Source organism: Nelumbo nucifera, chromosome 2 (genome assembly GCF_055504915.1).
Source record: "Nelumbo nucifera cultivar China Antique chromosome 2, China Antique-T2T, whole genome shotgun sequence".
In the NCBI taxonomy this organism is placed as follows: Eukaryota; Viridiplantae; Streptophyta; class Magnoliopsida; order Proteales; family Nelumbonaceae; genus Nelumbo; species Nelumbo nucifera.
In genome coordinates this window covers 15269582-15413760 of record NC_142650.1, presented here as the reverse complement: position 1 = coordinate 15413760, position 144179 = coordinate 15269582, and the positions used below count along the sequence as shown (strand labels likewise).

Sequence of the window (144179 nt, the reverse complement as noted above, 5' to 3'; positions counted from 1 at the left end):
GTGGGTTCGATTCAATATCCACTACGTACAACTCACGATAGGAGAATCCCCGCCTGTCCAATCAGTTAATAATAGAGCGCCCACTTTAATCTTTCTTATCTCAATCGCAGTCACAAAATTAAAGCACCCTGTTCTTCTTCTTTGACCAGCTAATCACTTGCTAATAACTTTCTAACTTGGTGGAAGCATGGTGCACCTCTTTAATCTTTCTTATCTCAATCGCAGTCACAAAATTAAAGCACCCTGTTCTTCTTCTTTGACCAGCTAATATCTTTACTAACTTGGTGGAAGCATGGTTTTCGAATTGTCGTTGATTCAGACGATTGGACCATTCGGCCCGAAAATTATTTAGGTAACCTGTTTCATTTTATTCTAAACTCAGTCTCTGTTAAAAAAATATTGAATTGGTCAATAAATCCATTAACTTAGATGGTTGAACCATTGACTCGTTGATCCGTTCAATGATTTTTGACCATTTTTTATTTTATTTTTAAATTTTATTGTCAAAATAGACCATCTGTTCAAACCGAATGATCGAACCATCAACTCAAAAACCAATGACCAGAACGATTCCATTTTTGAATTATTTTTTAAAACCATGGGTGGAAGCATGAACAAGTAAACCGGACATGCCAGAGGGGAACTACAGTGGCCCACTACCACCCACTCGATGCACCAAAGAAATAGTGAGTGTTCAAGACAAAACCTAATCCAAGCCTTCCAAATTCCTATTATTCAGCAAACAACTTATTTTTTAGGTGATGTTTGAGATTGATGATAATTTCTTGAAAATCACTATCAAGTTAAATTCACGTTAGTGTTCAAGAAATCGGCGTTCATATTTCTGTTGAATTGACAAATTTTGGTGATTTTTAGGAAATTGATGACGACTTAATATCACCTAAAAAAATCACCAAAATTGATTCTCATATTCTTCTCATGATGACATTACATCCAACATGACACTGAATAATAGCTCTAATATAAAAATAATTGGCCCTTGATTAGACCTATTCATAACCGGGTGGCCCGACCCAGTAGCGATAGGGCTTGGACATATTATTAGGCCCATGGGCCCGAGCACAGTCCCTATTATCTAAGCCTGACCTGACTTTGGGCCAGGCTTAGGATTTCAAATTCATCCTATTTTGTTTGAACTTCGAGTGAACTAATCCCCTTCATAGCAGCGGCAACAATAGTTCTTATATAATTTACCACTGTTTTCAAAACCGGACTGGATCGGATGGTCGGACCAGAAAACCGGGAACCGGTCACCGGTTCCGTTTTCCTCTAAAACCGTTGATTTTGGTCAGCAAACCGCTGAATCGGTCGGTTAACCGTTTGAACCATTCGAACGGTTTTGACTGTTTTCCATTTTTAAAATTTTTTTGTAAAACGGGCCAGCCGTTTAGGTCGAATGGTCGAACCATTCGAACCGATAACCGGTCCCCTGAGCGGTTCAGTCACCGGTTCGTTTTTAAAAACCATGTAAAATACACTCAAGTAACAATTCGATGATCACCGAGGCAATGACATCTCTACAAGTTCCATCCTCGTAGTGGCAAGCTAGCAACTAGGCCCCATTTCTTCGAGCTCTGCTTTGCTCCAAACACACCCAAGTCCCAACATTAGGTTGATGGAATCTACAATACAGCGGCATTAGGTCTCTCTCTCTCTCTCTCTCTCTCTCCGGTTCGCCAACCCTACGGTGAACTCAAATCTGCGACTGCAATGTCAGGCTTCAGGCTTGGACCTCGGGCTTTTATGAGGGTTGGGCATGTGCTTAAGATATAGCCCCAATGGTCGGGTTGGGCTCATGCTCGGACCTCAATATAGTGCATTGATAACCAGTGAAAGCCTGATTCAAGTCCATTCCGGCCCGACCCATGAACAGATCTACCCTTGAGAATCAGTACCAAATAGACTCAAAACAGGCTTATTTATATCATTAGAGGGCGGATTTGGCCCTCTAATGATATTGTGACACATGGCACCTCGGAACAAATAGGCGATACCCGGAACCACTTTGTCAACAACTTGCCTTATCCAAGTTAATGGTGTCCCACCTAGTGGCCCAGGCGCGACCTGTCAGCCTAGCTCATGCACGACTTAGCGGCCTGGCATAGGTGCAGCCTGGCGGCCTGGCACAGGCGCGACCTAGCAGCCTGACCCAAGCGTGACCTGGCATCCTGGCACAGGCACGACCTGGCGGCTTGGCACAGGCGCAGCTCGGTACAAGCGCGACCTGGCACAGGCACGAGCTGGCAACCTGTCCCAGGCACCGACCTGGCGACTTGCAAGACGTGCTCGCCGACGAATTCGGCATGCATATCCTAACATGCCCATGATCTTTGAAAGTTAGCCCCCGTGTCGAACGATCTGGAGGGTGGTCAACGTGCATGGCGGTTACCTCCAGGAATCTCGAACTACTTAAACAACCTCGTAGAAATCTCGGATATGGTGCATGAAGCCCACGCCAAACAATGCCTATATAAAGGCACCAACCCCAGAAGAAAGGGGCAGGCAAGCAAGTAAGAAAATTCTAGGTCTCATACTTTGTGATTTTTAGCACGTAGTCTACTATGAGAGTACTGACTTAAACATCTGAGCGATCTCGCCGGGTTAGCCACCCCGGGTCCTCTGACATTTGGTCCCTTGCAGGTCTCTAAAGAGCAACGAAGCTCATCAATTCAGCTCGACACCTAGTCATCCCAGCACCTCACAGGAAGCTTGGCACCTCATAGGTAGCCCTGCACCTGGTCAACCTAGCACCTCATAGGCAGCTCGGCACTTGGTCAGCCCAGCACCTCACAGGCAGCTCGGCACCTCATAGGCAGCCCTGCACCTGGTCAGTTCGGCACCTTACAGGCAGCTCGACACCTAGGAAGCTCGGCACCTCACAGGAAGCTCGACACCTCACAGGCAGTTCAGCACCTCACAGGCAGCTCGACACCTCACAGGCAGCTTGGCACCTCACAGGCAGTTAGGCAGCCAAAGTTCTCTACTTCGGCCTGAATCATCGGCCACTTGGAAGCAAACCAAATGACGAGGTACTTAGCCAAAAAATTGATACTTAACCAAAAGTTGATCCATCAATTGGCGTTGTCTGTGAGAAACACAATAAAAAGCTAAGTTCTCATCCTCCGAAAGGCTAAGTCCTCTTCTTCCAAAAAGCTAAGTTCTCAACTTTTAGAAACTAAAAGCTCTCACTTTCTAGTTTCCATTTTTTATGAATTCAAAGACTACGCAGGAAGTTGATGGCTAACAGACTAAGTAGCTCTACCAACTTTATTTCAACTCGGATAAAGCCGATCAGTCCTCTTCGCGAGGTACCCTCTACAAAGATGATCTCTTCGTGGCTTCCGTGGGAGTAGGCGGCCAACAAATTGCACGGACGCCCCTGTTGGTCGAGCCTTTCAAAGCTCCCATGCGAGCTGGTGACCTAAAGTCAGTAGTGCTGCCCCCGTAGGTCGAGCTCCTAGTAGCTTCTTGTAGGAGTGGGTAACCAACGTCACTAACGAGGCTGATGCAGCACAGCCGTAGCTCTAAGGAGCCGACTTGGCGCAGCCTGGCACAGGTGCGGCCCGGCGGCATGGCACAGGCGTGGCACGGGGGCCTGGCCTTGGCGCGACCTAGTGGCCTGGCGGCCTGGCCCAGGCATCAACCTGGCGGCCTAGCCCAGGCACGAACTGGCGAACTAATAAAAGACCTCGGCACTACAAGTCCCAGTCGCCTCCTCAATATGGGCATACAAGTCCTAGTCGCCTCTTCGAGATGGGCAAAATCAAAGATCAAGTAGAGTGGACTACGAGTCCCTACCAGAGCCTAAGGGCTAAAATACCACATAAGACCCAGTCACCTCTTCTGCATGGGCAAGATCAAGGAGAGTGGGCTACGACTCGCTCCGAGAGCCTAAGGAATTGAAATGACGCTTACGAGCTCATCGAATTATTCATTCCGGGTCAAAAGGAGAAATCTACTCCCTTCGCCGAGTTACTTTCGGCTCGGGAGTGGGGGGACAAATGATGACAGCGGATTTGGCCCTCCAATGATATTGTGACACATGGCACCTCGGAACAAATAGGTGATACCTGGAACCACTTTGGCAAAAACTTGCCTTAGCCAAGTTAATGGTGTCCCACTTGGCGGCCCAGGCGCGGCCTGTCCGCTTGGCTCTGGCACAGGCATGGCCTGGCGGCCTGGCCCTGGCGCGACCTGGCAGACTGACCCAAGCGCGACCTGGCAGCCTAGCTCAGGCGCGACCTGGCAGCCTAGCTCAGGCGCGACCTGGCGGCCTGGCCCTAGCGCGACCTGGCAGCCTAGCTTAGGCACAACCTGGCGGCCTGGCCCAGGCGTGACCTGGCATCATGGCACAGGCGTGACCTGGCGGCCTGGCACAGGCACCGACCTGGCGGCCTAGCACAGGCACGACCTGGCACAAGCATGAGCTGGCAACCTGGCCCAGGCACCGACCTGGCGACTTGCAAGACGTGCTCGCCGACGAATTCGACATGCATATCCTAACACGCCCACGATCTTTGGAAGTCGGCCCACATGCTGAACGATCTGGAGGGTGGTCAACGTGCATGGCGGTTACCTCCAGGAATCTCGAACCACTTAGACGATCTCGCAAAAATCTCGGATATGGTGCGTGAAGACCACCCCAAACAATGCCTATATTAAGGCACCAACCCCAGAAGCAAGGGGGGCAGGCAAGCAAGTAAGAAAATTCTAACTCGCATACTTTGTGATTTTTAGCTACTATGAGAGTACTGACTTAAGCATCGGAGCGACCTCGTCGGGTTAGCCACCCCGGGTCCTCTGACATTTGGTCCCTTGTAGGTCTCTAAAGAGCAATGAAGCTCATCAATTCAGCTCGCCACCAGGCAGCTTGGCACCTGGTCAGCCCAGCACCTCACAGGCAACTCGGCACCTCATAGGCAGCCCTGCACCTGGTCAACCCGGCGCCTCACAGGCAGCTCACCACCTGGTCAGCCCAACACCTCACAGGCAGCTCGACACCTAGGCTGCTTGGCACCTCACAAGCAGTTAGGCAGCCAAAGTTCTCCACTTCGGCCTGAGAACTTGACGATAAAAAGAACGTAAGATATAGACCCAACAGAGAATCCTTCCCCTGGTTAATTATTGCTGCATAACGATAATGTAAAGTCTAAGGTATATGGAATCAACTCTGACAAAAAAAAAAGAGTGTAAACTGCGTTACAGTAGTCTGTAGTCGGGGGGGCATCCACAAGGAAGATGAAGCCTTTGCAATTGCCCTGAGTACTGCCTGTGGGGTCTATAGTCGGCACCATGTTGCTCGGAGATTTTCTAGTTTGCCTCTGCAAGAGCGGCCGTAAGAAGGGAAGAATCAAACGGCGCAAGGTTTCCAGAAGTGAAGGTCGTAGGCCTTCGGTTTACAATGCTTCTCATGATGTAGAACAACAAGTAGCAGGTACTAAACACAGGAGAACCAAGGATGGTGTGGCAAGGTCATTTTGTTGGGTGCGGGCGGTACTGCGGCAGCTGCTACTGATGTTGTCTGCATCTCTAAAAATGGTGCCGAGGATAAAGGGGATGGCTTTCATGATATTGTCGGTCATCTTGGTGAAGCTGCTACCCAGCATCATGATAGTGGTGGTCACGGTGGAGACGAAAATGAAGGCGGTACTGTTCATCACGGTGCTGCTGTTATTGGGGGCCACGGTGGTGATGGCGGCAGCTGAAATTCTTTTCATTTTGCGCTTTCTTGATCATATTTGCGTTGTTGTTTGATACTTCGACTATTGGGGTACATTTGTGTTTTGGTTCTCTTATTTCCATCATCACCTCTTTTTTTTTCTCTTTCAACGAGGCTGATAGGTCGTTACAGGGCAAATAGTTGCAGTTAGAGGCCTCTAACTTGCCTGGTATTCAATAGAGGAAATCTCTCATCATGTAAGGATTGGCGGATTCTTCCTTGAACCGATCATACTTAATTTTCATATGCATATTATTAGTGAGGACATTTGTTCAACTATGTAATTAATTAGCACTATAACAGCAGAAGTCATCACATAGTTTTCTGCGCTGATAGGGTTATTAGGATGAAAATCTGCCCCGGGGCATTTGAACGCTGCCTCTCCACAACTTTACAATATTCTCTCCGGCAACCAAATAAGACTGGACAAGACTGTAATTCTCATATCCTTGAACTTTAATTTAGATGAATTGTTATTGGGTAATGTAATTAAATGATAGAATGTAACCTGTAAATGTTATCTGTTTATCCGAGTTTTGAATTCAAATCCAATCCGATTAAGATGATCCAAAACTCAATACATTTATAATTGGAATCCATGTTGATCAACTCAATCTCATCTGATAAAGTAATGCTAAAACGTTTATTGTTATCCTTATATAGGCATTTATTAGTAAAGTTCATTCAAATGTTGTATATTTACTAAAATAATGATTGATTCGGTTCTCATAGAAGTTATTTTTAAATCATTTTATTCATGATATACAATATAAAATTTATTTTTAGCCTATTTTCTTAACAACATATAATTATTGGATAGTTTTTAACTTAATTTATTAATGGTATGCAATATACAAGTATGATTCAAGCCTGATCAAAATCCACCGGATAAAATTTAATTAGAATTTAAACATTAACAAATGAATCTAGACATATCCAATTTCATATGATCCATTTTGTGGGGTGCACATCATTTTTTATAGTAAAACAAAAACTTATAAAAAAAGAAAAAGGAGGATAGAAAAAGGCTCAACTATAAACTTGGGCCCAGACGAAGCCCCCTAAGCTAAACTTTTGCCAACCAAAGACCGGACACAAAAAAGTGGGGTGGGTTGGCTACCACCCCACTAAACAGTAACAAAAGTGCAAAAGGACAAGCCCAACCCAAAACGAACCCAGAAAAGTGAGTATGAAATCACGTCTGACCCAAAACCACCAAAACTACGCAGGAGAGAAATACCCAGGATATGCTACTTACTACGGAGATGTTTGGAACCGTGGCGGTTTAAAAAAAAAACGGTGTCACGTTGATTCACATAGACATTTCAACAAACGCCCATGTATTTTATTGTTTGTTTCAGGCATTTATTAAAAAATCGGACATGCTTAGTAAATTTAACGTTTCATTCATTGGTGAACCGTTGCCCCTGACGATTAATTGAGCTGGCAAAAAGTAGCTCTTACTTGGCGCTTATGTGTAATCTGAGTTGGCACTAGTGGGAATGTTCCGGTGCTTCTCGGCCCACCGGAACATTAACCCAATAAATGGTAGGGTTAGAATGAAAATCGGTCTTCTTTCTTTCTTCTTGCCGCCGAACATCACAGAGCCTCTGTAACCTCTGCTCGCCGAAAGTATCTTCGCCACTGCCGTCGCTGGAAGAGGTTTGTTTGTATACTCTTTTTTTCTCTGTGTAAGCTCGTTTTTCTCTGTAAAATCGTTTTCCTTTCCTTCTCTGTGTAAGCTCGTTTTTCTCTGTAAAATCGTTTTCCTTTCCTTCTCTGTAAACCAGATGAGTAAATGAGCTTACACAGAAAAGTTTGCTTTCCTTCTCTGTAAACCAGATGGGTCATCAGTTTTAATTTGTACATAAAGTTTAACAGAGTCTATCCTTACATCACTCTGGTTCAAATCATTGAAAGAGCTACTTGGGGTGGAGCAAGAGCCATCATGGAAGGGGCTTGAGTAACAAAATCAAATTAACATTGTAACATCAGAAAGTCTAGAATTATAGAAGATAGATATAGGTCTTGTGATCATTCTATAATTTGTTTTCGTTCATGGTGAGCACAATGTCTTAATAAAGGATTAACTAATAATTTCATAAAGATGATATTTTTAGTGAACCTACCAGCTAAAACAATTGTCAAATTTTTTCTAAGATAATGACACATCAATTTCCCATTATTCATGCTGATGTTGTTGATCTATTCCAACAATATTTTTAACTGTTAGATTTAAATTTTTAGGCCAGATATTATAACACAATCATCCAATTAATTTTATCCATTTGATAAGCATCGTTATATAATTTGGTATGATATTAGTGTGCATCATTTTACAGGGTAATATGTGCACGTACATGAAAAACGGTGATGAAAATCACTTTACCAAACAACATAGTATTGCACACTGCCTACATGGCAGAAACGCTACCAAACAAAAATAAAGCGTTTTTTCACAAAAAACTGGTCTTGTAAGCATGGGCATTTTTTTTTTGTGAAAATCGCTCCAACAAATGCCCACGCTTCCAAATACATAGTAAATGTTCCCACTTCCCACATCTCTACCAATACAGAGAACAGCGCCACTGTGTATTGGAAACATCTCCCAATGAATAAAAAGGGAGATATTCCTGAGACCAGATCTGCTCCTTGCACATGGCACCTCACACTGATCTCACAGGCACATCCCACAGTGCATTGGGAACATCTCACATAGTACTTATGTGTTATTATTTGTGGAAGATGTTCCCAATGCACGGTGTGGTGTGCCTTATGAGGTTGTTGTGAGGCGCCCTGTTGAGGAGTATATCCCACCTCAATATTCTTAATGCACAGCTGTTATCTCCCGTGGGTAGAAATGTGTGACAACTTGTGGATAGCAGATCCGAGCCTGAAAAACATTACAACCTGTTAAGTTTGTTTTTCTACCTCTACCACACTTACCTCAACCTCTCGTGATTTTGGTGCATCTTTTGGTACTTCCAAGTCCCAGGTTGCCACCAACACTGAACGTAGAAATTAGAATCACCATCAGCATCACTTGAGATGACTTCTGTATGATCAGCAGAAGAGTGATTGTCAATGCTAGAACTAATTTTTCTGCCCATCACACACCCTTTATTCTTAGAGATCATAGTATCATACCAAGAGTCTTCATTTTGCTCCGGCATGGGGTACAGCCTTTCCATCTTCAAAAGAAAGCCTTCAAGCTTCCTCTTCCCCACCCAACAGGCCAATAAACCCAATGATTGCTTATCTCCACACCAGAAGCTACCCTTTGCTCCAACATAGAAGGGCTAAGAGGTGGGGTCAGATTGGGCCTGCTGAGGATCTTCAGTTTATAAGAATGGGTATTTTGGGCCCTTTCTCTCCTCGGCCCAATTGCTTCATTTAAACTTTCGCAACCGTGAAAAGAGGAACCACGAATTGGACTTGGGAAACAGCTCCACTAGACTTCTCCTGGGGAGCAGCCAACTGATCAAATGGGCTCAATCACCACTATAAAGGGAAAGGGCCAACTCCATGTGCCCCTCTCCACGTCTATCTCAGGGGTGTCAATTGGACTGGATTTGGTCCAATCAATCCTATCCAGTCTAATGTCAGTCCATTAATAAATGGACCAAGTCTAATCCAATCCAATGAGTATTTTGGACCATTTTGGATCGCTCCAATTCAATGTCTAGACCGTCTAATTTGTTCAAATATATTTTAATTTAAATTGATTCTAACCCAAACCCGATCCGTTGACACATCTTCTATCAATAGACCAGATATTGGCTCAATACAATTTAATAAACACTTTAGACCATTAAATTTGGACTGGTCCAATTCAATCTGTCTTATTGGTCTATCAATCTGTCCAAATTTTGGTTTGGATGAGGTCCAATCCAAAAGTGGTCCATTGACAGCCCATATTTTGTTGAGGTCCAATCCATTGGCCGTGCTAGGCTCAACCCATATTTTGTTGGGCTGTGACAGGTTGCCAGCCCATGGGAGGAAAGAGGATTGGTGTATTTGGAGGTAAGGTATAGGTGCACACTTCATACGGCATTGGGAGGCAAGAGCATAGGAGTATCAGCTAAAAAGTTAATACTCCTTTTAAAATGTTGACACAATCCTATTAAAATGTTGAGGTGCCTTTTTAACATCCACCATGAAAAGTGATTGTACCTATATATATACTAAAAGGCAATGTGCCAAGCTATTACTTTTCTCCTCCCATTTCTTTTTGGCATTTATCTATTTTCTTCATTTTTTGTAATTTTTTATTTTATTTTATTTTAAAAATAAAAAAGTAACCATTGTATATTTGATTAGGTCAATAAAGTTGTACACTATTATAGAGAGGCCTTTGGGTTTTTCAAGGCCTTTTATTTTAATGCATGTTATTATTACATTTAAAAATGGCATTTAAGAGAGAGAATGAGAGAGAGAGAGTAGAAATACAACATAATAAAGTAAAATATTAATAAGTCAAATAATATAAATAGGTTGGGGTTAAACAGTCAAACATAAAACAACAAAAATAAAAATATTAATTTAAAAATCCATTAAACTTTTATTTACAACAGGTCCATTAAGACCTATTTTTGAGACATGTTTCCCATAAACGGGTTGACATATAATTGTTTTAAAACAGATTTACTAAGACGCATATGCTATAATAATAATAATAATAACAATAATAATAATAATAAAAATAATAATAATAATAATAACAATAATAATAATAACAATAATAATAATAATAATAATAATAACAACAACAACAATAATAATAATAATAACAACAACAATAATAATAATAATAACAACAACAATAACAATAATAATATTAACAATAATTTTAATAATAATAATAACAATAACAATTATAAGAATAATAATAATAATAATAACAATAATAATAATAACAACAATAACAACAACAACAACAACAATAATAATAATAATAATAATAATAATAATAATAATAATAATAATAATAATAATAATAATAATAATAATAATAATAACAACAACAACAACAACAATAATAATAATAATAATAATAATAATAATAATAATAATAATAACAATAACAATAATAAGAATAATAATAATGATAATAATAATAATAATAATAACAATAATAATAATAATAATAGCAATAATAATAATGATAATAATAATAACAATAATAATAACAATAATAACAATAATAATAATAATAACAATAACAATAACAATAACAATAACAATAACAATAACAATAACAATAACAATAACAATAACAATAACAATAACAATAACAATAACAATAACAATAACAATAACAATAACAATAAATAAATTATTTAAGTATAATCATACTATTAAATTATTATTATTATTATAAATATATTGATAATAAAAAACTAATTTATTTAATAATAATAAATAAGAGTAATAATAGTAATAATAATACATAATAATAAACAATGATAATAATAGTTCTTAAATTAAATAATAATAATAATAATAAATTAATTTAAGTAATAATAATAATATTTTATTTTAAATAATAAATTGCATTTGTTTTGGTCATTCTTATTATATATAGTTTATTTTAGTTTTTGGTAATGTGATTTAACCATTGTTTTGATTCTTTCAATTTGTTTATAAGTCTTGATTGTTTCTTTCGTGATTAACAAAACTTGTGCATCACATGGGTCCCTGCTAGTAATTTAATAGGAGCCAAACTTTTCTTAAGATCAATGGCTAGCTCGAATATTCTAGAAGCAAATTTCATGGCAACAGCATGCCATAGTCTTAGCATTTTTGCACACTTTTTGCTAGATTCATCCATTACCCACAAGTTGTTCCCACATCCCTACCCACTAAACATTATGGCTGTGAATTAAGAATATCTCTTTATCAGTTATGGGGAGATGTTCCCAATACCTGTAGTGGTCTTATTTGGGTAGGGATGACCGGATGTGAGAACAGTTTATGGGTAACTAATCCAGAGTGATTAAATAGTCCGGAGTGATTTTTGCTTTCAATAGATCCCATCTCATCAATGAAATGGGATCTGCTCCTCACAGAACATGCCTCACACCGACCCCACTGCCACATCACACCCAAGGTTCAAAGATGCGATACGATACGCCCCGTATCGAGCATATCGTATTGTATCTTTGAAAAACATATACATGTTACGCATGAAAATCGGACGTATCGTCTTTTTTTTATGCGTATCGGGCTCGTATCAGACCGTATCAGGGGTGTATCGGAGCGTATCGGTAGCGTATCAACAAAAAAGATATGGCAAAAAAATAAAGGGGAAAAGCAAGCTTCTTTTCCCCGAAATAAGCCTTCTTTCACCCCCAAACGACTCTAAAACTCCAAACCTCATTCCTAGAGTGCTAGATTTGCAAAAAATTGCAAGAAACAAGTGTGAATTGTTAATTTTTTTCCAAATTTTGAAAAAAAAATATGGCAAAAATAGGTAGGCTTTTTCAATTTTTATAACATCTTGTGATTTCTTTTTTTCTTGAATGTTTAAATTTATGTTGATCTACATTTCTTACATTCTAAATCATATTTTTTTGTATTATTAATAAATTTATGGAAAATTCATGAAGATATTTGGGGAAAATATAAATTAATAAAAAAAATTGAAAATATAATTTTTCTCTACCTATAAAGACTAAATACATTTTAGATCTATGGATTTATCTATCATATCCATAAAGCAATTGAAATTTCTTCTTTAGTTTTTTTTTTATTTTTTATATTTTTAGAATTAAAAACTAAATAATAATTAATTATATTTTATTATGTGATCACAAAAATTGAATATATTTTAATTATGTGGATGATCTATCATATCCACAGACCAATTGAAATTTCTTATTTAATAATTATTTTTTATTTTTATATTTTAAGAATTAAAAAATAAATAATTAATTATATTTTATCATTTGATCACAATGATTGAATATATTATAATTCTATGGATGATCTATCATTTCCACAAAGCAATTGAATTTTTTTCTTTAATAACTATTTTTTGAATATATTATATAATGTTTATTTATTTTTTATAATTTTTGGAAATAAATAATAAATAATTATTATTATATTTTCACTTAGAAGTTGTGCCAATGCATGTTTTGTGGTTGAATAGGAGAGTTGGGTTTTTCCCATCGCATAAAACGTTAAAACCTAAGAATTATAATTATAAAATATAGTTAAGCATATGTTAATGAAATTATAATTAATTACAATATATTTCTTCATAAAACCATTAAAGTATATTAATTTAATTATATACACCTCATTGAGGCCTTATATTTAGTGTTATTGATGTATTTTTATGATTTATTAAAGTATTTATAGTATTTCCAAGCGTATCTATATGTATCTTAGTTTTTCTTCGATACGTATGCGTATCCAAGGCATATCTCGATACGTCTCTTAAAATTTCCTTTTCGATACATTTGGCGTTTCCGATACTTTGAGCCATGATCACACCTTGTATTGAGAACATCTCCCCATGAATAATAAATAGGGTAAGTTACAAAGGCCCCCCTATACTTTAATTTGCAACAAAGCCCCCCCTAAACTTTGGTCGTTAGACAAAGACCCCCCCTTCATTAGAATTCTGTCAGTTATCTTCGAAAAAGATTCTCATCTAATAGTTTAAAGTTTTTTAAATGCCCAAACTACCATTTTCTAACTAACTAACTAGCATCTTAGTGCTTACTAGATCTGTCTCCTTATCTTTCTTTTATCCTCACCGGAAACCCACACCATTCATTTTCAAAGATAAATATGACAACAAATTGACTCGCAACCTTTCTCCATCATCGGTACAACCCGGAACCACCGTAGAATACCAGCCACCACCTGCTTCGTGTTCTAAAATGGCATGTCCTTCCCTAAGCATATCACGGGTCCCGCTTGGAACACCAGGTAAGTGTACTGATCCCTCCCCACAAAGCTCCATTTTCCAATGACTGTCCTTTCTAACCATCGCTTTGGCTTGAAACACGGTCAGTCTGAACCCCCACAAAGCCTCCATCCTTTCAAACTTGTCCAACTAGACTCCCCTCTCCCACAAAAAAAAGGGAAAATTCCCGATCAGTACCCTGTACTTTGGCTTAAGTGATAATTTGGTCCCTGAACTTTAAAATGCGACAATCTCAAAGTTTCAATATGACACAATCCAATACCCAAACTTTCAAAATGTGACAATCCAGTACCTATCGTTAACCAATCCGTTAATCAGCCATTAAGTGACATTTGAAAAATCAAAAATGCCTTTTTAATGCCATCTAATTCTCTTTATCAACCATTCAAACGTTGACAAAAAACTGAACAGTCCCAAATCCTAGCCTTTTCTATTCAAAAAAGTCGGTGATTGTTTAGAAGAATCAAGATTTTGGGACTATTCATTTTATTGTCATTATTTGGATGGTTGATAAAGAGAATTAGATGACATTTTTTAACTTTTTAAATGTCATTTAACGACTGATTAACAGACTGGTTGACGGCAGGTACTGGATTGTCACATTTTGAAAGTTTGGATTCTGGATTGTCGTATTTTAAAGTTAGGAAACCAAATTGTCACTCGAACCAAAGTACAGGATACTGATGGGGAGTTTTCCCAAAGGGTCGCCTCTTCATTGATCATGTCAGAAGCCAGTTATGGCAGATCAGGGTGAAAGTATGACGGATCAGGAAGAAGTTGTCAGTAGCGCCAAAGTGAGACTTAAAGAAGAGAAATCGGGGAAGGACACCAAGGTAAGGTCAATGCAAAAGAAGAAGGGTGGTTTTCATCAATGTTCCAGTATTGCAGGGAAGGTAAATTTAGAGAAATCGGACTAATTAGAACCAGCTTAGTTTGAAAGCTCTCAAGGACAGGCTCATGACCAAGAACGTGGCTAAGGAAATAGCTAAGAAGCTTTGTGAATCCGTAGTTGAAGGTAAAAAGCGAGCTTCATTTACAAGGATATCTTCAACTGTTCAGACAGCAATGGAAAAGGCTTTGGTTCGAAGCTATCCTGGAGGCTACCCGCAATGGTTCAGGTGTAATTTGTTGATACTGCTGGTTGTATGCAGGATAATGAACCATTGATGAGAGCACTGTCAAAGCTCATCTACCTCAATAATTCAGATTTGGTCTTGTTGGAGAAGCATTGGTCGGAAATGGTGCTATTAATCAACTATCAAAATTAATTTAATTAGAAAATGGCAGACGTTTCTACATCGCCAAATGCAAGGTTAATTGATGGAATCCTGCTCACGAAGTTTGACACCATTGATGATAAGGTTGGAGCTGCACTTTCCAATTTCCATGGTTTACATCTCAGGGGCACCGGCGATGTTTGTCGGTTGTGGTTAGTCCTATACAGACCTCAACAAGCTTAATATCAAATCCATTGTGAAGACCCTCCTCAATGTAGTCAACAACTATTAATTTCAGCACTACTTTTTGTTGAAATTTGAAATTCCACGTCATAAACTTTGTTATTGTTGTGGCAATGAATTTCTCTCAATGTTTTATGTAGTCCCCGCTTGCCTGTACCAGCTCTCTCGTTCAAGATGAGCTTCCATCAGGGCAAACCTGTGCCCACACCATTCTAACAGCCTTTCACAACGTTGCATTGGAAATATTTTTCTATGAAATAAAACAAATAAATAAAGAGATATTCTCAATGCAAGGCAGTAAAAGCCGTTGGAATGGGCTTTGCTGACTGAAGCCGAATTCCTCTCGTTCTGGGTCACTGCCAACTCTATCGTAACAACAGGACCGCTTTTCTGGGTCCGTCCAAGCACTAGACTGCATCATGGCGACATCTTGGGGTAAAATGGATTTGTTCGCAAGTTCAGAATATGTAATAAAAACTTTGGCTGTTGGGGTTCAACAGCCTTTCCTATTGAGAGAGCTTCTGGGTTGGACACGTTAGCATGAAAGTGGGTAAATTAGTAATTGTCCCAGGACTTTTTCCCATTTTTATTCATCATCAAGATAATTTTGGGTGGGTTAGGTTTTAAAAAAAATGGCAAAAAAATTAGTGAAACATTTGGGTAATTTAACGCTTTTTCTTATCTGATTTAATGACCAAGAGGATATATATTTATCACAACGTAAAAGTTGAAGGGGTTGTATCGCAAGATAAAGTATAGGGGGTCTTTCGTCACTAAACTCATCAAAGGGGGCCGGGTATCAATGTACTTAAAAATTGAAGCGAGACATCAGAAAAACATTTTTTTTTTCAAAATTTTACATTGTTTTCAAAGATGACACCAAGGTCAATTTTTTATGAGGTCAAAGGTCTGTTCATAGAATTATCAAATACAATGTAAGGGTTTACTTTTCTGAATCCAAATTCGTTCTAACCCTTTGCACGGACATGTATACCAAACCATGCATAAGTTCAATTCAAACCCCTATCATTCCTTCCACGAAAGACGGAATTGTCTTCCGAGCGGGCGCTCAGACAAAATGACTATAATAGACACAGTATTAGTCGAATTCGATCAAAATCTTCAGTGTTCCTTCACGTTTCCGCGTCAATTATGAACCCGTAACATTTATCGGTGATGTTGCCGTTGGACGAAGATGGACGCTGTCATGGTTGAAGTTTGAATGCTCTGCATTTCTAAGCAAGTGTATATATTAAACTCATCATAACATAATATCTACACAAAAGCATAAAGGTTCGAGCCCAAGGGAGAGGATAGATGTTCTGAGTCTTGTATAGTTTAGACGATGGATCCATTTGTAGTGGCTCCTTTCATTACCGTATTCGTGCTCGTTGTGCTGCTCTTTGTGTTATTTGCAGTACTCTCCAAGAGACGAGGTGGCGGTGCCGGAGGTGGAAATACCGGTATTGGTCATAGCGTTGGGCGAAGTGGCGTGGTCTTTACAGGAGCTGGTGCGGACTTAGCTACTACGGACGCTACCACTAGTATCTATATTGGTGACGGCTATAGGGGTTACGGCAGTGGTTGGGGTGGTGGTGGTTGGGGGGTTGGAGGTGGAGGTGGCAGCGGAGGTGTTGGTGGTTGTGGGGGCGGTGGTGGCGGTGGCGGCTGCTGATCCCTTCCCATTGGATTCAATTCTGGTTTTAAGTGAGGAGACGATGCTCCCTTTCCTTTGTCCTGTCGCGTCTCTTGGAGTTGCTGGACATGTTCGTTATTGTATTATATTTCTGTATTATTAAATTTTTTTACAATATATTTTTCCTGTAACATTTTGTGAATTGTGAAAACAAAGAAAATGAATTTGGCCTAATTAACCACTCCCCAGCGTAATTTCTGCTGGGCCTTTATCCTTTTTTTAGGTTCACTAGGGTTCTTATTGGTTGGAACTTCCAATTATTTTGATAGGAATCTATTTCCGTCTCAGCAAATCAGTTTTTTCTATAGGGAATCGTGATGTCTTTCTATGCGGTCACAGGTCCGTTCATTAGCTCTTATTTGTGGTGCACGGTTTCGTTGAATGTAGGTAGTGGTTACGATCCATTCGATAGAAAAGAAGGAATAGTGTGTATTTTTCATTAAGGATATCCGGAAAAAATCGTCGTATCTTCCTTAGATTCCTTATGAGAGATATCCAGTAGATCAAAATAGAAGTTAAAGAGGTTATTTATCCTCGTCGTGTGCTTTATATTGGAAATCAAAGGCCAGGGAGCCATTCCCTTAACTCGCACTGATGAAAATTTGACTTCACGATAAATTGAACAAAAAACTGTTGAATTGGCTTATTTCTTGCGCCTACCAATTAAAGTATTTTGAAATGAACCGAAGAATGAATGCTTTCTTAGCATGAGGGTGTTAAAGTTATTAGCTGTTGATTTAGTCTTTAGAGTTTGTTTCAGTTTGTTGCTATTCTTTAGGAATAAGTTGTTTGTTTCCTAGTTAGCTGCCACGTTAATAGGCATGTAAAACGTGGTTGTTTTTTTGGTGTATGCTCATGGAGAACTTGAGAGTGGTTTTGTGCAACCAGCAATCCCGAAATTCGATGGGCATTATGATCACTGGTGTATGCTCATGGAGAACTTTATGCGATCGAAAGAATACTGGAGTAATATCGAAGATGGGATTCCAACATCAACAAAGGGAGCTCAACTTAGTGAAGCACAAAAGAAGGCAATTGATGATGTGAGGTTAAAGGATATGAAGGCAAAAAAATATCTCTTTTAGGCCATAGACAGATCAATTCTTGAAACTATCTTGAACAAGGAGACAGCCAAAAGCATTTGGGACTCCTTAAAGCAAAAGTACCAAGGGACAGCACGAGCGCAACGACAAGCTCTTCAAAATGAGTTTGAGATGCTGAATATGAAGGTGGGAGCCAACAAAGGAAAGATAGACGATGTAGCAGTCATCGAGAAGATATTAAGATCCATGACATCTAAGTTTGATTATGTGGTGTGTTCTATTGAAGAATCAAACGACTTGGATGCTCTTACCATCGATGAATTACAAAGTAGCCTTTTAGTAAATGAGCAACGTCTGAAAACTCATGGTGGAAGAGCAAGCCTTGAAGGTTACTTTGGCAGAGTCTTCAGGAGAAAGAGGATGCGGTCGTGGTGGAACGCAAGGACAAGGAAGATGTGGAGGCAGAAGAAATTTTGACAAATCCACTATTGAATGCTATATCTGTCATAAGCTTGGGCACTTTCAGTATGAATGTCCAAAGAAGGAATCTGACACAAAAGCAAACTATGTGGAAAGTAATGAAGAAATGTTGTTGATGGCGTATGTGAATGATAAAGAAGGCAGCAAAGAAGAGTTATGGTTCTTAGACTCCGGATGTAGCAATCACATGTGCGGCAAACGGGAACTTTTTTCATATTTTGAAGAAAACTTCAGGGAAAAGGTGAAATTGGGAAATGATTCAAGCATGAATGTGATGAAAAAAGGTAATATACGAATGCTGGTGAATGGTTTTATACAGATTATTACTGGCGTATTTTATGTTATAGAATTAAAAAACAGCCTGCTAAGCATTGGTCAGCTAGCTAAGAAGGGACTTGCAATCCTCATACAACGAGGGGCATGCAAAATCTACCATCCTGAGAGAGGGCTGATTATGGAGATTGTAATGTCTTCAAATTGGATGTTCAAGATGTTTGTTGTCACACAACTAAAGGAGGAAGCTTGTTTCAGTTACTTCATAGAAGATCCAGCTCGACTTTGGCACTGCAAATATGGCCACTTAAGCTTCAATGGTTTGAAAACTCTTCAAGGAAAGGGAATGGTTAGAGGGTTGTCGTGTCTTGAGATCTCTTCGAACGTATGTGAAGATTGTTTGGTGGGAAAACAACAAAGAGATCCATTTCCTCAAAAAAAGCACATGGAGAGCTTCTCAGATTCTTGAACTTGTGCATGCTGATATTTGTGGACCAATCAGCCCCATGTCCAACAGCAATAAAAGGTACATGATTAGTTTTATTGATGATTATAGTCGTAAAGTTTGGGTTTATTTTTTGGTTGAGAAATTAGAAGCATTTAATACTTTCAAAAATTATAAGACTCGAGTGGAAAAAGCGACTGATTTGGCTATAAATGGTATATGAACTGATCGCGGGGGTGAGTTCACATCACTCGAATTCACTAATTTTTGCAGTGAAGCTGTGAATTGGACAATCCACATTCTCAATAGGAGTCCAACACTTGCGGTGAAGAATAAAACTCCGGAAGAAGCTTTGAGCGGATTCAAACCATCAATAGATTACTTCAGGGTGTTTGGGTGTGTATCACATGTTCATATCCTTGATTGCAAAAGGACAAAGTTGGATGATAAAAGTGTAAGATGTGTTTTTCTTGGAGTTAGTGAGGAGTCAAAAGCATATAGGTTGTATGGTCCTATTTCTAAAAAAATTATAGGGAGTAGAGATGTGCTTTTTGAAGAAGACAATTGTTGGGATTGGGAAAAAAGTCATAAAGAAGTTATATTGACTGACTTGAATTGGTGTAATAATGATAGTACAGGTGTTGGAGTTGAAGAAGAAGCTGAAACTGTTGAATATAGCAATATTGAGGAAAGCGGAGTTTGTGGCTCGAATGGCTCAATTAAAGGAAACTCATCCGGCTCAAGTGAAGATTTCTCACTTGAATCTCTTGAGCAAAGGACAAGAAGGCAACCAATTTGGATGAGAGATTATGAAAGTGGAGAAGGCTTATCGGAGGAAAAAGACAAGACAAATTTAGTAATGTTTGCTGCCAATGATCCAATTTCATTCAAAGAGGCACTAAAAGATGCAAAATGGAGAAGAACAATGAATGTGGAGATTGAAGCTATAGAGAAAAATGATACAAGGGAATTGACAAACTTGCCTACTGGAGCAAAGAAGGTTGGGGTGAAATGGGTGTACAAGACAAAACTCAATGAAAGTGGTGAGGTGGAGAAATACAAAGCTCGTTTGGTCACGAAGGGATACACCAAAAAACATGGCGTGGACTACACTGAAGTCTTCGGACCTGTAGCACGTTTGGAAACAATTCGGCTGGTGATTTCTCTTGCAGCTCAAAAGGCGTGGACCATTTTTCAGCTAGATGTGAAGTCAACCTTTCTTCATGGAGAACTTAATGAAGAAGTTTTTGTCGAACAACCTCCTAGTTATGAGAAAAAAGGTGTTGAACAGAAAGTTTTCAAATTGAAAATGGCTCTATACAGACTAAAACAAGCACCACGAGCTTGGTATAGTCGAATAGAGTCATATTTTTCAAAGGAAGGTTTCCAGCGATGTCCTTATGAACATACTTTGTTCATCAAAGTGAGATAATGAGGTAAAATTCTGATTGTTTGTCTCTATGTTGATGACTTGATTTTTACTGAAAATGATGAGCATATGTTTGTTGAATTTAAAAATTCTATGATGAATGAGTTCGACATGACAGACCTTGGAAAAATGAGATATTTTCTTGGTATAGAGGTATTGCAAAGTCATAAAGGGATTTTTATTTGTCAAGTGACATATGCACAGGAGGTATTAGAGAGGTTTGTTATGGACAAATGCAATTCAGTTCATAATCCCATTGTTCCAGGTTGTAAGCTCATGAGAGATGAGAATGGAGAAAAGGTGGACAGCAATCGATACAAGCAAGTAATTGGCAACCTAATGTATTTGACCGCAACCCGACCTGATATCACGTTTGTAGTAAGTCTCTTGAGTAGGTATATGGAGTATCCCATAGAGCTTCATCTTCAAGCTACCAAATAGGTGTTGAGATATTTGAAAGGGACATTTGGTTTTGGAATATTTTATAGTAAGGGAGGAGATGATACGCTAATTGCTTATACAGATAGTGACTATGCTGGAGATTTAGATGACAGAAAGAGTGCTTCAGGTTATGTGTTCCTATTAAATTCAGGAGTTGTTTCGTGATCATCTAAGAAACAACCTATAGTTACTTTATCTACCACTGAAGTCGAGTTTGTTGCAGCAGCTTCATGTGCCTATCAAGCGGTATGGTTAAGGAGAATTTTGAAGAGTTTTAATCATGTTCAAAATGATGGCACAAGAGCTTTTTGTGATAATAGTTCAGTTACCAAGCTCTCGAAGAATCTTGTATTACATGGTCGAAGCAAGCATATAGATGTCAGGTTTCATTTTCTTCGTGAGCTTACTAAAGATGGAGTTGTGAAGTTGGTCCACTGTCATACCCAATAACAGATTGCAGATATTATGACCAAACCATTAAAGCATGATCAGTTTGTGAAACTTAGATATTTGCTTGGGGTTTGTACTGATCCAAATATAAACTGAATAGAATCAATATTCAGTTTAAGGGAGGATGTTAAAGTTATTAGCTGTTGATTTAGTCTTTAGAGTTTGTATCAGTTTGTTGCTATTCTTTAGGAATAAGTTGTTTGTTTCCTAGTCAGTTGCCATGTTAATAGGCATGTAAAACGTGGTTGTTTTTCTTTTTCTGTTTCTTTTGTAAGGCTATTTATAGCCATATCAATCGTTTCAATAAAAGAATAAGAAACATTCTCTCAACACTTGTTTATTTCAAACAGATTATACAGAGAGTTGTAACAAAGGAAAGGAACTCAAGAATCCTCTTTTTTATATAACTTAACTGAAATTTCTTCGGAAAGCTCATTTGAGCAAAACAAAAGAAAACGTATATGGAACAACCATAAAATGAAGCAGTTTTTGTCTATCAGAATGATTGATTTTTTATGTGTATGAAAATCAACTTAATTCTTTCATACTAGTAACAAGTCTAATCTAATAAGTATGGATTCATCATATATCAGAACATTTCAGAATACAAAATACTTCTTTTTTGGTCCATTGATTTGATACGTTAGATACAAATGGATCATATCTTGTAAATTCTCTCTCTTTTCTTTTGTCGATCGATGTTTCTTTTTATCATTTCTTTTGCCCCTTAATGATCAAACGATTAGATCTCTAATAACCATCCAATTTCTCTCATGTTTTGCCACCTATTTTTTTCATCATCACATCAATTTTCTTCAGAAATTTCCTCAATTATTCTTGGGCTATGGGTAACCAGTAAAACTTTTCGAAATATTTGATCTAAGGGGAGTTTTTTCATCTCGAAATTCGAATATTCATTACTTGAAGTGGTTCTTTCGCGCATTTGTCCGAAGGATGTAATTGCTTCGAATTTGACCAATTAATCACTTTCCTAAATTTTTATAACAAAATTGCAAATAGGCCCCTTTGTTATAATCCTTCAAAACGATGTATCAAAATGTCCAAAGCACTCATGTAATTACTTTCGATCAAAATATTTATTTTTCTTGAACCTTCGACTTTGTGGTTAACAGCCAGCTATTCCAACTATTATTTTTTATTATAGATATTAATAAATTGTTAGTTTTCTTTTACATGTGACCTATCGTATAGGCTGCCATCGATGAATAAGGCCCAGCTGTTGATGGGGATCACCGTGAGGTTAAGATAAATGACATCATCAAAAATGAATCTCGATATTCTTTTCAAGTGTGTGAATTATGTCCAAATTGGTGCCCCCGTTGGTTTGTGCTCCATGATCAATACTACGAACCCAAAACTCCTAAGCTCGACAAAATTTGTTAGAATACGGAAACATAGAAAATGAAGAGTCAGATAATAATTGCAAAATTGTGAAACATTGATAAACCCAAAAATCGGATATCATCCGTTGGTTGGAAGTTCAACCAGCGCGATTGACTAGATTGACAAACCAAAGGCGCTAATGCCCTTCTCAAAATCTCTCTATCAGCACGGCGGCGATACCTTCTCAACTTCTCCCCAACTACTGCCAACTTATGATGAATACACCAGAAGGAGTTAGCATGGTTGTACAGTGAATAGGGGTGGCAACGAGTTGAGCTTTTTATGAGCTGTTTGAACTTAGTTCGGCTCGGTTTTAATCGAGCTCGAGCCTAATTTAGTGACTCGATTATTAAACAAATTGAACTCGAGCCTATTAGAGCTCGGCTCGTGAGGCTCGTAAGCCAGCTAGAATATATATGTATATAATTCTTAATTATTATAATTATTAATTACTATAATTCTTAATTTTTTAAATATAAAATAAAAAGTTTTTATATATAATTTTTATTTTTATAAAATATTTATAAAATATAAAATGAGCCAAGCTCAAGCTTATGAGCTTTTGACTCGAGCCTGGTACTATTCGGCTCAGCTCAGCTCGAATCCACCCCTAACGGTGAACATATGTACATTGGTCGCAGTTTTGGATTCGTGGCAATTATCTCAATGATCTAAGCTTTTCTCGGTCATATATCAAGCAACAGGGACCTTTATCGAAGCTTAACACCCCCCTCGGGTGCCTACTACTGATACATCCTTCTCTCCATTTTCTAAAGCTATAGACGAGATATTTGATTTTTGTTTGAGAGGTGAAGGGCATTTTTATCTTTTTATATGATACTTAATGTCAGTTAATGGTTTTGGACCAACTTGACACTTTTGAAAGTTTGGATACTGCAATGACACGTTTGAAAGTTTGGGTACTAATTTTACACCAAAGAAAAGTTTTTATCATTTGATATCAGTTGGAATAGTTGATAACACATTTATTGTAGGAATGCTCTCCCAGTTAGTTCAAATCTGGTGCATAGAAAAATCATCAACTCTGATTTTTGCAGACTTTGTGGTAAAGAATCTAAGACTATCTTTCATGCCCTGTGTTCCTGTGAGGTGACAAGGAAGGTGTGGTTTGGGAGTTGCTTCAATGCAAGAATGGTGGTCTATTCTCAAAACATAAACTTTAACGACTTACTTGTAGGATGGATCCAATCCTGCAAAGATTTGAAAGAAAACTCAGTCTTCCTTATCCAAAACACAACCTACTTGCTCTGTTTTATTTGGAAATCCAGAAACAAAGTTATTTTTGAAAATGAAAGTTTCAATGTGAATTTTATTCTTTTGCATGCTCCTCCGAAGGTACGAGTGTATTTGAGACAACCCAAAGTTGCAACACTTTTTGGGTGCCTCCTTGTGCAGGTATGCTTAAGATAAATGTGGATGGAGGCTTCAGACATCTTAACTCAGGAAGTTGTTGTTATCAGAAATCACAATGGTTCTTGTGTGGCAGCCTGCTATGGACTTGTTTTTGTGGCTTCTGCTCTCCATGCTGAAGTTATTATAGCAAAGCAAGGCTTAGACTTGGCAAAGATGGCAGGCCTCTCCTTGTGTGTGCTTGAGTCTGACTATCAAGAACTTGTGAATGCCATACAGAAAGGTTTCCCTGAGGTTCCAACAACCTTGAAATCCCTTCTTAAAGATATTATGAGTGCGTCTGAGTCTATTTTTGTTTCCTTTTCTTTTGTGAATAGAAATTGTAATAGCTGGCTCATTCTGTGGCTTAGAGAGGTTTTAAGGATCGGGGTCTATTTATTTTCGACTGCCGAGCTTGGATTCAGTCCCTTGCAAGATCTGACTCCTCCTAACCTCTCTTGAGTTTTATTCTTGATCCTTTTGTTTAGTTTAATGGATTTCTTTGTGTACCAAAAAAAAGTACCAATTTGACATTTTAGGGTATTTTAGACATTTTCATACCTTTTTTTAAAGGATTCTAACGAAGGGAATTGCAATTATCAAATTTTAGAGAAATTTTCAACAATTTACCTTTTTTTTATACAAAAACTAGAAAATTCATTTGATATCACAAAGTTTAGTACCAAGAGGGCTGGAACCTCAAACTAAAAATGCAGTTTCGCTAGAAGGAGGGCTTGAACCTCCGACCTTGTGGTTAACAGCCACACGCTCTAACCAACTGAGCTATTCCAGCTATTATTTTAATTATAGATATTAATAAACTGTTAGTTTGCATTAGACAGCCTTTGCGCGGCTAGAAAAAGGAAGGAACAGAACGAATCCTTTTAAAATAATATAAAACAGAAAATGAAGGCTCTATCTGACTGTAGTAGAGACGGAGATTTGGGGATCAATTCAATCTTCCATGAGGGTTTGGTGTCTGGAGATGGGCTTATCCCTATTCTCCTCTGTGTATGTGGTTTTATCGTGCCAATAGAATTTAACAGTGTCTACATTCTACATATTAAATCTAGATTTCAATCAATGTACAATAGAGATTTGTCTAAAAGAATATCAAATATTTAGACTAGCATGCCAGAAAAAAGTGATAACCAATCAATTGATCAAAGTTCTTCCTTTCCAACATAATACATTTAGCAATTCCAAGTGTTGACAACTTCTATACCTAAGAGCCCACTTTTGGCCTCTTCGTTCCATTGACCATTTTTTTTATACATCTAGCCCACTTTTGGCCTAGACACCGTAATTACACACAAACACATCAGCAATCTATAAGATTATTAGATGTACCAGCATCTACAGCAATCTATAAGATTGTTATAACTAATTTGCATTTACCAGATCTAGAGTCTTTCCTATTAGACTAGGCTTACAAGTTGGGTTAAAGATTTTCAGTTACAATGGGCTTGGATTAGGGCTCAGGCCCATTAAAATTTTGATAAATTCCCAGCCCAATCAGACTCCAGTTGCAACCCTATATTTAGACTATTGCAATTTCTTTTTTTCCTCCATTGGGCTATACAACAGGGGTACCTATCCCCCAAACGAATAACCCCGAACCCAAGTTTCCTTTACAGCCAGCCAAAGACCTTACAAATCAACCAAACAAGCATCCAATCATCCATTAGCCAATCATAATCAAATAAAAAATGCAGTAAATAATTCTCAAACTTCATAATGTGCTTAGAAAGAATAACATTCAGGAATAGCTAGAAAAATGAATTCCATAAAGATAGTAAAAGGGAAAAAAATGAAAGCACAATTCAAACCATTTAATAATTCGTAGTTAATAGCTAGAAGGGAAATGAGACACAAGTGAACAATTCAAGCCCTAATGGAAAGACGAGCATAGGGGTATCATTGGGTTTGGCAAGAAGGTTGAGCCATTGAGGACACATCTATGAGTAGAAGTATTCCTGGGCCACACTCAGGTTGAGCTTTGGGTGGGCCCGACCCAAAACTTGGCCCTTAAACAGGTCTACCTACGAGCCATGAAATCTTTCATTTCCATGCAAAGCAAAGAAGGTATGAATGTCATAAATGTGAAGAAGAGTATTGTTGTTTGATTGCTTTGAGAGCACATTTGCAGCGACCAAGGTCACTACATCAGGCCCGGGATTTTGGGCTGGATCCATTGAAATTTCAACAATTTTGAGCCCACCCAAGTTGCATCTCTACCAAATTCACCACCATTAATAGAGAGAGCGAAGATTTGTTAAACGAGTCCAAGAATCATTAGAATTCTGAAAAATGAAGGTGGCATATTTATTTTTTTCTTTTTCTTTATCTCAGCTTGGAAGAAGTACAAATATAAATATGTAGAGTATAAAATCTTGTATTTTGTATTATTTCGAATGCATTTGCGCTATATTAATGGTGGCATTTTCAGATGTTGCCTGCATTTTGAATTTTTTTTTCTAGACGGAATATTGTTTCAGAAGGTGGCACCAAACAAGTTTCTTTTTTTTCGTTTAGAAAGAGAGAATGAGCTACATAACACGGAGTGAGATCACATCTCCACCCCACAAGGAGCCACCCCACAGCACATCCCCACCGTGTATTAGGAACATCTCCCGATAATAGTATCAGTCCAGATGATGTCATCATTGGGAGATGTTCCCAATATACAGCGGCTCCTTGTGGGGTGGAGATGTGAACTCACACGGAATAGTTCTCCCCGGCCCACAAATTACTGCAGCAAATAAATTAAACCAATTATTCTCAAACAACGGAGAAGAAAGAGTTATTGTGACCCTCGCTGGCAAGCCACTCAGGACGAGCAATAGCACTCTTTAAGCTGTAGACATGCGTCCAAACCAAAATCAATTTAAACTGATTAGATGGACCAACAAGACATATTAAATTAGACCACTCCAAACTTAATGATCTAAAATATTTATTGAATTGGATTGAATTTGGTCTATTTATAATGAATTTATATTGAATTGGGTTAATAGAAGATAAGAATATAAGTATCAGTGGACTAAACTTGGATTAAATCTGATCCATTTATAATAAAATCATATTAGACTGGACCGGTTTGAATCAAATCCAGTCCAATTGACAACGTCCTCCTGCGGAATTTATCAATGGATCCAACTGCCTCCACAGCCACCCATGCTTCGGCTGCATTAATCGAGCAGTTTTCTAACTGTCTGCATCTTAAAAGGTAAATTATTTGTTTTACCATGTCAAAGGTCTGCTCAATATTATCTTAAATGCTGTAATGGTTTACTTCTTCTTATCTTGTTCCAACCAAACCAAAAGTTCAACTTCGCTCCTTCCAGGAAGGACGCAAGTGTCTTCCGACTTTCCGAGCTGTCGCTTAGCAACAAATACTGAAACACACAATCGAAAAACCGCACGCAATAGTGTTGAAAATGAAGGCTTAAAAAGAATCATGGTTACGTGTCACCGAATGCTCTCGGTTCATTGAAAAACCAGAAAAATTCAAAAGCCAAAGGAGAAAAAAACAAATCATGTTTGAACGTCAGCCTAGAACAGAGTGTTTAAGCATTACACTCCTTTTTTTTTTCTTTTTGTAATTGAGGGAAGTCAATTCCTAAATAAATCCTAATTCAGGTTGGATTTGAGTTTTTCGATCTATAAATTGAATCTGGTTTAAAAAAATTGGGCCTGGTCTAAATTTAGATTGAGCTTGAATTGAGATTTTGATAACCCGATCCTTGATAATTTGGCCTAAACCCGAACCCAACCTAAATTATGTTGGGCTAAACTTTGGTTGAGCTAGGCCCAAACTTGAGTCTACCATTAGAGTTGGTCCTGGGTTTACCTTCAACCCGATTCGACTTATCTGAGTTTTATCCTGAAAGCCCTAACAATAGAATATGGAAATCAGATTTATTTTGGCTATATTTGGTTTGAAGAAAAAGATAGGAAAATGAAAGAAAAAGCAGGAAAATCTATATAATATTTGTAAACAATAGAATATGGAAACCAGACTTATCTGAGTTTTCCCATCTCACAGCACATTACAGCCATGCATTGAAAATATCTCTCCATAAATAACAATGTAGATGCTCTCTCAATGCATGGCTGAAAGTGTTGTTCAGAGATATTTTTGAAATAAAAAATCTTAGGTCTATGTCGTTTAACATTTTCCATTTTAGGTTAAAGTGCTATTCCTAAACTAAAAGATAGGTTTTAATAAACACTAAAACTATGTGAATGATCCTTACCGCTTAAGTAATTGATTTACGGCTTTACCCATCGAAACGACATGGGGCTGCCGGGCTGGACGCTGACCGACTCTATCATCGTTGAAAATAGGTGTTTTTATTATTCAGTTTACCCCTAGCAATCTTAATTCTAAATCAATATTAAATTGGATTAGGGCTGTAATTTAAGATTTCTGAGGTGAAGTGCAGTATATTTATCCCAAGTTGAAAATACGAGAGTTCGGATTTTCTGTACTTTGTTTTGTGTGTGCAAGGGAGCATTCCCAATCAAATTGGGACACGTTAGAATTTGGATAGCACTCCAACTCAAATATGCGGGTCATTTAAATGGCCAGTTTGCCTCTATTAGTTTTTTTAATAATACTTAGAAAATAAAAGAAAGGGTGAAAACTTTCCACAACCACAAAAGCTATTCTATGACAAACTTTAACATTGTCTGTAAAACCCTAATCCCCTTTTCTTCGTTTAGCAGAGAATGAAGGAAAAATCACAACTCCAAATAAAGAGGTATACACTCTACTCTACATATCTCATGAAACATAGGATGAAGAAAATAGAAAAGTTTATTGTCAATGGGCACAAACCTATCACTCCATGAATGCCGACCTCCACGGATGAAGACATTGCTATTGGAAAACCATCAAGGGATTAGTGAAGCATATGAAATCTTGACTGATGAGTATTGAAAAACGAAAACAAAGAAAACTGTTGCAAACCAAACCAGCTCTAACCTGGTGTCGATGCATTAATAAACGATTGCAGATCAAATAAGGGTGGAAGTCATTTGCAAGAAATCGTTTCAGGTGCCCATCGTTTCTTATTCACTTGAATACTCTGCTGTTTTCAAAACACTTGCAACCCATTATGAACTGGATTCGGTAATGACTCCCTTTTAAGTCAAATTTATTAAATGTCAACTTTATTTTTTAGCGATAGTATTGAGAAAAAAATCATGAAAAGAAAGACAATGGAGACTTCACAAATTAGGATGCATGTTACAGAGTAATTAACATCTACCAATTTTGCTTTTGAACTTATCTCAACTTGAAGATTTCTGAATCTTTACCTCAATCAATTGGATAGAGTATACACTATAAAGTCATCAAAACAACAAGATTTGCCGGTTTGTTGCTTCAGTTCTCATTTGCAGAATAAGAAACACTGAACATTGACTTAGAGAAAGCATATTTACCATGGAGGAGCTATGCTAGCAGTTCAGTATAAACAATTCAACACCAAAAATTTTTCCCCTGCAATCGTTCGTTAATGGCATCTGCTCCATGGAAGGGTTAGGTCTGAACAGTTTTTTCTATATTTTTTACCATCTGTCGAGTTGGGCGGTCAAAGTATCTATTTTTATTATTAAAAAAATACCAACGGTCCCGTAAAATGACTCGCACATGTGACCTGGAGCAGGAAATCCGGACTCAAAATATGAATGGTCTGCGTTCAAGTAATCATCCTAACATCACACGCAAAAAGCATACAGGTGAAGCTGGAGGAAACGACGACGACACATAAAAGGGAGGATAGACGTTCTGAGTCCTGTAGTTTCGGCTATGGATTCATTTGTAGCAGTGCCTGTTATTTTCATTTCTGTAGTCGCGTTCTTTGTAGTTCTGTCTCTGTTACTTGCACTCTGCAACAAACAACGTGGAGCTACCGGTGCCGGAAGTGGAAATACCGCTATTCATCATGGCGTTGGACGAAATAGCATGGTCTTTACAGGCGCTGGTGCGGCCTTAGCTACTACGGCCGCCATGAGTAGTATCTATAGTGGTGGTAGCGGGGGCTGTGACAGTGGTTGGGGGGGTGGAGGTGGCTTTGGGGGCGGAGTTGGAGGTGGTGGCGGTGGGGGTGGGGGTTGCTGATCGCCTGATTCCTTTCCATTCTGCCTAAACTAGGATTCAATTTGGGTTTGTAAGTGGGGAGATGATTCCCTTCCCTCTGTCCGGTAGCGTCTGTCGCAGTTTGGAATGTTCGCTATTGTACGATATCTCCTGGAGATCGACTATGATACCCGAAAAAACTTGTGACCAGCTAATCAATCAGTTGAGTATTTATCAAAATTGACGGATGGGTTCTGATTGTCTTTCGGTATCATTATGTCTTTGTCGCATCATAGGGTAAGGGCAACTTTTTGCACTTAGTATCTAAAAAAGAATATTTTTATATAATAATTAAAATAAGATAATTTTTATAGAAAATATATAAAAAAAGGGCACTGTTGCTCGTCTTCTCCTCTGCTTCAGTATCCATGTAAGATTCCCGGCCAAGTTATAATCAGAAATGTTCTTCGTCCCAGAAATGGCGACGACAAAACATAAAATAAGATTCCGGCGTAAAATAAACAGTCTTTTTGAAAGCATCCTTGTGCTGCGAAGACCGATCTGATTTATTGCCCGATCTCACTGAAATCCCTCCGCCTGAAAACCATCCGAGCAGAAATGGCGACATTGGGAGGTAGAGTCCGGAACGTTCTTGTCGTCGCCTTAGAGGGAGACAACAGCGACGAATCCATCGGCTTCTTACGGGACGCCTTGAAAACCTTGGTGGAACGATCCAACTCCAGAGATCGTTCTAAAAGGTGTCGAATGATCGATCGGGGAACAACATGACTTTCCTCCTCGTTCTTCCGACTTCTTTTTTTCTTTTTTCTTTTTTTATTTTGCTTTGTTTGTTGGTGCTTGCGGGTGGTCTTGTGTGTATCGTATCATCTGTGTTAACTTGTTCTCTGGTGATCTGGTTTGGTCCGGTATGCTCTTGGCGTTGAGGTCATGATGCAGGTATGGAGAGACAGAAAAAGGATTAACATTTAGGGAAAATAATTAAAAGCTTGTAAGCAAATTATCTGTAAGTTGCAGGAGAAGTCTTGCTCTGAACATTAATTAAACTTCCAGTAACGAGCTGTTTTGAACAACAAATTCATGGCGTTCGTTTGTGTGGCAATGGGGTTTGAGATTCTTTCAAGAATTTCAATCTTGGACGAGAGAATGACGATTCGATTGATAGCTTGAACTTCTGAGTCGTTGAAATTGAAATCCAGTGAAATAAAGCAGGAGAAGATGGTGGCTAGAAGGTCAAGATGACATATTGATTTAGATCAGATGACGTAGGATTGGAATCTTTTCTCATAGAGATTGGTAGGATGAACTCAAGTCTCAAGTCGCCGTTTAATTTATCAAAAGTCGGTTTCACTTATCGGGGCGGAGGTGGGTTGGAGGGAAAGAAGATGAACAGTATTTTCTGCCCTTATGTTTTTTTTGTAAAAACAAAGAAAAAAATTGGTGTAATTAATATTTAATCAAGATAGTTAATTAGTTTTTTTTTAACTTCATTGATCATTACTGGTAAATATCTGTACAGTAGGCGCCTGTTCACGGCCATAGGTTAAGATCAATTATCCTTTGCATGCAGTATATGCAAGTGTGGGGGCAATTTTGATGTTAAGGTTCAGTTTGGGAGGAGTATAAATATAAATATGTACAGTATAAATATATACAAAATAATAAAAAATATAAGGTTTTGTACTCTATAAATTTGCATTTATACTCTTTTCAAACTGAGCCTAACATATATAGTATAAATACATACAAAATATAAAATTTTGTACTCTACAAATTTATATTTATACTCTTAAATCGAGCCTAAGTCTATTTGCATGAACAAAAGATATATTAGAAAAAAAATTGATGAGAGGTGAGTTTTGTCCCGTGCAACTGCTCCGTCCATTCAGAAGGTTTCTCTTTGCTTCCTAAAAGCTTCATCAGTTTTTCTGAGTCACCATAAACAATAAGATTTTGACATGATGAGTTTGAAGCTGCTCCGAAACTAGCTAAGAAAGCCTTTTATCTCTGCTAACCCATCAAGGACGTCCTTCAACATGATTTCACATGTGGTTTATTGGAAGATGAAAGGCACAACCTGCTATTGAATCAAAAGAACCATCAACCTGCAGTTTATTGGTCAGAGACATGGTTTTAAAAACTGGACCGGATCAGATGATGGACCAGAAAAACCAAGAACTGGTCAAGTAATCAGTTCTATTTTTCCCCAAAACTGAATTTTTGCTAAAAATCTTTAATTTTGGTCAGTAAACCGTTGATTCGGGCAATTAACCATTCGACCCGGGAACCAATAGCAAGTTGCGGGCTTTCCATATTAAATACAATAAGAGGGTAGAGACCATGGGTGGGTTTTCTATGTTTCTTAGTGAGTTCAGCCAATCTATGATGATAACGTGGGGTGGGTTAACGTTGGGCTTAACTTTATCTGGGTTCAGCCCTGTTAATTTGCCTATGGCACCAAACTACACGGGCATACGAGCAAGTAAAGAATAGATGGTGAATAGACTCTCTGCTTTGCTTGCAAAACGAATCGATCTGTTCTTCCTGTGGGAGCCATGCCGCACATTTGTCTTTAGTAGGAATTCCATCACATAACAGCTTCCAGACAAAGGTTTGAATTTGGGGAGGGATGTTTTGCTTCCAGAAGAATTTCTAATTAAGCCCAATGGTGGGGATTTCGTTAAGTGCCTACAAATTGACGACACCGTTGAGTGTTTTTTTTTTTGTGGTTTCCTGTATATATGATAGATCAAAATCAAGTTTAAGGTTAGGTGTAGCTGGAGCCACATGAGGGAAATAGCGAGGTGCTAGGCTGTTCCTTATTAGTTGTTGGTAGCAAGTAGCAACCTTCATGCTATAGTTAGTTGATGCATCCGGATTTGGTGTGGGAACCCCCACCCCCCCTCCGGAATCCACGGGTCATAGGAATTTGTGCAATGCATGGGATTTATCAAAAACAATAGAAATTGATGTTATAATTTTTTGTAATAAATTACTGCTAAATACTTTATTAATGAATAAATGTTAATTTTTTTGTAAATATTATTTATATATTAGTAAATATATAAAATTAGATTCTAGTCATAAATAATTTAAAGATTAACTTTTTTAGTCATAAATAGATTAATTTAATAAATTAATTATTTTTTCATATTATCTTTTAATATTTTATTTTATTAATGATTAAATATATTAATTTTTAAGTATTATCTAAATATTAATTTTTAAGTAGTAATAAATATAATCATTATCAGTTTCTACTAAAGTAATAGTCACAGGCTCAAAACCAAGCCCAACCTAAACACAAAACCTAGGAAGCAACTCAGAATTTCTAGGCCAAGCATGTCATGGCTTAGCCTGTCGCCAATTCCTTATTTCCTTATCTCATTTAATTTTGACTTTATTATTATTATTATTATTATTATTATTATTATTATTATTATTATTATTATTATTATTATTATTATTATTATTATTATTATTATTATTATTATTATTATTATTATTATTATTACTACTATTACTATTACTATTATTACTATTATTATTATTATTATTATTATTATTATTATTACTATTTTTACTATTATTATTATTATTATTATTATTATTATTATTATTATTAAACCATAAGGATTGTTTAAGAAATTTTCCCTAAAAATACTCTTAATTAATGAATTACTGATATTTGATACAATATTGTATTTTTAATAATTAGAGTATTTTAATAAAAACAATTAACTAAAAATAACATAATTAACAAAATGTTGCTAATTATATATTAATTATAGATACCATATTTAATTTAATTAATAAATACTACTAAGTAAAATACTTGTAAATAAAATAAATTTTTAGTATTTATTCAAAATATAGTATTTATTAAAATATTATAATTAAATACCATTAACATTATTAATAAATACTGTTAAATTGTTAATTAAAAAAATAGTTTACTTAATAAATATAGTATTTTAAGAAATATGGTTAATTAATTGGTAATATGGCTAATAATTTACAGAAAAATACCATAATTAATTGATATATACCATAACTAATTTTATTAATAAATACTACTAAATTTAGTTAAAAATACTATTAAAAAAATATTATACTTAAAATTAATTAAGGGTTTATTAAAACAGTGTATTTATTAAAATATTGTAAATATTACAAATTTTATGATATTTATAAACAATATGGTTAAATTATTAATTAATAAATAGAGTATTTTAGTAAATACTCTTAATTAATTAAAAATAATATAAATTTTAAATACATTATTTTAATAAATACTATTAATTATTTAAATACTATATTTATTAACATAATGTATTTTTTAAATACAGTAATTATTCTAAATATGGTTAATTCTGTAATTACAAAAAACATATTTTTTAAAACATTGTTTTTAATAAATACTGTTGATTAATTTATAATACTATAATTATTCAAAATACTCTTCATTAATAAATACCGTAACTATTCAAAGTAGAAAACAATGAACAGTGTCTTCTTTTGAAGGATAGTTTTGACATTTTCATTAGATAACTAACGATCAGTTAACAGTAGAGACCAACTTGACACTTTTTGAAAGTTTAAGTATTACAATGACATATTTGAACGTTCAAGTACTAACTTGACACTACCCCCAAAGTTCAGGGTACTAAAGTAAAATTTTTTCCTAAATTAAAATTAACAGTAGCACATTTGAAAGTTCGGATACTAACTTTACACTACCCCCAAAGCTCAAGGTATTAAAGTGGACTTTTCCCTAAATTAAAATTAACTATAGTTGAGTTAACTGGGGCATGCCTTTATAGTGTGGTGTCCATATGAACCAGCCATCAAAGCAAAGTCTCAACTTTTGCCTTTCTAATTACCAAAATTCTTTTTTTTTTTTTTGTCCTTGAGCCAAGTCAAATATTAGACTATTCAGGTTCGGCTTGACAAAAAAATATAAGGCTTGAGTTAGATTCGAGCTAGAAATACTAGCTTGAATTCAATTTGATTCCAAAGGTTATATTTACTTATAAATATAAAAGTTAATTTTCATTATAAATAAAAATTAAAAATATTATGTATAAATTCAGTTGGTCTCACAATCTAAAGCTTCATATTATTTAGGGTAAATTACAAGGACTCTATGGGGTCTGTGATAAAAACCCCTGAACTTTGTTTTGCGACAAAAGACCCCTGTATTATGACTGTGAGACAAAGACCCCCTTCCGTTTAGGGTAAATTGCAATATATTTTAACCCTATTTTCTAGTTTTATACGTTTTCTCACCTTATTTCTCCCTTACAATCATCCATCGTGTCACAGAGGGTCCCACCTCTGGTCTCCGTCAAGCAAACCACGAACAGTCCACAACACTCAATTACCAACCCAAAGACCCCGTAAGATAAGAACCCATCTTTCCTCCCGGCGGCAACCAACACCGGACTGAATATCCCGCTGAACACCAGCGCCCGCCTAACCATCAACAATGCCGAGTTCCTCACACACGTCGGGAAGAACTCCAGTGTGTATATCAGCAACACGCTGAACGCCGTGCACGCGCTAAAGAAGCTCACCAGCTCCACCGCCACCTGCAATTCCTTCCGTGACTCACCCACCACCACGCACATTATACTGCAAATCCCGCTTATAGTCGTGAACATCAGCAGCGAACTTCTCCTTTTCAATTTTCCGATAAGAAAGAACGTCAGCAATGACGACGACAGGTCTGACAGACGTTGAAGGTGACGCTCAAGTAGAGATTGAAGGCCAGGTTGCCGACCCCCACAAGCATCCCGTAGTACACCATTCCGATGCCAAAACCGACGGTCATCACTGCCATTAACCGTCGAAAGGCCCACTTTTTCTCGACCAATGCCTTGATAGCAGAGTAGAGATTGCCGTCAAACATCTCCGGTACGATGGATATGCCCGAGAAGCTCACGCTTAACCTAAAGCTACGTACTTTGGTTCCTCGTGGTTATGGTTCTTAACGTCTTGATTGCTTTGTCTTTTGCGTCCTTTCACCAGGAGCCATCACAGTGATTTGCGCACTACGAAGTGGATGATTATACAGTAAAAGATGGATGGCACGGACCTCCACAGATAGAGGGTCCACCATGAAGATCTCGGTTGATGTAAGCCATGGCCGGTAACGACAAGAAACCGAATGTGAATAAGAATAATCCGATGATACCCACCTTGCCTTGTCATCGTTTTCTGACGATTTTCGTCGAGAGGATGAGCTCACAAGTTCCGATCGTAGCGCAACCGAACCAGCTAACGAATCTCAAGGTGGCCTAGACCCTGATGTTGGGAGAAAAGGCCGTTAAAGTAGAAGTTACGGACATCATCAAGCAAGAAAGGACGAGCATGTTCTTGCGACCGATAAATGAGTCAACCAGTGTGGCGAGAACGAGCCCACCAGTGAGGCAGCCCACGAAGAATGACGACGCCGATAACCCGGCGATGATGGGGCCGGCGCAGGCGAGGTTCCATTCCGACAGGACGGATGTCCGTGACGGATTATCCCAGGCCCATGCATCCTTGGGAAGTAAGCAGAGGTTGGCGGCAGAGTTGCAGGAGGGGTCGTCGTGGTGAGAGCAATGCCAGGTGGGCTCGGCGTTGGTGAAGATGCTAATGAAGGTCTGCTGGGCGTCGAAGACCCACGCAATGGAGACCAGGACGGCTTGTAGGAGCTGAGCCCACCTAAAACTTCCTATACACAGTTCGATGGTGTCGTCTAGAGAGGGAACGTGCTTCTCGAGTCGTGGGTGTTCGTTCGTCTAAGGTGGCCACATTATTGGGTCCCACGTCATATGTAGGTGTTCGTTCATGGTGGGACCAAGACAAAGGAGCAAGATGTGTCTAATCCATATCCGAGTTGGAGTTGTACATGCATTCATTCAAAGATTCCCACTTTTGAACTCAAAAGTTCATGGTCAGAGAATTGGAGATAGAGATGAAAAAGATGGTCGCACATAAAGCAAAGTGGGTGTCTATTTTCGCCAAATTGAAAATATTAATTCGACGAAGGGTATTTTCATCAAATAAACACCTTACTCGATTTAACGGAGAAGGAGTTCTTTGTCTCAAAACAAAGTACAGAGGTTTTTGGCACAGACCCATAGTACGGAGGGGTTCTCCACTTAATTAGCAATCGAACCTATCTATTGCACTAAGGCTTGGTTCAAAACTTGATTTGAATCAATCTTTTGATGAGTCGAATTTGAATGCCTTACAAATAGTTTGATTCATGTCCACAACATGCCATGTTAAAAAAAATGAAATAAAAAAAAAGAAAAAGAAAACAACCATGCCACATGCAACTTTAAATGAGGGTATTTTTCATTACAAATCAACCATTCTATCAACATAAAGCCATTTTACTATTACAACTTTAAATGAGGGTATATTTTTTAAATTGAAGCCCCAAATTATTATGTATAATGATAGATGTCAAGTATTATTATTATACATTTCTAGTTTAAAAAAGAATATTATATTATAGTTACTTTTATTATCATACTACCGTACCAGTCAACTACCACGTGAAATGCACCTACACAATTACCAGTATAGATATTGATGTCTTAAAACTCCCCTTTCACCGTATTTATATCATACTGCTTTAAGTCACCTTTAGGCTTTAGTGAACCATGAAGGAAATGGCCCACTGTCTCATTATTAACTTTTAGAAGGCAAAATTTTTTTTAAAAAAAGGGGGGAAGTAACAATTTTTATAGGACTAAAATGCACCTAGTGTATTAACTTCCTTTTATCTCTTGTATATTCATTCCACTCTATACCATGGTTTTTAAAACCGGAAAATTGGAAATTGGAAATTGATCAGGTTCCGTTTTACCCCAGAACCGTTATTTCCTTAAAAACTTTTGATTTAGTCAATAAACCGTTGATCTGGGCGGTTGAACTGTCCAATGGTTTTGGTCGTTTTTTTATTTTTAAATTTTTTTTTTGTTAGTACAAGCCGTCCATTCAATAAAAATGATCAGACCGTTCGACTCGAAAACTGGACCCCTGACCGATTCGTTGCCCGGTTCTGTTTTAAAAACCTTGCTCTATACGTTAAAAACATTTTAATTGATACAAGTGTGTTAAATATACACCAAGACCGTCCATTAGTGAGGCCCGTAGGGTATGCAGTTGTGCACATCCCCCTTATTAGACAGGCTGTGTTTGGCTTGAAGGAAAAATGTAGAAAAAGCAAGGGAATGGTATAAAAACCCATACAAGGTTTGTATAGGTTTTTCTACTTTTTCTTTCTTTCCTACCTTTTCCTTCAAACCAAATATAGTGCCTTGATGGAGCTTAAATCCATGCTTAAGTGTATATAAGTACCCGTTTGGGAGGGCCAAATCTAGGGCTGTTAATGGATCGTGTATGGGTTGGGATAGAACGTTTCTAGAATCAATTATTAATTGGGGTACAAAAGCATAGATCCAACACTGTCTCTTGGGATAATTGATCACGTGTGACAGATATAATTATATTGTATACTTAATTATAATTATTTATATAAATAATAAAATAACATTAATTTTTCATAAATAACCTTAATAAAAATAGTGATAGAATAATAAATTATTTATATGTTAAAAGACAAATGTTTTAACTAAAATTATCTGATATTACTATCAAGTTTAGCCTTTTAGATATAAAATTTAATAAAAATTATAAAAAAACTAAGGGACCTTTATATAATATTAACAAAGTAATTAGTTTGGATCTAAATTAGTTCGGAACAAGAAAGAACCAAAACCAACTTAGTCATTAATTAAGACCAAATCTCATAAGTCAATTGATCATGTAGAACATGTAGAATTGACCCATTGACAACCCTAGCTAAAGCACAACAACAACTGATTTATGTTTGGTGAAAAATCTAGAGAGCCCAAATTGGTTGCCAGTCAATCATTTGAAAGGTTGCCACTTCAACCCATGGTTTTCAAAATCAGACTGGACCGGATGGTCAGACTGGAAAAATCGGGAATCGATCACCTGACCGGTTTTGTTTCCCTCAAAACCGTTGATTTTGGTTAGCAAACCACTGAACCGGCTAGTTTACCGTTCGAATGGTTTTGACCGTTTTTCAATTACTTTATTTTATTTTTGTTAGAAAGGGCCGACCGTTCAAGTCGACCCGAAAACCGGACCCCTGACCGGTTCAGTCACCAGGTCGGTTTTAAAGACCATGCTTCAACCTCTTCGAATAGCTTACCCCATAGCACTTTAAAGCAATTGAATCAACTTAACTGAATCTTAGTTTAGTCATCCCAAATGGGCCATAAGGCCTAAGCCACTTTCACAAGCTCACATCATTACACCCAATTCAATTTTAGATGATGGTGATGATGATGATAGTAATAATGTCTCTATTTTTTAAGATTTTTTTACATTCCTATGCATATAAAAATAATTCTTATTTACTACCTGTACTTTGTTTGATATGATGATTATATAATATTATAATTTTTTTTTGCTATTTAATTTATGACATCAAGGATTGATATGTTTGACCTAAAAAGTTGAACTATTGGCCCACAACCAGATAGGTAAACAATTTGATTTCCGATAAATTTTAAATTTTGTATTTCATTTTTATCATGAATAAAATATAATTTTTGGTTATTATGCTTATTTTTCTTTAAGATTATTAACATAACATGTTAGAAATGTACCTAGAATTTTCTATATTTTTTTTGTATTTATTTTTATTTTAAAAATATTATTATTTAACTATGACATCATGGGTTGAACCATTTGACGTAGATGGTTGAATTGATTACCCACCACATTGATGGAAGAATAATTTTATTTTTGGGTCAGTTTTAATGAACATGGATTTTATATTGTCAAGAGTAATGGAGATAGATACAATTAGTAAAATTGTATCCAAATAGGAAAACAATTCCATTTGTGGGTTGGTTTAAATTTTGTATTTTATTTCTATCATCAATAAAATAATTATTCTTTATCACACTTAGGCCCCGTTTGGTTCGTGGGAATAGGGATTTGGAATCGGAATAGCAACTCTTTGGTTGGGCGGAATCGAAATCCCATTCCCATTCCTGCTGGAATGGCATTCTCCCATTTGAGGGAATGGCCATTCCCTACCCCTCCCTTGGGTATGAAATCCCATTCATGCTGATTTTAATTTTCATTCCCATTCCCGTCTAAACCAAACAGATTATGGGAATGGACCATTCCAATTTCAATTCCGGAGGAATTCGTTTTCGATTCCGATTCCGACTGCAAACCAAACATACCCTTATTTTTATTTAATATGGTCAATTAATACAGGATTCAATGTAAAAATGAAGTTAATACTTTAAAATAAGATTTAATGAGAGGAAATTGATTGGGTAGAAATGTGGTAGTTCAAATTACATTTTGTGCCCTCACAATTAGAGTGACTAAATTCAAAGATAAAGGCATTTTAGCCACGAATAGGATTTAGTTAATGCTAATGGAAGTTAATAATTAAATTAAATATAATACTTAATAAGAAGGATTTGAATGAAGAGAAAAATAGTTGTTCAAATTACATTTATATCCTTATAATTAAAGAGGGAATAAATTAAAAAATTGGGTATTTTAGTCAAACAAAAATTCAACACTCTTATTCACACTTTTAATAGTAGTATAATATATATATATATATATATATTAATTGTACTATTGTTGTTGTCGTTGTACTATAATAATAATAATAATAATAATAATAACTATTATTATTATTATTATAAATGTTATTATTATTGTCCAATATTCATTATTTTGTTCAAATTATTATTCAATGGTACCAACATCCAAATGTACCAAATATTTCATCCTAAAGGATAAAGCTGTAAAATACGGGATTTTTCATAAGTTACAAATCACCAAACAACTTCCTTGCATTCAGAGATATATAGGGGCAGAAAAGCAAATTCTCCAAGATTTGAGCTTAATTACAGCTTTTGTAGAGATTTTTTTCTTTAACTTTCCAGATATCAAAGCTCAAATTTATTGAATGCCAACAAGACTGGATATACCAAAAATTGTTACACATCTTGTTGCAAGTATATACATACTATTCCAGCTTGCCATTTCTACCATTTTTTTGGGGTTATTATCTAGAACTCTCCTTTCACTTCTTTTTTTTCCATTTCTTTTAAATTTACATTGAAATTTTAAAACCTTCAAAGACCCATGGAAGAATTTTTGTTATGTTACCATAATCTACTATTAGTCTATTAACAGAGGTTGTCAGTTAATTACTTTTAGGCTCAGTTTGAAAATAAGACAAATGCAAATACATACAAAATAATACAAAATATAAGGTTTTGCACTCCCTCTATTTGCATTTGTATTCCTTACAAATTGAGCCTTAATGACCAAACCAACATTGATACTCTATTAAATAATTGTTTAAAAAAACATAAAAGAAAAAAGAAAAAAAATATTTTTCCTTTTATCCTTCTCCAACCAAAGGTCCCAAGTCCATTTGGATGAAAAAATAACCCATAAATCTCAGATAGGGGATAGTATAATAAATTTCATTGTACATTTTGTGCAACCTCAAAGGGGAGGATAATATAGTAAAGTTACAAAAATAGTTCATCTCCTAAGCAATAAGCATAAACCTCTAAGAGAGGGGGGTCTCTGAAGATTTTGAAAGTTTAAGAGAAATGGGCAAAAGTGAAAGATGAATTTAGAAGACGACCCTTCTTCTTTTATTTGATTTTCCTTTTTATTTATTTAAAATTTTTGCCGCTAAAATATAATGTCATTATATGACGTGGCAAGGTTGAAAGCCGCCAAATAATTATTAATTAATTTAACGCTTAACCCAAAAATAACTTTCCGTTATAAAAGAAGGAATAGATCCTTCGACCGGTTTAGAACAAAACTCCAGTCTCCAGATCTGCTGCTCGCGAGTCACAGACCGGCGTGTTCACTCGTGATTGGATACTTAGCCCGTTATACACACTGCTGTGAGCAGCAGATCCTGACGCGAAGAACAGAGACACGAGGTCCCTATTGAACTCAATCTTTTTTCTCCCTTGTTGTTACTTTAACAGAACGAAAAGTGAATGTAGTAGGGCAGGTTTCGCGGTTTCGGAATCAGTGGCGATCTGAAGCCGAGATTACGTTTTTCTTGTTGCATGCTAAGAGCGACCTTCTCCTTTTGATTATCCGCCATGGACGAATCTTTCACCAGCCTTCCTTCCAGTCACTTGCTAGGTTCAGTTCCTGTAAGTATTTCCATCTCTCCTTCTCATCTGTATTTTCTCACAAAGTTGCCCTGGGTTTTAGGTTTGTATCGGTTAACCATCAACATATAATTTTCTTGATATTCAATGTCGAGAGCAATGGGATTTCCTCGGTTTCAACCGATGAATCCATCTTTCTCTTGGCGCTTATTGATGCTTGGCTATTTGATATTTCCATGTAACCACTAACCAGTTATATCCTTCTTAATTTATATTATGGATTTTCTTTTTTAATGCATTAAGGGGTTGCATATTTATCCACATTGTAAAATCGATATAGTAAGTTCAGTTTCCATTTCAGCTATTCCTATATTAAATTCTCGGTACATCGAATTGAATTACAAAAGGAAAATGTAATTTCGTTAATTGGTTACTTGGGCGTTTTGGAAGAGCGACTAAAGCTAAATTTCGAGACTAGTTTAGCATCTGATGAGTCCTTAAAGAAAGCTTTAAGTCAACTTAATTTTCCATCATGTAAAAAAAAATCTAATTTTGGAAATTTCTTGTATTTTCTTGGTGAAGAAATACCTGGAAATGGCCCAGTCAATAATTGCTATGTATGTTTACAGCACTTGTTGGATATTATAAATCAGATTAAATACTCAACTCAACAAAGGCTTGTCCTAATTATATGGGGTCGGCTTCAAAACAGATTAAATTTTGCTCTTAAAATGCAATGCAACTGGAAGCTGTAATCAGTATATCTACGAACTGACATGCATAGTGTAAGATTGTTGATGAAGTAAAAGGTCTTCTAGCATTTTTGCAGGGAAAGATATGTAGCTTAAACGACAATTAATTAGCATTAGCTTTTGCACTAAGCTATTTGATGTTCCTTTGCTGCAGTGCCTGATAAAATTATTTGTTGTTTCTTGAATCATAGTTGTTAATGAGCCTAGGCAATTCTATGCAGCAATGGGGTGCCTACTCACCTAGTTGCCTAGGCAATGCCTAAGCGATGAGAAACCAAAATATCTAGGACAATATTATTTCAATTATATTAATTTCAGTACTTTCAAAAATGATATTAACATAGCTGTCAAGGCGATACATAGGCAACAAGGCACCCTTGGAGGCTCAGCTCACCTAATCGCCAAGACTTTTTTTTTTTTTTTTGATAAATAACCGCCAAGCCGTTTCGTACATTGTGTTATAAAATACTTTTATATTCTTAATTTTTTCAGATTATAATTATAAAATAGACATTATTAAACTAAAATATTCATTTTGTGTGTTTATATACTAATTTATTTTTATTATTTTCTTACTTGTTAGGGTTTAATCAACACATACATTGCTAAGTGCTGTATTGAACCCTAAAAGACTTCAAAACCTGAACCAATAAGTAAGGAAGAACTTAAAATTTCGTCTAATCAGCACATTTTCTTCTTCTTCTTCTTCTTCTTCTTCTTCTTCTCCTCCTCCTCCCTTATTTTATTTTCTTCTTTTCCTATAACAAAAATAGGGGTTCAGCCCCTATATATTTTTTCAACTTTCTTTTCTTTATTCTTTTTTTTTTCTCATGAATATGATGATTTTCTCTACTTTAACCTGTAGTTTATACTTTTCTTATGAAAATTATGGATGATTATTAAGGAAATATGGTTATAAAATTCTTTGAGTTGTTGATAAAAAAAAGGGTTACGGAGCCTAGGGAACTACCCTAGGATATGTGCTTTTTACTTGAAAAAATCCATCGCCTAGCTCGCCTTGGCACCTTGAAAACTATGGACATTAATATAACCAATATTAGTAAAGGATATGTACATTGCCTTATTGGGAGAACGGTTTTGGAGATTTAGGGACAAGCAAAGGGGCCTATGGAGGAGGGTGGTTCAGGCAAAATATGGCGTTAGATATTTGTGTTGGGACCCAGGTCCACCAAACCAATCTTTTTTTTTCCTATCAGCATCCACCAAACCAATCTTACGGCTGCTCAGTGTGGAAACTGGAAAGGAATTGAAAAGGCTCATGCTCAGTTTTTAAAAGGAGTAAGGTTTAAGATAGGGGATGAATCTTGGGTAAGATTTTGGAAGGATGTTTGGTGTAGAGACAAATCTCTGGCCGAAGCCTTCTCTGCTTTGCTTGATTTTCCTGTCGACAAAGAAGCTAGAGTAATGGATTATTTACAGAGGAAAGAAGGAGAGGTGGTGTGGTTACCCCCGTTTAGAAGAAATCTAAATGAGTGGAGCTGGATGCCATGACGGAAATGCTTCACTTGCTGTATAGTACTCAAGAAAAGATGGGTGAAGAGTATGGCAGTGGGAAGGGTCAGGAAAGTTTCATATGAAATCTTTCTACAAAGCACTCTTGGGTTCTGAGGAGCAGGTAGTCCCAGTTAACATCATTTGGTATAAGAATGTTCCCACAAAGGTAGCTTTCTTTTCTTCTTCTTTTTTTTTTCCTGGTGAGAAGAGGGTTGATATTGGATTTAGTTGACTGTGTACTGTGTGTGAAGGGCATCTGGAATTGGTAGACCATCTACTGCTGCATTGCAAGTTTTCTTATGAATTTGGTCTATGTTTTGGAACCTGTTTAGTGGAATTCTTAAAAAGTTGGAGGGTAGAAGGGCTGTCCAGAAAGGGAAGGCTGGTTTGGAATCTGGTCCCAGCTGTGGTTTTTTGGTTTTTGTGGCAGGAAAGGAAAGCTAGGATTTTTAAGGGTAAAAGCAGCTCCACTGACTCTTTAGTTCAGAAGGATTTTGGAAAGTTGTTTTCATGGCATTGATAAAAAAAAGTTGTTTTCATGGCTAGCTATTCATAAGCTGTTTATGAAAACAAAATATGATTCCTTTTTTGTACATGGGAATCTTTTTTTTTTTTTTTTTTTTTAAATCAGGGTTTGGGATCGTAATGCTGTATGGTTAGCTTTTGTAAGTCCTGGGTACAGAAACTTGTTGTACATGTCTTGTTTTTTGTTTTCATCTAATACCATACTTCACTTTCTTTCAGAAAAAAAAAAGAACAAATATTTAATAAAGCAATTTCACATCAAATTAGCAGCTAAAGAAGGTTATAGTTTTATATGATAAGATATAGAGAGTAAGTAAAAGAGAAAAAGAACAAGAGTGGAGCTGTGGTTTACAGAGGGAGGAAAGGAACGCTCAAATATTTGAGGACAATAAGAGAAGCAAGGAGGCAATAATAGAAAATATTATAGTGAGGGTGGCACATTGGTTGAAGACTATGGATATATTTTCAGACTATACAATGGATGAAATTATTAGAAGTTGGGGGCCCAGTGGCAGGATCATCATATAAAAAGCTGGATGTGATAAGAAACTGGTTCTCACCAGAGAGGGGTTTCTTGAAGTTGAATTTTGGGGCAGAACTGATGATAGTAGTTTTGGGGGTCCATAAAGCAATGAAATTGGGAGTGGAAAGACTTGTAATTGGAGGAGACTCAAAAATTTGTGATAAGTAGGTTGAAGGATGGTAGCAAATTTTGGATCTATAGTAATGAGATCAAAAGATTCAGATAGCTTCAAGGAACAGATGGCTAACAATACAATTGGTTAATAGATCAGTTAATGATTTGGCTGATTTTCTTGCTAAACAAGGGGCAACTAGGAGCTAGCATTTCTGGGCTCAATTGTAAAGTAAAGGATGTTTAGAATGTTTGATTGGGGCATGGTTGTAAATTTCTGTGGGGGAGGGAATGCCTGATTGCTTTCAGACCTGTTGTAATGATTTATATTTCTGTTTAGATTAATAATATTAATGTTTCTTTGTTGCTGATAAAAATATAAAAAAAGTGTTGCTATCATTTCTGTAAACCATGTAATTTTATTTATGGATTATACTGATTCTATCTAGTTGGTGAGCTGTAATATGTACACATTCCTTTTTATATTTTTATTGTTTTCCCCTTTCTGTTCTTATTTTTCCTTGTGCGCAGGCTGTAGTCAGTGAAGAGAAAAAGCCAACCAACCACGAGGGTACTAGATTAAAACCTCTAATTGTTTTTACCTTTTGGAATAGTTTGTTCTTTCTTTTTTCCCCTCTCTTTTGTACTGTGCTTGAATCACACAGTTTATGCTACCTTTTTGTTTTTCTTTTTCAACTGTTATGTAGTTCCTGAAGCAAAGTTGCAAATATTTCCTCCTGCCAACAGAGCTGATAGAGGGCATGGGTATCAAGCTCTAGATGATAGCCCAAATGGTATGCCACTAGCAAATAGTATCCTATTGTTTACTTATTTCCATTATTTTGGAAGCTTAATAAAAAATCATAGGTTAAGCTAATCTTATCTCAGATACAGGTGTATTGGAATAAGACAATAATGGTTAAGTTAATTTTATCTCAGATACAGGTGCATTAGAACAATACAATAATAAAAATTTAGAGTTTAATGTGCCAATAGTAAAGTTCTTCTGCAACTTTTCCTGAAACAAAACCTTACCAAGTCCGCTACTGATTGATCATTATTTTGATTAAGTTAGCCTAAATTTTTTCTTTGCCATCTGCAATCCAACATTTACAAGCTGTGAAGAGAAACTTGCCATCTGTGGATATTGCATGAGCAACATTTTTGAATCACTGAATCCATATCTACTTCTGCTATCATGGACTTTGGGTATATTTTGAGCATTTACAACAATATTTAATTTAGGGGATAAATCAAACAGCTGATATATATCATCTGCAGGCCCTGCAGTAGACGTAGGGAAAGCTTAGCCTATGTATCCCAGTATACTAGGAGAGACAGTTCATTTACTTAGTTGTTTAATGTTTTAAATAATCAACGCCCATCCTTTTTGAGTATCTCTACCACTTGCACGCACCTTATACATTTAAGTAGACTGAGCTTTATTGATAATAAAAAAAAAAGTAGACTAAGCTTTAAACATGGTGCTTGTAACTTTGTGACTGTGCTGCAAGTGTAAATCTCTTATGTTTTTGTTTTTTACCGTTTGATGTAGGAAAATAAAGTTCATGGATTTCATACATTGTGAAGAAATATGTTACTTTATGACTGTGCACAAGTGTGACATCTTATGTATTTATTACTTGTTGATGTTGGAATATATTATCATAGAATTCATAGCTTATTGAAAGAAGAGGGATTTCTTGCTTATAAGACATTGTATCCATTTATTAGGACCACAACTATAAACTAAGAGAGATTACTTGATTGCCAATAGTGGGTTGACATTATCTACTTGGAGCCTGGCATGGTGCACAATGGTGTACAAAGTGTCCAATCAATATTTATTCTCCATGAGTTCCCATTCCATTGCACTACTTCTGCTTTCAGTTCTTCATTCTTGATTTTGGTGTTAGTTATGGAGTGTACCAATTATGTATCAAACAAACCCAAGATTGTGTATTGAGATGTGATTTGGACAAGTTACAGTTAATAGAATGTCAGGTCTGACCCCTTCTCAAAGGTCAAGGATCAGTTGGTAAGACTTGTAATGGGAAAATAACACTCTGCTCTTATTGTACTTGGCTGTTCCATTACCTTTACAAAATTGGACTGATTTCAGAGCTAGCTTCCTTATCTGCATCTAAAATCTCTTGGGATTTCCACTTTAGAAGAGGCATCTGTGATCATGAGAGTGAAGAGGTGATATATGAGTCTTATCAACTCCCTAAAAGATGTTTTTCATTAGTCTGCCGGCAGGGATGGTAGAGTTTGGTTGCTTCACTCATTCTTCTTTCTTTAAGACCTTGGATCCAAATTCTCGTCTCCATGCTTTTCTTGTTAAATCCCTGTGACTACCTCTTCTAAAATCAATGTTTTTTTTTTCAATGATAAAGTGAAACTTTTATTAATAATAATAAAAAAATAACTACAAATCAAGGTGAAGTGACTTCACCCTAAGAACCACTGTTTACATACAAAGGAGAAGAAAAACACCAAAACTAAACATCTTAAACAAATAATCTAAAGGGGATAAAAGTTGGTTCCAGAAGATGATCTAACCATATCTTTAAAATCAGGATTCCCCATTGGCCAATTCAATAACAACAAACAAATATTAGCCACAAGTATTCTATTGTTTCTTTGTTTCCCATTAAAAAATGTTTTCTATTTTTGTCCCTGCAAAAATCCCCAACAAATTGCAAACGGAATAATACTCAATACGATTTTAACTCTTATGACCATAAAAGTGAGGTCATGATGAAAACATCTTGTTTTGATAGGCATGCCTAGGTGCATAGGCAAGGCATAACGCATGCTTTACTACATAGGCAAAGTATATTTTAAGCATGCACCTTGCCTGAACCTAGGCACATAGCTTTTCAAAAGGTCTGCATGTGCCTTTTTTTTGAACATGTCTCTTTTATTATTTTTTTTTTGTAGATTACTTTATTGGTATTATTTTTTTTGGTAAATTCTTATGTGCTTTACACATTTGTAATGGCTTATCACTTTTTAAATCCTATTTTTGTTGTTTGTAAATCAATAATGGTCTATCAACTTCTAAAATAAGCATAAACAAAGACCCTTCAAATACTTTAAGCCTTAGTTCTAGCAAGTAGGATCTCAAATAGCAGAATTTCCATTAAAGAAGCAACAAAAATCCAACTAATATCTAATCCCTAATCCTATAATAGAATGAACCATGACTAAAATATAAAACCAACCCCTTCTTAGGACTAGGAATACAAGATGGTTAACATCACACTAGCTACATAAAGAGGCCTTTATGAGGTGAAGAACTGATCTCTTAGGACTAGGAATACAAGATGGTTAACATTACACTGGCTACATGAAGTAATGCAACTAGGACATAAATAAACAAATTGAAAGTTTTGCATGCTTGAATTGTTCAGTGCTTGATGCAGATTGGTGCAATCCACATGTTGCTTCACTTCTGCGTTATTACATTGAATATGTTTTTATGTAATGGTTATGTAGTTCAATTTGAACAAATAGGAGTAAATCATAGGTTCTGATCTTTCTCTCTCTTTTTCTCTTCTCTTTCAATGGGACCATAAAAAATCTTCAAGAAAACCCATCATTCATTATCAAATAAGAGACTGAATTCATCCTTAATAAATCTCCTTTCAATTTCCATCAATTTTCAATCTTCACACCCTTCTCTCAAGAGAGGAACTCCTCTCTTTACATTGTCCTATCAAACTTTGGTGAAAACCATGTTTGGTTCAACCATCCCCCATAATCAAGGTCCCTCTTAATCTTATTAAAACAGCTTTAAAAAATTCCCCTAAAACCCCCTAGTTTCTAAAAGATGGGATTGATCTATTGCGGTTCCTTGAATCTTTGCAGTCTGGGCACCTACATTATGGTCCCCTTAATTTGTCTTTCATATCCTGATTCCTTGACGATCTTTTACTGCAGTTATTGTTTTCTTCATGTTCATTATCTTTGCATTTTTTTCTTTCTTTGCCAGCATCTTCACAAAAGTATAGATAGTCTAACTATGATATGACAAGGGACATGCATTTGCAATTTATTGCAGTCACTGATTGGTCCAATATATTTTCCATAATTCTTCCGTATTCATAATGACCTTTATGTCTGCATAGGTGGAGATGAACAACCAGCAACAAACAATTGGAAGGGAGTGCTTAGCATCTCGTCATACAAGCAATATTTTAATGTGGATACTGATATTGTTGTTGATAGAATTATCAGTTCATTGAATCCCACCAGTGGAAATTTTTTTGACAAGATTGAGACTAATCCTGATCTGTGAGTACTGAATTTCCTTATCCAAGACTATATTGAAAGAAATAGATATTATTGTTATTTGGTTAAACTTGTTTAAATTTCAAATGCATAAAAATTTCCTTGGAGAGATAAGTCTTTATGGTATTATCTTAGTTCTACACCAAATTATGACCTTACTGAAGGAGGCTATTTGCATTTTGATTTTTAGCTGATGAGCTGATCTAGACCAAATAGGGAGTACATAAGAAATTAAAGCATAGACACCACATTACCAGTCAAAGAAAGATAAAATATTTTGCTGATTAATAAATGCCAAATCTGGCTACTTATGGAAAAGCTGGAAGTTTCTAGAGAAAAAGAAACGTGTTGTGTTACATAATTAAAAAAAAAGATGTTGGTAAACTGTAAGGAAGAAATGTGGATGTCCCTTGCTTGTCTTATTGTTGTTCCCCTGCAAAGTTTGCAAATTCAATTACGAGATAACTTTTAATCTTAAAAACTGGGAAACTTTGAAAGGATCCAGTTTCAGGGAAACACTAGGGAAGATGGAATTTTTATTGGAACTTCAAAAATGTGACTTCCTCTATCCCATAAAGACTGTCCTCTTTGTAAAGAATTACAATTTAAAAAGAGAACTATTAATTCATTGACTACTCATTTATCCATATTGGCTTTTCAATAGTGCCTTCCCATTCTTTGGCCTTAAAATGTAGGGGAAAAAGGTCCCTAAATCTTTGGTATGGGCTAACGTGGAAAACTGATAAAATTCAGTTTATTTATTTCTGCAATAGACAAATTATAGGACAATGAAAACCCAAAAATAGAAATTGTTGAGGAATGGAAGGTGTATATCAGCTTTGCTAGTCGGTGGTATGGCTAATAATCTTTTGGTATAAAAACTACAAGTAGGAAGATTTGAACCTTGGTCATTAGGTTGAAAGGCAACAAATCCACCACTACACCATGCTCCAATTACTTGTCATAGTTACATGAATTTTGAATCTTAAATTCTCATCTTAGTGGATGTTTGTCAATAAATACTAAAATTTGATTAGTAAATTTTATATATTTATAAATATTAAAATAAATTATATTGATTTTCTGAGAATTAAGATATACTCATCTACATGCATATTTTTGTTCTTCCATCTTTTTTTAGCATTTACCAAATGTCCTAATAGTTCACACTCCATATAAAGTCTATAAACCATTGAAGTATGTGTTTTTTATGTGTATATGACTTATTTATAGTCATTTAAAACTTGTATTTAGTGTTAGATATTTATTTGAGTTTCCCAATGTATATATCTGTATCTTAATTTTTTTCCACCATATCCCTGCATATCCAAAGCGTATTATGATGTCTTTGAAAAGCCTTTCTGATACTATGTGGTTTTGATACTTTGAACTTTGTTTATTTTATAATCCAACTTTTCATTAGTGGAGTGAAAGTATCTCCGGAGCAAAGTTTAGGTCATTGCTTATTTGCTTAGGTAGTGAACCCAAAGCGTTAGCATAGGGATGAGTAGGCAACGCCAAGTAACAACATGGATGATCAAGGTGGTCATGGTTGTTACAAGTTAAATCATACATTGTTTGTTATTGGTAATTAAATCATATAATGTTAATGTAATATTTAGTTTTATCAAGTTGTTATATTCACATCCCACCACATGGGAGGGGGGGCATTGCAACCGGGGGGGGGGGGGGTCCAAGGTCAGCAAATAGTCTGACAAGCTTACAGATGCTCATAGTAAATGAGGAGTAACAAGCAAAGATCCAGCTTGGGGAGCATCATCCCTTGCGTTTAGTTTGTAAAACTGTATTCTGTTCTGTAGACATGCCAACCTGATGTTAAATTGGTTGCCTTCATTCCAAACCTTTGGAATGATGCCTTACTTTTACTTATGCAATATTAATAAGAAAATTTGATTAATGTTGCTGACCAACAAAAATGTTACAATATTCTTGGTCATTATTAATGATTGAAAATAACAAGAATGTAAGAAGGGATTCAAAGTTAGTGTCCAGAAGAAAGGGAAGAAAGGAAAAATGACTGGACCAGAAGGAAGTGGCTAGGAGAAAAAAAAAACAGCCTCAAAGAGGGCCATAGAGCTATAGTATATTTTTTATCAGTAAAGTAGAATTTATTCATTAATTAAAAAAGCATATTATAGTTACTTTAATACTCTGCTTCCAGAGTACATCTCTTTATAAAAAAACTCCCATATTACAGAGGTAAACACCCCTCTGTTTTGATACAGCCAGTTACAGTTTTGCCCAAAATAAAGTAGGTCTATCAACTCCTTGTTTTGCTAGAGTATCTGCCATTCCATTTGCTGTCCTTTTAACCAACCCAAATGTAGCGTTAAGACTCTTAGCAAGAATGTCGATCTCCCTAAATACATGTCTATATTTCCATGATGTTGCTTTTGCTTGCTTAGCCCAAGAGATGACCAAAAGTGAGTCCCCTTCCACTTCCAATTCTCTTGCTTCTAATTGTTCTGCTAATTTCAGGCCTTGTTAGAGTGCCATTGTCTCTGCCTGAACTGAGTCTCCGAACCCAATTGGTCCTGAGAATAAAGCCACAACATCTCCATGATGATTTCTGAAAACTCCCCCTATTCCTGCCCTTCCAGGGTTTCCTAGGGAGCTTCCATCAAAATTCAGCTTGAATCTATTTGGCTCTAGTGGTTTCCAATCCAACTTCATAATTTCTTTATGTGTTTCCATTTGTGCCACTTGCTTCCATTTCCTTTGAAATGTCTTTGAAGGTATCAACAGTTTTTACCCAGTGGACAGATCTGATTTTTATTGTTTCAATTACTTCCTCTCCAAATCTGCTCTTCTCATTGAAAATCCTCTGATTCCTTTCTTCCCAAATGGTCCCAATTATAGCTGCCCTTGTTGCCTTCCATAAGCATTCTGCCCTTTCTTGTGTTGCTGCAGAAACTTAGAGCTGAATAAGCTAACTACATCTTGTGGCTGGTCCCATCTGCAATCAAAGAGTGAGAAAAAGTAATCCCAAATGCAAGACACAAAAGAGCAGGAAATCGGTAAATGAGGAAGGGTCTCACCACTAGCCAAACAAAGGATACAAACATGAAGAGATAGGCACTTGGCATTATTCTTTCCCCTTCAAACCATGGGCTTTTCTAGGTTGCTGAGAGGGTGAGAGGGGGAGAGGGGGAGGAGCTGAGATGGGAGAGGAACTGTGTTTTCATCTGGTGCCATTGTCTGAGATGGTGAGAGGGTGAGAGGGTGAAGCAAAGAGAAGGTTGCTGAGAGGGTGAGAGGGAGAGGAACTGTGTTTTCATCTGGTGCCATTGTCTGAGTTGGTGAGAGGGTGAGGAGCTGAGATGGGAGAATTCGTGGAGGTAGGCCGTTAGAAAAAAGTTTTGAAGATTGAATCTAAGGAACTCCTATTTGAGGAACAGAGATTAAATGGTCAGCTGAGCTTGAAGATCAGGGAATCAAAGAGAGGGATGGTGCTGTTAGAAGGACTGGGGGTAATTGAAGGGCTCAAGGAGTTTGTGGAAGGTGCAAGTAACAAAGGCAAGCAAAATAGTTGGAAAGAGCTTGTCTCAGAATCTGGAAGAAGGGTTGTTGTAGTGTAAGAGAAACCTTAAAGGTTATTTCATCTCCTTGACAGAATTTTTTGGCAAGGGTAGAAAGCAGATGATCTGCTTTCCAGAAGGAAGGAAGAGTCAGGGCTGGAAGGCAGTTCTTGACGCCTTATGTGAACTGCTGAAACGTATGAGTGTAAAAAGAGAAGCATTAGTAAAAAGGAAGATAAGCAGGTCTAGTAGTATGGTGAACAAGACTAAGCAAGAGACTCCTTTCGTGTTAGCTGGGGCAGGTAATTACAGAATGGGAGTAAACATACAGAGAGGGGATTGGGAAAGTAAATTGATAGTTGAAGCTTCAGCTCCCATTCTTGACTGGAGGAAAGTTGCAGATCTGTTAACAGCAAGGTTAAAGTTGAAGAGCACATTTATTTTAACATCCTTTGAGAAGAACAAGGCTTTGCTGGATTTGCTTGAGAACAGAGTAGAAGTTGAGGCTTTAAACATCCAAGCTAAGCTTGGAAATTTCACAGTATCAAGATGGTGTTCGGGTTCAAACTCCAAAGATTTCTTTGTTGAAGATGGAGTGGTGGTGCGTCTGCTAGGTCTTCCCTTTCATTTGTGGAAGCAAGAAACTGCTGAAGCCATTGCTTTGATGTGTGGAGGATCACTAGGAGGGGCCTTTTGGGGAGACCTTCGTTCAGCTTCCATTTTATTGAATGGAGTAAAACCTGAGGAGATACCTCGGAAGATAGAGGTGCTACTCGAGAGGTAGTGCTACTCAGTGTGGCTGGTTTCATCCACTGAATCGATGTTCTGGAAAGAGGCTCGTATGGAGGGAGATGAGAAGGTTGAAGAAGAAGAGCTGCGTGGCAAGAAAGGGTTGGAGGATTCAAACAAGAAAAGCACTTTCACTAAAATGGAAAAACATTTGCTGGAGAAACAAAAGGGTAGTAGGCAGGGTGTGGGATTTTCGCGTGTGGAAGAAGCGAGCAGTCTGGAGGGTGGCAGGTCCTTTGCACAGGTTGTAACTGGCGCCAAGACTGTTTTGAACAGGGAAAAGGGGCCGGGCCAAGGAAGATTTGAACTTAAACCTGTTAGAACCAAACCGGGGTCGGGGCTAGACGCGTGTGACCTTCTTAAAAGTCACGTGAGCTCGTGGGTGCTTACAAATGGGCCAAAGCAAAAGCCCATGTGGGCTGCAAAGGGTATTCTTAAAGGCCCAAACAGGCCAGCGGGCCCGACCCAGATTGTTTATAAGGCGCGTGAGCCACTAAAGAAACACGTGACTGGGGTTTCGGCTAAGATAGACTTCGGTTTCGGTCTATCATCGTCCCCAACTGCGAGCCAAAAGGGGGAATGCGCGCAGCGTCGGAAACCAGGAAAGAAGAGGGCGTTACAGTGGGTCTCCCGACGCAGTTTGAAGGAGCTTAGCCCCGTGCGAGGCTTCTCAGAGAGGGCGGAGCTAAGTTTCACTAGGGGAAGAACTGAAGAGAAGAAAGAGAAGTTTGAAGGGTGGGTGCAGTGCAGTGAAGACGATGGTGAACCGGAGGACCTTTCTGTCAATGGCTCTAGCGTGGGCAGTGTAAATGATGAAGGTAGCTGTGCTGGAGGTGATATGGAAGGGTGGAATATTGCAAGATTATTCCAGGGTGAAGACTGCAATCGGATTATCTCATTCCCAAGACCACAGAGTGCGCAAGGTTTATCAGAAGGGGAAAACCGGGAGAACCGGAAGCAGAGCAGGAATATGCTTTCTAGGGGTGACCTAGGGGTAGAGTGGAAAGATCACCAGGTTGACCAAAGGACAGAAGTACTTCCCAACCAACTCAGGAAAATAATTATTTACCAAACTTCGGAACAAGAGAAGGAGGCTGGGAGTAGTCCTATTCTAGCTTGTTCTTCAGTCCCAGGTAACCATGTGATTTCGGTTTGTGCTACTAATGTGTCTCCTGTGTCTTTGGTTCCAGATTCCGTTCCTGTACCATGTCCTGTAGCCCATGAATATGCAGCCGAGCTAGTAGGCGGGCTCTTTGAGGAGGGGGAGAGGGGAAGGAAGGATTGTGGGAAGGTGCAGGAAGAAAGGTATAGAAGTGGACAAGTGTGGGAAATCATTGAAAGAGTGCTTAAGGATGTGGAAGGGCAGCTGATATGGAGGAGGGAAGGGGAGGAAGGAAGAGAGGAGGGACAAGAATGAGGGTAGAGATGGAGAGGTTTACGGGGAGAAAGCAAGGAAGGAGGGAGGTAACAGTAAGGGGAGGAAGGTTGGAGAGGAAAGAACTGAGGTGGGAATAGAGGAGAGGAAGGAAAGGCAGGTGGGCAGAGATGAAGGGGATTCTGTAGGAAGGGTAGGGGTGGCGGAATCGGTGAGAGAAGACACGATAGCAGAATTTGTAGGGAAGTTGGGCTGTAGGCTGGAGGATTTGAACGAGTTGAAAGAAAGTTTACAGAAGAGGAAGATGCAGATCATAACAAAGAAGAGTAGGTTGAGTGAAGTAGAGAGACTAAAGAGAGATGTAGAAGGAGACAAGAAGCTCGAGGTAAAAGGAGATAGAAGGAAAGGGGGAAAGTAGCGGGTAGGTGGCAAGGGTTTGTAAAAGAAGAGGAATGAAGATTCTTAGTTGGAATGTGAGGGGAATTGGGAGTGCGAAGAAGATAGCAACAATAAAAGAGGTAATAAGACGGTATGACCCAGACATTGTGCTGTTGCAAGAGTCTAAGAGAATGGAGTTTAGTGACAAATGGGCAAGGAGTGTATGGAAAGCCAGGGGGATTAGCTGGGTGGTGGCTCCATCGTGGGGTGCTTCCGGGGGGATTGTAACAATGTGGAAGAGGGATGTGGTTGAAGGGATGGAGGAGTTGATCGGAAAGTACTCGGTTTCCATGAAGTTTAAGCAGCAAGATGATGATTATATGTGGGTGCTAACAAATGTTTACGGACCAAATGATTACAGAGAGAGAAAGGAGCTGTGGGAGGAACTGGCTGATGTTTGAGGGTTGTGGGATGGGCCTTGGTGCATGGGTGGGGACTTCAATGTGATAAGGTTCTCGGAAGAGTCAAATAAGATTAACCAGAGGGTGACAAAAAGCATGAGGAAGTTTAACAGTCTTGTGGATGCCTTTGAGCTTAAAGAGATTCTCCTAGTGCATAAGGCATTTACATGGTCAAATCTTCAATCTAGACCCATTTGCTCTAAGCTGGATAGATTCCTGTTCTCTTTGGATTGGGAAGAACATTGGGGAACCTTGGATGCTAGAGCTCTCCCAAGGGTGACCTCGGATCACTGGCCCATAGTGTTATGCAAGGAGGAAAGAAGGCGTGGAGGTCCTACCCCCTTTAGATTTGAAAATATGTGGTTACTGCATCCAGGGTTTACTATCAAAGTGAGGGAGTGGTGGCATGAGTGTAACCCGTGGTGGAGTGGGAGGGGATAAAATTCCATAAGAAACTACAATTCTTGAAAGCAAGAATTAAGGAGTGGAACTTGATGGAGTTCGGGAGGACAGAAGAAAGAAAGGGAAACTTGATGAAGAAGATTGAAAGCCTTGACTTTAATGAGGAAAGGGGAGAATTTGGAGAGGAAGACAATGATCTCAGGAGAGAATTGAGAAGACAGTTAGAGGATTGCCTGCACAAGGAGGAAATTAGCTCGAGGCAAAAATCTCGGTGTAAATGGTTGCAAGAGGGAGATAGAAACACTAGGTATTTCCACTCTCTAGCAGATGGCAGGAGAAGGAAGAACTTTATCTCCAAACTGGTAGTAGATGGAGTTGAGTTAGTACTGCAAGAGGAGATTGCCAGGGCTTGTGTGGAGCATTTCAAATCTATTCTAAGAAGGCCTGTGAGTAGAAGGGTGTGGGTAGAAGGTTTGGATTGGCCAGATGTAGGGGTGGAGAATAGGAGAAGGATGGAAAGAAGCTTTAATATAGAAGAGATCAAGGAGGCTGTGTTTTCTATGGATAGAACAAAAGCTCCAGGGCCGGATGGGTTTACAATGGCTTTTTATCAGGATTGTTGGGATATTTTGAAAGATGATCTCTTGCGGGTGTTTGAGGAGTTTTTCAGGAGAGGAATTATCAATCCGGGTGTGAACTCTACATTTATAGCCTTAATTCCCAAAAAGAAAGATGCATCCCACCCGAAGGATTTTAGGCCAATAAGTTTGGTGAATAGCTTGTACAAGATCATTGCAAAAGTGTTGTCTTTGAGGCTGAAGAAGGTAATTCCGGATATCATTGAACACTATCAAGGAGCTTTTGTGAGTGGAAGACAAATTACAGACCAGATTTTAACTGCTAATGAGAGTGTGGAGAACTTTAAGAGGGATAAGAAGAAGGGAGTGGTCTGTAAGCTGGACTTGGAAAAGGCTTATGACTTGGTGGACTGGGAGTTCTTGAGGAAAGTTTTAACCAAATTCGGGTTTGGGGCTAGATGGTGTAAGTGGATCATGGATTGTGTCCGGAATTGTCATTATTCAGTGCTAGTGAATGGGACAGTGGTAGACTTCTTTCCAGCCAGTAGGGGTATAAGACAAGGAGACCCCCTTTCTCCTTTCTTGTTCATTTTAATTGCGGAGGTTTTGGGGAAATTGATTCACAGAGCAGATTCTAGGGGGCTCATTAGAGGCTGGAGGGTTGGGAGGATGGAAACCCCCCTCACACATTTACAGTTTGCTGATGACACGATTCTGTTTTGTGAAGGTGGTAATGTGAGGTTTATCAGGAATTTAAAGTCGGTGATACAACTGTTTGAGCAACTATCCAACTTGAAGGTTAACCTTGGGAAAAGCTGTGTAGTGGGGGTGAATTTGGAGGAGGGAGAGATCAGGGAGAGTGCTGAAGTGCTGGGGTGTGAAGTCACGGGGTGGCCTCTGAACTATTTAGGATTACCATTAGGTGATAATCCAAGAGAGAGAGCTTCTGGAACCCGGTGATGGAAAGGTTTGAAAAAAGATTGGTATCTTGGAAAAAGAATTACCTCTCTCTTGGCGGGAGAATTACATTAATTAAGGCCACGCTTGCTAACTTACCCATTTTCTTCATGTCGGTGTTTAAAATCCCAGTGAAGATTGCTAACAGATTAGAGAAGTTAATGAGAGATTTCCTGTGGGAGCCGGGAGAAGAGAAGAGGGATCATAGAGTTAGCTGGGAAATAGTGTGCAGGAGTAAGTCGTGTGGTGGTTTGGGGCTTGGGAGTATTAGGAGAAGGAATATGACTCTGCTGGGGAAGTGGTTGTGGAGGTTTCCTTTGGAGAAGGAGAAGCTATGGGCTAGAATAGTGGCAAGTATTCATGGGCTGAAGCACAACGGATGGGACGCTGGAATCAGAGCTAGGATCACAAGCAATTCTCCTTGGAAAAGCCATTCATGACCTGCTACCTTTTTTTATTCCTAATATCAGGCATGACTTGAATTCCGGTAATTCCATAAAATTTTGGGAACAAACCTGGGTGGGGAGCGCCCCTCTAAAGGATCAGTTTCCGTCTTTGTACGCTCTTTCTGATTTGAAAAATGAGCCGGTCTCGTCTTTCACCACCCCGTCCTCTTCTACTTCTGGGATTGGGTGGAACTTGGGTCTAAGAAGGGATTTGAGGGATTCAGACTTCGACTGTATTTCGAGCCTTCTTGCAATTCTTGATAACGTTGTCTTAGACCCCACTAGGGCGGATTCTAGAATTTGGACACCTAACCCCAATGGCATTTTCTCTTGTGCTTCTTTCTTCAAAGTCTTAAGTCAGTCCACCAGTCCTATCCTATCCCCTTTTCCTGTTGGTGAGGTTTGGTGCAGAGCTATACCTCCTAGGGTTGGTAGTTTTTGTTGGGAAGCCTATTTGGAAAGAATCAACACTGGTGATCTACTCCAAAAGAATAGACCCAATACTTGCTTGTCACCTCAGTGGTGTGTTCTGTGCAAAGCAGACGGGGAGACCGGTTTTCACCTAATGGTGTCGTGCCACTTCGCGAGGTCGTTGTGGGTTTGGGCTTTCTCCTTGTTTGGATGCAGCTGGAATCCCCCATCAGACATGCAGGGCCTTTTTGCCCCCTCCTTCTTCAGGTGGCGGTTAAAAATGGGAAGGACAATGTGGAGAGGACTAAGGGCTGCAGTATGTTGGACACTGTGGGAAGAAAGGAACTCCAGGATATTCTCAGAAACTCAGAGAGGGACAACAGATTTGAGGACTATCATACAGTTTAGGGCGGTACAGTGGCTGAAATCTCTGGAAATATTCACAGATTACACTGTGGATGACATGTTGAGGAAGTGGGGTGAAATTGCAAGTTGCACGCAGACCAAGTCAGTAATGAGTGTGGCTTGGACCCCCCCACCTAGTGGATTCTTGAAATTAAACTTTGATGGATGCAGTAGGGGAAACCCGGGACAATCAGGGATCGGGGGTGTTTTTAGAGATGAAAATGGGGTCATCTCTGCTTTGTTCTCAGGTTCAATTGGAGTGGGTGACTCCCTTAGAGCTGAGATATGTGTAGTTATGGAAGGAGCCCGGAAAGCTAAGGAATTGAACATCAAGAAACTTATAATTGAAGGGGATTCAGAGGTGGTGATAGGGTGGCTGACCAAAGAACAAAATGATCTTTGGAAGTATAACAATGAGAAGAGGAAATTCAAATGGCTGGTGCGGGAGATGGAAGTTAAGACATGTTGGATTAAGGGATCAGCTAATTCCCTAGCTGACGGTTTAGCAAAACAAGGGGCAGAAAGGGATTCCTTGTTTTGGGCTAAGTTGTAATGTTAGTGTCCTTGTATCTTTGTATTTTCTTCTTTCATTTCTTGAAGTTCTTTGTGACTCTTGGAAGATAAGTGTGTTTGTCTTCCACTTGTAAATTTTCTACTGATGAATTAATGAAAGTGTTATTGATCAAAAAAAAAAAGAGATAGGCACTTAGCTGGCCTTCTTTTCTGTATCATGTCATAGGTATTGATCCATCCAAGGAACACTTCCCAACAAAAGGTTTGCACTTTGGGAGGGATTGACTTACACCAGATTTTTTTCACTGGGAAACTTTCTCCCAAAGGGTCTGAATGGGTAAGGATGTTGAAGGAGGTACATGAGAAGAGACCATCAGGGAAGGGAGACCAAACTCTACTATCCACAGAATTTTGATCCAAGAAGACTCCCTTTCCAAAATTGAGAGTAGACCCTTTCCATAGTATATTGATACACTAGATCATGATATAGTATGCACATTAGATGCTATATCATACTATAATGTACAATGTATTACAAAAGACAATTGTATGTAGTGAGCATACTATAGAAAAAAAATGTTTATATGCATGTTAATATATTGTATGCATAGGTAGTAGATAGATCATGACTTTATTGAGCCTTGATTGCAGAGAATTTTGAAATCTCACACAAACAAAGGTCATCCTATAGAAAATACCTTATTGTAGTGGTTAGAACCTTCTTCAATTGATGTACTTAGATTTTGCAATACATTTTTTTTATTGGAAATAGGTAACTTCATTAAAGAGCTTTTAAAATACAAGCATCAACCCCATTAGTTGATCTTCTTGTCCACTTAAAAAAAGCACCCACCTCCCTTGTTAAGCTGAAAATTTCCCTTTATCGATTGTCTATGTATCTAGGCTCCTAGACATCTTGATTGCATCCATCCAATTACCAATTTAGAATCCCCTTCTATTTAATTTGGTGAGATGTAAATCAGTCCTCTAATATCAAGATTAAACTTAGTGATTAGCAGAATAGAACAGATCTGAATAACTGTATAAGAGAGGAAGATGGCGAAGAGAAGAAGTAAGAGAAGAAGAAGTCGAATTAATCACCCTTCTCCTCTAACCCTATTTTATTAATCTCTAAAAAATTGATGATGACAAGTATACCCTTAAGTGGGCGGCCATGTTGGTAGTTACATAAAGAAAATAAAATAAGAACAAATAACAAGCCCATTAAGTGAGGCCCATCAACATAAAATAAAAGATAAAATAAAGGATATCACACGAAAGGCTGTTAGGGCCCATTCGGCCCAGTCTCTTTACACTCCCCTTCAAGCTGAGCATAGATGTCAATCATGCCCAGCTTGCTTATATAGTGTGTCAATTTCCCCCTGGGAACTCCCTTGGTCAAGATATCAGCCAATTGCTCTTCTGATGTGATAAATGGTAAGCAAACTTCTCCTGAAAAGACTCTTTCCCTTATGAAATGCCTATCAACCTCAATGTGCTTAGTTCTGTCATGTTGAACAGGATTATGTGCAATGTTGATAGCAGCTTGGTTGTCACAATAGAGCATCATTGGTTTCTCGTAGTCCACCCTCAATTCCTCTAGAAGGGATCGTAGCCATAGTAATTCTGACACACCATGAGCCATTGCCTTGTATTCTGCTTCAGCTGAGGATCTAGCAACTATTGATTGTTTTTTACTCCTCCAAGACACAATATTCCCAGCAACCAAAGCACAATAACCAAAGGTGGACCTTCTATCATCAATACATCCTGCCCAATCTGCTTCAGTAAAGGCTTCCAGCTTCATGTGACCATGCTTAGCAAATAGAATACCTTTCCCTGGAGTACTTTTCAAGTAGCACAGAACCCTTTCTGCAACAGCTAGATGAGTATCTCTGGGAGAATGCATAACTGACTAATAACACTGATTGCATAGGAAATATCTGGTCGAGTCATGCAAAGGTATAACAACTTCCCAAGCAATCTCTGAAACACTCTCTTATTAGACAAAAGTTCACCATCTGTGGCAGAAAGCTTATGATTAGGATTAATGGGAGTGGAAATGGGTTTAGCTCCAAGTTTACTAGTTTCAGCAAGAAGATCAAGGACATATTTGCGCTGAGATATGAATATGCCATCCTTAGATCGAGCAACTTCAATGCCCAGGAAATACCGAAGATCTCCCAAATCTTTTATTTCAAATTCAAAGTTGAGAAATGCTTTTAGTTTATTGGCCTCTTCAATGTCATTACCCGTGACCACAATATCATCAACATAAACAATCAAGAAGGTCACCAGAGAGTCATTTCTCTTCAAGAACAGTGTATGATCAGATTGTGTTTGAATGTAGCCAAAAGAGACAAGAGCAGCCCGAAATCTCTCAAACCAAGCCCAGGGAGATTGTTTGAGACCATAAATAGATTTGTGTAGTTTACACACCTTGCCTTTCATTTCTTTCCCATACACTCCTGGAGGTAGAGACATATAGACCTCTTCATGCAGTTCTCCATTCAAGAAGGCATTTTTAACACCGAACTGGTGTAGGGGCCAATCAAAAGTAGCTGCTAGAGAAAGTAAAACCCTGACTAAAGTCATCTTAGCTACAGGAGCAAATGTCTCAAGATAGTCAATGCCATACATTTGGGTGTAACCCTTAGCAACCAACTGAGCCTTAAACCTCTCAACAGAGCCATCAGAGTGATATTTAATAGTAAACACCCATTTACAACCCACTGGTTCCTTCCCGGCAAGTCCACAATATCCCTGGTACGATTCTTATGCAATGCATCAAGTTCAGTCATCATAGCTTCCCTCCAGTCAGCTTGAGACAAAGCTTCCGGTATAGACCTGGGTATCACATGGGAAGAAACAGAGGCAAGAAAAGAGTAGTAGGAAGGGGAGAGAAGGCTGTAAGATAAGTGTTTGGAGATACAATGGGTTGTACACTTCCGCTTGCCCTTGCGAAGAGTAATAGGAAGGTCAAGGTCTGGAACAGTCTGAGATGGGTCAGTAGAGGGCTGACTTGTTTCCTCAGGAATGATGGGAGTGGCAAGATGCTCTTCTGAAGGAGTGGAAACAACCTGCACATGTCTGAATCTCTGCCTTTGGTACCACCTTTGGAGAGCAGGAGCAGAAGCAGGAGGGGGATCTGGGACATCAGGGGTAGGTCCAGTGGAAGAGGTGGACACCCCATGATCGGACTCACAAGGGATGGGAAGAGGAACAACTGGAGACATAGCAAAGTACTCATCAGATTTCTCCCCCTCAGGAGGAATACTAAAGAAGGGAGTCAACTCTGTAAAGGTGACATCCCAAGATACAAAGCGGGTGCCACGAACTGGATCAAAACAACAATAACCCTTTTGTGTGGAAGCATATCCCAAAAACACACATTTGTGAGCCTTAGGTTCAAACTTGTGCCTTTGGTGACTATGAATATGCACATAGCAAGTACACCCAAACACACAGAGAGAAAGAGAAAAGAGATCCTCATCCGGGAAGAGAAGACTAAAAGGGGTTTTAAAGCCAAGGACCCCGGGAGGGCATACGGTTGATCAGAAAGGTAGCAGTAAGAACAACATCTCCCCAAAACTTTATAGGAACATGGGATGCAAATAATAGGGATCTGGCAACCTCAACCACATGTCTGTTCTTTCTTTCCACCACCCCGTTTTGTTGTGGAGTGTAGGAACAAGAACTTTGATGAATAACCCCAAAAGTTTCAAGATAGGTGGAGAGGGTTCTCTCAAAATACTCCTTAGCATTGTCAGAGCGGAATATTTTGATACGGGTATTAAACTGGGTGAGGATGAGTTTATGAAAAATTTTCACAATAGCTGGTACTTGATCCCTGGATTTCATGACATAAATCCAAGTGTAACGTGAATAATCATCAATAAAAAGGATAAAGTACTTGTAACCCCCCATGGTTGGCATGTGATATGGCCCCCACACATCAGAGTGAACAATATGGAAAGGAGAAAATGATCTTTTATTGCTAATTGAATAGGAATGTCTACAATGCTTTGCCAGTTCACATGATTCACAATGAAGACTCGATAAAGACACTCCTTTAAACATATCTGGGAACAGTTGACTCAAAGCAGAAAAGGACAAGTGAGCAAACCGAAAATGACATAATAAAATTTTGTTAACAGACTCTGACACGACTGACTCTAAGGCAAGCTTAGGGACATGAAGAATAGAAGATGAGAACAAGGTGTCAAAGGTCTTTATATCACCTTTACCAAAGATGGGGACAAGGGACCCATCGGCATATGAGCAAAACAGGTTAGATAGGCTGATCATATGGTCTAATGCACCGGAATCAATAATCCAAGGGATTTTATGATTACCTGAAGCTGAAGCATGATTCACAGAAGCACGAGTACCTGAGTGAGCAAAAGCCGATGAAAATGATGTACTGTTGGAAGGGTGAGTTGAAGAAACCATAGCTTCCAGGTGATTTAGGAGCCTTCCATACTTCTCAAAATCCAGCTTCATTGCGGCCAACTGCTCGATAGTTGATTTTTCTTCGCTTTCCTTACTTCCCCCTTCAGGCACTGTAGCAGCATTAGCAGTCTTGGATTTTCCCACTTGACTGCCTTTCTTAGGGTTATTATTTTTCTTAAACCTATCAGGAAGAAGTTCAGGATGAAGCTTCCAGCAGGTGTCCTTTGTATGCCGTGGGGTTTCTTACAATATTCACACATCTGCTCTCTTTTCTCAATAGGGCCCTTCGGTTTCATTCCTACATGTGCAAAATGTTTTGTAGATGGACTCTGCAACTGCACCTGCCACCTACTCTCCTCACTACTTATCATAGCATATGCCTGTGAAAGAGTAACCTCATCCCTGGCCAAAATGTTTTGTCTGATAATATCAAACTCAAGGTTGAGTCCAGTGAGAAACTCAAACACCCTATTTCTCTCCACTAGCTTTCTATACATTTCAGCATCCTTTTTACTCTCCCACACCACTATCTCCATAACATCAATTTCTTGCCATAGGGATTTTAGTATAGAGTAGTAGATTGCCACTTCTCCCCCTGTCTCGGGTTCTTCACATCACTTTTCAATTTGTATGCTCTGGCTACATTCAGTTTCTATGAATAGGTCTCAGTTACACTGTCCCATTATCTCCTTAGCCGAAGACATCCAGAGATAGTGCTGGCTTATATGGGGTTGCATAGAGTTGACTAACCATCCTATAACAGTATAGTTCTCTTGCATCAATCTTTCAAATTCAGGGTTTGTCTCTTCGGGTTTCACCTTGCTGCTTGTGAGATACCCGAGTTTTCCTCTACTACAAACATAGATTTTTACAGACTGTGCCCAAGCAAGATAGTTCGTCCCATCTAGCTTAATTGTGGTAACACCAGTCAAAACGGAATCTACTGAAGCAGGTCCAGAAACTGGCACCTGCTTGAACTCACTTCCGTATGCCTCCATTAATCAAACGGAAATCAAAGAACAGAAAATTTTGACTATGTAAACTTACTCGAAGTCAAACTAGAACTTGGGTGCTTGAAAAACTAGGGTTTTGCTCCGTCCAGCAGATGGGAGGAAGAGAGAAGACACTGCTGCACCCACCAGACTAACCCAAACTCTTCCAAACCTGAACCGCCCTCCTTTAGCAGTCACAAGACACCTTCCAAGCACAGAGCGCCACACCCAAGCTTCACCTTTCCTGGAAACCTCAAAAATCTCTAGTCGGCTAGGGTTTTGGGCAGCAGCAAAACAGCATCACTTCTTGGCAAAATCTGGCCAGAACTAAACTCTCCAAACCCTTCTACCAACTAGGCAAGTGATTCTCTATACTATAGAGAACCTATCTCTCCATACACTCTTGATTTTAGAGTGTACAGGAACAAAGAAAAAAGAAGGAAGAGGAACTGAACCTGCTCTGATACCAAGATGTAAATCAGTCCTCTAATATCAAGATTAAACTTAGTGATTAGCAGAATAGAACAGATCTGAATAACTGTATAAGAGAGGAAGATGGCGAAGAGAAGAGGTAAGAGAAGAAGTCGAATTAATCACCCTTCTCCTCTAACCCTAATTTATTAATCTCTAAAAAATTGATGATGACTAGTATACCCTTAAGTGGGCGGCCAGCTTGGCAGTTACATAAAGAAAATAAAATAAGAACAAATAACAGGCCCATTAAGTGAGGCCCATCAACATAAAATAAAAGATAAAATAAAGGATATCACATGAAAGGCTGTTAGGGCCCATTCGGCCCAGTCTCTTTACATGGTGTATCCCTAACTGTTTGGTGTATCTTACCCCTTGAAGCAAAGCCATGACCTCCACTCTCAGAGAATTTCCCACTCCTATTGGGCTCGAATATACAGCAATTATTCTACCTTCTCCAGCTCTGAACACACCCTCTATAGATCTCCCATCAAAGTTCAACTTCACCCTTCGTTGTGTTGGTGCAGAGCATAGTTCCTGTATACTTGCTTGAAAAAAGAAGCATCTACCAAACACCCCAATTCCTGTATATGTCTTTCACCTGAGACATCTTTAAACACCAATTGTTTTCAACCAGTGAATAACCTTAATGATTACTCCTACAATTTCCTCCTTAGATCTATACTCTTAAAAATCTTGTTGTTTCTTTCCTCCCAAACTGATCAAAGCACAGTTGCTTTTGTAGATCTCCACATGACCCTTCTGTGCTTCTTGGATTGCCTGAAAAAATTTGGGTCAAAGAGGCCCACAACACTCGGGGGAGGGGTCCACTTGCAACCAAAGAGAGAAGAGAACCAAGACCAAATAAAGAACACAAAAGGACAAGAGATTAATAGATGTATGGTCATCTCACCAGAACCCAAGTAGAGACTACAAACATGGAATGAAAAGGCAAATATTTGGCCTTTTTCTTTGTAGCAGATCCAAGGTATTGATTTTCTAGAATACCACTTCCTAGCAGAAAGCCCTGATCTTTGGAAGTATAGGGCTACACCAAACCTCCTTTGTTGGAAAAGTCCCTACATTGTTAGAGGACTAAAGGACATTAAATAAAGATCAGGTGAGAATAACCAGAAGGGGAAGGTTTCTAAATTTTGTTATCCAAGCAAGATTGATCCAAGTAGACTATCCCTAAAAGAGTGACAAGTTCATTAAGCAGCCCCATTTTTTACAACCTTGGCCCTCTCCTTAAGCCCAGATCCCATGAGTTATTTGTAAGGACCGAAGAGATCACTTTTCTTTTGTTTTCTGAAATGAACCTATCTTTTAAGGGAACTCTCTCCGAACCAGATATCTTCCCAAAACAGCACTTTGTTTCCTGCACAGGCATCATGTTTGAGGGAAGCATAGAAGGCAAAATACCATGAATAGCTTTCCAGGGAGAACAATGAGAAACCTTAGGGTCAAGACGTGCATCCCAACCATTGTCTGCCAATCCATGTATGCTCACAATCATTCTATACCAAAATCTATCTTGTGCCAAAGCCATTTCCCCAACAAAGCTGTATTCCTTAATTTGATATTCCCCAACCCTAGGCCCCCTTCATCCCTACTCCTAGACACCACCTCCCACTTCACTAGGTGATCTTTCTTGGTATCCCCAAGTTCCCATAGGAAGCCATCGTAATCTTCTCTAGCTGGTTTGCCACTTTTACTAGCACTTTAAATGTAGACAGGAAGTAAACTAGTAAATTGGCCATTGGATCAAGGCCTCATCTGTGTGCTGCACGGCCATCGGAATTTTGACCTCCCTTTTGAGATGGTCTAGCCTGGAGACTGTCTGGACTATCCAAGGACTGTGGTCATTTCCAGTTATCTAGTCTAGTCATAATTTTTTTTTTTTCCATCTAAACAAATGAATGGGGACAACATCCAATTGTCTTTTGTCACAGAAATCCCCTTGTTCACTCCCATCACATTTCTATGTGCATGACAAAGACTTGATCTTTTTCTTCTTAATGTATAACTAGCGAACGTTTTCAAGGAACTTTTTTTAGTTCAAAGTTTAGAGTACCTGCATATCATTTTCTTTCCCCAGTGTTACTAGTTCTAATACAAGTTTATTGCAATCATGGTGCAAATTATGGTGACTATTCAGTTATGGGATGGTTTGGATCTCCACCACATTGGTTTTTTTGCTTGCCTCACTTGGAAATTGTGCCACTTACCTGATGCAAAAACGGAGTAGTAATAGCACTTCATGGAGCTTTGATGTCAGTTATGTCAACTTGGCTGCATGTGTGCTGTATGGTTATGCACTCGTGGTGCCAGTAGCATTTTACTTCTTGCTTCAGTATCTTGGATCAAATGCAAGCCTTTTACGCTTCTGGTGCATGTGGGGATATTCCCTCTTCATCTTTATTCCCACCTCTGTAAGTTGCCATCTCTTTTTACTTTAGCTCTCTGTTTCATTTGGATTGCTCAGAGGACTCAACCCCCCATCAAAAACCCAGCATGTATCAAAGGCAAATGGCAGGTGGATCGGGGATTTTATGTTTCATACTGGTTGCGTTATAATGTACTAACTTTGGATCCGTATGGGGAAATTTAGAAATTGGAAAATTAAGACTTAGGAATGCTTCAATCCTTAACACATACACACACATGCATCATCTGAATTCTATTTGTTTTCTGAAAATTTTTAAGTGATGGAATTTGCTTCTCTACAATATTCAGACATGATGTAAATGTATAATCTAATTATTAATGAACCACATCTATGGTATATATGAAAAAAATGAAGCACATCTATTGGTGACTGGTGGCTGCCATTTAAAATAACCAGCAGGAACTCTGGGAAAATCAGTCCATTGAATAACCAAACTCTATATATTGCAAAATGCAAAGATATTGTTTTGCACTACTAATGTCTGGCATATGACATCCACCAGGGTAATCAATTATGGATGTCAATTTTCTTGCCATTTTGCCAATGCAAACACCTCCCTTATCACGTGTTAGACTGTCTACCTATGTTTCATTTCTGTTTTCTTAGTCATGAAAAACAACTTGCAGAGCTTCCCCATGATTCTTTGTTTTTTTTTTTTTTGGAGCCTTTTATTTGAAAGATGTCTAATGCATTATTTATTTGATTTTCAGTTTCTATTGATTATTCCAGTGGAGTTTATCAGATGGATAATCATAATTCTCACTGCTGCGGCATCATCTACCTTTGTTGCTCTGAATCTCAAATCTTATATACAGGGGAATGATCTTATGCTGGTGGTGGTTGCATCATTTGCTTTGCAAGTTGCCATGGCATTGTTCATCAAGATCTCGTTTTTCCCATAAGCCTCAGTAATTGGCATCCTTGTCTACGAGTTAATGTGAGAGCCTAAGTTATGTATATAATGCGTTCCTTTCGGATTACAATGTTATAGATGTGATTATGCATACTTTGTTTTTTGGCCACTATGAAGTACATCAAAAGACGGATGCTTGTATGGAGACGGTCCCCTATGTCCAACTAGGATTTGATCATTTGTTTGTGCTTATGTACAGAACGTTTGATGAAGTGTGGGATGGCAAAACTATACTTTGAGGAAGATGAGTTATGAAGAGGATCTTTTCTAGTAATAATTTAGGGAGAAGGAATTGCAATTCGATGAAGGATGGGAATGTAAAAAAATGAGTGCTCTAGCAATATCTCCACGGGAGTGTGTTACTGTTGATCTGAATGGTTGAAGAATCTGATAGCTTGTAGCTTCTAGACTTTTCAGTGTTTGAGAAGAAGAAATGATATCAAATCTGGTATAAACTTTGGTGCTATTTTAGTTTTTATGTTTTAAGTTTTAACCACTTGCATGTATATAATTTATAAAGAATTTGAACCCATAACTTTTCGTTCTTCCTGTACTACATTCTCAATTTTGGGAGTTCAAGTCGATTCTCTTTTTCCTTGAGAAAATAATGATATATTCCGGATATTGAGTTTAGCAAATTAGGGCTTGGTAATGACCATTTTTATATTTTATCCATTTCAACTTTCAAGTAGGAGTGCAACTTGGGCGGGCTTAACTCGAGTCTGGCCTGGGCCTGGGCTTGAAAAGGCAGGTTTTTATTTTTTTGGGTTGGGCTCGGGTTGAGGTCTTGGGTAACCCGAGCTTAGCTCGATGTATTGTACTGTAGTATATAGTGGAATCAATGAATCATATGTTAATATGTTATTACTTATTATGTTGGCTTAACGGTAGTTGTTGAATTAGTAAATTATTAATTTAATATTAGGTGCCATGTGTCAATTGTCAATGCCATTGCTCAAAGTCATTAACTTGTTTCTTAAGTTTCTTTTTCTAAACATGATTTCCCTCTTTAACTCTGTGTCTATGAGACTTTAACGTTTCAAATTCTTTTAATTCGAATGCCATTATGGCAAGTTGGCAACATTAATTAAGGAAACCCAAAACGAGTAAAAACTCGTTAGGCTGATTAAATTTTAATCTGGGGCTTTGGCCTTTGGGCTGATTAACCAATTCAAATTTGGCCCGGGCCTGGGCCCAACTCGAGTGCCTAAATTTTTAGTGTGGGCTACGTTTGGGTTGAATAATTTGGGCTTGACCTCGGGCTCAGGCTTTAGGTCCAATTCTTAGGTTGGGTCTGGGTTGAGCTAAAACCCAGCCTAGCCCGCCCGACTTGCACCCCTACTTTCAAGGGGGTCTTGAGCTGGAATCCTAGTGCAACACCACTCAACTAATCTAGGCCCTATCTAAATTATGGGTGATCATCAAAAATCGAATCAAGCTGAATCGATAAAACTAAACCAAAAAATTCGATTAATCGAATCAACTGGCATATATATGCATTATGCATATATACGCTTTTCATATATTTCTAATATTTATATTATATAACTATATATTTATTTATAGTATATATTAAAAATTCAAAAAAAACTAAAAAATCCAAGAGCTGAATTGATCAATTGATTAATCAATTGGTTTCAATTTGATTTCATTTTTGGTTTTCCAAAAACCAGTGATACTGGTTTGGTTCGAAAAAAGTCCCACAACTCGGTTAACCAAACCATGAACATCCCTAATCTTAATAAAGGTCTAAATAGTAATGTGCAAGACGGTCCACGTCACCATGCCGCTCCTTGCTCAATTATCCCAACCCTGCATTCTCCTTGACTCTCTCCTTTCCCCCTTCTCACCACTCTTAATTTGCCATCTTAGCACCCTCTCACTTCATTCCTCTCCCTTTCCATTGGATTCTCTCTCTCACCCGAAAACTACTCTTTCATTTTCTATTACAACCTAACTCCTCTCCTTAGTTAGCTCAATATATGTTTTATCCTCTCATTCACTTCTATATGGAATTTCCCTTTATTTTCTCCACTTTTCCATTAAATTAGATTCATAATTTATTAAGATTTGGATTTTCAAATATGTTGGAACATTATCCATCTTCTTCCTCACGACGCATAGCGGCAAAATGACAATGCACTTCCCCCTCGTACCTTCCTCTTCTTTAATTTCCCTCTGATTCTCTCTCCCCATCAACGAATAGCACTATTCATCATTTCTCTCTCCTCGACTAAAACACACAACGGTGGCGATTGAATTCGAGCTCCACCTCCGGCCATCTGAACTATCAGTCGTCCAACTATGATACTGGGATGAGAAAACCACCATATTACGTCTCCGCCATCAGTAATGGGATGAGAAAACCACCATATTATCCACTCCGCCATCAGTAATGAGAAAACCACCCTTTTGAAAACTGCTTTTGGTTTTCGGATTGATAAAACCGCTAATACTATGCACTTCTTTCCCAACTATATATTACGTCTCCTTATCTTCCTTCCTGCTTAGTTCTCTACACCGCACCGTAGTTTAATTAAGTAAGAAAGCAACTCTGAGAATATAATAAGAACCTTTTATTTATTTATTTTTTTTCACTATCCTTTATCGGAAACCCGACGACCTTGACGGAAAAGCGATAAGGGCAAGAGGATGAATTATATGAGCAGAGTTTGGATGGCAGCCAGTGTTGCCATGGTGCAAGGCCATACTGACCAGGGTTTCAAATGGAACTCCGGTCTCGGGCCTCAAAAATCAGCTAATAAGGGCCTCTCTTCCACCGGAAAATTGTCCAGATCTCGGCCTTTCTCTGGCATTATTGGTTCAGACGCTGGACATTTGCTCGGGGTGATAGCGGAGACGATAGGCGTCAACAAGCCGACGAGTCTCTTCAGAAGGTGATGTACTTGAACTGCTGGAGCCAAAGCTAGAAAGGCATAGGAAATGGAGTGTCTTGGCCTTCGATGTTAATCGTTGACATAGTGGGAAGAAATTGATCGCTATCGGATCGGAGAGCCATACCGATCGAGAAGGGTTATAGAAGATGACCAGCGAGCGGATTATGGAGTTGCTGGTTATTTTAATAAAAACAGATATATATTAATTCGTAAAAGGTAAAATAGATATTTTGACGGAAGGGAGGTAATTATTAAAAATTTTAAAAATAAAGGGAAGGTTTTTGCTAAAGTAAAATTATAGGAAAGGTTTTTATGATCGAAAATTTTTCGATCTGGAGTGACGATTTAGTCCCCGAACTTTAAAATGCGACAATCCGAACTTTTGACAATCCATTCTCCAGTGCCGGAAATTTCAACTCCGGTGAAAATGCCTCTTCCTCTTCCGGTGTTCAATTTCAAGGAAGGTTTACAATCCTTTGAACTACCGAGGCTTTCTCTGGATAGTAGAGCTAGTTTTGATGGAAAGGGAAAACTGTACCCGAGGGAGATTCGAATGAATGCAGCAATTTTCGTTGCGACTCAATGAATGCAGCGTAAACTCTAGAGAAGCAGCGATTGCCGATAATAATGATAAGCAGCATTGTTCGCCTAGCGTCATCGCACGGCTATGGGCTACGAGGTGCTGCCGGACTCCGGCCGTGAACCTCTCAAGAAAGCTGAGCAGCCTGAGCTAAGGAGATCTGCTTTAGAGTCCAGGGTGCCAAGGGATCTGCTTCAGAATCGTTTTGTAGTCGGAAACAACTTCCAGATGAAGCAGCCTTGCCAAACGAATTTTGGAAGCAACGTCATAAGCAATGCAGCAAGAGATAATGCTGCTCTGCCTCAGAAAACCAAAACACGAGCAATCAAAATCTCCGAGCCGATGCCAATCCGCATCCACATGGAAAGCACCCTAGCAAAGTAAGAGTTTTTTTTATGCACAGGATTTCTTTCCGGAGCCAAAGCAGGCGAGCTCTCTATATGGATAAATCAAGAAACAATTGAAGATGTGGGGAATCGATGAACCAGCCAAGGATCTGGAGACGCTGAAGCAGATTCTCGAAGCTCTACAATTCAAAGGACTACTGCATTCTAAGAAATCGGCAGAGCAACAGATCGAGCATAGGACGTTATTGGTACTCTTATTCTGGCTTTTTCTCTTTAAACTTTAGATGGGTTCTTCTGCTTTTCTCCTTCAATTTCAAATTGATGAAAGGGATATGTTGCAGAAAAGACGAAGCAGAGGAGAAGCTGTCTTCTTCTAAACTGTTATTTTCTTGCATTTGAGAGAGATGGTTGAAGGAAAGGAAACGACGAAAGTTGTCTTGGATCTTCCTTTTGAGATCTGAGAATTGGGATGGAGTTTCCACGGATGTAACATCGAAAAAAAGCAGTCCAGAAGCGACGAATTGATCCAGAGAAAGCTTTACTAGTGCCTCGATTTCTTCGGTGATTGGACTTCTGATTTTTCTTCACATTTAACAGTCTTGTAAAAAAGAAAGGAAAGGGGTAAAATGGTCCAAATGTTATCGTAAAGATTAGTTTTGGCATTATAAAATTATTTAAACTTTATTTGATCTCACGTAATGGCCAACGCCGGGTAGCATATTGCCACAATTTGAGGTACTAGATTGTGCATTTTGAAGTTTGGGACCAAACTCGGGTCAAATTACATACTGATCGAGAATTTTCCTTTTATTATAATTGCATTTACTTTGATTAATAGTAAATAATTTAGATTTAAAAAGTAAATAATTTATTGTTATTATAAATAATTAATTTACTATACATTATTAATAATCAATAGTAATTTCAATAATTTTTTTGGAAATTATCATAAAATATTATAATTTTTTATTATTTAAGTTACTGTTAGTTAATTAGTTATAGAAATTTATTAGAATTGTAGGGATGATAATTTTCTCTATAAAATTTGGGCCCTACCCTGCCTCGCCTTGAACGGGTGAGTTTTCTCAAATCTTAAACGGGGACAAGATCGAGACAAGGTGGGGACAAAGAAAATATTTTTGCCCCAAATTAGGGATGGAGTTTGCATATAATTCCCCGAACTCGATGGTAAATTAATAAAATATTCATATATTTAATATTGATTTTTAAAATATCTCTAAGTTTTTCTCATATTCTTATAATCCTAAGATCCCATAATTTCATTTATAAAATACCCCCAAATTGTCATAATCCAATTCCTAAAATACCCCCAGTTTTCTACAATCTTATTTGTAAAATATCCATAAATTAGATTTTTTAGGTGATTGCCTCAAGGTGAGGAAAATTTGGGGATTCACCATCCTGACAAGGAATGGGTGCCTCGCCCTGAACCCGCCCCGCTACTGGGGTGCCTCATCCCATGCAATGCACGGGGCCCGCTAAATTAATCAGACTTTTTTTGTTTGTCTTTTTATTTGCACCTCTATTTTTGGTATATGTTGTGTCTATGAAAGGAATCATTCAACCTAAAAGCTTAAGCTGTTAGGTGAGGTCCCTACTACTCCCTAAGTAGGTTTTATTCTCTAACGTGCCCCCTCACTAGGGCTGCAAATAAGTCGGATCATATCCGATTCAAATCCAATACCGACCCGTTAAGAGGCGGATTTGTATATCCCTCCTCATCCTAAGAAATCAGGTCAGATTGGATGGACCAGTCCATTAATTACAAAATATTATATATTATATATTATTTACATATTATATATATATATATATATTCTATATATTATTTATATAATTTTGTATTTTGTATTTTATAATCGGATATCTAATAATACATTCAAATTCAAATTCAAATCATGCTTTTGAAAATCTGACGGATCTTTATCGAATCGGTATGTCGAATTTTCTTAACGGATCGGATCGGATATGCCCTTTTCGAATCTGATCCGATCCGTTTGCAGCCCTACTCCTCACGTGATTGTGGATAAACACAGGCACATCATACTAAAATTTAATTAATTATAATGAAAACCACGGGATTAAACACTAAACCACTTGATCAAAACAGGCTTTAATACCATGTGAAAATCTATTGGGCTTGAATTGTGGGTAAACATGGACCCATCAAACCTCTTGTGCTTCTCTTTTTAAAGGCTAAGACCTCCCCTCTCACAAACATGAGTCGTTATTATAACAGAGGATTTAAAAGGTCTCGTTTATGGTTATGAGCTAAATTTTGGAAGTAACGACAATACTAAACACCTATGATTGTGCTTCTAAGATGATGAAGTTGAGATTTTTTGATAGTCTAGTGGAACAAGAGGGTATGATGTAACAAAAACACCAGACCAAGTTATTTCATTCCCCATCTTCTCTTCTAAAGCTTAAAAGCGAAACCTCCACTTCTCCCGGAGAGGCAATGGGAAACCAAGAGAAGAAACCCAGATTCCTGTCCTCATGGTTTTAGAACAAACACCGAAATTCTCAAAAACAGGTTGTAAAAATTATCAGAATCCCTGCTGATAAGATATATCTTGTATTCATAGATGATCATTTTCTTGCCAAAGGGAAATCTGGGATTTTCGACGCTCCGTAGTACTAATGGTTCCAATTTAACAAGCAATTTATGCAGTACAGTAACTTCCAGAGTGTCTTCAATACATGTTAACCGGAATTTCGTGGTTGTATGGTGAATCTACGACAGAGATATTCAAGGCAATGCTTCATGCAAATCTTTGTTTTCCGACTCATCTTCCATTCTACTTTTCCAGCGACCAAGGATTTATTGAGGAGATCATTTACGGAAGCCAAGTCTCAATGGTTTTATCTTTCATCATCTTATTTTAGCTGGTTGACCATGGGAACATGTTAATCTAATATACAGATCCTCTCTCTCTCTCTCTCCATCTTGGGGGTTTTCTAATTGATCACTCCCTTTTTGTTATTATTTGGAATTCCTAAGAAATATTTTTAGTAGCCCATCTATGTTTTCTTTGTTGCAATCAAGGGTATGGTTTTTTCTGATTATTTTTTTACTCTCTTCTTTTGTTTAAAATTTATCTTTAAATCTTCCTAGAATTAAAACTTGATTTCTGATCTCTTTGTTTCACCTGTTATTTGCTTTTTGTATTCCGTTTCGTTGTTAACCTTCCCTTAATCTGGTTTCGACGGATTAGACTGATGTTTCATGGTTATTTACAGTAAATCTTGTTAAATTGATGGTCTTCATGTGTAGAGGTGACAAAGTGTTGTTGAAGTACAGCAAAGTAAGCATCAGTCTGTAGGTCTTTTCAACCCATACTACCGAGCATATTCCAGTCCCATGGTTATTGCCGAGCATGTAGCCCTAGCCATGGGAACCAACCAAATTCATTGCAAGAACTACTACGAATCAGGTCAGAGACCTTAAAACCATATGTTTTTTCAGAGAAAAGTATAAATGGCCCCCATCCTTTTTTTGGACCTAAAACCATATTAAGCACATGAAAAGGAGCAAATTCAACCATTATGGTTCAAACAAAAGTGATGCCGACTGTTCATTTAACAATGCCAATCTATTTATCTATCATGTAAATATTTTAATGCTTGGTCTAAAGTTGGAAGTTTAATTTGTTCCGAACACAGAAAATATCCACTGGGGTTTCATCTCAGGAAAGGATGTAGAGTTGGAAGAGTTAAAGACTAACAAGAGTCATCCACGAATTGGCATCTGCTCAGATCTCACCATCCCAAAATTCCTCAAGAGTTTTGTAAGGGCTTAGGGTCTCATGTACAAAAGAAGTTCCTCTAATCAGCCTTGCCTGCACAATTAGAAATCATATCATTAGTACAACATTTTCCTTTATCCCTTTTTCTTATTGGTGGGTATAATGCTGCTAATGTCCTCACTATAACCAAATGGAAACATAACGTAGTAAGCATGACAGCATTTACCCAACAAATTCTTGGAGGTAAAACGGGTTTAAAATAAACAGTTGAAAAGAAAATTACTTGGGAGGTTCAGAAACTGTGGACTGAAATTTGACTGCACAATATTATATAACAGCTTTGACACAAAATATTATATAACAACCTTGACAGATGCAGATGATAATAAAATAGCATATGTTTGTTGCTATAAAAGGCATACCGCATACCTGCTCAATTTCAGAGAATTTGACAAACAAATCCTCCGGTATGGACCAATCAAAAACATCAAAGTTTTCCTTCATCCTCTTTTCACTGGTGCTTTTAGGGAGCACACTGTGACCCATTTGAAGCCCCCATCTAAGAGCCACCTGGGCAGGAGTCTTGCCCAGCTTCTCTGCAACCATATTCAGAATAGGATGCTTAAGAACATCACTCTTTATCCATGGTGTTCCTGGAGAACCCAATGGCGAATACCCCTGAAAGAATATAGAATCAAAACAAATGATGATGAAAGATTTGATAACTAAAAGATGAGAGCAACAAAAGTTTTTTTGTTTTTCACCAAAACTCAAGTTGCTCAAAATTTCCTACTCACAGATAGGTGCACTCCCTTGGATTTACAAAATGCACGTAGCTTGGTCTGTTGCCATGAAGGATGGCATTCCACCTGGTTGATAGCAGGAGGAACACGTGCTATCTCCAATAAATCCCCCAACTTTTTTGTAGAGAAATTGCTCACACCAATTGCACGAGCTTTGCCAGAATCATAGAGTGCCTCCATTGCTCTCCATGTGCTGGGAATATCATGTTGAATAAGATTTTCAGGCTTAAAGCCAACAGCTCCCCTTTTCATGCGGACTGGCCAATGAATCTTCAAGAATTTAGTAACCCCAGTTAGTGACAGCATAATATAAGAACTATGTTTAACTAACATAGAACTAAAAAAGACATGTCAAAGAGGCTTAAAGAAGGATAACATCAATTTGTTCAAAATTTAGCCAATGAACCTGAAATTTGGCCTAGCCATTTTCAAGTTTACCAAGTAAAAAGTGGTTAAAAGATGTGACTTAATATGAGGCAGGCATAAGATTGATTCAGAAAGAATTTCATGTACAGAATTATTTCTGATTCTTGAAAGTAATAACGTTTATAATATTCTGTCATAACAAGAATTTATTATTTATATACGGGGTGAGACAATTCTAAGTTGTAAACATCCCCTTATTAAAATCCTAAATTCAGTAATAATGCATTCTCTGAAACTCCTCAAAAAGGGAACATATTTTTCAAGTGCAGCAGTGAGACTTGACTAGATGACCATCTATTTGAATTATGACTTGGAAGGCATTGTTACATTAATCAACATACAATGCTATCTACACAAAACGAATATAGACACAGTTTCCAGCATTGGTTAGTGTGTATAAAATCAGCAACTTTAACTCACAAACATCTATAAAGAAGCAAAACAATTCCATGTCATTTTTTATCATTAAGATCAAAGAGTTTTATTAGTAACAAACATAGAAGAAAGGAAGAAACAATCACCTATGGCGCCCGTGCAAGAGACAGATAGAAAGCCTCTCCAGATTCCAGAATAAAAGGTAAAATCAATATACAAAAAATGGGAAAGGAAGACATGGTCTCTTTCCCCTTGTGTGTGTCCTTGGATCGAATGAGGAAAGTGTAAAGTGTCTTTTCATCCCTTGCCCTTTTGCATCTCAGGTATGGAACTACTTTTTTCCTTCTTTTCAGTGAGGTATGGTATCTGCCTGCTAGTATTACAAAACTATTTCCTTTGCAACTTACCACACGTGTATACCAAAAAGGGGAAATTCTGTGGCAATGCACTATAATAGCTGTAATAGGAAGTTTATGGGGTGAAAGGAATGCTAGAATTTTGAAGAAAAGAAAAGAAACTGAGCGTACAGCTCTTGATTGGGCTCATCACAGTTAGAAACGCTTGCTAGGTTTTGACAGAAAAGGAGTTCAAGGGTGTAACTATGGATGAGATCATGAAGGAATGGCAAGTGCTAGCAGGGTACTCTGTGGAAGACATCAGAGGGTTGCCGATTGAGTGGTGTATGAGGAGGGGGAAAAGAAATTATACTTTGATGGTTGCTGCCTGGATAACCCAGCCACCTCAGGCATTGGAGGTGATAATAGTTCGTGAAGGGAACATCTTGCTTAGCTTTACCAGGACTGTCGCTGAAGACATTTCTCTTAAAGCTGAATTGTTAACACTAACCTGGTTGTGTTGTGGAGACAAGATGCTGAAAGGGGATTGTCAGGCGATTATCAACACTAACCTGCTCAAGCACTTGCAATTCACTTGACATGCTTGTTCAAGTGAACCCTAGATCTGCAAACAGTTCACTGGATGCTTTAGCCAGGGATGGGGTCACTGAGGAAAACCTAGTACAGGGTGTTCCTGGTCTGGGGACTATCTAGTAAGAAAATTTGCTTTTGTTTTATCGTACTGCTGGTTGTTGTGGCTTCCTGCATCTCCAGTTTTTTGGGATGCATGGAGTTATTCTGATTTTTTATATAAAAAACTATAGAAAAAAGAAAAGCAGTTATCTGGGATTGAAGCTCCTAAATACAGCTCTTTCCCACCCACCCCTTCTCTAGCTAGACTATCTGCTATAGACTATAGAGATACCTGAACTCTGGTTCCACCGAACAAGATGTTCATATTTGATGCCGAAGCTCTCTCACCTCTCTCACAAAGTGTTGTTGTCTACATGGACCCTCTCCACCATTCTCAGGTAATCAATTATCACCTGAGTGTATCTTCCACTTCCACAACCCCTAAAACCAACATGAACCTGGGCCCTTGAATCGTTGCAGTAATATTTTTATCATAGCCCTGATGGACTGGGATTTCCATAGGGAATAGCCATCAAACATTAGTGTCACTATTACTTGATGTGGAAGAGACCAATCTTGATTGGCCACCTCTCTGGATATAGATAAATTTGTGATGTGGATTCAAAACCTGGATCATGCCATTTATATGAAAATCTCTAGGTCATTGATTTTCAACCTTGTTAAAGATAATCTTGACAAAAACATAAAATCCTAGGATTCAAAGTGCTCCGAACTCAATTACTAATGCAGAAAAAGTTTAACTTTTATATTTATAATAAAAAAAAGCAGAACTTTTGATGTCAGATCACTTGAAATATGTAGATAAACTATTTGCCAGATGCTCGTGCAGATCCCAAAGTTAACCATTTCCTTGAGCTTTATTTCAAATAAAGTGGGGTCTTGCAACAATTTCATCCTAGTGCTATTACAAAGGGAGGAAAAAACACAATGAATATTAGAGCAGAAACAATTGCACGTGATGCAAACCCAAAAGATGGTCATTTCTTTAAGCTTTATCCTAGTTTAAGAATTGGAGAAACGGCAACAGCTTTATCCAGTGCCAAAAAATAGATAAATAACAAGAACCTTAAATCATTACCAACTTTAAAATTTAAATTAGAACAGCTTGAAAGAAAATAGAAAAACGAACTTATAATGTTTAATCTGGATCACATACAAGGTAAAGGTCAACATAGTCAAGCTGCAATTCTTGTAAAGTTTTATCTAATGCTTCTGGGACATCTTCTGGCACATGATCAGTACACCTGAAAATCCATTTAAACACCAATAGGCAGTAGAAATGTTAATCTGCCTGTAAACAAGTCCTATAGAAATGCCACAATTTCTGATAAAATAAAAGCAAAAGTTTGGACTAAGAAATAATGGCAAACCAGAGCTTCGAGGTAATCCACAAATCTTCACGCCTCACTAAACCATCACCAAACAGCTTCTTCAAGACAAGACCAATCTAAAACAATTACAAGTCAATCACAACGTTGTCCAAATTCTATTTGGATATCATCTAATACATGCTGATAAATAAACTGTTTCCATGGTAGATCCAAGAAAGAAAAACATAATTATTATTTCCTTCCTTGTAAAAATATTGGCCCAAGTACTACTAGATAATTGATCAATCATATAAAGTTCCTAACCCACATCTCCAGATAATTTCCAGTACTTGGTTCATGCTTGCATGTTGCTTTTGTTTCTGATGAACATTGTTAGAATTTAAACCTCATAAATTTAATGCAAATGTTGTCTAATATGAAGGCTTTGATTCATTTAAAAAATAAATAAATAAGAGAAAAGATCTACACGACATATTAGCTCTGCTATATTCATTGGTTTCTGTATGAACCCTATAGTTTTGGGTTCTATTAGAGAGATTCTAAAGATCAAGTACAATGTTCAGGTCCTTTGATCCACCAGCTGTGTGTGTGAGGCCTCCAGATCTGCTACCCACTACTTGTTCCCACATCTATACCCACTGAACACCGCCGCCGTGTATTGGGAACATCTCCCTATGAATGAAAAGGGAGATATTCCCAATGTGCAACTGTTATGTCCCGTGGGTAGAGATGTGGGAACAAGTAGTGGGTAGCAGATCCAAGCCCGTGTGTGTGTGTGAGTGAGAGAGAGAGAGAGAGAGAGAGTTGTTTTTCTCATCAACTGAATAACCAATACCTTGGTTCTTATCTAAAAAGAATGATTACCATCTATATGATACCAGGATATCTGGCCATATCCCTGGCATACCATTGTCAGACAAGATACATACCTGATGTGACCACTGACCAGATATATTACATTACATAAAATGTATGTACCAAAAAATAACTGATATATAAAACTAGCAAAGTAGAAGCACAATATGTAAAATGGAATAATCTTCATGCTTACCTATCATGAAATTTAAAGGCGGGGAAGCATGAAAAAAGAGCAGAATCAGTTTATATCATGCTTCTCATCCCATTTACTATGATTACATCATGCATTTATATCTACTCTTGAAGCCAAGAGTCATTTCTCCATACAAATATGCTGCAAAATTTAATTAAAGTTTCTAATATATACAGATCTTTTATAGTACAATTTGTTAAAACATGCCATTTTTCTTATGTTATTTGTTTTGATGCTAAACATGTAAAATACTAACCAGAAAAGGAAGGACCAGAAACTGTCATTGGAAGTAAAGTTCAGCACTTGTAATGAAAATGAAGTGCAGGAAAAAGTTTAGAAAGAATGTTAAGGATTGGAGCCAAACTCCTCTGATGACAATTGACCTGTTATTCTATATGGTAGTTGATGACTTCTTTTATTTTAGAAACGATGGTAAATTGACAGAACAATCCCTAATAGAGTGAACAGTTATTTTTGGGTTCACGTGAGTTATAAACCCTCAACTTTTTTTTATTGTTTCCACCACCCTCAACAATTTTAGCTTTTCCAAATATGAATAGCCTATGAATTTATCACTTTTTTTCCATATATTCAACCACCAAAAGTGAATCTAAGTTTATTGGAGGCAACAGGGAGGGGGGATGCTGAGGCTGATGCGATGAAGCAGCATGCATCACAATTACCTCTTTCTCATTTGCATAAACACGAGCACAATCAATATGTCGATATCCAGCCTGTGTTGAGACATAAAAGTAGTCAATTTAGTAGTCACTATTAACTAATGAATATGAACAGCATGAATAAAAAAAGAGTACTAGGAAACCATATCATAGATTTTGTGTCCAAAATGCTTAATATGTTCATCTATGTACACACACATATCATAGATACTAAAAATAGAAGTCACCTTTGGAGCAACAACAGAAATGTTAGAGAAGAGACATTTTACAGAACTTGTTTATTAAATGGACAGAGATGCTCATTTTAAGACTACATTTGGAAAGTGTCTTTTGTGATATAATATAAGTGTATATCTTCCAAGATTCCACCTGTTATAGTTTCATAACCAACATGAATATTGAAAAGAGAAAGACTGAGAGAGGATAGCAGAGGAACAGAGAGCACCATATGCTGGGTGGATATTTGAGATTTGAATAGGTCTTTCTGTAACAGTTAACAAGGGTGTTCTTGTAATTATTCTCCCTTGATTGTGAAATTCTATCTAGTACTTACAACATGAACACCATTCCACGTTTTACTTCCAATTTACATAAATTTCTATTTAGAGAAAATAAACCGACTCCAATGTAGTGCACCAAAACGATATTTTAAAATTTCAAAGCTTTGTATAAGCCATTTTTAATTGAGAATGTCACTATTCTCGAATCTGGAAAAAAATTGTAGGATTCATGGTGCTCAACCAACAAAGAAAAATGCCTTTAATTGGATGCTGAACAAAAAGGTTTAAGTCAATTATTTGACTTCATAGTGAAGATGGCACATATATACATACTCATCGTTGGCACTAAAAAGTAAAAACACCAACAAGCTCATACCCCTACCTCACTATTTAATAGAATTCTAACTACAAATATTATTTTACCATCATGTAGAGAACACCAGCATTATCAAGACAAAGGAAATGAATTGTCTAGACAGGTTTCAAACATGTTTGTACAAGTGAGGTTCTTATGTTACAACAGAATCAGCTGCAGTTAAATTACATGCATGATTTTCATTACCTAAAAGTAAAGTACCTTAGTGGTAAAAATATAACCCATGAGTATATTGAAAATTTTTCAATAAAATTGCACAACTACATAAGGAGTTTGAATATTTCCTTTATGAGATTAGTTTTTTCTTCTACAACCATATACAGCAAAAGTTACAGAAGATTTTGATAGACAACCAAAAAATGCTATAAGGCTCAACTTTGGGGTATGGTGGAAATTGCAGGTTCACATTTTTGTTTAGACACTTGAGCATAATGCATAAAATTCTCCAAGATTCAGAGTAGCAGAAGAGTTTAACATAACAAGTCATGTCCACATACATGCAAAAGATTGTCAGATAAGAAAAAAAAAAGAAGAAAGAAAAATAATGTATGACCACGACCATTTTTCTTGCAGGGATATTCAACAACTCTTCCAAAATCCTATGATGGCTAGGGATTCAAAGGAAGTCATAACCTAGAAACACAAGTTCCTTAAAAAAATGTTTCGTACATCCACACAGGGGTATATAGTCTCATTTGGTTCAAAGGGTTTTCTAATTAGAGAAACTCCATATCAGTAATTCAATATTAGGGTATTGGGCACTGATGCATGTGATGAGTGTTCTGTTTCACCAGCTTGCAACATTGGAAAAAAATGGAACACTTTTAATCCTGTTTGGTAAACCATTTTCTGGAAAAGCGTCGCTGCAATGATTACCTCTTGTAATTCGTGCAAGGGGTATTTCTTAAATCACCAAGTGATGTGGCATTGAAATTTGAAAAATCTGACAGTTTTTTGTGAGTCAAATTGAAAACATCATAAAAATAAAGTCAAAGCACTTTAAACACCCAGACAACATGCATCTCCACCAAATAAGTTTTTATGCTGGTGTTTGGAACCGATCCCATTTCTTAGAAAAACAGTGCCACGTCTGAAATCCATCTTTCCAAACAACACCTGATGTTTAGTTATGTGCTTTTCCAAAAAAAAAAAAACGTTTTCTCAGACATGCCTTGGAAATCAGGAAATCTGTGGTCTGAGAAAACGTCCTTTTTTGGTGTTTTCTCATTTTTTAATGTTGCTAGCAATACAGTATGCTGACATGGCATTGAAAAATGTCTCTGTGGCACAACACTGCAAAAGCAATGGTAACAAATAGGAAATAAAAAATAAAAAACATTTTCTGAGAAATCGCCATGCCAATGCAGCACCATTTTCTCAAAAAGTGCCATATGTGTTTCTAAGAAAAAAACAGGGGATAGTGTTCCTGATTCTTGGAGAAATGGAATGCTTGTGAAAGGCATTGGTGCCAAACACCAAGTATGTGTATATATATGCACGTGTGGTTACGTACATAGTATAGAAGTCGGACATAGTATTAAAGTAGGAATTTTTTTAAGGGAAAATTCCCGATTAGTACCTTGTACTTTGGGCCTAGTGCCACTTTGGTCCCTGAACTCTAAAATGTGACAATTCAGTACCCAAACTTTTAAAATGTGACAATCCAATACCTGCCGTTAACTAGCTGTTAACCAGCCATTAAGTGGTGTTTGAAAAAAGACACAAATGCCCTTCGAGTGTTATTTAATTTTCTTTATCAACCATTTAAACATTGACAAAAAATTAACAGTCCCAAATCCTTGCCTTTTCCATTCAAGAAAGTTGGGGTCACATTTGAGTGGGGACTCTGGTGACCCCAACTTTCTTGAATAGAAGAGGCAAGGATTTGGGACTGTTAATTTTTTGTCAACGTTTAAATGGTTGATAAAGAAAATTAAATAATACTCGAAGGGCATTTGTGTCTTTTTTTCAAACACCACTTAACGGCTGGTTAACAGCTAGTTAACGGCAGGTACTGGATTGTCACATTTTAAAAGTTTGGGTACTGAATTGTCACATTTTAGAGTTCGGGGACCAAAGTGGCACTAGGCCCAAAGTACAAGGTACTAATCGGGAATTTTCCCTTTTTTTAATGGGTGTATAAGCTAGCAGGACAAGCTAGGTTCGGTAATTCCACCTGTGATATAGTGAAATTTTTTTGCAGGGGTTCATCCATGGATGTAGGTAATCATTGCAGAGCCATCTTACAACCTGTTCTGTGAGCGAAAGTGTTTTCTTGTTTTGTGATTTTATTGGCACTTAGTTCAACAAATTGGAACCTAGACCATGTTACCCTTTAAGTCAAAGAATTCGCTGAAACAAGAAAGCCCAGTAGGCCTGCAAACACTTGATCATTCAATCAGTTCTTAGTTGACAAATATTGAGAAGTCACAGAATCATTTTTTTCTCTTTATAAGAGTAACGGTATCTTATTTGCTTTCACAAAATATGCTTAATCCTTCCCCTTTGCAGCAGTCCTCCATACAACTGTTGCATGGCTATAGAACTGAAATTAGACAAGTAATCCTTCAAACCTTCTCAGCATAATAACAGAGTAAAGCACAAAAACCCGAGAGGAACTAAATCACAGCACAATAACCCGAGAGTAAAAAACATAACCGACCATATATGGAGCATCCAGGATCACCGAAGACATCAAAAATTAAAAGGACAAATGAATCAGCAATAATCTGTCACGATTGCTATAGTTCGGAACAGACTATTAGAATCCAAGACAGAACAAAATCAGTTAAAGAGCTAGAAATGTGTGCATCAATCCAGTAAGTAGTAACTGCATGTTCAGATCAGACTACTATAATCCAAGACACATCAAAATCAGCGGAAGAGTTGCTAAAAAAGAAACAAAATCTGAGTCTAGTAACCGCATGTTTCTTCGGGAAAAAAATGAAAAGAAAAAAAAAAAAAAAAAAAGATAAACGGAGGAAGAAAAGACCTTAATAGCAGCAGCGACAGCATCCCCGACGAGCCCCGGCTCTGACTGCCACGTTCCTAAACCTACCGAAGGAATTTTCGCCCCAGTGTTCAATTCAAAATATCGAATTTCAGTCGCCATTACTAGACACTGTGATCAAACTGCAAGTTTCAGACAAAAATGGAAAGAGAATAAGAATCCAGAGATTGGTCTTGGCTAGAACAAAGATATCATCGATTCAACCCTGCTATAGCGAATCGACTAATATTCTACGGAAAACGTGACATCAAATTGGCCCCCGACAAGATCGCCCCCAGAACGGCTCTGTAGCCAACATTGATATATTATAAATGATGATGTCATGTTCCAATACATGATGGGATGCACTGTGAGAAGGCAACCTTGTGGGGGGCTGATTTGAACTCGGAAAACGTCTCTTGACGGACGCGGGGGCGGATTAGCTGGAGACAAAAACATAAACACCCGGTTGAATTACCTATCACGGTACGGACGCGGGCGAAGGGGAGGGGCGACAGCCACGACGAGCGGCAATAATGACTATTATCTGCTGAGAGTCTGCATGCAATAACAAATTTGTGATAAAATAAAAAACCATCGGTTAAGGAAACGAAATTCGCAGTCAGCGTCGATTTGCCAATAACAAGTTTTAGCTATCAGACAATGAAACTGCGAGCTGCATCATGGGAATTAAACTCCGTGGTTTTTCTTTTTTTTTTTTGTGGTTGGCTATATAATTATATATTGGAAAAGAGGGTGTCCACGTTTGACGTTTCAGTCCACCACTTGCACTTTTAGTTTCTTTGCCCTCGAAAAGTGTTGATTTGCTTTTGTACAGAGATCTTTGTGCAAGAAGTTTGTTGTGTTATATTAAACCAGTTTTGGATGCTTATAGCCGTGGATCTGGAATAAATACTATCAATAAATCAGGTTAAGTGGGTAGTGGGATTCAAGTTGGGCTGAGTGGAATATCTGGCTATTAACTCAAAAAAGAATGTAAATCGGGCCGTGTCACCCATGGCCCAACACGGCCTGGCACGATGGTCTGTGTCATGCTGGGCTGGGGGTTTATAGTCCAAGGGCCGGCATGGCATTGCACGACTGTTTGTGCCATGTCACCCGCGGCCCCCCCAATGGCTAGTTTCAGCTTTTTTGGGGGTTTTTATACATAAATACCCCCCTAACAGCTATATTTATGTATTTTGCTTATAGGGGAGAAAAATGACATAAGTGCCCCCCAATAGCTATATAACAACTAGTTTATGGGAGTTTTTTGGGGTAAAGTCATAAATAACTTTACAATGACCAAAATACCCCTCCCAACAACTAAAAAACATATCATTTTTAGGGTATTTTGGGTAATTGAATTATGTTCAATTCCTATAAATATCTCTATCCTCCACCAATTTCATCACACAAATTCAACAATTGTCTTAATCTCTTATCTCTCTCTCTTCTCTCTCTTTCTCTCTCTCTCATACTCATACATTTTTCTGCAATCTGAGTTACTCTGATTGGCTGATTGTCTAATTCTCCAATTCTCCAATTCTCCAATTCTCAAATCTTAACTTTATTGAAGTTTCAACAAGAAGAAGACTTGCTCAACCAGCTCAAGTATCTCAATTTGGGAGGCTTGGACGTTGAAAGACTTTAACCATTGAAATCAAGTTGGGATTCTAAACTGGAAATCCGGGTAAGTCCAATTAAATTATTTTTTATCTTTTTATAATTAAAAAAAATGGCCGATTCTTCCCAAAATCGATTCCCCAACATGTCCATTGTTGATGATATTCAATCGCATCATGATAGTGTTAGCACTGATGCTATTGATATTGATGGAAGTAGAACTTTCACCCCTGGTACCGATACTAAGGGAAAGAAAAAAGAGGGCCTCTAAGTTGAGTAGCCCGATTTGAAAAATTTTTAAAGTATAAGATATTGAGGGGAAGGGAAAAAGAGGAGTTTGCCAAAAATGTAGAAAAATACTTTATCTATCATAGAAAAGGTCATTTGAGCAGACATTTGCTCAGACATGATAATGAAGAAGAAGGAAAAAAAAGGAAAGAAATAACACAAACACAAATTGAGAGGGGGAGTTTTGGTACATTTAAATATTCACAAGAAAAAATGAGACAAGAATTAGCAACGTATATTGTACATGCAGAACAACCATTTATATTAGCTGAAGATAATAAGCTAAAGATGGGTTGTGTAATTATGTAAATCCACAATATAAAAAAGTTTATAGGAATACTATTAAATCATATACTTTAATTTTTTTTTATTCATATAAACAAAATTTAATTTTTTTGTTATCAAATATTAATTCTAAAGTTGCAATTACTTATGATGTTTGGACATCTAAATTTAACATAAGTTAGATTTGTGTTATCAGCCATTTTATTGGTGAAAATTAGCTTCTAAATAAAAGAATTTTAAGTTTTATTAGGCTCGAATGGCCACATAATGGCCCAGCTATTGCTGCAAGTATTTTAAATACTTTACATACTTATGGAATATAAAATAAATTATTTTCTTGTTGTTTTGATAATGCCAACAATAATGATTATGTAGTAAGTATCTTAAAATCTCAATTAAAACCACGTTTAAATGGTAAATTATTTCATATCAGATGTGCATGTCACATCTTAAATTTATGTATTCAAGATGCCTTGAATATTATTTCTACTCATATTTCTAAAATTAGAAATTGTATTATATATATTAAAAGTTCAGGGGCAAAAAAACAAGAATTTAAATATTTATGTCAAAATTATGGTTTTAAATATAAACATTTTATATTATATGTAAAACATAGGTGAAATTCTACCTATGCTATGTTAGAAAGTTGTATTTCTCATAAACAAATTCTTACTGATTTTTATAATGCAAAAATGACCAATGATATTATATTTGAGGAAGAAAATTGCAGTTTGTATAAGAGACTTTTTAAAACATTTTTATGGTGCAACTAATGAATTATCAGGTATTTATTATCCAATTAGTTGTAATTTACCTTATAAATTAATGGTAATTAGTGATTGTTTTTCAAAATATTGAAATAATCCACAATTTAAATGTATTATTGAAATAATGAAAAATAAATTTAAAAAATATTGGGAGAACATTTCTCCCATTTATTTAGGATTAGGAAATATGGTTTAGATATTTTACTTTAAAATATTGAAATTGAAAATAAAAAAAAAATAAGAAATTAATAATTTGTTATTTGAAATGTACAATTTATATGAATCTAAAACAATAGGAAATATTCCTACAACTTGTACAACATATTCTACTTCTGATATTGAGCCCAATAGTAGAAGAGAAAAGCTTTTTTATTTAATAAGTAGAAGGCAGAAATCTACTACTTCTACAACAAGTTCATTTACTGAACTTAATTTTTATTTACAAGCAAATTTTTCTAGTTTAGGCGAGGGAACAAATCATTTTGATATTTTAGCATGATGGAATGAACATTCAAAAAATTATCCAGTTCTCGTCGCCATGGCACGTGATCTACTAACCCTTTCTAGTGTCTATAGTTCCATTGGAGTCTTGTTTTAGTGCAGATACTAGGGCGTTGGACGACAAGAGAAGTTGCATGAAATATGAAAGTAAAGAGATATGCATCTGCTTTAAGGATTGGCTAGATGCAAAAGATAGATTACAAGACAAAGGAGGGCATGATACTACACTATCTTTCACCTTAAGTAGATGATGAAAGTCATGATTCATGTAGTTGACTAGTTGTATAGAACTTTTTATTTTTTTCAAATTATTGTAAATTTTTTAATTTATTTTAATTTATTTGCTATTTTTTATAATTTTTTAACAATTTAATTTTGTATTTCCAATTTGTAACTATATGGTATTTTTATATTTTATTAATTTATTCCATTTTCATATTTCATTATCTAAGTATCCAATGATCTAATCACTGTATTTCGGTATTTGTGATTTGTATCATTCAAATTTAAATGAAATAAAATTCCTATTTTTCTTCTAATTTGTTATTCCATCACTCTTATTTAGTTAAGCATTTTTTTTTCATTTATGTGTTAGATAACTTAGATTTCTCATTTCTTAATTTTTCAAATAGTTCTCAAAATTCAAAGGAAAGTTAAATATTTTAGTTTTACACGTTTACTTAGAAAAGAAATCAAAATTTTCAAAAAATAAAAAAAAAAACAAAAAAGTCAAAAAAATCAGTATATCCCGGTTTGGCCCAGGCTCAAGGCCCGCCTTGTGGCCTAGCCCGGCCTGACCCAGGCCCGCAGCATAGCACAGGCCCGCACGGGCCGTGTCAGGCCGACCCCCAAAATTTTCACCGATGAGGGCGGCATGGTCCACAGGCCAGCACGACACAACCCACACTTTGCGCGGCCTGGCACAACCCACTTTACACCTATACTTGAGCTTGTTTTGAGTTCAAATTAGATGTGGCTCAAGGCCTCACAAATTGAATTTTATTGGGTTTGAGCTAGACTCAATTACCAAATAAACCTATATATTGGACTTGAAGCTTGGATTCAGATACCCCCGTGTATATATGTATGTATGCATAGTGGATTTGCTTATTTACAATCCACAAATGCCCTTGTCATGTCAATCAGTTTAACTAGTGTGCTCTTAAGGTTGCGTTTGGAAATGATGCAAATAAGTGTGAATGCAAATATGTAGAGTGTAAAACGGTTCATATAAAATGTAAAATTGGGTTAGTTTTGCACTGTCAAATTTACCTTCTTATCAAAGAGGCTTTTAGCTGTAATGGATGCAAACATTAATTCCAATAAAGCATATGCTTTTTTTTTTTATCAAAAGCCCACTTGAATGCAAATTTATTTATTTTTTATTGATGTACTTTTACATCTTATTATCAATGTAAATATGTATTAATCTATCATTTGTCAATGCATAAATGTAATGTTGTCAAACACAGACAAAAGTGAACCAGAGTGCAAATTTACCCTGAACTGAAATTTATACTCCATTTGCATAATTTCTAAATGCATCCTAAATATCTTGTCTAAATGCTAATGCTAATGCTAATGAACAAGCTATAAATATCAAATATTACACGTTGGTGGCTTACAATGCTTTGTAGTACTTGAAACCAAGAAGTTGGGCAAGGACTACTACATTGTGATCAATTGAATATGATAAGTTGAATGGTTGGTTGAAATGGATCTTTTTATCAATTGCCATAGATGAAGTTTCACTATCAATGGTGAAATCATCTGCAACATTATTTCCTAATTCTACACGTCGTGATCTCTTAGTTACTTATTACTGAAAAAAACTTGGCTATTTGAAAAAGACAGCCCAGGCTGTTTGGGAGCTTTTCTATGCATATGTTACCATGGGTGTGGAATGAAAGAACATTTGCAATGAATATTCTTTTAATTAAAAAAGACAAGCAAATAAACAAAGAAGCTACCAAACAACCAAAGTTTTTTCCCCATTTTCGGAATCCACTGATGAATCCCCAATGGGAATGTACCTTCTATCACGTAAATGTAGATCTTTATTTGTATCATGTGTCATTCTCTATTCATATGCTCTAAAATATATTTTTATTAAGAGATTAAGGGTGGATTCAAGCCGAATCAAACTGAATATTTGGTTATTTGAGCTCGACCCGATAAAAAAAAAACCATGGCCTTGTATTTGGATTTAAGCTCGATTTGAACTAGAAATACAAGCTTTGATTTGGTTTGACCCTTATATGTTCGAGCTCAGTTCAACTCAAGTTTGATGGTGAGTCAAGCTTTCATATAAAAAATTAAAAATTATACATATAAAAGGTTATATAAACATAGGCACAAATCCACATATACATATATTTTTTCTTATTATATATTATATATAAATAATTAAAAAAATACACATAAACATTAAAATATTATATATTATATTAAATCAACTAAACTTGCAAGCTTCATTAGACTTGATCTCAACTCCAAGTTTGATTTAGACCGAACTGAATTGAGCCTTTACGAACCAAGTTTGGATAGTTTATAAAAAGCTTAATTTGTGTTCGCCCTCTTTAGAATATAACAATGAATCCCACTCATAATCATTAATTACGACGTGGTAGCTGTTTTGTTTACTATTAAGGGTAATCATGAGCCGGGCAAGAGCCAGCTTTTAACATGTGATATGGGCTGTAGCCTAGGCCTTGGGCCCAAGCTTGATTCCAAGCCTATAGCGTTTAGATGTACAATATTCAATGTATTTAATATTTTATATTATATCTCACATGATATATGTATAAAATTTATTATATAATATAAAATATATATTACAGTCTTGTAGGTGCCATTGTGATATTTATATATAAAATATAATAACAGATTTATATATGTACATGCTGGGCCGGGCCCGGGGTTGGGCTGAAAATGATCACCCCTAAAATCGGCTGACGAGGCAATTTATTTATTTATTATTGTCAGTAGATGGGGCAAGTTGAACAAACAAGGAAGGCGAAATTATCAAACCGCACTAAAGCCATCGTATATATAAGAGGAAAAAAGATATGGGTCCCAAAAGAGAATCATTTGTCTCACTCACAAAGCTCATCTTCCCAAAATTGGTTTTGAGAGGTTGTGTAGTGCATTGTGTACAGTGCATTTATAGGGCATAGATATGAAATGATACCGGTCCCCCTTTCTTTAGGCTCAGTTTGGAAGTAGTATAAATACAAATATTTGTATTAGTTTGAATTTATACTCCTTCCAAGCTGAGCCTTAGGGTAATCCACACTTCCTATTAGCCTATTTTATCAGCAATCTATGCAAAGCAGAAAAATTTACAATTGGACACAAAATTGACACACGGCTTTCCATTTTAAGTGGGGTTCTAGACTGCCACGAGGCCGGGAGTCTAACCATATCAGACATACCATAATAGCTCAAGGTGATCCAATCATTACACTACCTGAAAACGATTTCTTGGATTATCCCATTTGAAATTGCGTTGGGCCTGGGCCCTCGCACTGGACCCCATCAAACTAAGTGATACAGAAGCCATCCGCCCATCACCATCAAACTAAAGGCTCCTCAAAGGGTTTACCGTTTACCTATCAACAACAGCTGTCAGCGTTTTGTGAATAATAAGTCCAACCTCGGTGGTGTAGCCAGTGAGACCGGATCTGCTCCTCACAGGCGTTTCACGCGCACATACTACCATGCATTGAAAATATCTCCCGTATTTATATTGTTATTCACGAGAGATGTTCTCAATGTACTGGTGGATGTGCCTGTGAGGCGCCCGTTTTTGAGACGGCTTCGTAGTGAGTAGCCACAGTTCACCGCCACCTCTACTTACGAGTTACGACGCCTGCTAGTCTACCACGTCACCTCGTTTGACTGGTGCTGGTGCAGTTTGGTTGGGCTTATCACGGTTGGTCCATTTCATTAAACTCAATTTAATTAAAATTGGCCAGGCCAGATGAGAAGATCAAAGAAGACGATTGGGCCACCCAAGTACCCAACTCGATCAGAACCCGGTGTGTTAACTGTTAAGGCGGCAGTTTCTAGGCTGGTACTCATGTGTGGCTCTGATTTTTTGAACTGGACACGTGGCAGCATGGAGTACTTGATCATCAATATCAGCCAATGAGCCAAGAGAGATTTTTTCAGTTTTGTCAAAACCAAGCAGGGAGCATTCATTTCTTTTCAGTTGAGTTTCAGTTGAATCTGAAAAGTGAAAAGACAGAAACATTCTTTTTTTTTCTTTTTCTCCTTTTATGGAAAAAGTTTTTTTGATTGGACGGCCAGGATTTAGTAGATATTGGGTCTTATCAAGATAGAGGAGTGGCCCACAGGATCGACAACAAAAGAGTGGGGATATGGACTGTAATTTCAAGAAAAAACGAGGTCATAGGAAAACCTACATGAACGCGTAGCAACTTTAATCGGTACCCGTGAGGCCGTGACCTATTTTTTTTTTTTTTTTTTTTATAAACAAAAAGGCTTGGATAAAATAGACGGATCAAAACCTATACTCGCGGGTCCAGCAAGGTTCCAACGACAAGAACACAGACAGTCAGGAAGAAAAAGTAAGTATGAAGGTTAAAATGATAAAAGAAATCCACGTACGACGAATTCTCAGACGATTAAACTGCTCCAACTCCATTGTTTTTTCTTCAATTAACTATTCATTGTATAATATTTAATCCTCAAAGCTCCTTCGAATCTCAGATTATAGGGTTTCTTGAAGAGCCAGTCGATTCGGCAAGACTGATCTTCTCTCAAAGAGGAAGAAAGCGTGCAAAACCCAGTATTTGGAGCTCTTCGATCGTCAGAAGACTCAAATTGAAACCTTGGAGCTTGATCCTGTGTAAATCTAGTAGTTGAGACTAGAAGGATTTTCTGTCACTTTTTCCCCTGAATTGGTTGAAATCGCATGAAAAATGGAGGAGGTTTGGAGGGTGCTCCATTCATGGGGAGATTTTGAAATCTAGGGTTCCTACAGGGCCCTTTGTTTCGGGAAAGGGCCCTAGGAGCAGAGAGAAATGAAGGATTTGTTTGGGAGCCCTGGCACTGTGAGTGGGCTTCTTCTGAGAGTAGGACAATGCTTGTTTGCTGCTGCGTCCATTGGGGCGATGGTCTCTGCCTTTGGCTTTTCTAACTATACCGCTTTCTGGTATTTTTCTTTGCTCCCATTTCATCTCTTTTAAACGTTATTTTCCCATTTCTGTGCTATCCTATATTATTTCCCTGTATTTCTAAATGTTATTTTGGAAGAATGCTTTACAGAAAATAAGATTTTGTGAATTTATGTATCTATTCTGTTCACTTATCTGATCAATGCTAGGTAGATGAGCTTGGTGGATATAGACTTTAGAATGCCATATTTCTTATCTTTTCATTTATTTCTTAAGATATTTAAGTTGCTCTTCATGGAAAGTATAGACTTGTTTCTATTCTATCTTGCTTTACTTTTTTTTGATAACTATTTCAATCTTGCTTTTCTTGTTTATTTCTACTTAAACTACTGATCGATATATTACGTGTCGGTTGCTGTTTGTTCGGTTTATGGACCATTCGTGTTTGAACCATTTTTGAACATTCTACTTGCTGTCACAGTGTGCAGTAAAATTTCCCGTTTCAGATCGACTTGTAAATTTAAACGTCTTGCAGCAAGGTCCAGAGTACTTTAGTGGAAATACACTTGTTATTATTTTTCTATTTTTATACTGTAGTATTGATAAATATGTTCTTATGTTTAGTCGAAAATGCTTCAAATTTAGTCTTGTCCAACCATATGAAACACATTGACATGGACTGCTACTAGTTGAAAACAACTTTACCCTCTTCCATTGTCTACCTTTGAGTCCTTGATCTCTATATTGGTTCCAACCGGTTTTCCACTTAAGCCAAAGGGAAGTATGATGTCCAAAACAACTTTAGATGGGATAAGTTTACCTTGTAATTGTTTTATTTATGATGAGTTTAGCTAAACTGATAGCCTGACCAGATTATTTGGGGCATTTTCTCACCCACTTGTCCTTGCTACATGTGGAAGGAGATCCATACTTCCACATACAAAAACTGATACAGATTTTCCCATCCTGACATAAAGATGGTGAAATTTAATGACATTGTCTATGATAAGCACAACCTTGGACATTTGTTTCTCACAAGGAAACTGGACCAAGTTTACTTTTTTGTGCCTAGTAAGTGATGTTTATCAAATGATTATTTTAATTGTATATTGGTTTTTCCCTATTCCCATTATGTGAAGGCCATTCTGCTTTATATTTTCTTTATATCAAGCTCTGACAACAATTTCAAAAGTAATCACTGTTAAAGGTACCTGTTAAACCTATGGGAGATTTTTTTTTTCTTTTTTTTTGCAAGGAAAGAAACCAAACCCTTCATTACGAGATAATGAGCCCTTATAAATATCCAAAAGAGTGAAATAATGGCAACGGGAATGTGATAAACTTGGAAGCATGGGCTGTTGATTGGGGCTGCAGAGTTGGTAAACTCCCAACAAAGTATTTGGGTTGGGTATGCCTCTGGGTGAAAACTATAAATCCAATTCCATTTGGGAGCCAGTCATTGAAAAAGTGGATAGAAAGTTGGCCTCTTGGAAGACCAAATGCTTATCAAAAGGGGGCAAAGTCACACTAATTAGAAGTGTATTATCTTCCCTTCCCGTTTATTACTTGTCTTTATTCCCAATTTCGGCAAATAGGGCTGCTGTGTTAAAAAAAAAGATGAGAGACTTCCTGTGGAAGGAGTCAAAATACCATCTGGTGGGTTGGAAGAAAATTTGTTGTTCTAGAGCAAATGGGGGGTTTGGGAATCAGGTCAGTAAAAGAGGTCAACAATGCTTTGTTAGGGAAGTGGTTGTGGAGATTTAATGAGCAACCAGACAGTCTGTGGAGGAGGTTAATTGTATCTAAGTATGGTTCCAGCAGCTGGGAGTGGGAGACAGAAGAAGTAAGATCATCTTATGGGCCTTCAGTTTGGGAGGCTATACAGAATTAATTCTCAGTTTATGAAGGGTATAAAATATGAAGTTGGCAATGGTCAGAGAGTGTTATTTTGGAAGGATTATTGATGTGGGAATGGTCAATTAAGGGTTCTATTCCTCAACCTGTTCGAGATAGCTACCAATAAGGATGCATCAGTGGCAGATTAACCAGAGAAGCAAAATCGGCTTTGTATATGGAACCCCAATTCCGGAGGAATCTAAGTGATTGTGAGGTGGCGTCTTTGGTCAGTTTGCTCCAGGTTCTTTATGACTCTGGAGCAGCTGGAGTAGGGGAAGACAAAATAAAATGGTTATTTGAGAAATCAGGGACATTCCAAACTGCCTATTTTTTTGGCCTGTGGTGCTGGATAAGATCCTAACTAAGGTCAATTTAGTTAGAAGAGGTATGGAGGTGGCAGATATGGCTTGCACACTTTGCAATGGTTGCATGGAATCTTCTAATCATTCGTAACTTCATTGCGATTTCACCTATAGGATTTGGACAAGACTGCTGAGTTGGTTTGTGATTAATATGTATTTCCCGGCTGATGTGAAGGGATTCATTCTTGGTATGTGAGTGAATTAAGCAGGGCTGGAAAATTAGCTCGGAAAATCCTCCCTTCAGCAGTCTTTTGGATAGTGTGGGGTGAAAGAAACAGCAGAATTTTTGAAGAGAGACAAAGTACAAAAGAAGAGGTGTTTAAAAGGATCTCAGGAATGGTGCATTCCTGGCTGCAAATCACCCTTTATTCAAAAATAGACATTCATGTTCTTTTTTTTATCAGCAACACAAAAATGATTTATTAATTATAAAAAGGAGTACAACAAGGGGTTGTGGGCAAGGAGCAAGCCCAAAATCACTTCCAATATTTACAAAACAGCCCAAAACATGGATTGTCTCTGAATTCCTTGTTTAGCTAACCCATCTGCTATGCTATTTACAGATCTCCTAATCCACTTTATTTGGATTATCATGTCTTTAGAAACCTGCTTGAAGTGCCTGAATTCATTCTTTAACTGCCAAATTACTCCTTCCCCCCCTTTTCAGCCACCCCACAACAATTTTGGAATCATGTTCTCTTTTTATCATGATTTGCTTTTTGTAAGGAGTTCATAATATTTTTGGTTTTGGGACTGTTTTTTGGCTATACAGGTTTATTTCCTCATGTACAGATTCTCTTTGTATAGGGGTTTGCATAGTTGTATAGTCTTAAGATTATCAATGAAATACTTCACCTTACAGTTTAAAAAAAAAAGTTTGCTGCCCTTGGGAGAGATACTATTTCTATTATATTTACAAGCATTGTAAGCCAGTCCATGGGCAGCAGTATTAGCACTTCTACTTATGTCTTATATATACATTATCAAAAAAGGGTAGTAACTTTCTAGCTTTTTCAAAAAGATGTTTGACCTTCCAGTGCACTGGGATTGCTTCATTCACCATTTTTACAACAGTTGCAGCATCACAAAAAATCAGTAGCTTCTTGATCTTCAGACTTCCTCAATTCTCAATCCTTCAATGAGGGCCCACCATTTGGCTTGGTCAGCTGCAGTGGCATGAATTCTTCTGCTATCTGCATGAACAATTGTCAAATCTTTAGCAAGTATTATTTAACCAATGGCAGTTTCTCCTGTATTAGGCATGTAGGCTCCATCGACAAAAAGTAGATGGTCTGGTGAATCACATTGAAATAAAACATTGACAGTGACTTCTTTTATTTACAGTTGGATATGGGATCAGGTAAGACTGAGATAAACTCCACCAATTGATATGGGTTTAATGCCTAATAAGGTTTTGCCGTGGGCTTTAGCATTACACATATATATCCCAAATCAGCCTGAGAAGGATGGACATTTTGCCGGATCTGCAATTCTAAGATTGATTTTGGGCTTTGACTTATTGAAAAAAAAATCAAAATTAGCTGCAATTTGGTCCATTCACTTGATCATGGGCTTTTCTTGTAGTCAAATAAATAAATAAATAATGAAGACTAAAGTCAAAAGATTTTATTAAATGAGAAAAAAGCATGGCAAGGAAGTTTTTTTTTTTTTTTTTTAAATAGTCCATAGCATGGAAATATTTCAATGTTGCTACTATGATCCACATAAATTGATCATAGGAATAATGTTATTGTTTTCTAGTGGATCATGGGAGTAATGCTTAAGCCTAGCAATTTAAGTTACTATCCACAACTTTAATCTAGTGGTCACAAAATGAGACAAAACACAGCATTCCTTTTCAATATAAGGGTTGAATGAGTGAAAGTTTTGTCCCCTTATAAATTGAAGCAAATGCGGCCTTAGGGACTTCATGATGAATGGATCTTTATTTATCATAGTTGGTGAAAAAGTACTGTTGTGAAACCAGTTTCCTCCCTTTTTTGTTTTCCTTCATTAAAAAACCATTACTTTGATCTACTTAAATTTTTTTTTTTTGGATCAGCAACAGAAATTTTATTAAATTAGAGTAAAGTTACAGATTTTAGGTAGCTTCGGCTACCCCTTACAATCTTAAGACAGAAACATTCAACAACAGAAAGCTTTGAGTTAAATTACAGTACAACCCAGAAACAATGCTCTCTGTAAACCCCTTGCTTAGCTAATTGATCTGCCAGGCAGTTGGCTGATCTTGGAATCCATTGAAATACCAGTTGCATCTCCCTCGACAGTCTTCTAAGCTTTTTAAGTTCATTCCTGAAGCACCAAGGAATCTTCTCATTTCTTTTCAGCCAGCTAATAATAACATGAGAGTCCCCTTCAACTATCAGTTTTCTTATCCCAATCTCCATAGCTTTTTGAACCCCAAAATCCACTGCCTTCATCTCGGTGGTTGTTGAATCCCCTACCCCGAGCGGTCCTGAGAATAGGCACAGAATAACTCCTTTCCCATCCCTTATCACTCCCCCAATTCCAGAAGGACCTGGGTTGCCTATGTTGCTGCCATCAAAATTCAATTTGAAGAAGCCATTTACAGGTGGGTCCCAATCTCTTTGAATCTTCTTTCTTGAGGATGATGAAGCTGCAATTGTGCCCCACAACCTGATTATGTCATCATGAGTAAAATCCAAAAATAACTTCACTGTTTTGATCTACTTCAATATTGATTTACCTGTTTCATAGTTTTCAAGGCGCCAAGGCGAGGCTAGGCGACCAAGGGGCGCCCAGGCCTTGCCTAGGTGATGAAAAAGAACTTAAGGAGCCCACCTAGCTTTCTTGTAACCAAGGGGCGCCCAGGTTTGTACATTAACCTACAAACCTCTAAACTAAATTTTCTACTTATGATTCTTGTAATTGTGCTTAAAGCATGCAACACAGAATATTAGAAATAGAAATTCAGACTTAAAAGAAGAACTGAAGAGGGCATAGCCCCTGTGTTTGACCAAGAAAAGAAAAAGAACTTGGGGAGAAAACAGAGAGGCAGAGCCCTGTTTTAGACCAAAAAAAGAAAAAGAACAAGGGGCTCCACTGCTGTTTTAGACCAAGAAAAACTAGGGAAACACTAAATAAAAGAAAATGAAAAGAAGGGGGCAGAGCCCCTGTTTCAGATCATCAGTGAAGAGGAAAAAATGATGAAGAAACTCAGTGAAATGAAGAAGGGGGTGGAACCCCTGTTCTGGATTACCATCGAGGAGGACAAAAGTGCAGGGAAAAGGGTGAAAAGTTTGCAGGAAAATGAAGAAACAAAGGGGGGCGGAGCCCCTGTTTGATTCCAAAAAAAAATCATGCAAAAAACGTATGGAAAAGACAAAAAAAACAGGAAGAACCAACAAAAAAGGAAGAAAAAAAAGGCTGAAAACGAAGAGGGTAGGAGGAAGAATAGGCGGACTGAAAACTGAGAAGAAGATGATGATTCATTTGACTACCTGGCATATTCGAAGTTGTTTAGACTTCTAGTTGGTTATGCAGCATTGCAGCAACAGTTGGAGTTGGACTGTGTGTGAAACATACCTGACTGGACAGCTCTCCCTCTTCTATTCAGTTCTGCCATGAAAATAAAAGCCTAAAAAGACAGCACTCTTCTTCTAATAAAAAGAGTGATAATGTGTGATAGGTTCTATTGTAATAACAAAAACTAACCAATAAAAACTATTTGCAGCAAAAGAAAAGTAAAAATGACCAATGTATTAAGGGATGTATTAATGTGTCTTGTATCTAGTCTAGGTGTGCGCCTTGGAGTTAAGCGCCCGCGTAGTCACCTAGGCGTGCACCTTATACAAACTTTGCATGGTGTCTGGGCAAGGTGAAGTTTGAAAACCACCTAGTTGCCTAGGCGTTGGCTTGACAACTATGACCTGTTTATTGGAAGCTTGGAATCAGTGTTTGTGGACTCCTAAATCGATAAGATGTTTTTGTTTAGGGCTGTAAATGGATTGGATGGAATTAAATCTGCATCCGATCAGATTATTAATTGGATGTGGATTGCAAAATCAGAATCCAATCCTTTTATGTAAATAAATAATCTGAATCCAAGATAATCGGATTGGATTTTGGACTTTCAGGGTCTGTTGACAGCCCTATCACATGGGTCTGAAAATGGGTCATGGGTGAAGAGGTAGAGAATGGATTCAATCATGTGGAACTTTCTTATTATAAGCTAAGTGCTATTCTAATGGATATACTACATGTTTCCTTTTGTACTATGTAATAATAAAATTTATATTTGTTTTTTATATGTAACCGCATTGATGTTAATGCAATTTGGATTCAGCTATTTAATTGCTTCAATGGGGCTTCAAGTACTGTGGAGTTTGGGACTTGCTTGTCTTGATGCTTATGCTTTGAGGATAAAGCGGGACCTTCGGAATCCTGTCTTAGTGAGCCTGTTTGTTGTTGGTGACTGGGTAAATTAGCTTTCTTTTGTTGAACTTCATAAGTATACAATTTACTCATACTTGGACATGAACAAGCATGAACATTGTAGCATGAATTTATTGGGAGCTATGCATACTTTGATACATGATGTGTTAAATATCATTTATGGAAGCTGACTTTCTGACACCACTTTATTCATTTTCAATTTTAACTTTATTTATTTAATCTACAATTCTTTTATTGCATCATTTGTTAATATATTTTTGGCTACTATGGCCTGCAATTAATTTTCTCAATAAAATTTTAAACAAAGCAGCAATATAATTTCCTTAATACATGTGCTACTGCTTAATAGATTCAAGGCAAAAAAATATCATAATATCATTTTCAGATATTTATGGTTAGGTTGCTCCATTGCAACCAAGCAACCAAGGTTCAAATCTTGGGAACTGCCTCCTTGTATGTGTAGGGGGTAAGGCTGTGTACATCTGTCCCTCCCCATACCCTGCATTGGTGGGAGCCTCATGCACAGTGCACTGGGCTGTCCTTTATTATTTTCAGATATTTCTTATTGTTCCTTTTTATTTACTTCATGAATCTTTCTAGGAACTGTACTGTGATCCACTCCCAAACGTTCATTATGATACTGTTTCACTTTCACATATTCTTTTCTTTTGCTATCTTATATTTCGTGTATTTGATGCATGATTTTCAGGAACTCTATCATGAATTCCTTGAATTTATGGCATATGATATGTGCTTAATTTATCTGGAGTTACTTATTAATCCCCCTTTTCATTTTTCTATGTTTAGTGTACCACTTTTCAATTGTATGTCATGATGTCTTATTTCTGAGCACTTTGCATGTGAAGATTTCATATTGGAGTAATAGTAGACAGGTACAGCTTAGAGCTGATGGCCTCCAAATCTGTGGCAAAGACCAGTTTTTGCTAGTAGAGATTTAATGATTTAGTGTACCACTTTTCAATTGTATGTCATGATGTCTTATTTCTGAGCACTTTGCATGTGAAGATTTCATATTGGAGTAATAGTAGACAGGTACAGCTTAGAGCTGATGGCCTCCAAATCTGTGGCAAAGACCAGTTTTTGCTAGTAGAGATTTAATGATTAAAATCTGGAGGAGATGGCCTTATTTCATAATTATTGTATGTATATGTATGAATGTCTTCTGTTAGGTCCCAGAAACTTCGCACACAATTCTCAGACTCACAGCAGAATTCACACAACTCGAATATCAACAAAGAAACTGGTATTCATTCAGACGAAAAGAAGAACAGTAACAGTTGATCGGTTCTTCGAGAGACTGCCGGCTCTCCCAAACACTCACCGTATTCTTCACTCCACCAAAGCCTATCTCCTCCATCCCCCAAAGCCCCTTCTTATACTCCTCTCACAGCATAACTGACTCCCTTAATAAATGCCCAGATGGCCAAGTTATAAATGCCCATACTCTTCTTATTCCTAACTGAAGATGCCTCAAGACTCTCCCTATTCCCTCCAGCTATAATTGCCCCCATGTTCAATTATTTCCCCCCTTAGCCGAAAGCTGACCTTTCCCCTTCCTGGCATACGTAAAGTTAATTGGGGGCCTATCAGTCTTAAAGTGTGTAATTCCTTTCTTTACACACATGAGCTCTCTTGGGATTGAGGGCATTCCCTTTGCCATGGAAGTGCATCCTTAAATCTGTAGAGCAGTTATGTCTTTCATTCTCTTGTTTGCCCAAGGGACTGCAGTCATACTGACATCGGAAGGCATGCTTCTTTCGGATAAATAATATCACATAGGCTTTGTTACTGCTTGGTTGCATAAATGTCCTACCTGGTGTTAGCTTTTTTGGAAACACACTTTATGTTGAATTTCCAGGACAAACTAATTAGCTATTTTCTTTTTTATTATTTTTCCTAATCAAACTCCTGGATGCCTTTCATTAGAGAAATTAAATCTCTTGGTTCTGGGGTGAGAATATCTCATTTACATAGATCTGGGCATCTGAAAAATCATTGGCTTAAAGCTTATCCAGGTTGGGAGTTGAAAGAGAAGAGATATATTTAGGTGACATCCATTTCCTTGGTCAAAGTATGGATAATGGATCTCATGAATATGGAATGCAAGGCTTCACAGATAATAGATTTGGGATATTTTTATGTGAAGACTGGGATTCTGGCCCATCTTTTGGGCCATTTATTTTCAGTTTTTTTATTTACATATCTCTTTAATCTCTTTTTAAGATTAATGAAGAGTTTCTGTTGCCAATAAGAAAGTTTCCTAGCTATCTCCTTGAATATGTTTTGTTTTTTTTGATAAATGAGAGTAATTTTATTGAAAGAGTATCAGAAATACATGCAGCCTATGAAGAGGCACGAGATGTTACCTCCCCCAAGGACTGAATCATAAGCACTAAAACATGCCCAAACCTGAGAAACAAATTACAAATTAGCCCAAAACAGATCACCCCTCGACACCCCTTGCTTGGTCAGAGAATCAGCCATTATATTTGCTGATCTGCTAACCCACTGGAACCTAACAGTCATATTTCTTGTCATCCATTTAACTTTCTTTACCAGATCCCTGTAGCCCCAACAAACTGTGTCTGGGCTATTCAGCCAGCCCACTACTACCTTGGAGTCTCCTTCTACTAACAAATTGCTCACTCCTAATTGACTAGCCATCTGTATACCTTGTACCGCTGCTAGTATCTCTGCCCTTACAGAATCACCTTCACCCACTGGTCCTGAGAAAAGAGACAATATATTGCTGTCTTTGTCTCTCAGAATCCCTCCAATTTCGGATGGCCCTGGGTTACCTTGGCAGCTACCATCAAAGTTCAATTTTACCACTCCATTCGGTGGGGGTTTCCATTCAACTTGTAATTTGTTCTTAGTGGAGACTGTAGAAGCCACTGCTTCCCAATTTCTCCTCAAGTCATCAAAGGAGAAATCTGCCAACAATTGTGAAGATTTCAGCCATGAAATTGTCTTTGTCAATATACATTCCTTGACTTCAGCAAGGCTTCTTTCCTTTTCTTGAAATATTCTAGCATTTCTCTCCTCCCATAAGATCCACAAGGTGGTGGCTCTGATACATTTCCACATTAACTTTCCCCTTTTTGTCAATCTCCCAAGAGCATTTGGAGTGAACAACAGCTTTACTTCAGAGGGCAAGTTCCACCTGCACCCAAATATTGGCAGCAAAGGAGCACGATATCAGCAAATGGTTACAATCTTCATCCTTCACTTTACACATAAAACACCAATTTGGGGACAGACATAAACAAGGTTTCTTCTTTTGCAAGTTTTCCACAGTATTGATCTTACCATAATAGGCTTCCCAACAGAACACTGTTACTTTGGGGGGTATTGGCCTTGACCAAACCTCTTTAACAGGGAAGATCTGAGAGGAAGGGTTAGAGCAAAGGGCTTTAAAGAAAGATGCGCAAGCGAAAGAGCTAACCGGGTTTAGAGCCCAGACTCTTTTGTCCAGGTTGGTGGGGTCTAGGCACACTGAATCTAGAAGCAACAACAGCTCTGAGACACAATGAAACTCTTCATCCCTTAATCCTCTCCGAAACCCAAAATCCCAATTTAAAGCCAAAGGCAAACGGGGGGGGGGGGAGGAACCAAAAAATGAGTTTCTTTTTAAAGAGGGAGATGGAATAGAGAGAAGGGAAACGGTCTTTTAGGGGTTGAGTGCTCACCCAAGTATCTTCCCAAAAAAGAATAGAAGTTCCAGAACAAGCATCGTACCTTACAAACCTGAGGAATTTAGGGAGAATGCCAGAGATAGCCTTCCAAGGTGTTGTGAGCAAAGCCCTTCGAGATACCCCTGCATCCCAACCTGATTCAGAAAGTCATGGATACTTTTCACAACTTCATGCCACGACCTCTCCCTCTCGAGGGGCCACCTCCAAAGCCACTTACCTAAAAGAGGCTCATTCTTACTCACCACATTCCCTAAGCCTAGTCCTCCTTTTTTGCTCCGACTCGCCACCTCCCACTTAATCAAGTGACCTTTTTTCTCTTCACCAGGTTCCCATAGGAAGTCACTAAGCCTAGTCCTCCTTTTTGCTCCTTGAATATGTTGTTTTATACTCCTTTTTCCTACTAGTAACCAAGAAAATTATTAAGAATTGGAAAGAAAGAAGAGTACTCCAGCTTGAATAGGAAGACCAGACCAAAAGAAATAAAAAACAAGAGGAAAAAAAAGATGGGGATGCAACTTATACCTCCCAATCTCATATGTAGTCATTGAATTAGTACATTGGAATCCATCTAATGAGATATTCAAATTGGACGTCAAGGATCTAGCTTCTGATAGTTTGTCATAATGACCAAGGACTTCAATGATTGGTTCATCCAACCTATGACCATCTGAGAGCTCTTCACCTCTAAACAATTTGATCCAAAGATGATCAGTTGAAGATTGTACAGGAATGCCCAAATCTTGGCCAAAGTATCAATGGCTGAGTAAATTGGACATGGCAATACCAAATGATATCTCCGCCTGCCCCAAACATTATGCTTAACAGGATATCTCCGCCTGCCCCAAAGTATCTTGGCCAAAGTATCACTGTTTTCAAAACCAAACCGGACCGGACGGTTGGACCGGAAAAACCAGGAACCGGTCACCTGACCGGTTCCGTTTTCCTCCAAAACTGTTGATTTTGATCAGCAAACCATTGAACCGGCCGGTTAATCGTTCAAACGGTTTTGACCATTTTCCAAATTTTTAATTTTTTTTGTTAGAATGTTCCGGCTGTTTGGGTCGAACAGTCGGACCGTTCGAACCAATAACCGGACCCCTGACCAGTTCGGTCACTGGTTCGTTTTTAAAAACCATGCTTCGTATTGGCTCTCTTATCCCTAACTTGGCAAAAGAGTTTTCTTTTGTATCAGTAAAACTTTTATCTTATTCCATACATATATAAGACTAGGCTTGGTAAACTATTTGCATTTGATTCTCTACTTGCTCTATATTTATTATTTTGTCGAGTATTTTCTGCCTATCATGGTGCTGCAAATTGCCTCTGTGTTTAGATATTCCAGGATTAAGGTTGTGATAAAAACTGCGATATCATTTTACATACTTCCTAAGCTTTTAGTATGAATTTGATTTATTAATTGGTAAAAAAATAAATTGACAATGCAGGTGACAGCCACTCTATCACTTGCAGCAGCATGCTCATCAGCAGGGGTTACAGTTCTTTATGCGAGGGACTTGAATTTTTGCAAGACACAACCTCTACTCCCTTGCAGTAGGTTCCAAATTTCTGTAGCACTAGCTTTTATCACCTGGGTCCTCATAGCCATATCCTCTTTGATTATGTTTTGGCTATTGGCTTCTGTTTGAATGACTCACTCTCTTTCCTCATCTCTTTTCCTCACAATTACTATAATCCTTTCCATGTAAAGCTTGCCACGTATGTAAGATACACTTGTTTCAAGCAAGGGCCAGAAAGTCTTGACACGGAATGACATTTATTGCATTAATAGATGTATCTTAGTCCCAGAACAACTATGAGGTCGTGTTACCTCTCAACATATCCGGTGATAAATTGTAAGCATTCAAATCACTTCTAAATACCTCAGTCCAACTAAACGTTAACCTAGGGCATTTTTTATGTGCCGAGTGACCACACTTGCACTTGAACCAGCACTCTTATGCTGCACCAAACTATTCAATATCTTTTTTTATATTTTATTTAATATTAAATAAACGGGTTTCTTTCTCCTTATAACCTAGAGTTTTGATATCATGTAACGACTGGTAAAGGAATATGGACGTCTCTGGTGCAACGTTCATATGGCACCTTTTAGGTTGTGTTTGGTTTGATAGAAAATGCAAAAAACAGAAAGTTGAGGAAAATTCTTAAGAAAGTTCATAAAAATCATTGAAAATTTTCCCTCAACGTTTTGTTTCTCTCTAATTTTCTATCAAACCAAACACGGCTGAATCCAAAGGATAGCAGCGTTATTTCCACCAAATCGATATTTTCCATCAAATCGATATTTGGTCTCATTATCACCCGAAGGACCAGAACCCAAATTATGATATATGTTCGATGAACAGGCACGGATTATTTATAGACCTCTATTTACATCATTTCCCACAACGTACTGCTATGGCGTTCATTCTATGACGAACTCATCAGTTAAAATTGATTCAGATAACATGCGTGAAACAGCATAAAGCCATAAACAAACAATATCTAGGCACAGTTTGGAAAAAGTACACAGCTCAGTTTGAAAGGAGTAGAAATATAAATATGTAGAGTGCCAAACCTAATATTTTATATATATTTGTATTGTACATATTTACATTTATACTCCTTTTAAACTGAGACTAGAGGTAAATGAGCATCGCAGACACGATTATACAAATTCACAAGCTAGCATCAACTTTATCTGACCATTGAACACGTTAACGTTATATAGAATAGTAACAGAGAACTAGTTTATTCTTGCATATGTAATATAAAAAATAACCAATTTGGCTAAAGCCCCTTCCTGCCTAGGAATGGCAATGGGGTGGGGCATCCCTTCTCTGTCCCCGCCCTCTAGCCAAAATCCTCTACCCTGTCTGGCTGTCCCCAGTGGTGGAGCAGGACACCCCCTCTCCGTTGGGGATGATTTCTGAACTTGCCCCACCTCGAGGCAACCACCTAAAATTACATGCCAATTTGAAGGTGTTTTAAAAATAGGATTGTGGAATTTTAGGGCATTATAGAAATTAGACTATAGGAATTTAGGGATATTTTTGAAATTACTATTAAATTTAAGGAAATTTTAATAATTTACCACCTGGTTTGGGGTGGGATCAGGGAATTATATGTAAGCCTCGTACCCATTTAAGATCAGGGAGAACCCACCCCATTCAGGGTGGGACTCCAATTGTATGAGGAAAATTGTCATCCCTATTTCCTGCCCTTAGTTGAGTTTATTCATTTAACTATCTTAGACTTGGGAATCTTGGAGAAACAGGACGCATGGATAATGTAGTGTCAAAAGTTTTAACTTTTGGAAAAACGGGATGTATTGTCATCCCACATACTGTTGGTAGGTTTTAACTTTTGACACAAAAGAGATTTACTTGTAACTATGTCAAAAAGTTCAGGAGAGGTGATTGCAATTACCAAACTTCAAGAGAGATTTCAGCAACAATTAGAAACTTCAGCAATTTACCCATAAGGAACTGCTGAATTGAGTTATGTGTATGAACCCCAAACAACCAAAATTTCCTTACTTTTGGAGTGACACCTTATATTAGTCTATTACTACTGTCCACGTCGCCATTAGATGGCTACCGTTTGCTGGTAATTGTGAATATAATCTGGGGTGAATGTCAAATGCCATATGAAAATAAACATAGATACATGGGCTGGGTCCGACTTAGGTCCTTATATACCAGACCAATTCCTATCATCTGTATCGGCGGTCTAGTGGGCCATGGATCTGGATATACGACAGATCCAACCACCAAATAATTGGTACTAGTCGGGTACATGAAAATTATCAATTGCTTATACAAAAATGATAAAATGTGAGCTTTATTGCAGGGTATATATTACAAAGGTCCTGTTCACTTTTCGGTAAGTTATTTACACAGGTAAATGTAATTATATGGATAAGTATTTTCTTGAGAAACACTTGTCCGGGTAAACGCATTTATTCATGTTCTTTTATTTTTCAAGTAAATAAGGTAATGACCATTTTAGTCATAAAAATCCATTATTAAAAGGGGTATTTTTGTCCCACTCAAGTGTTAGCAACTTTCCCCCTAGGTGGAAAAGTTATTTATTCACCTAGGAGATGGGTATCACTTACCCGGATAAGTGATACCCAGGAAAATAAACTTTCCCTGGTCCCCACAAAAATCTGAAAAATGAACATAAGATTCTTGGTCAAAGAGAACCAAAATTCCATTGACCAACTGTAAATTTAAAAATATTTATTGAGTATCCACATACCAGTTTCTGAGGGGTGGGGGTTTTAAACCTACAGAGTACAGAGCCAAATTATGATGAATAAGCCATGTATATAGTTACAAGTAGAGCTCTTAATCGAATATGCTTTAGCTTTACTGAGAATCGTGGGTCCTCTTTAACTATTAATTAAACATAACTAATAACTTTTAAGTAGTTGTTTAACTTTTAACAACTTTTAAGTAGTTAAACATCTATGACTATTAATTAGACGTCAGAAACTAATTAAACATAACTTCATTTGACTCTTCTTTGGGTTTCAGTGAGGCAAAGGAGACTTGAAGAAGTATAATTAATGGAGGCATGCATTTCATTAAAACCCATGGGCGTGGGGCCTTTGTCTCCTGTAAAAGAAGGTGCCACCACAAGCCTGTCAATGGTGACGTGGGGGAAATAAGTAAGGAGAAGAAAAAGCACAACTCACGTGAAACAGTGAAAGAGATGCCCCCTCCACGTGCTGCAAATCGTTGGTGGGATCGGTGGATCATATTCTCTCTCACTCCTTCCGATCAACTTGCTAATCTTTCTCCGGGAGAGATAGACGTTTCTTAACAACCAGCTTCACAATTTCTTTCTTTTTTTTTTTCAGAATACTGTGATTATTAATCGTTTAAGGCTCAGTTTAGAAAGAGTATAAATACAAATATGTACAGTGCAAATACATATTTGTATTTGTATTCCTTCCAAACTGAGCCTTAAGAAACAGGCGACCATTGTTAAAGAAAAGGGACTATGCCAAAATGGTTATTCATGGTGAAAAAGTTGACTTGGGATTTGCTGCTGGCAACGCTGTGTTTTAAGGCTTGCCACACTGCATAAGATCCTACTTAACCAATTAACAGTGGATAAGTCAGTGTTTCATACACACCACACAACATTCATGTGTTCGGAACACTGGCGTTTTCACCCATGATTGGTTATGTAGGCTTTTTAACTTTTAATATACAGCGTGGGAAGCAGCTGATCTAGGCTGGAAAAAAGTTGACCAGGATTGGCTAAAGGCAGTTCGGATCTCAAACAATGCTCATCTTGTATTTAGAGGTGTCAATGGTATTAGAAAATCCGATTTTAAATTTGAGATTCGACATAATTGAATCAACTTCAGATAATTTGAGTATTACAATCAATCGAATTTAAATATGACCTGATTTAATTTGTTTTAATAAATATTCAAATTTGATCAATTATTTAATTCTTATATATAATATACATATTATTTAAATATTTTTTATAATTAATATATAAAATAATTTATACATTTATATACTTTATATGAATAAAATACTTATTTTATCTATAAATTAATTGATCAAATTTAAATCAAATCAAATATTCGGAAATTTAAATTTCAAATTCGAATTCAGTGTGTGGGAGTGGTATTGATTGATCAAAACCCCAATCTGAGAGTGGATGGGTATGTTATTGGAAGAACTCCTGTTCGAGGGTTTGACCAATTAAAACTACCCCTGAACTTTCATGGGTTAGTACGCACCTTATGCAAGACACGAAAATGGCAGGTGTTTGTTACAAATTACAGATATCACCTTACCTTGTATTTAGGGATGGCAACTCTCAACCCCCTGAAGCAGCCCTCCAAATTTCTAGATTCTAGCACATTGTTCCATGATCCAATAATGCTGTTAAGGGTGGAAGTAAAATTATTAAATTGCTCATTCAAGATGCTATGGGATGATAATAACAAATATCAAAAAGATCAAAATAACCATCCTAAAGCACAAATTCTTCTTAAGGCATTACCAGGATAAATTAGAGAGAAACATATGAGAGTTAGGGCTTTTAGAAAAACTAAGTAAAAAGGATAAAATAGACTAATAAAATAATATAAAGTTTTAGAAATGTTTAAGCCAATATTGTATCAAGTTAACCCACAAAATATTAATGGTGGGACAAAGTGATGGTTGTTTGTTATAAAACAAAGTTGGAGGGGCTAAGTATCACTAACCCTAAGTACTGGGCGGCTGTCTATAATTAACCTAATGTTTTTTATTTAATTTGTTCTTAATAAAAGTGTCAACTGTCCCTAAATAATAAAGCCCGGATGCATCACATCCATGTATGCGAAACACTCATAATTGTTTACTTAGCCTCTTGTACGAAGTGAACAGCAGAATGGCAGATCCAGAGTGAAATATCGGGATAATGGTTCGTTGTCACCATGCTTTTTTTTTTCTTTTTTCTTTTTTAATTTTCTGTTGAAAAGGACAAAGGCAATTTCATTGTAATTTCAGACTACAGACGGTTTTGCAAATTGCAATATTTTATCATACAAAAAACGGGACTTTTCATGTCTTATTTGGATCTCAACCAATTAATCAATTTAGCTTTTCACGTCTCACTTGAGGAAGGGACACAGATAAATTAAAAACGACAAAACAACTTTTAAGTGCACCTTCGAGGAAGCTGCATGATGCATCAATATCTTAACAAGGATATGCAAAATAAGAGATATGGCTGCTTCAGAACTCACCCCACAAATAACCAAGGCAGGAAGCCGGAGAGACCAACTACAAATTATCCTCCCAAGTCTTTCTCCGACTTGACCAGACCCAGAAGAGAACCGACCTTGTCAAACACTTTTACCACCAGATACGATAGAATGATAGATAGTCCAACTGTTGAACCGGTGAGGTACCTATTCCCAATTTCTCATGATTTTTTACCGTCATACCGTTGACCCAGTGGCCAGTGAGTTATCTGCCTATTTCTGTCTTCCCCCGCTAAGCATCTCTCCTTTTAAAAGGAGCCAACGACCTTTCCTCTGGGGGAGGATTCACTGTAATAATAAATTAGACATCAAGATAGTTTGTGGTCCATGCTAACAACTCGTTCAAATAAACAAAGCCGGTTGCAGCCCCACAAATGAAAAGAAGTGATCAAAGAATCGGACAAAGGGATTGAGTTGAAGTGGCAAACTGGCAACAATATTTTTTAATTGTGGGGACTATCAGACTTGGGAGCACATGCACTTAAATTGACGTCCCAACTATCGGAGAAATGGTACAAACATGGGGTTCAAATTCACCACATGTTTTGCGTCTTGGCAGTAGAACCAATAATGCCACCGACACTGGATCTAGTCTCCTCAGTATCACATTGCTTGTTAAAAGGGGTTCATCTCATGTGCTGTACAACAAAGGTATGTCTAGCTAACGAACAGAAATTCTGAGAATAAGCGATTGGCAATGATAACTTGTATCTACACATCTGCAAATCAAGATTACATCTCAAATCCAGGCCACATATGTATCCTAAGAAAATGCTCAGCCGTAACCATACCTTCTCTATTCTGTTCTGGTATTACATAACACACATTACAGGGGGACTGGACTCATGGGGTAGGGACAGAGCAGGGTGCACCTGAGGTCCACTGACCTTATGCATCTGCAAATCAAGATGACATAACACTAGATTTTACAATCATGAAAGGAAGAGAGAAAGAAGAAGACCCAATTTTCAGACATAATGTCATTACTATGGACAATTTTAACTGCAACTCAAAACCTCAGCTTCATCTCTGGTTCTCACTCTCACATGACAATTTCCGGCTTCAAAATGCTGCTCTTGATCTCTTTGTGGGGTAGAACAACACCACCGTTGCTGTATATTTCATCGCATACATGAACATCTTCCCCAAGGATGGTCATATTTTCTATTCGAGCCCACTGCCCCACAGTGGAGTGCCAACCGATGATGCTGCTGGAGATGCATGCGTGCTTCTTAACGCGAACACCTCTCATTATTGTGCAACGTGAAAGTCTAACCCCTGGCTCAATTACACATCCTGGACCTATAGCCACGTCTGGCCCAATGAGACACCCCTCTCCGATCACGGCAGTCTCATGTACCAAAACATTTCCAACGATATGAGAACCATTGGCCAGATTGGATGAGGATTTCTTCCTCAAGGAGTCCAGATAGAGTCTGAGACCTGTGATGTAATCCTTGGGTTGACCAATGTCCATCCAGAATCCTGGTAAGACCATGGCATAGAGCTTTTGCTCAGCTGCAATCTTTGGGAATACCTCTTTCTCAATTGATGTGGGTCTCAGTTCAATCCGATCAAGAACGGATGGGTTCAACAGGTAAATCCCAGCATTGATCTTGTTACCAACAAATATTTTTGGCTTCTCCACAAACCTTTCAACTTTCCCTGTTGACTCTTCCATAACCACCACACCATACTTGGATGGCTCATCAACCTGCCAAATAAATGGAATAGTTCTCAATTGTTCAATGTCAAATCAATATAACTGGAAAATCATAGTTCAATTACTCTAGTAACGATTGCAGAAAAGAGAAGAATTCAAAGCTACCTTAGTGACCATTATAGAAGCCTCCCCTCCATGGGCTTTGTGGAAAGCTATCATTTCTTTGAGTGGATACTCACTGATAACATCACTGTTGAGGACAAAAAATGGCTCACCAGAGTCATCAATCAGCTTATCCCTTGCCAAAGCTAGAGGACCAGCAGTCCCAAGTGGCTCAGTTTCTTGTGAGCATGTAATCTTAATCCCAAGCCTTGCCTCAAATTCTTTCAAGAAGTTCAGCATCACCTATATAAAACAAGGTGCAACCCCATAAACAATTTCGCTACAAAGAATGGCCAACTAGAACATCAAAAAGGCTTCCTGCAGTGAGATAAATGCTCTAATTGTTTTACCTCTGGTTGGTAATTGATGGCCAAAACTACTTCAGTAACACCAATAGCTTTGAGAGCTTCTATCTGGGACAAATTCAACAATCTATTGTTAAAAAAGAGGCTTTGGTTAAAACAATCCATATAACACCCGAAAATAAAATAGTTTTACTTATTTAATTTTCTGGAAATACTGATAATCTCTTCATAGTACTTGATTAGCTCTTGTGCAAGCACCTAACATTCCAACTTTTTGGGCTAAGGTAATGTAATATTAAAATTTACAACCTGTATTAAAGAAAAAAGAAATAAAGAGGTTCAAGTCATATTACATGTAGTGTTATAGCTTAGGCATCAACTATTCAGAAGTTTAATCCATTTTTTCTTTTTTGATCGAAAGTCGGAAGTTTCTTCCGTTGAGCCTGTCATCATTGCATGGTAATAACCTTTTTGGTAATAATGAAGCACCTAAAATATTAAGGAGGAGCCTATTTACATACTTCAAGCATCAAACAGGTAAAAGTAAACTTTTAAGTTTTGACACAAAAAGCAGGAATTTAGGAAGCAAAACCTGATGCAGAATCATAGGTTTGTTAGCAAACTCAACCAGTGGCTTTGGGAAACTGAGCGTCAATGGCCTCAACCGTGTTCCAAATCCTCCAACAAGAATAAGTGCCTTCATTGTGAGAATATCCTGCCTTCCCTGCCCATAAAATAATCAGGAACTATTCAGCAGGTTTTCACAAACTAAAACAGAATGCCCAGGCATGCATTTGCAAATGAATCCTCCAACAAGAATAAGCGCCGCTCCTCTTTCAGAACTTTGTATTGACAAATATATTTGTTGATATTAAACTATTCAATTGGATTTAACAAGAACACACGAGATGGAAGGGAAGGGAAGAAAACCCCAGTATAAAACAGAATTAGAAATAAAAAGGGATTGAAATCTTAAAGCCGAACATAAGGTAAAACCCTTAAAAAGACACTCAACATCCAAACAAGTGTTAAAAGACTGTGTAATAATGCTAAAACAGCAATGAGAAATCTCTTTGCATGTATTAACTGGAATAAGGATACGAGTTTCAGCTAAACGACAAAGTGGATTTTTTTAAATGAGATCTACGAAACCATTGAATCTAGTAACAGGTCATTTCTTATGGGACAGGGGACTAAATTCATATCAGGTTGCAGTTAGCTACGACTTTATGTTACAGCCACATTGGAACTAGTTTAAGTGATTTTCTTTTCTGATGAATAAGCAGGCGGATGAGATCGGTGTCTGAATAGGACAGAAAACCTAAATATGACCTAAAAAGTAAAAGTTCAAAACACTTAGAGGCGCCACACGAAGCAAAGATGGAATTCTGTAACAACTTGTGCACGACAAGAAGCGAAATGGAATGAAATACAGTAATCACAAATTGTATAGATCGACTTAAGGATCATTACCCCAAAAAAAAAAGACTAAGGATACAGAGAAACCAAGTAGCAGATCTGATAAAAATTTCGCAATTTGTTTTTTTCTTTCTTTTCTAAGGATAAAAGAAATCTCCAATAAACTCTATCAAGCCAAAAGAACCAAAGCAACCAACGAATTGAAACAGAAAAGCTACGATGCCGTATCTCAATAAAATTCAAGAAAACACAGCAATAAGATGAAACACAACCTACATTACTAAATTCCTCCGAAAAATAGAACGAACAATTCCAATAGCGATGAAAGAAGATGCTTAGGTTCCAACACCTCCATACATGATCCTCAAGAAAGTAGTCATCAAACGACATGCATAGCAGAATACAGAGAAAAAACAGATAAACAAACACCGTAAGAGTAGAAATGCAGGATTGCAATGATTCCGCTGGTTCTTACCGAATGCTACTCGAATTTCTGCCGGGAAGCAAAACTCCGGTGACCAATACCGGCGGGATCTATGGATTTCGGTCGTTGTTTTTCCCTCGCTTTTTATTCCCCAAACGGTTCGTTAGGGGGAGAGGGAAGGTAGGGGTTGTGGGAATGCTGGTGCTGTACGCAGTGCGTGTGGTGTTGAGAGAGAGTCCCAACCCAAACATATAAATACAAGCTGGACGGATTTGAAGGTGGGTTAAATTTGATTTCATTATCTCTGAACGAAGAAACCGGTTTCAGGTCCGTGTTGGGAAAGGCTTTCCTCTTGGCATTGCTCGTCTCAGTGAATCCGGTAATTTCAGGAGAGAGAGGCAGAAAGCTCCTATCCTCTATGTATCTTTGCCTAGCTCTCTGCTACGTGTCCATGCAGGGACCAAATTTTAATATTTATTTGTCACTTTCACGTTTCACCCCCTTTAGTTATGATAATTACTAATTAGTATTCTTCATTAATTGTTTTAGTTATTACCATTTATATCTTTAGATCTCATGAGGGCCCCATGGATTAAATGCACAAAAATAAGATCCGTTTGGTTCACAATTGGAATGGGAATTAGGAATGGGATTCCAATTTCAATGGAGGTCAAATGGAGGAATGCCATATTGCCATTCCACCAGGAATGGGAATGGATTCAAATTAAAATTATAATGTCATTCCGATTTCTAAACCCTTACTTCTGCGAACCAAACAGGCTCTTAAATTAATGGCTTTAGTACCAACATGCTCTCTATGTTGTATAAAAATTTCGAAAGAAAAGGCCTGGAATCCGGCTCGCGCGAAACTGCTGCATTGCGGTTTTCTCCTTTAACCTTTATGTTAAGATCCATATTATTGACCCGAACCTGAGCAGGTTACGGGTCAATTATTGTTCAGTCAGCTGATACTGGATGAAAGGAAATCAGACTCACATTTCCTTTGGGCTTTGAATGAACTGGTCTCAGTATTTAACAACAGACCCCACGAATTGTCGTTGTCATCCTAAAGAGATAAGAAGTTTCAAGCACAGAATGAGCAAGTAAGTGATTAGGTAAGTAGGGTTGGAACCCACTATGGCTTCCTACACCAACCGACCGGATCCATTTTTCCTTCCCGCCAAAAGCATTTCTGTGGGCATATAATAGTATCTGGTTATTAATTTCAATAATTCCTAGTTCTGTCTTCTAACTCAATTTAGTCTTAATTAATTCCAATTATTGGGATAGCTATAGGGATAGGGGTACGTGTTTTTAAAAAAGATGTCAAATTAAATCAGTAAAGTACGATTTAAAATGATCCTAAATAAAATTAGTTTATTTCTAAATCTATATTAGAGTATTAGACCAAACCACCAATTTCAATTTAGGCCTAAACCACCCAACCAAAAGGGTGAATAGACAACATGGACTATCCTATGCGATGGTGCAGAATAACCTAACGATACACGGTTTGACCATCGAGCCAACGCGGGTCCTAGTCTCAGGTTCAGTTGATGCTCATCTTCTAAGATATCCGGGCGGCTAAAGTGCACCTTGGTCTCGGTGGCACCTTACCGGATTTGGGAGGGGCCGTCTACGTAGAGAGCGGAGAAAAGTGAGAAAACAAACGCAAAGGAAAGAGATTAGAGAGAGATCAGCGTTGTCTGCAAGGCACTGGGCCTAGCCGCCTAGGGCCTTGTAATTTGGTTTGGTTTTTAAAGATTCAACGCTTGATCTGCTGTGTCGGTTGGCTCAAACTTCAAAATCCATTAGACATGGATCCTTCCTCCGATCTAAATCTAACCCATTGTTTTTTGCTTTTTGCTTTCGAGAAAAGCGTGAATAAAGTTCCACTATGGACTTCACGTACGTGGTCCTGCTGAAATCCGTCTGATGATGATCTTTGACACTCATCGAGATGCTACGAGCCTACGCTTGCTTATAGTAAAAGAACGCCACATGAAGAATGAGGTTTATGGGTTTAATATCAAAATCCAAATAGCCGATTGGAACTGGGGTGGGGCATGTGCATCCAATTCTGTTTCTCCTTAATTCTTGTAAACGCTTGCCCACCAATTACCAGCTAACTTGCCGACTCCGCTTTGCCAACCCAGCCCGATTCATCTCTTCCATTGCCCTTTTCTATCACAGTTGTTTGGCTGTGTAAAATGAAAACGAAATCATGTTTTTCTAATTTTTCACGACATTTCAATTTTCAACACAGTATTTCGTTCTTCCAAGAAAACAAAAACCAGTATTTTCTCGTTTAGAATGTGGGTGATGTGTTTCGGTTGTTAGAGAAAAAAAAAAAAAAGAAGCCAGGTTTATTACTTGAAAATACCGAAATGACTTCGAAAAATCATTGGGAAGTGATTTTTAGGCTTTGTTTTTCAACCTTACCTAATTCCAAAGCATCAAAACAAGGATGGATTACCTCCCACAGTCGCGTTCTGCCGCCAAGTTATCTAGGGAAGCAGGCCCACCTTTTCACACCAAGAATGAAGTGTTCAAGGGGAAAATGACATTGAAAGCAGTTACCTATGAACCAAAGTGCTGTCAAAGAGTTGGATGGAGATTCACTTATCAATGCCAACCCAAATGTTTGTTAGAAAATAGAAATCTATTCAAGGAAATGATCTAACAGCTTAAGCTTGTATATTGACATGATATTAGAGCCTGTTTGATCAAGTGATTTAATATTTTTCGGAATGTAAATCAGGTATTAGATTTGAAGAATTTACATTGTATCAGGTCTTTGCTTTTACGTGGGATCTATTAAAATTTTAACAAATTTCCAACTCAAGCCCACCAAAGTTGCATCTTTAATTATTCTATCCCCATCCCTCCATTATAATTTCAGCACAAGGTATGGATTGGTTTATGCTTGCCCATACATCAAGCCCAACAGACTTTAACATGAGGGGGCATGTTAGAAAATAGAAAACCTATTCAGGGACCTTACCTAATAACTCAAACTTATAGGCTGTGTTTAATTTGAAGTAAAAAACAGAAAAAGGAAGAAAAATAAAGGGAAACTATTCCTTAATTTCCTTTCCTTTCCCCACCTTTTCCTTAAAACCAAACAAAGCATTAGGTTGAACCTTCCTTGACAATATTAGCATCAATTTCCTCCTTTTCCTTTTTCAACTGCATTCACAAGTTTTTGCATTATTTAGCTCCCCTTAGGCTGTGTTTGGTTGCAGTGCAATTTTATTTGCACTAGTACAAATGCAATGCATGGGACAGCAAATAAAAAAAATGCAAATTCTTATTTAATTTTGTTTTGGGTTTTACCTTATTCTGCTTCATGTCTTAATTTATTTCATTTGTAAAGCAATCAAACAAAATAAGCTAAAGTTTGAAACAAAACTAGGTCAGAATTTACACTCAAATCATTTGCACTGCCATAGTTTCACATCAGTAAAAATTTATTTGCATTGCAACCAAACACAGCCTTAGGTCCGAAAGTAACCTAACAACTACGACTTCACTGCACTCACATTAAGTTGGGCTGGGCCTAGAGCTCCAAACCCATATACAACCCAATCCAAACTATATCCTAATAAATGGAATATCCCATTTGTCTTTCTCATCCTTAGTATCTAGCTTCCAAACAATAGTTTAGGCTCTTTACACAGGCCTTTCTGTTATTGATTTAAGTCCTATTGCCCTAGTTTTTTTCTTTTCAGGTCTGCCATTCCATCCTCCCACACTGTGTGTGGGTGTGTAGTTATCCATGGATGGAGCGCGTAACTTTGATCTGTTGATATTCCCTACCAAAGGTCGAAGGTTCAAGCCCACCTACCTCAACTAAACAGACAACACATCACAACTAACTCCAGAGACGGGTTTCTTCAAATTCTGCAAATGATCCAAAAATCGAACCTCAATTAGTTGATTGGAAGGTTCCTCTATGCATTCTTGCCCACCAAAAGTAAATATGAAGGTTCCATGAAGGTTCGGTGACTTGTGATTCAGCTTGATTAAAACAACAAATATTCGGGGCCAACACCAAAAACTCCAAGCCAAGAACAAAATATATGGTTACAAACTTACAAACGACAAATCATTTGCATCTATGGGGATACACACAATGCTTTCTTAAAATTTTATTACAAGAGAGGATATAGCCCGCCTCACCCCAAATTCATGCATTATAAAGCTTTCCCTTAGGGAAAGTACAAATGCAAACATGTACAATATAAATATATACAAAATATAAAGTTTTGCATTCTAAAAATTTGTATTTATACTCTTTCTAAACTGAACATTTAGTTCCTTGGAGGATTTGAGATCTAGATAATAATATTTTTTTAAAACAGAAGGAAGCTAATTTGATTAAACAATTTGCGCAAAGGTAGCCTCACAAACTATACCTGTACTTGAATTTCAAGTATTTGCGATTTTGAAAGGGAGTTTTGCGCTTCCATTGCACTTTTATATATAAGCATTTCTATAGCTGTTTTGGTGCTACTTTCTCTACAATGAGAAAGTTGACCCCTCTGGAATTGGATTTTATCAATCAAAGTCCTGATTGTGCAACCCACAGTTGTGCCATCGGCCCATCGCAAGTAATGATTTCTCCCTGTTTCATCCATGACTATTATTAGGTTATTCTTTTGTAGCAAGGTTTCTAGCCTTTTTGTGTAAAGTTGCATTTTATTTATGGTTTCGTTTGTCTGGGGTTCTTTTTATTCTATTACATATTTAGGAATATGCTATATAATCTAAGGTTATATTTGGTTTGATAGAAAATAAGAGAGAAATATAAAGTTGAAGGAATGTTTTGAACAAAATTTGTGAAATTCTATGAGAAATTCTTTTCAATTTTTTATTTCTCTTTTATTTTCCATCAAATCAAACATGCAATAAGACTGTTTGTTTTGAAAGAAAAAATAGGGAAAGGCCTCAATGCCTCATCTGCCACCCTTAGATGTGCTGCACATCCATTGGAATTTAGACCACCCTTTGGAATGGCCTACAGGCCTAGCCTGGAGAGTGTCTGGACTATCCAAGGACTGTGATATTTCCTAGTTATCCAGTCTATTTGAGAAGTACGGATACCCACGATGCAGAATTCTGAATTCCAGCCCCCCTACTACTAGCCCTCTCCCCCGTATAAATCACATCTTACCCCTGAATTTAGCATTAATTCATCGTCAAGATGCATTTCCCCTGTACTTTGGGGTTATAAAATTCTGATCTGGACTGATTGGTCATTTTCCCTTTTTTTTGTTCTGATTTTTCATTTAAAAATAAAAAAAATAGATACAACATCCAATAGTCTTGTTCGACTTCGGTCCAGACACGCTATATACGCGCACCGTTCGTGCAACATGAGGACGCGCCATACGTCTTTTAATTCGTGCATTGGTTTAATACATGCAAAATGAATTAAACGGAGTCTATCCTTCATGTAAGGGAGAGCATTCGGTTTATTTGATTAAAAACCGAATTGAATAAACCAAAAATTTTAAAACTGAAATTAAAAAAGGAAAACCAAATTATAATAAAACTGTTTGGTTTGGTTTTCGATTAAAACTGAATTTAATTAAAATATACATAATATTATATATTATAACCTATAATATATATATATATATACATATATATATTTTTATAATATATATTATGAAACTTAATTTCATTATAATACATTATATATAATATATAAATATATAACATATTATATATTGTATATTATATAATAAATTTTAATTAATTCGATTTTTTGATTAACCGAATTTCTAAATCTGAAAACCAAAATCAAAAACCGAATTACCCAAAAACCAAATTAGCTGAACCGAATTCCCCAAAAACTAAAAAACCAAACCGGAAAAGCCAAAAACGAAATTTTCGATTCGATAATTCGGTTTTAACCGAATAATGCTCACCCCTACCTTCATGCCGTTAGCTTCTCATTAGTTCCATTCCACTTCCTGCTCGAGACTCACCGGACTCTGCCGTCGCCAGTCAGTCTCACTCTCTCCCTTTTCAACCGGCGGTGATTAACAGCCACCATCGGCGACCCCCTCAGGTATTTTGAACTCTTCCCTGATAGAATCCGGACTGCTATCACCGGCGACTGATAGAAGCCGGACTCCTGTCAACGGTAATCATTCAGATTCGCCATACCCTTGATGAACAAGTAAGAATGGAGGATTCTGTGGACAAAAGAGTCCAATGAGAGAAGAGATGGCCACCGGAAACAAGAAGAAGTGGAGGTGTCATCGTCAGTTGTCTCGTGTTTTCTTACTCTGCCGCTTGGGGAGTCGGTTTCAACCTTCAATCTTGAGAATGTCGTCTGCAGCCATGGACTGTTCACGGTGGCGCTGAACCAGTGCGACCCATGACTAAGACCTATCTTCCAGCGCCCATTGAGACTCTCTGATGAAACCACTTCCATCCTCGTCTGCATCTCCCATCCCCCCAATTCCCCTTCTCTCCATGTCCGCGTTCTCGGCACCACTTCCCCCTCTCCCGACGATCAAGAAGTTCTGCTGGTACTCAACTATCTACCTACTACTTGTAGTGTTGCCCTTCTTTTTCTTCCTCCAGTTTATTAACTTAGCGTGTGATTGTTAATTTCAGGCTCAGGTAGCGCAAATGTTGTGATTGTCGGACAATGATGAAAGGTATATAAGGGAGCTTCACAAGATCCACCATGAAGCCAAGAAAGGGGTTTTGGCCGAAAGAGTACAAACAGAAATATGTAAAGTATACAAAATACAAGGTTTTCTACTCTACAATCTGCATTTCTTTCTCCATAGAATTCTCAGCAAGGGTAGGCGAACCTGAACTCTGATTACTGTTAAGAGGAGTTCGGCTTCTGTCGGTCATCGATGATTACAGTCCAGTTTCTATTAGGGCAGAGTCTAAAATACTTTAGGTTTTTTCCGGTTGCCGGTATTAATAGTCGCCGGTAATGACTGTTGGTCGCCGCCGGTTGAAGAGGTAGAGAGTGACTAGTGAGGGCAGAGTCCGATGAATCTCGAGCGGGAGGTGGGATGGAATGAATGAGAAGGCAGAGAAGCTAACGACATAGAGGACAGACTCCGTTAATTCATTTCGCACGTATCAAAAAACGCGTGACGCGTCCTCGTGCTGCCCGTATATAGCTGCCTGTACTGAAGCCGAACTCCCTATTCACTCCCATCACATTTCTGAAGTACATGACAAAGACTTGAGTGAGTTCGGCTTCGGTGAGGGCATGATCGCACTGTTCGCGCATATTGAGGATGAACCCGTATGAGCCACCGTCGATGGCTTATCCGCCGCTAGCTTTTCATTAAATCCATTTCACTTCCTCTTGAGACTCGCCAGTCTCTGCCCTCGCCTGATAAACCAAACCCTGTTCATTCTCATTCTCTCCCTCTCCAACCGACGGTGACTGTTAACACTGGTGAACAGAGAAAAGCCTCAGGTATTTTGTTCGTTAATTTTTTTTTCTTCCCCAAACAGTTGGTTTAATTCTATTAAAGCCATTAGATAGTGGATCCAATGCCTGATTTCTTCCTTAGATGTTTGATTGATGCCCTTGGTGTTTTGATCCCTCTTTGTTGAAGCTTCATCAATTGGGTTTCCCTTTTCACGCATCTCTGAAAAAGGAATTCTAGATCTAAAGCATATATTGAAAGTTTATAACATCTCAGTCTGACTTGTTTGATAGAAAATTCCCGGCTAAAGAGATCTCTTGCCCACCCCACCTAATACAAAAAGCTGAAGTGATCCATCTCTTGATCTCGTTGAAGTTCAAAAGACAAAAGTAGTACACATGAAATGATTTGAATACATTGGATGGTAGGTTATCTTTTATTGATGAACAAGGAATGAAGGCAAAATAGAATAAAATCATAAATATCAAAATGGAATCAACCAACTGCCAAACAAATACCAGTTCCGATGCGGGGCTTAGAGAAGATGAAATTATAGAGTTTTGGTTTTGTGAAAAACAAAAGGAAGGAAGATGTATCCGAGTGTCACCGGTCTTTTTTTTTTTAAATAGAAAACTTAAATTATAGTTACTTCATGAGTTAACATATTATATTGTCTATTTATATGCTTAACTGTGCATACATCAAAAGACCTCACAAGAGAGTAAAACTCATCTGAATATAATTTATTGGCCCAGTTACAATCTACAGTATTGCTATATAAGGTGTCGACTACTCCAATGAAACAGCTACACAGTGAATATAACTGCCATCCAAGCCAATTAAGGTCAGGTTTTTCATGGCAAAGATGTAATTTTGGGGAAGAAAAATGAACGAACAAAATACATGAAATTTTCTCCGGTCGCCGGTATTAACAGTCGTCAGTGATGACTGTTGGCCACCACCGGTTAGAGATAGAGAGAATGAGAGTAAGCAAGGTTTGGTTTATCAGGCAAGGGCAAAATCGAGAAGTGGAATGAATCCATTGAAAAGCTAACGGCTTGGCACACATTAAGCAACTGCACAAACCAAAATATACACGACGCAACCTCAAAACAGTGCGAGCATGAAAACTTCCCTCGAACTCGACTTGAATAGCCTTTTTTTATTCTTAATGCAAAACTAATGAACGTGTTCAAGGAACTTTTGTTTTTGGTTCAAAGTTCAAAGTAGCTGCATATCATTTTCTTTCCCCAGATTTACTAGTTCTACAAGTTTATTGCTATCACGATGCAAATTATAGTGAGTATTCAATTATGGGATGGTTTGGATCTTTTGTTTGCCTCACTTCGTAACTGATGAAGAAACGGAGTAATCATAGCAGCACTACATACAGCATTGATGTCGGTAATGTCAATTTGGACGCATGTGTGCTGTATTGGTTATGCAGTTGTGGTACCGGTAGCATTTTACTTCTTGTTCCAGTATATTGGATCAAATGCAAGCAGGACCCACACCAAGCAGGGTTCGGCTTCCATCAGGGAAGAGCCCATGCGCAATCCGGTCGGTCCTATCTGTCAACGACCTTGCCTTTGACTGGAGCAACAGGGGGTCTAAAACAGAGAAGAAAGTGGGGAATCCCTGGGGAGGAACCCAGTGAGATTGCTCCGAAGCTCAAGTTAGTATTCTTTCAAAGGCAAAATAAAATCAGATGGCGCAAAATTCACATACCTTGTTCTTGGGGGGTAGGGAGTCTTTTATAACCACCTCGTGCACTTACTCCTAAGCTTCTGTTAGGTCGGGTATGATTATCCCTGCGCTCCTGCCAATTCGGGTGTCATCACCTCTGCTGGGACAGAACCGCCACTGCTCTCTTTGTCGGAGCCGTCTCTGCAACTGGAGATGGCTGTAGCAGGTGGCGGTGGCAGGTGGTCGTTGGAGTGCGGTTGTCAAGCGTTAGATGCCAAGTCAGTCAGGTGCACTACTCCTAGGTACGGACTTCCTCGGTGTCAGGTGTGGTACGGTTTGTTCAATTTGGCGTCCTGGAGGCGAAGTGCTGGAGTTGTGAGCAAGGTGAAGTCTTGAGTTCGGATAGAGGTGTGTCCCGAACTGCCATGGGGCAGGCCAGTTCGGGTCGTTGCCCTTTGTGCTTGCAAGGCTCGGGGCTTAAGGGAGAGCTCGGGCTCCTTACGGGGAGTTCGGGCTCCTTGTAGGGAGTTCGGACCGCTGGTTCCTTGTTTCGGAGCTCGCGTCTTGGGTGTGTTGTCGTGCTGAGTTGTTGCCTTCGCCATGTGTAGAGTGATTACGAGGTCGGGCCAAATCTTCCTTCATCAATTGCCCCCCACTCCTCGTGTTTAAGGGACTTGCCTTGGCGCGAGGAATTCGCGAGGTGGCAGGTGGATTTGTCTCGTACTTTGAACTGGTTTTGACTGATAGCGCGAGGTGTTCATCCGGATTTTCCGGGTTTCTCGAGCGCCAAAGAGACGGGAAGCGTGCCAATCTGCCTAGAAATGCTGACAGACGTGGCGGCGCGCGCTTATTTCAAATTTCAAAAAAGCGCGCCGCTGAGAGACGTGACAGTGGGTCTTTTCAATTTTGAAAAAACGCGCCGCTGCCGCCTTTAATGCGAGGAGACATGCGTTGGCGTTCTGTCAGTTTCAGAAAGACGTGCGCCAATCACGTCTCGGTCTCAGGGGACGTGTGGTCAACGCGACTGCGGGCCGTCGGATTGGCTTTGATCTGTGCTGTTGGTTCTCGGTCACTGTAGGTATAAATAGTGAGGGACCCCAGTCGCTTTGTCACTTCTGCGCTTTGCTTTTTGAGCTCGCGTCCATGCTTTTAGTTCGCATTCAAGGTTTTTGCTCGTTCAAGTTTTCGTAGTCCGTTCAAGCCTTTTTTCGGGTGAGTACCTTCCTGGAATCCATCTTCTCTCCTCGATGTCTAGCTCGGATAGCTCAGACGGTTCTTCAAGTGGGTCAGATGCAGGTTCTACAAACCGAGTTGCATCCCCTAATGGTTCTAGTGAGCCGGAGGTAGAGCTCGAGGAAGAGTTCGAACCCGTAGGCCGAGTCGCCTCGGGTAGTTTGGCGTCCACCTCTCGTCGAGGTCGGACGTTAGACAAGTTTGGCCCCTCGACCATGACGCCTGAGGGGCTCCAATCCCTTATTACCTATTACAACTTGCCTGGGGAGTATGCCCATTTCATACCTTTGGGTAGCTTTCCTTGGGAACACGGTCCTGAAGAGATCGTGATATTCTGGGAGCAGCTCGTTGCGGGGCTGCGACTGCCTTTCCACCCCCTCCTTGTCGAGGTCTTGAACCACTTCGGCGTTACGGTCGGCCAGCTTCACCCGAACTTCATTCGTAACTTAGTGGGGACAATCTCCCTATATTGCGAATAGGGCTTTCCTTTAGACTTAGAGATCTTCTCTTCCATTTTAATGCTTAAGAAGTAGGCGGGTCCCCTTCCCGGGCGTAGGCGGGCGTATTACCTGTCTCCCTGCCCGGGTTTTAAGCTTTTACATGAACTCCCCAACAAGGTCCCGGCGTGGAAGCGGGACTACTTCGGAGTGCGAAGTGTATTGGGGTGGCCGTTTCAGACCGGGTGAGGGATGGCCGCCCCTGACTCCGGTGTTACGCTTGATAAAGAGACGGTGAAGGACCTTCGGCAATGGGCACGGCTTGGGCTAAAATGCCATTAGTATCTGACGGAGGCCAAACTCATTGCGGCCGGCCTGAGCTCGGGTAGGTTCCTTACAAAGAGGTTTTCTGTTTTGCTCTGTTGTTTTGTTTTTTCTGATGCCGAACTCTTTTTGCAGGTGTGATGGATTCCGAAGGGACTCGTGGTGGGCGCCTGTTTCACGGCATGAAGAGGAGGAAGCGAACTCATGCCGAGCTGCCCCGAGATGCGGAGCCTGAGGTACCAGACTACCCGTCAGAGGATCCGCCCAGGGAGCCCGAGATGGCTCCTCCAATGCAAGAAGCGGCATAGGCCCCTTATGCCGAGACTACTTACACGGGGGCTCTCGCTTACTCTGGGTCTGCTTATATGCGAGTTGGGCCCTCGGGCTCGGGAGCCCAAGGGGAATTCAGGAGCGTGTTGTCGCCGAACCACGCTCTTCAGAAGAGTAGGGAGGCCATTTTCCTAGAGGAGGTTGCGGCGTGGACCGGTCTTCCTTTGAACCAGGTGGCTTGTCGCGCTGTCTCTCATGCCATGGTGGTAAGTCAGATTTCTTGTCGGGTTCTTTGCTTTTATCCCTCTTGCTATCGTTCTTTTGTTTACTTGTTCTTTCCTTTTGGTAGGTGAATTCTTCAATCCATGCCTTGGCGGCCCAGGTGGAAAGGAGCTCGAGGCAGGCGCGAGCTGCCGAAGAGGCTCTCTGTGCTGTCGAGATGACATCCCGAGCTGCTGAGGTGGCTGCTTGCGCTGCTGAGGCGACTATTCGCGCAGCTAAGGCGGCTGTTCGCGTTGCACAGACCAGGCAGGCGAGGTCTCAGAGAGATGCTGAGACCATGGGAGTCGTAGTGAAGCACATGGCGGACTTGAGGCTGGATTTGCAACATCAGGTTGAGTACCTTCAGGAGGACGCAGATCTTTTCTCAAGGCATTGAAGATGCTAAGAAGAAGGTCGTCGATGAGTACATCACCTCACCGAGCTTTAACGACCTGATGGTGGACTCGTACAGAAGGGGTTTTAAACTAAGCCGGTGGATGATCCAGAATACGTACCCCGAGCTCGATATGAGTCCCATATCCACTTCGCGCATAACCCAGGAGATGGCCAATGCTGCTGATGGTGAGCCAGATTCTGAGGGCGAGGCGGGACCTTCGGGTATCGTTGAAGTGCCTTTTGATAATGAAGTAGTAGTTCCGGGCCTGTGAAATTTTTTTTTCTTTTGTTCGAAATGCACACTCTCTTATTTTGAAATGGAATGACTTTTCTTTTAGTTAAGTGTTGGCTGTCCTTTCTCCCGAACTGACCGTATTTGCCGAACTGACCATATGCCCGATCTGTTTCTTGACCGGGTTACTGCACTCGCACGGCCTGTTTTGGTGTTAATACTTTAGTCTCTGAGATGCCGATGACCCTTAGTTTGTTGTCTCCGCTTCGCCTTTGGCTGACACTTTTCTTTGCTTGCTTATGCCGAGGTTCCTTTGTTAGCTCGGCACCCTAGCCCTTGGGCTTTGATAGCGATTTTGTCCACTTCGTTTGGTGGTCTATAGGTAGTATCACCTTAAGTTGACGATGTTCCACGCTCGGGGTACTTGTTTGCCCTCTAAGGTCTCGAGCTCGTATGCCCCCCCGAGCGTTTTCTTTACTCTATAAGGCCCTTCGCAATTTGGTCCAAGTTTGCCCACGCTGGGTTCGGGTACTATGATCTTACGGAGAACCAGGTCGCCGACGCGGAAGCTTCGCTTCTTTACTTTGGCATTGTAGTACCGAGCTACTTTTTGCTGGTAGGCCGTTGTCCGGATGTGCGCGAGGTCTCTTACCTCATCCAGTAGGTCGAGGTTGGTACGTAACTCGTCTCCATTTGTCTGATCATCATATGCTTCTAGTCGTAGTGTTGATATTTCGATTTCCGCCGAGATTACCGCTTTGGTGCCGTAAGTGAGGTTAAAGGGGGTCTCTCCCGTGGCGGTTTTTTCCGTAGTTCGGTGAGCCCATAGAACACTTGGTAGCTCGTCCGCCCACAACCCTTTAGCTCGATCTAGTCGCGCTTTTAGTCCACGGAGGATGGCTCTGTTCATTACTTTTGTCTGACCGTTTGCCTGCGGGTGTGCGACCGATGTGAAGTTCTGACGAATTCCCATATTTTGGCACCATTCTTGGAACTTGATATCCTCGAACTGCTTGTCGTTGTCGGAGATCAGTACCCGAGGTAGCCCGAAACGACATACTATGTTCTTCCAAAAGTTCTGTATGTTTTGGGTTGTAACTGTTGCTAGAGGTTCAGCTTCTATTCACTTTGTGAAGTAATCTATTGCCACCACTATGAACTTTCTCCCACCTGTTGCTGGCAGGAATGGCCCTAGAAGGTCGATGCCCCATTGCGCAAAGGGCCATGGACTGGTGAGGTACTTGAGGTCGGCAGCAGGCTGATGGTGGATATTGGCATGCTTCTGACACTTGTCGCATTTTCTGACGAGCTCGACAGCTTCTGCCTTCATCGTTGGCCAGTAGTATCCTTGTCGAAGTGCCTTTTGGGCGAGGGCTCTGCCCCCCAGGTGTCCGCCGCACAGACCTTCATGCGTGTCGCGGAGTACGAGCTTGGCTTCGGTAGGTCGCAAGCAACGCAGGTAGGGGAGCGTGTAGGACCATCGGTACAACCGTTCGTCTATTATGATGTATTTGGCTGCCTGGCGCTGCACCCTCTTGGCTGCATTGTGATCCGCAGGGAGGGTTCCATCTAGCAAGAAATTTGCGAGTGGGTCGATCCAGCTCGGCTCTGCTTCAAGGACGGGAGCGACCTCGTCTGCCCCACCGAGAATGCTAGGCCGAGGTAAGTCCTCTATGTACACGGTTCTCATGGTGTTGTGACTCGTGCTGGCTAACTGAGACAGGGCGTCGGCCTCAGTGTTCTCTGACCTCGGGATTTGCCTAATGAAGTGTGACTGGAAGTTGAGCAGAGCTTCCTTTACTTTTGCCAAGTATGCGATCATAGTGAACTCGCGTGCTTCGTATTCGCTCGTAACCTGGTTGACACGAGCTAGGAATCACTGCAGATAACTATGTGCTTTGCTCTTACCTTTTGCGCTAGGTTCAGCCCGGCTATCAGTACCTCGTACTCCGCCTCGTTGTTGGATGCCGCGAACTCAAAGTGTAGTGCGTATTCCAATTTCGTGCCACCTGAGCCATGTAGGACTATTCCAGCCCCGCTGCCCTATTGGTTCGAGGAGCCATCTACGTGAAGGATCCAGGGCTCCTCATCCCAGTTCGTGTTTGGCCTAACCAGGAGAGATGCCACACTGGCTGCTACTTCACGAGGTTCAGACTCTATTGGCTTGGGAGCTCCGGGCTCACCCGAACTGGGGATCTCGGGCTCAACCGGCCCAGGGGCTTCGAGGCTGAACGTGCACTCGGCGATAAAATCTGGTAAGGCTAGGGCCTTAATAGAAGTTTGTGGCTTATACTGGAGGTCGTACTCGCTGAGCTCGATGGCCCACTTTGTCAGCTGACCGGAAACCTCGGGCTTGAGTAAGACTTGCCTCAGAGGTTTGTTAGTCAAGATGATGACGGTGTGAGCCTGGAAATATGGGCGGAGTTTCCGAGCTACAATTACCAGTGCGTATGCTAGCTTTTCTATCTGCGGGTATCTCGTCTCTGCTCCCTGCAGAATTTTACTAACATAATAGACGGGCCGCTGGACACGATCTACTTCTTTTATTAGTACCGAACTGACCACCTCATCGCTTGCCGAGAGGTACAGTTCTAAGACCTCGCCCTCTTCGGGCCTGGCTAAGGTTGGCACGGTAGCGAGGTAGCTCTTTAGCTCGTCGAACGCGAGCTGGCAGTCTCGAGTCCATTCGAACCCTTTGCCTTTGATTGCCTTAAAGAAAGGTAGATAGCGGTCTACCGATTTGGACATGAAGCGGCTCAGAGCGGCTATGCGGCCATTTAGCCTCTGAAGTTCTTTTACTTTTCGAGGTGGTCTCATATCTAGGATGGCCTTTATCTTGTCCGGGTTGGCCTCAATACCGCGCCAGTTGACAATGTACCCTAGGAACTTACCCGATGTGACACCGAAGACACATTTGTTGGGGTTCAGTTTCATGCTAAATTGGCGCAGAATTTGGAAGACGGAATCTAATTCTTGTATTAATTCCTGTGAGAACTGCGTCTTGACAACCATGTTGTCTACATAATATTCTATTTTCGTGCCAATTAAGGGCTGAAACAGCTTATTTACAAGTCTTTGGAAGGTCGCCCCAGCATTCTTCAGTCCGAAGGGCATGACCTTGTAGCAGTACAGGCCGAACTCGGTTAATGATTTTGGTTTTTTCCTCATCGGACTGGTCCATCCTAATTTGGTTGTAGCCTGAGTAGGCGTCCAAGAAGCTTATCAACTCATGTCCCGAGGTCGCGTCCACTAGGCGGTCAATTCTGGGGAGGGGGAAGCAGTCTTTTGGGCAAGCTCGGTTCAAGTCAGTGTAGTCGACGCACATGCGCCACTTGCCGTTTGCCTTTTTCACTAGTACTGGGTTGGCTACCCAGCTCGGGTAATGAACTTCCCTTACGAAGTCCGCTGCGAGGAGCTTTTCGACCTCCTCGTCATTCGACCTCCTCGTCGGTCGCCCTCCAACGTTCCGGGGCTAAGTTGCGTTTCTTCTGTCTGATGGGTCTGACTACAAGGTCAATGTTAAGTTTGTGAGTTATAAGGCCAGGGTTAATACCGGGCATATCGGTTGCAGACCATGAAAAAATATCTAAATTTTGAAGTAAGAAACTCACAAGTTCAGTTCGTAGAGGCTCCTTGATGGAAGCACCGATCTGTAGCGTTCGGGTCGGATTCGTAGCCGAGGTCAGGATTGTGACCGTTTCCTCCATGGGTGAAGCTCGTTCCTCGCCCTGCTTCGTAGGCCACTCCAACTCGAGGTCGTCGGCCGCCTTGGTTTTTCCCTTTAGGGCGGCAACATAACACTTGCGGGACTCGAGCTGGTTGCCCCGCGCTACCCCCACACCGAAGTCTGTAGGGAACTTTATTGCCAAATAGTAGGTGGAGACCACTGCCCGTAGGACATGCGTAATTGGCCGCCCTATTATGGCATTGAATGGGGAGGGGGTCGCGACCACCAGAAAATCGTGGCTGAGTCTCACCGCACAAGGCCATGTGCCGATTTCCACAGACACTGTTATTTTCCCAAGGGGTCTGACTTCCTCTCCGCTGAAGCTCACCAGAGGAGTGTTAGCGGGCTTCAACTCGCTTCTCTGCAACTGAAGCTGGACAAATGCCGACTTGAAGAGGATGTCCGCTGAGTTACCTGAATCCACAAGTACGCGCCTGACTTCGAAGTCGTTGATCCTTTGTTTTATGACAAGCGCGCCATCGTGGGGGTAGTGGACACCTCGCGCATCGTCTTCCGTGAAGAATATTGGTTCTTCCGTCTACGGCCTCTTTGGAGGGTTTTGTTCTTCTCGGGCTGCTTCGCGAACTAACGTCCGGGCCGCCACCGAAGTACAACCTGCTACCATCGATCCTCCCACTATTACGTGGATGGTTCCCCGAACTGGCCTCTCTTCCAGAGGTTGTCTTTGCGTTGGTTCGGCTGGCCTGCTGCTGGATTCGGGAGCATCCTTACTGGCCGAGCTACCTGAATCCACAAGTATGCACCTGACTTCGAAATCATTGATTCTTAGTTTTATGACAAGCGCGTCATCGTGGGGGTAGTGGACACCTCGCGCATCGTCTTCCGTGAAGAAGATCGGTTTTTCTGTCTTCGGCCTCTTTGGAGGGTTTTGTTCTTCTCGGGCTGCCTCGCGAACTGACGTCCGGGCTGGTGCCGAAGTACACCCTGCTACCACCGAACCTCCCACTATCACATGGATGGTTCCCCGAACTGGCCTCTCTTCCGGAGGCTGTCATTGCAACGCTTCGGCCGGTCTGCTGCTGGACTCGGGGGCATCCTTTCCGTGCTCCCCTTGCCAACCTGCCTTACTGTTATTATTATTATTATGTTGTACAAAATTTCTCAAGTATCCGCAACGGATGAGTCCCTCTATCTCATCCCGGAGATTATTACACTGTTCGGTACCATGACCGTGATTTCTATGAAAACTATAGTACAGATTTTTATTTCTCTCGTTTGGATTCCCCTTTAGGCGAGGTGGCCACTTTACGTATGGGGCATCTTTGATCGCCATCAAGATCTCGGTCCGCCTCGTGTTTAACGGCGTGTAATCTGTCCGAACTGCTAAGGGAGCTCGGGACGGCTGGCTTGGCTTCGCCTCCCGGGCCGGGTTTCTTCTGTCACCTGGGTTGGAGGGCTCACCTTCTCTTTTCCTTTTCTCGACCCCGCCTTTGGTCCTTTGGTTGATCTCTTCCTCTGTTCTCATGAACTTGTCCGCGAGCTTGAGGAATTCGGTCACGGTCGCGGGCTGGCTAGCTACCATGTGCCATTTGAACTCCTTGTGCGTTACTCTTCTCTTGGCCGCCGCGAGCTGTACCGCGGGGTCTAATCGCGGTATCTGCAAGCACGCTTCATTGAACCGCTTGATGTAGCCCCGGATGGATTCTCCTTCTCTCTAGACTACTCCGAAGATGCTTTCCTCGGTTCTGGGGCACTGCTTGCTGGTAACGAAGTGTGCGGTGAAGACCTGCACGAACTGGGTCCAGTTTCTTATTGACCCGGGGGCTAGGTTCCTGTACCAGGTGCGGGCCACCCCCCTGAAGGTGGTGGTGAAGGCCACGCACATGCACGATTCACTGGCCCTAGCGAGGTGCATTTGGGACTGGAAAGCATCGACGTGGTCGTTGGGGTCAAAGGACCCATCGTACTTGTCCAAAGGTGGGAGCTTGAAGTCTCTAGGCATGGGGACTGCCAGGAGTTCTGATGCGAGGGGGGAAGGAACTAAGAGAATTGGGGCAGCTTTTACCTCGTCCGAGCTCGTCTCTTCCTTACCTCTGAGCTCGGGCAGGACACGAGTGGCAGTTCGGCAACTTCGCCGGTGCCTTCGTTGTTGAGTGAGCCTAGTACTGGCGTTGCTGGCCTCTATGTTGCCGAGCTCGATGGGCCCGGAATGTTGGTAGTTTGCTGCTAGGGCGCTGAATCGGTTCTTTGTGAGTGGGAACTCAAGCTTGGAGCGCCGAGGTGCTGACTTTGCGGGCGAGGTTCCCGACCCGCCTGCGAGCTGCGAGGCGGGGGTGATTTTCCTTTCCCTTCAGCCTGGGGATGAGGCCTGGCTATTAGGGGGGTTCTGGAGCTGGGAGGCTTCTCCTTGGTGAGGGCGTCCACCCTGAGGGGAGGCCTTAACCGGCTTCGGAGCAGGGTGCCGAGGTGGAAGCAGTGACTGGTTCAAGGGTAGTTGGGGGAACTGCTGCTGATAGTGATGTTGAGAGAGGTGGTGTAGTACTTGGTACTGTTGGAGTTGATGCTGCTGGAATTGTTGCATTTGGGCTTGCATTGCCCGCATGCATTGCATCAGGTCGTCAAACTGGTTCTGGCTGGTCGCCAGGGGGACAGTAGTTGGTTCAGCAAAAGTTGTTTCGATAGGGAGTGGAAGAGGGACGTTCACGGCAGGAAGGTTTACGGGCGCCACTGTTTGTGGCGCATTTAAGCTGGGGATCCCATCCACCGGAAGGGGGATGGTGAACTGTCCGATGCACACCACGGGGACTTGGAGTTGTTCCCCGGTGGTGTTCGTCTCTGTGCCACGTCCAGCATTGCTGGAAGAAGCCATGAGTGTTGGGGTTTTTGGAGGAAGAGGAGGTTATGAGAGTTTTAGTGGGAGGCTTTTAGAAGCTTTCCCACAGACGGCGCCAATTGATGGTGCGCAATCCGGCCGGTCCTATCTGTCAACGACCTTGCCTCTGACTGGAGCAACAGGGGGCCTGAAACGGAGAAGAAGGTGGGGAATCTCTGGGGAGGAACCCGGTGAGATTGCTCCGAAGCTCAAGTTAGTATTCTCTCAAAGGCAAGATAAAACCAGATGGCGCAAAATTCACATACCTTGTTCTTGGGAGGTAGGGAGCCTTTTATAACCACCTCGCGCACTTACTCCTAAGCTTCTGTCAGGTTGGGTATGATTATCCCTGCGCTCCTACCAGTTCGGGTGTCATCACCTCTGCTGGGACAAAACCGCCACTACTCTCTTTGTCGGAGCCGTCTCTACAACTGGAGATGGCGGTAGCAGGTGGCGGTGGCAGGTAGTCGTTGGAGTGCGGCTGTCAAGCGTTAGATGCCAAGTCAGTCAGGTGCATTGCTCCTAGGTACGGACTTCCTCGATGTCGGGTGTGGTACGGTTTGTTCAATTTGGTGTCCTGGAGGCGAAGTGCTGAAGTGGTGAGCGAGGTGAAGTCTTGAGTTCGGATAGAGGTGTGTCACGAACTGCCATGGGGCAGGCCAGTTCGGATCGTTGCCCTTTCTGCTTGCAAGGCTCAGGGCTTAAGGGAGAATTCGGGCACCTTACGGAGAGTTCGGACCGCTGGTTCCTTATTTCGGAGCTCGTATCTTAGATGTATTGTCGTACCGAGCTGTTACATTCGCCACGTGTCGAGTGATTACGAGGTCGGGCCAAATCTTCCTTCATCACAAAACAAATGAAACGGAGTTCGGCTTCACTCAGGGCTTTCAAGCATGTACTTTATTTCATGGAGAGATATATCCAATGCAAGATTGTAAATGATGGTTAGAATTGTGTGGCACGGATTTCTCCGATAGAAGCCGATTTCAATTAAACGGAGTCTATAATTCTATATTTAGCGTCATTAGCTTCTCCTTCATTCCATCCTACTTTCCGCTCAAGACACGTCGAACTCTGCCCTCGCCAGTCACTCACTCTCTCCCTGTCCAACCGGCGGTTTCTGGGTGTCCGATAAACGAGGAGAAAGACATACACAGAAGAAGATTCCTCCTCTACCCCCTTGGGACATGGCTTCCTTTCTCTTAATCTCTGCCATCACCTTCCTCGACTCATCGAGCACTTGGCACAATCTTTGTCAGTAGGAGTTTTCAATCACGTAAACGAATCTGGTGTTAGGTGAAGATCATGTAAACACAAGACCTACCACACTCGAATTAAAGCTCAGACGATTCATGAAAAAAAAAATTAAGAATTCAGAGAGAGACAGAGAGACCTTGCGACGCATGGTGAGGAGGGGGTTGCCTGAGCCGTCCATGAGGAGGATCTCTTCCCTATGACCGTCCATATAATTGTCGACCCTAAAAACCAACTTCCCGTCAGAATCGATCACCGTAAACCCATTACAACTGAGCTAGAGTGACTTTCTCCACACAGTCAGCGATCTACATACATCCTCCCACTCATACTTCCCTCGTTTTACTTCTTGACCAAATGTTTTTCAGATTCCTTTTCATTTGCCAGACACCCAAAAAAAATTCAAAGAATGAATTAAAAAGAGAGAAAAATATTTAAAGTTTCAAACCTACACCGGGTCGGGAACAAAAAAAAATGTAAAAGAAAAGCAGTAGAGATGCGGGGTATCGATTCCCATAATAGAATAGCATGCTAAACGAGAACTCTACCTGGTGAAACAGTCGCCAATGATGAACGAATAAAAAACTTAAGGTTTTTCTCTGGTCGCCAGTATTAATAATCGCCGGTGATGGCCGTTGGTCGCCGCCAATTGGAGAGTCTCCAGCGCCAACGGGAAGTGGAATGGAAGGAAGGAGAAGTTTACGGCGTAAAGTAAAAACTCAGATTAATTCATTTCGCACGTATTAAGCCAACGCACGAATCCAAAGATGCATGGCACGTCCTCATGTTACACGAACAGTGCGAGAATGGACTCGGCCCTGAATCATGATAGAAGCCGGACTCCACCAAGCAGGGGTCGTTACTCTCAGACCGGGACTCCTCCTAGGTGCCCAACAAAAGGTCACATTTGAATGCATACTTAGACATGTACTTGCTATTTTCTAATCACTCTTGCTACCAGTTCAGGAGCTCACAACTCTTTCTTTTTTCTGATTGTCAGAAACTCTACCCGGGGAAAATTTTTCCTAGGTCATTTTCGATCTCAATCCTTGTTACAGATCCTCCTAAATCCTACCATGTCCTTATGAGTATTTTAATACAAGTTACAGTACTCTATCGAGGGAACCAGACACTCACAGCCCATTTACGGTTCACAGGATAGGGATCTGAGATCAGAATCAGAATAGACCATTTCAATTCTAACTATTTTATTAAAAATGAAATAGAAGGAAATGGGATCATATCAATTTCCATTTCTGGTAGAATAGGGGGAACGGCCATTTTCTCCCACTCCCTTAAATGAAATCCCATAGGCCATTCTAACTAATTCCAATTCATGTTAACCAAACAAACGAACAGACCATAATTCCAATTGCAATTCCAATTCGACTCTTACCAATGATGGGATGGCACATGTATGAATTGATTGATTACGATAAAAAGGAAGATATGTGGAAATTTGTGTATAAACAATTTATAAAGACGTAATCCCTCAACCTCCCCTCTTGGCAACGTTAAACTACGAAAGTTTAGGGTTTAGCCAATAGCTACTGTAACTTTGTAACAAATAACAACAGACTGAGAAAATATGGATGATATTTGTAAGAACCTTTACGGCTACGATAACTGGTCCAGGTGTCCAGCCACAGAAAATCATAGTAAGATCCTGAAGTATGAACATCTCTGACGAAACCCAGTAAATACGACATATAGCAGAATCGTGTTCAGAATTCAAAAACCCTCTTATTTCCTCTTTCAGACAAGCATCTAATCAAAGACAGTTTATCCACGCCAAGGGATTTGAAATAATTTGTAATCCATAATACCATCATACTGCTAGGAATAGAAAAGGTGACTTCTTAACAGGGAAAATTAAGGGCTCATTTCCAAATGTTTGGTTGGACAGAATCTGAATTCCATTCCCGTTCCTTGTGGAATGGCATCCCCAATTTGAGGGATTATCCATTCCCTGCCCCTCTCTTGACCCATTCCAGTTTATTTCAATTCGTATCTGAACCAAACAGATTATGAGAATATACCATTCCAATTCCGATTCCAACTGAATCTGATAACCAAACAGACTACACCCCAGTTTGGCAATTAATGACCTGTTGGTAGCCAAGTTTTTCGACGATTTCTCCAATGTAATTTGGTTATAATTTATGCTCACCAAGTCGTTTGGTTTTTCCACTATATTTGCCCATTCAAAGGAGAGAAAACAATGAACTGGGGGAGAGAGAGAGAGAGAGAGAGAGAACAGTATCTACAGCACCGAGACTACACCCCAGTTCAGGCAATATTTTATTCAACTTCTTTCTAATTTCAAAACAGCATCCGTATCCTCAAGCTATTGACCATAATCTAGGGTAAAATGTAACACAATGTTTACTTAAAAAAATTAATCAAAAAATAAAACAGCAATTTCTGGCCTAGAATAACGCATCCAACAACCACCAAAATAAGTGATATCGAGTGTAACGACCATCTGAATTCAAACTATGAAGCAAGTTATTAAGTCATTGTGAAATCTACCTCAATAAACGAACAGACTACATTCAACACTGAAAAAATAGTTGCAGAATATGCTCTATTCGGATCAACAGGTCAAAAAAACATCGCCTTCCCTTTTAATCAAAAAGGGACCTTGACACAAACCCAGCTCAACAACTACCATGTGTTAATTGACTAAAGACTGGGTATCAACTCACTTTGGCAAGGTGCTAAAGGCTACATACTTAAGAAAAGTTACAACATTACCAGAATGACCATCTTACTGCTACTTGGTATATATCAGGGTTTAGTGATCATTTTGTTGCAATTTGAAAAAAGAAACCAAATAAAAAAACTTACAACCCTGCAACTTCAGAAGGAAGTGAAGCCATTGAATTGTCGTATATTTACTTCTCAATAAATTTCTTCAGGTTTTTCAGCCACATCAAGTACTCCTTGCTATCCTTGTTGATCATGTACTCATGCAAGAAATTGGTTGTGCTGGGTTTAACTCCTCTAATCTCCAGATACTTGTGGAAGGCCTTCTGCAGATTCTCGTCCAAATCCCTTGAGAGAAAGAATAGGGGAAATGTAAGATGATAAAAAGAAACTAAGAAGTAATAATAAAGATGCATCATTAAATTTTGAATCCATTAATTAGAATGACTTACGAAAAATCTGGTCCATCAAAAGGAATATGATCTTCAGAAGTTTCTGGTTCCTTCACAGACAAGCTGTCAATTGAAATCTCATCTGGGTAAGCAGTGCAACCAAATTCCAGGTAAGGCCCACTCCCTTTAGAAACACTTACAACCAGTGGAATACTGGATTGGGTGCCCCTCTCACTATCATCATCGTTGTCTTCATCTTCATCATCCTCGTCTTCACCGGTAACAAGATCAGGCATGTGAACCTCAACACTAATGACTTCACCTTGGTACTCTCTTCTTAGTGAAATCGTTTGTTCTCCAGGGTTATCTTCGATTTTGAAAGGGAATCCATCAGGAATCTCTTCTACCTATAATGCAGAGACGATTTAAACAAAAAGCACAAGGAATGCAGTTTTTATAATGGAGAAAAATACTGGTGAAGTTACTAATAGGGAGTTGTTTAGGTAGTATATATACACTAAAGGCAGTTATTCCAAGCTCCCTGTCCACACAAAAGCTAGATCCTAAGGAATAGAAGAACTCCCTTCCCCAGACACAAAAGAACATTCAAAAGCAGCACTAAATTGGAAAAATAATAGGCCAATAGATCTTAGGTGTCAACTTCCTAGGATAAGAAGAACGGGATTCAAACATGATTGTGGCGACACTAAAGATTCAAACATGGAAGGACAATGTGAATGTCACGCCTGAAAACCTTTTCGAGATTTTTTATCCCATTATATTAGTATATATCTTTAATTGAAGAACAATTTCAGCACCCTGACCTTAAATAAGATAGACACAATCTCAATTACCAACCCAAAATCAAACACTTAAAACAAAAGGTCAACAAATCGAAGGAAACAAACAGGGAAAAAGCATAAATAAAATAAGTTCAATTTCTCCCTAGCTTTAGATGCACCACCGGAGAAATAACTTAGTGACAAAGAGTTTCCAACACCACTGGAACAGAACCCATTTGACATTCTAGAGTTATAAAAAAAAATATATATATATCTCGCAGCTAACAATAAACAGGCGAAGTAATGTGCATATGAGGGATAATGAGAAAGTTATTTTTGACAACTAAGGAGAAAGTGATTGAGTATCGAAGAATAAAGAGCTGACCCGGTTGTGATCGTCCGATTGCTCAGCGCATTCGATCTCATCTTCAATGACTCTAAGGAGGTTTTCATCGGAACTCGGCCTCTTAGCCGCTGAAGAGAAGTTAAGCGCCGGAAGAAATGTTCTCCAACAGACATCCTGAGAAAGGCTGTTGCTTTTCAAAGAAGCGAACAATGAAGAATGATAATTTCTTTGAGTTCCGATGGCACGAACAGCTAAAGGAACGACGGTCGAAGCAGCTCTGCGAAGGATGGTAGAGAAGGCCATTGTTTTGATTGCAGAGACGAACCTTGAGGTTTCTTCTTCTGCAGCTACGATACGAATGCTGTTGGAGCAAATTAGTGAGGTTTAGGGTTTTCAAGAGGTTTAGGGTTTCTCGGCGCCTCGGCGGGCAGGAAAAAAAAGCGGTCATTAAATTCATTTCGACAGGTTTAAGCAACGGTGTGGGCCCAGCGCTCCATCTGAAAGTTCTAATCTACTATCTTCTAAAACCATAAAAATAATCAGACGGTGAAAAGCCACATATCATCGTGATTCCTTATAGACTGCCTAAACTTTTTATCAACTGACTGACTGAGGGCATGTTTGGGAACGATTGCGTTGCATGACCAAACCATAATTTTGTTTGGTTGGTTTGATAAATTTGGTTGGTTTTTTTTTTTATATATAAGCCCGAAGGCAATTTCATTAATTTAAATCTTTTTTTTTACAAAGGTTCAGTTTAGGCCTTCGGGAGAGTGCAAATACAAATATGAAATATGTACCTACGTTGGCATGTTAGCTGGGCAAATAAATCTGCTGGGGAGTCTCAACAAGTCCATTAAAAAGTTTAGACATGTAAGCTTTTGCATTGAATATATTTTATTTTTATTTATTATAAATAGAATCTAAGGCTCAGTTTGGAAGGAGTACAAATATAGATATAGAGTGTAAAACATTATATTTTGTATTATTTTATATGTATTTATATCATATATTTGCATTTTTACTCTTTCCAAACGACCCTTTTAGAGTTTCTACACTAGGAGGTTGCGAATGAAAAAAAAAAAAAAGGGAAATATACAAACTACTGCTAATAATTTTAAGATTATATGATATATTAAGTGTAAGAATGATAAACTTCAACTATTGAAAAGTAAATAGTGTAACCAAAATAAATAACATTAGATGAGAAATAACAATTAATGGACAAATACAAATCAAGAATAGTTAAATATTAATCATACATTTAATGAGATAGTATTTGATGAATAATTAATATAAATGAAGTAATATGCAATGAAAGAAATTAGGCCTAGTTTGGTTGGCAGGAATAGAGGGTCTGGAATAGTTTCATTCTCATTCCTGCAATGGCCATTCTCTTCCCCTCTCTTTGGGAATGAAATCCCATTCTTAATTATTCTAATTCTCATTTAACTTTTACCAAACCAAACAAACTATGGGAATAGACATTCCGATTTCAATTTGGGAGAATTTCCATTCCGATTCTAACTAGGAACTAAATGGACCCTTAAAGTTTGAAGTAGGAATAACTTACTTGAGTTTGCAATGCATGGGCTTTGTTAAGTATATTTTACTTACATCAAGCTAAATCAAATCCCCCCCCCCCCCTTACTACCCGTAATTTTCCCCTCTCCCCCACCCACATCCAATGATTAGCCCCCGAAAGCCCCATTGATTATTATTCTCACGTCCTCATCCATTTAACTAGGCTTTGGCTCCTATAGAAAAATAGTTGGCCCTTTCCATAATCTTAGCCCTTTCAATGGAAAATTGGCCACATTTTTTTAATTACTACTTAGCCCATAAAATATAATTGATTTTGGCCAATGGACCTTGGATCCAAATTGCATAATCGTTGAATTGTTTGAAGTGAATAACTCATTCATAGATTGATAACTATTTTTTATAATTTAAATATTTGTTATATTTATGTTGAATATCATGGTTTTCGAGTCATCGAGGCAACCAGTACCATTTCACCCTTAACCCATATTTTGGCTAAAAAATTGCTGACTTGGTCAATGACCTGCTAATGATCGAACCGTCGAACCGTTTGACCTAGATAATGGTTTTTGGCCATTTTAATTTTAATTTTTTTATTTTTATATTGGAATGGGCCATCTGTTTGGATTGGACGGTTGGATTGTTTGGCCTAAAAACCATCGAGACATCTAGTTTTGTTTCACCCTTAAGCCGTATCTTGGCTAAAAAACATTAACTTGGTGTGTGACTCGTTGACTCGGATGGTCGAATCGTTGACCTATTCAATATTAAATAAACAATGGCTTTTGGCCATTTTTATTTTAATGATTTTTTTTTTTGTTTTTTAAATTAGAATGGACCACCCATTCCAATTTAGATCAGACATTCGTTCCAATTTAAAAATAAATAAAAAATAATAATTAAAATAAAATGGCCAAAAGCCATTATTTAGATCAAACAAGTCGACAATTCAACCATCAGAGTCAACGAGTCACTGACCAAGTTAATGGTTTTTAGCCAAGATATGGGTTAAGGGTGAAACAAAGCTAGTTGTCTCGATGGTTTTTAGGCCAAATAGTCCAATCCGAATAGATGGCTCATTCCAATATAAAAACAATTAAAAATTTATTAAAATGGCAAAAAACCATCGTCTAGGTCAAATAGTTCGACAGCTCGATCGTTAGTAGGTCGCTGACCAAGTCAACAATTTTTTTGCCAAGATACGAGTTAAAGGTGAAAAGGAATTGGTTGCCTTGATTCAAAAACCATGATATTCAACATAAATATAACGAAATATTTAAATTACAAAAATAGTTATTAGTCTATGAATGGGTTATTCACTTCAAACAGTTCATTGATTATGCAGTTTGGATCCAAGGTCCATTGGCCAAAATCAATTATATTTTACAAAATAACGAGCTAAGTAGTAATTAAACAAAAAATGTGGCCAATTTTCCATTTAAAGGGCTAGGACCAAAGATCTTTGGTATGGGAAGAGACAAATTTTTTTCTATGGCTATGTTTGGTTTGAAGGAAAAGATAGGGAAAGGAAGGGAAATGTAGAGAATAGGAAAACCTTTACAAACCTTGTATAGGTTTTCCTACATTTTCCTTTCTTTCCCTACTTTTTTCCTTCAAACTAAACACAATCTATAGGAGCCAAAATCTAATTAAATGGATG

At 38.8% G+C, this 144179-nt stretch overlaps 5 protein-coding genes, 1 long non-coding RNA gene, 1 other non-coding gene and 2 pseudogenes across 9 annotated transcripts; 2 read left to right on the top strand and 7 right to left on the bottom strand.

The window, feature by feature from the left end:
* Positions 1 to 24929: 24929 nt before the first annotated feature.
* Positions 24930 to 25003, bottom strand: TRNAN-GUU (transfer RNA asparagine (anticodon GUU)). Its single transcript has one exon. It is a non-coding gene; the product is annotated as a tRNA-Asn (tRNA).
* Positions 25004 to 35508: 10505 nt separating this feature from the next.
* Positions 35509 to 37217, bottom strand: LOC109114695 (organic cation/carnitine transporter 3 pseudogene; annotated as a pseudogene).
* Positions 37218 to 42218: 5001 nt separating this feature from the next.
* On the top strand, positions 42219 to 70335 carry LOC104597089 (uncharacterized). 2 transcript variants are annotated; one of them, XM_010258485.3, is made up of 7 exons: positions 42219 to 42573; positions 46489 to 46528; positions 46665 to 46751; positions 50091 to 50256; positions 68581 to 68854; positions 69582 to 69808; positions 69984 to 70335. In XM_010258485.3, exons 1-6 carry the CDS (start codon positions 42520 to 42522, stop codon positions 69771 to 69773), a joined length of 813 nt encoding a protein of 270 aa, XP_010256787.1. In that variant the 5' UTR covers positions 42219 to 42519; the 3' UTR covers positions 69774 to 69808; positions 69984 to 70335. The 2 variants fall into 2 exon arrangements, with proteins under 2 accessions (XP_010256787.1, XP_010256786.1); XM_010258484.3 differs by having other exon boundaries at positions 69582 to 70335.
* Positions 70336 to 77087: 6752 nt separating this feature from the next.
* Positions 77088 to 87598, bottom strand: LOC104597090 (NADPH-dependent aldo-keto reductase, chloroplastic-like). Of its 2 annotated transcripts, none has more exons than XM_088898201.1 (8): positions 87282 to 87598; positions 86902 to 87041; positions 83037 to 83087; positions 81342 to 81418; positions 81128 to 81215; positions 78176 to 78451; positions 77808 to 78056; positions 77088 to 77471 (listed from the first exon to the last, which is right to left on the bottom strand). In XM_088898201.1, exons 2-8 carry the CDS (start codon positions 87019 to 87021, stop codon positions 77385 to 77387), a joined length of 948 nt encoding a protein of 315 aa, XP_088754327.1. In that variant the 5' UTR covers positions 87022 to 87041; positions 87282 to 87598; the 3' UTR covers positions 77088 to 77384. The 2 variants fall into 2 exon arrangements, with proteins under 2 accessions (XP_088754327.1, XP_010256790.1); XM_010258488.3 differs by having other exon boundaries at positions 87377 to 87598.
* On the bottom strand, positions 86263 to 86895 carry LOC148801942 (uncharacterized). Its single transcript, XR_016082547.1, has 2 exons — positions 86572 to 86895; positions 86263 to 86454 (listed from the first exon to the last, which is right to left on the bottom strand). It is a non-coding gene; the product is annotated as an uncharacterized LOC148801942 (long non-coding RNA).
* A 7218-nt stretch (positions 87599 to 94816) lies between the features above and the next one.
* On the top strand, positions 94817 to 107731 carry LOC104597091 (CASP-like protein 5B2). Its single transcript, XM_010258489.3, has 4 exons — positions 94817 to 94960; positions 95103 to 95547; positions 102095 to 102227; positions 107366 to 107731. Exons 2-4 carry the CDS (start codon positions 95417 to 95419, stop codon positions 107564 to 107566), a joined length of 465 nt encoding a protein of 154 aa, XP_010256791.1. The 5' UTR covers positions 94817 to 94960; positions 95103 to 95416; the 3' UTR covers positions 107567 to 107731.
* Positions 107732 to 113395: 5664 nt separating this feature from the next.
* On the bottom strand, positions 113396 to 117124 carry LOC104597092 (mannose-1-phosphate guanylyltransferase 1). The gene is made up of 5 exons (XM_010258490.3): positions 116729 to 117124; positions 115427 to 115558; positions 114880 to 114942; positions 114533 to 114772; positions 113396 to 114418 (listed from the first exon to the last, which is right to left on the bottom strand). The coding sequence occupies exons 2-5, from the start codon at positions 115535 to 115537 to the stop codon at positions 113747 to 113749; spliced, it is 1086 nt and encodes a 361-aa protein (XP_010256792.1). The 5' UTR covers positions 115538 to 115558; positions 116729 to 117124; the 3' UTR covers positions 113396 to 113746.
* An 18934-nt stretch (positions 117125 to 136058) lies between these two features.
* LOC148801941 (protein LURP-one-related 8-like) lies at positions 136059 to 138457 on the bottom strand (annotated as a pseudogene).
* Positions 138458 to 139218: 761 nt separating this feature from the next.
* Positions 139219 to 141419, bottom strand: LOC104597094 (uncharacterized protein At2g39795, mitochondrial-like). The gene is made up of 3 exons (XM_010258491.3): positions 141017 to 141419; positions 139910 to 140256; positions 139219 to 139805 (listed from the first exon to the last, which is right to left on the bottom strand). The coding sequence occupies exons 1-3, from the start codon at positions 141278 to 141280 to the stop codon at positions 139646 to 139648; spliced, it is 771 nt and encodes a 256-aa protein (XP_010256793.1). The 5' UTR covers positions 141281 to 141419; the 3' UTR covers positions 139219 to 139645.
* Between the last annotated feature and the right edge of the window lie 2760 nt (positions 141420 to 144179).

What these genes read in the sequence shown, in the direction of transcription:
- LOC104597089 (XM_010258485.3), top strand. Translation starts at nt 42,520, where the DNA reads ATGGACGAATCTTTCACCAGCCTTCCTTCCAGTCACTTGCTAGGTTCA. An exon ending in AAAGCCAACCAACCACGAGG is followed by an intron (nt 46,529 to 46,664) that starts GTACTAGATTAA and finishes ACTGTTATGTAG; the next exon opens with TTCCTGAAGCAAAGTTGCAA. An exon ending in ATTGAGACTAATCCTGATCT is followed by an intron (nt 50,257 to 68,580) that starts GTGAGTACTGAA and finishes GTGACTATTCAG; the next exon opens with TTATGGGATGGTTTGGATCT.
- LOC104597092 (XM_010258490.3), bottom strand. Translation starts at nt 115,537, where the DNA reads ATGAAGGCACTTATTCTTGTTGGAGGATTTGGAACACGGTTGAGGCCA. An exon ending in AACCTATGATTCTGCATCAG is followed by an intron (nt 114,943 to 115,426) that starts GTTTTGCTTCCT and finishes AATTTGTCCCAG; the next exon opens with ATAGAAGCTCTCAAAGCTAT. An exon ending in CCATCAATTACCAACCAGAG is followed by an intron (nt 114,773 to 114,879) that starts GTAAAACAATTA and finishes TGTTTTATATAG; the next exon opens with GTGATGCTGAACTTCTTGAA.
- LOC104597094 (XM_010258491.3), bottom strand. Translation starts at nt 141,280, where the DNA reads ATGGCCTTCTCTACCATCCTTCGCAGAGCTGCTTCGACCGTCGTTCCT. An exon ending in AATCGGACGATCACAACCGG is followed by an intron (nt 140,257 to 141,016) that starts GTCAGCTCTTTA and finishes TCTGCATTATAG; the next exon opens with GTAGAAGAGATTCCTGATGG. An exon ending in TTTGATGGACCAGATTTTTC is followed by an intron (nt 139,806 to 139,909) that starts GTAAGTCATTCT and finishes CTTTCTCTCAAG; the next exon opens with GGATTTGGACGAGAATCTGC.
- LOC104597090 (XM_088898201.1), bottom strand. Translation starts at nt 87,021, where the DNA reads ATGGCGACTGAAATTCGATATTTTGAATTGAACACTGGGGCGAAAATT. An exon ending in TTTATGCAAATGAGAAAGAG is followed by an intron (nt 81,419 to 83,036) that starts GTAATTGTGATG and finishes TAATTGTTTTAG; the next exon opens with ATTGGTCTTGTCTTGAAGAA. An exon ending in AATTCTCTGAAATTGAGCAG is followed by an intron (nt 77,472 to 77,807) that starts GTATGCGGTATG and finishes CTAATTGTGCAG; the next exon opens with GCAAGGCTGATTAGAGGAAC.
- LOC104597091 (XM_010258489.3), top strand. Translation starts at nt 95,417, where the DNA reads ATGAAGGATTTGTTTGGGAGCCCTGGCACTGTGAGTGGGCTTCTTCTG. An exon ending in TCTAACTATACCGCTTTCTG is followed by an intron (nt 95,548 to 102,094) that starts GTATTTTTCTTT and finishes ATTTGGATTCAG; the next exon opens with CTATTTAATTGCTTCAATGG. An exon ending in TGTTTGTTGTTGGTGACTGG is followed by an intron (nt 102,228 to 107,365) that starts GTAAATTAGCTT and finishes TTGACAATGCAG; the next exon opens with GTGACAGCCACTCTATCACT.